Source organism: Taudactylus pleione, unplaced genomic scaffold (assembly GCF_031769625.1).
Source record: "Taudactylus pleione unplaced genomic scaffold, aTauple2 ptg000134l, whole genome shotgun sequence".
Classification (NCBI taxonomy): domain Eukaryota; kingdom Metazoa; phylum Chordata; class Amphibia; order Anura; family Myobatrachidae; genus Taudactylus; species Taudactylus pleione.
The window spans coordinates 8147325-8282189 of NW_028284536.1; the positions used below are offsets into that span (position 1 = coordinate 8147325).

The 134865-nt window shown below is 53.8% G+C and overlaps 1 protein-coding gene and 1 pseudogene across 6 annotated transcripts; one reads left to right on the plus strand and one right to left on the minus strand.

Moving 5' to 3' along the window:
* Positions 1-7432: 7432 nt before the first annotated feature.
* Positions 7433-53231, minus strand: LOC148523429 (uncharacterized; annotated as a pseudogene). Its single transcript, XR_015878468.1, has 4 exons — positions 53049-53231; positions 19322-19448; positions 19169-19243; positions 7433-9459 (listed from the first exon to the last, which is right to left on the minus strand). The product of XR_015878468.1 is annotated as an uncharacterized LOC148523429 (transcript).
* Positions 53232-53393: 162 nt separating this feature from the next.
* On the plus strand, positions 53394-72492 carry LOC148523430 (zinc finger protein 425-like). Of its 5 annotated transcripts, none has more exons than XM_088473319.1 (8): positions 53396-53509; positions 59508-59627; positions 63465-63591; positions 67288-67371; positions 67713-67820; positions 68117-68209; positions 70517-70591; positions 71385-72492. In XM_088473319.1, the coding sequence occupies exons 2-8, from the start codon at positions 59610-59612 to the stop codon at positions 72167-72169; spliced, it is 1290 nt and encodes a 429-aa protein (XP_088329445.1). In that variant the 5' UTR covers positions 53396-53509; positions 59508-59609; the 3' UTR covers positions 72170-72492. The 5 variants fall into 5 exon arrangements, with proteins under 5 accessions (XP_088329449.1, XP_088329445.1, XP_088329448.1 ...); XM_088473322.1 differs by having other exon boundaries at positions 53398-53509; positions 67288-67368; XM_088473324.1 differs by lacking the exon at positions 53396-53509 and adding an exon at positions 53534-53560 and having other exon boundaries at positions 67288-67368.
* The last annotated feature ends 62373 nt before the right edge of the window (positions 72493-134865 follow it).

A 134865-nucleotide genomic window follows, 5' to 3' on the forward strand; every position in this document is an offset into this window, starting at 1 on the left:
TCCTGGATATCCAGGGACACCATGTAATCCCCCGGTTCCATTGCCAAAATGATGGAACGCAACGTTTCCATCCTGAACTTGGGAACTCTGAGGAATCTGTTCAGAGACTTCAAGTTGAGGATAGGGCGATGAGAACCATTGGGTTTCCGCACCAGAAACAGAGAAGAATAGTACCCCATCCCTCGTTGTAATTGAGGAACGGGAACAATGACCCCTGCTGTCAGCAAGGACTCTATAGCTTCCTGAATCTGTAAGGACTTGGTCGTATCCTGAGAAGGACTCGTGCAGAAAAACTGGTGGGGCGGTCTGTGCCGAAAAGACAGGGCGTACCCCTGGGAGACCATTTCTCGAACCCAGGCATCCGTGTTGGTATTGTGCCAGCACTGGGCAAATAGAAGAAGTCGGCCTCCCACTCTGGGGTCCCCCAGAGGGAGGCCCGTCCCATCAGGCAGAAGTTTTATCTTCCTGCTTGGAAGAAGGGCGCCTGTTTTTTGGGCTTAGAAGTGGCCTTGGTCGTTGACTGCCTCGGGAAGGACTGACCTTTGGCCTTGCCCTGAACCCGAAAGGACCGAAAAGCAGAGCTCCGAACCTTGGTAGGTGCAGAAAACAAAAGGAGGAAGGCTGATTTAGATTTAGCCAGAGTGTCCACAATTTTGTCCAAGTCTGGACCAAAAAGCAACTCCCCATTAAAAGGTAAAGCCTCCAGCCCCTTTTTGGAGTCAGCGTCAGCTCTCCAAGACCTCAGCCACAAGGACCGACGCGCCGACACAGCTGCAGCCGACACCCGAGAGGTCAGCAGGCTTGCATCTAATGATGCTTCCCCAATGTAGGAAGCCGCATCCCTCATTTGACCTATCAACGCTCTCTGGATCTCCGGAGCATCTTCCGGAAAGGTATCCTCCAAAGCATTGGCCCAGCTCTCGATGGCCATGGACGGACGGGCCACCGCCCCCGAGAGAGAGTAGATAGACTTCAAACAAGTCTCCACCTTCCTGTCCGTGAGATCTTTCAGGGAGGAGATTGACGGCAAAGGCAGCGTAGCGCTTTTAATTAAGCAGGTAACGTGGGAATCCACCGCGGGAGGAGTTTCCCACTTCCTGCAATGAGCCTCCGGAAACGGATAGTTCGAAGCCAACTGCTTCTGCGGTTGGAACCTCTTGCTGGGCAACTGCCAGGCCCCTGCCATATGATCCATCAACTGATCGGACAGGGGAAAAACCGTCTAAGCTACTTTGGCCTTTTTAAAATTTGGGTACTTTGACCTGGGGGCCGGCACATCGTCCTCAATGTGAAGGATGGCCCACACCGCCCTAACCAATGCCGGCACATTAATGGAAGACTTAGCCTCCACCTCCTGGGCCCTGGCATCCGAGTCAGAGTCTTCATGGATCTCCCCGTCATCCGAAGACACGTCCGTGTCCGTGAACTGAGCTGCCAGTGAAGCCGGACCGGAACGCTTGGACGCCCGAGGGGGCAAATCACTGTGCAACATAGATTGAAAAGCCGATGACGAAGCTGCCAGGCTCTGAACAGAGCTGGAGAGGACGTCCACCCAAGGTGGGGGTACTGCCTGAGGATAGCCCTGAAAAGGTACCATCGACTGCTGCGGCACCGTGGGGGATTGCACGTAGACCGGCAAACCCGCATAAGGACCCACAGTCTGAGACCCGGGAGGAGACTGTACCAGACGCGTCACACCCGGGGAACGGGGGATGGTAGGCTGGGGCAATGCCCTAGAAGGGGCCGCAGTCGGGACCGCAAGTCGGTCCGCGATCGACGCCAGCACTTGCGTAAACATCGCCCACGGAGGATCCTGCGCCACCGGGGGTTTAGAAGGTCCAGGTACCAACTGGCACCGCCCACACAGACCGTCCTGAGACAAATCCGCCCCGACAACTCCTGCCGAACAGCATCGGTAGGAAACCAACACAGGAGCCACAAAGCGCTCATTCTCCTCATCAGACATGACACAAACTTTTTTGCAATAAAAGTGTCTCACCGAAACGAGGTAAGGCGTATAACACCCACGCACTCCCAAGTATGCAACACAAACAGCCCACAATATGGTACTGAGGAGCACACCGCTGTATGTGACGGACCTCACAAATACGTAGATCTATATAAGTGAGGTATACAGAAAGAACACCCCTCCCCCACGCACCTGCGGGCCGTAGGAGAAGGAAAGGGATAGGTATAAGCTGACAGTAAGTAGAAAATAGCACAGACAGGCAGCACTAGCAAGTCACATACCATGCAGGAAGTTATACTCACTGCACCTTTCCACTACAATCACCCTCCCAGATTCAGTGTCTGGGAGGGCTATAGCGCTGCGAACACCGTCCTGATCAGGGGAGAGGTACGCAGGGGGACCGGTCCACTGGAAGCCTGCCTGGGAGCTCTGCGTTGCTGCCTGGGAAGATGGCCGCCGGAGAGCTCTGAGGAGTGGCCGAGAGAGCACAGCCCAGCGACGCCAGCACGCTTGAGAGAAGGCGCGCTGGGCTGAGGGGAGGAGCCGCTCAAGTAGGGAAGGCTGCCTCCCCTGCTAGTATGGAACCCCAGGGACGCCGTTCCCTGCCGGCCTTACACCCTGGTGGTCCAGCGGACACGCGGGGTAATCCACAGAGGGGGGAGCCCGCCACCGCTACTAGCGCCGCCGGTCTGTCCCCAGAGACCGGCGGCATAAAGACTGCATAACTTCCCCCGCGCGCAGCGCTGACAGCGCTGCACGCGGCTTACCTGGCCCCTTGAGTCCGGCAGCAGTCTGTGGGAGGTCCCGGAGCCACGCTAGCACTGACTCCGGGGTCCCGTTGCGATCCCCGGATCAGTACCGGCGTCGCAGCGCCAGCGGGGCTTGTTGGAGCGGCAGCATGGACATCCAGATGGACAGTCTTATGCTGCCGCTCTGAAGATAGTAAAAAATAATAAAATCTTCTTTAAAAAAAATAAAATAATTAAAACAAAGCTTAGGGGCTGCTTATGCAGCCCCACTGCGCAGGGTGACCCGACTCCGGCCGGGCACCAGCTAAAACTGAGGTGCTGTGGCTCGGGGGCGGGGTATAGAGGAGGACGGACCCAAGTGCATCCTGGGAGCAGCAAAAGCTTTAACTGCGTGGTGCCCGTGGATCCAGATCCAGCTATACCCCAAGGTCAACCCTGTGGACCCCCTATGGACCCTGAAGTAGAAATGACAGGAGAACAATGAGGGGTATAGTTACAAAAGGTTTATTTTAATTAATTTCGATCGATTTAAAATCAAAGAAAATTGATAAAAATCAATATTGTGTTTCTGCAACTAAATCACAAAATTACTAACAGACATAAATTGTAAATCGATCAAAATCGACCTTTAGTAAATATTTCCCTCAGACTAAGCAGCCGTCGCCCCTCCTCTGCGTGATTAAGCAGAATATATATAACGGGAATACTACCTCAGGCACGCGGCGGCCATTACTAAGGACAGTATAGCGGTTTTACATTTCCTGCCCAAACTCGGCGAGAAGCGGCGTCTTACTTAGTGAATTTACCATGACGACTAATGTTACCGTGACAGCCAGATGTTACCGATTCCCAAATTTCATTAGTTCCTGGTTTGCTGCAACATGGTTAAAAAGTACATGTATGTGTGTGGGGAGAGATTCCTCACTGCAGTACATGTATGTGTGTGGGGAGACGTTCCTCACTGCAGTACGTGTATGTGTGTGGGGAGAGATTCCTCACTGCAGTACGTGTATGTGCGTGGGGAGACGTTCCTCACTGCAGTACGTGTATGTGTGTGGGGAGAGGTTCCTCACTGCAGTACGTGTATGTGTGTGGGGAGAGGTTCCTCACTGCAGTACGTGTATGTGTGTGGGGAGAGATTCCTCACTGCAGTACGTGTATGTGTGTGGGGAGAGATTCCTCACTGCAGTACGTGTATGTGTGTGGGGAGAGGTTCCTCACTGCAGTACGTGTATGTGTGTGGGGAGAGATTCCTCACTGCAGTACGTGTATGTGCGTGGGGAGACGTCCCTCACTGCAGTACGTGTATGTGTGTGGGGAGACGTTCCTCACTGCAGTACGTGTATGTGTGTGGGGAGACGTTCCTCACTGCAGTACGTGTATGTGTGTGGGGAGACATTCCTCACTGCAGTACGTGTATGTGTGTGGAGAGACGTTCCTCACTGCAGTACGTGTATGTGTGTGGGGAGAGATTCCTCACTGCAGTACGTGTATGTGTGTGGGGAGACGTTCCTCACTGCAGTACATGTATGTGTGTGGGGAGACGTTCCTCACTGCAGTACGTGTATGTGGAGACGTTCCTCACTGCTGTACGTGTATGTGTGTGGGGAGACGTTCCACACTGTAGTACGTGTATGTGTGTAGGCAGACGTTCCTCACTGCAGTACGTGTATGTGTGTGGGGAGACGTTCCTCACTGCAGTACGTGTATGTGTGTGGGGAGACTGTCCTCACTGCAGTACGTGTATGTGTGTGGGGAGAGGTTCCTCACTGCAGTACGTGTATGTGTGTGGGGAGACGTTCCTCACTGCAGTACTTGTATGTGTGTGTGGGGAGAGGTTCCTCACTGCAGTACGTGTATGTGTGTGGGGAGAGGTTCCTCACTGCAGTACGTGTATGTGTGTGGGGAGAGGTTCCTCACTGCAGTACGTGTATGTGTGTGGGGAGAGGTTCCTCACTGCAGTACGTGTATGTGTGTGGGGAGAGGTTCCTCACTGCAGTACGTGTATGTGTGTGGGGAGAGGTTCCTCACTGCAGTACATGTATGTGTGTGGGGAGAGGTTCCTCACTGCAGTACGTGTATGTGTGTGGGGAGACGTTCCTCAATGCAGTACGTGTATGTGTGTGGGGAGAGGTTCCTCACTGCAGTACGTGTATGTGTGTGGGGAGAGGTTCCTCACTGCAGTACGTGTATGTGTGTGGGGAGAGGTTCCTCACTGCAGTACGTGTATGTGTGTGGGGAGAGGTTCCTCACTGCAGTACGTGTATGTGTGTGGGGAGAGGTTCCTCACAGCAGTACGTGTATGTGTGTGGGGAGACGTTCCTCCCTGCAGTACGTGTATGTGTGTGGGGAGAGGTTCCTCACTGCAGTACGTGTATGTGTGTGGGGAGAGGTTCCTCACTGCAGTACGTGTATGTGTGTGGGGAGAGGTTCCTCACTGCAGTACGTGTATGTGTGTGGGGAGACGTTCCTCCCTGCAGTACGTGTATGTGTGTGGGGAGACGTTCCTCACTGCAGTACGTGTATGTGTGTGGGGAGAGGTTCCTCACTGCAGTACGTGTATGTGTGTGGGGAGAGGTTCCTCACTGCAGTACGTGTATGTGTGTGGGGAGACGTTCCTCACTGCAGTACGTGTATGTGTGTGGGGAGAGGTTCCTCACTGCAGTACGTGTATGTGTGTGGGGAGAGGTTCCTCACTGCAGTACGTGTATGTGTGTGGGCAGACCTTCCTCACTGCAGTACGTGTATGTGTGTGGGGAGACGTTCCTCCCTGCAGTACGTGTATGTGTGTGGGGAGACGTTCCTCACTGCAGTACGGGTATGTGTGTGGGCAGACCTTCCTCACTGCAGTACGCGTATGTGTGTGGGGAGACGTTCCTCCCTGCAGTACGTGTATGTGTGTGGGGAGACGTTCCTCCCTGCAGTACGGGTATGTGTGTGGGCAGACCTTCCTCACTGCAGTACGCGTATGTGTGTGGGGAGACGTTCCTCCCTGCAGTACGTGTATGTGTGTGGGGAGACGTTCCTCACTGCAGTACGTGTATGTGTGTGGGCAGACCTTCCTCACTGCAGTACGTGTATGTGTGTGGGGAGACGTTCCTCCCTGCAGTACGTGTATGTGTGTGGGGAGAGGTTCCTCACTGCAGTACGTGTATGTGTGTGGGGAGACGTTCCTCCCTGCAGTACGTGTATGTGTGTGGGGAGACGTTCCTCCCTGCAGTACGCGTATGTGTGTGGGGAGACGTTCCTCACTGCAGTACGTGTATGTGTGTGGGGAGAGGTTCCTCACTGCAGTACGTGTATGTGTGTGGGGAGACGTTCCTCCCTGCAGTACGTGTATGTGTGTGGGGAGACGTTCCTCCCTGCAGTTCGTGTATGTGTGTGGGGAGACGTTCCTCACTGCAGTACGTGTATGTGTGTGGGGAGACGTTCCTCACTGCAGTACGTGTATGGGGAGAGGTTCCTCACTGCAGTACGTGTATGTGTGTGGGGAGAGGTTCCTCACTGCAGTTCGTGTATGTGTGTGGGGAGAGGTTCCTCACTGCAGTACGTGTATGTGTGTGGGGAGACGTTCCTCACTGCAGTACGTGTATGTGTGTGGGGAGACGTTCCTCACTGCAGTACGTGTATGTGTGTGGGGAGACGTTCCTCACTGCAGTACGTGTGTGTGTGGGGAGAGGTTCCTCACTGCAGTACGTGTATGTGTGTGGGGAGACGTTCCTCACTGCAGTACGTGTATGTGTGTGGGGAGAGGTTCCTCACTGCAGTACGTGTATGTGTGTGGGGAGAGGTTCCTCACTGCAGTACGTGTATGTGTGTGGGGAGAGGTTCCTCACTGCAGTACGTGTATGTGTGTGGGGAGACGTTCCTCCCTGCAGTACGTGTATGTGTGTGGGGAGACGTTCCTCACTGCAGTACGTGTATGTGTGTGGGCAGACCTTCCTCACTGCAGTACGCGTATGTGTGTGGGGAGACGTTCCTCCCTGCAGTACGTGTATGTGTGTGGGGAGACGTTCCTCACTGCAGTACGTGTATGTGTGTGGGGAGACGTTCCTCACTGCAGTACGTGTATGTGTGTGGGGAGAGGTTCCTCACTGCAGTACGTGTATGTGTGTGGGGAGACGTTCCTCCCTGCAGTACGTGTATGTGTGTGGGGAGACGTTCCTCACTGCAGTACGTGTATGTGTGTGGGGAGACGTTCCTCACTGCAGTACGTGTATGTGCGTGGGGAGAGGTTCCTCACTGCAGTACGTGTATGTGCGTGGGGAGACGTCCCTCACTGCAGTACGTGTATGTGCGTGGGGAGACGTCCCTCACTGCAGTACGTGTATGTGTGTGGGGAGAGGTTCCTCACTGCAGTACGTGTATGTGTGTGGGGAGACGTTCCTCACTGCAGTACGTGTATGTGTGTGGGGAGAGGTTCCTCACTGCAGTACGTGTATGTGTGTGGGGAGAGGTTCCTCACTGCAGTACGTGTATGTGTGTGGGGAGAGGTTCCTCACTGCAGTACGTGTATGTGTGTGGGGAGACGTTCCTCACTGCAGTACGTGTATGTGTGTGGGGAGAGGTTCCTCACTGCAGTACGTGTATGTGTGTGGGGAGACGTTCCTCACTGCAGTACGTGTATGTGTGTGGGGAGAGGTTCCTCACTGCAGTACGTGTATGTGTGTGGGGAGACGTTCCTCACTGCAGTACGTGTATGTGTGTGGGGAGAGGTTCCTCACTGCAGTACGTGTATGTGTGTGGGGAGAGGTTCCTCACTGCAGTACATGTATGTGTGTGGGGAGAGGTTCCTCACTGCAGTACATGTATGTGTGTGGGGAGAGGTTCCTCACTGCAGTACTACATACAGAACTTGTGTAGAAGCAATGCTGAGAGGAATGGGCCCTTAAAATAGAGAACTATATTGTGTGGGGACGGAATAATGGGGGACGGTCAGTGCAGGCAGCGTAGGGACTAGTCAGGGCTTAGTAGCCATTTCCTGGCCCCCTCACTGACACAAGACACAAAGTTACGCTGATAAGATGCCCAGAGGCTCAGGTACAGCAGCCGTTTTGACTGTAAGTATCGCACACATGGATGTTAGACGTAAGGACACAGAAAAGTATAATAATTTACACATAAAATTACACCGGACTGGTAAACGGATGTCATCGGCAGGCTACATATCACCAGCTACTCTACTAGTAATGTCCCCAGCCTAATGGGCCATTAGCCTGGCACCATGTCCGCTCATGTCATGGGTCTTCTCATGGACCTTCCGCTGATAGCTGATGCTGTAGCTCCTGGGGCACTGGTTACATTTGTAGGGCTTTTCCCCCGTGTGGACTCGGTGGTGGATCTTTAGCGTGTAGGCCTTGGTGAAGCTCTTCTGACACACCTCACACTGGTATGGCCTGGCACCAGTATGGTTCCTGCGGTGTTCTACGAAGGAGGAGCAATCGCTGAAAGCCCTTCCGCACTCGGCGCACTTGTAAGGGCGCTCGCCGGTATGAGTCCTCCTGTGGACGGTGAGGTGAGACTTCTCTCGGAAACTCTTCTGACACACCGTGCACTGGTACGGCTTGGCACCGGAGTGTATCCTCTGATGCCGGACCATGGAGGAGTAGTCGCTGAAATTTTTTGTGCACTCGGTGCACTTGTAAGGACGCTCCCCGGTGTGCGTCCTCTTGTGGACACGTAGGTGAGAGATGACACTGAAGCTCTTCAGACACTCCAAGCACTGGTAGGGCCTCTCTCCGCTATGGATCCTCTTGTGGACGGTCAGGAGGTTGTTTTTTGAAAAACACTTGAGACATTCCTGGCACTGGTAAGGTTTCTCCCCGGTGTGGATTCTCAGATGGACTTTGAGACTGTAGGACTTGCTGAAACTCTTCTCGCACACGTGACACTGGTGGGTCTTCTCGGGCTGAACGACAGGTTTTGCCCGCTTGAACCGCAAGGCCTCGTGTGCCCACTCTTCGTGGGTGGTCCGGTGGATCTTCAGTCGGATGTTCTGGGAGAAGCACTGGTCACACCTGGGACACTGATATGGTTTCTCCCCCGTGTGAATTCTTTGGTGAACTTTAAGGTTGTAAGATTTGCTAAAAGTCTTCTCGCACACGTCACAGACGTGCACTCTTTTGGCGGCTAAGTTGCAGGGGGCATCCTGCCGAAGCAGCCGCTTCACCTCCTTCAGCCTAAGGTCCAGTTTGTCGTGCTGGATTCTAAGGTGCTCCCGCAGATTTGCTTTCTGGGGAAAACTCTTCCCACACTCGGGACACCTGAAGGGATATTCCTCGGTGTGCGAGCGGCGGTGAGATTTCAGGTAGTCTATGCGAGAAAAGCCTTTGCCGCAGTCTCTGCACACGAATGGCTTCTCTCCGCTGTGGAACCGCGAGTGGATCTGCAAGCGATAGCGGCTGGGAAAGGCTTTCTTGCATATGTTGCAGGGAAATGCAGAATCAGATCGACGCTGCTTAGTTTCATGTCTCTTATAGCGTTCCAGAAAACCCCACGTGGAATGTCGTTTCATTGAGTACTTCTGGGATAAAACGTCATTTTTGGTGTGTGGCCAGTCCCTGTTGTAGTCCTCATTTTTGATCAGGCTGAACCTCTGCTTTATCCCTGGACAGGAACGTTTGCTCTTTCTGTGCACGCTCCGGCTGTTGGGGAACCGCTGCAATGGAGACTCCTCCTTAATGGCCTCCATACTGGTGCAGATCACCATCGCCAGCTCCGTGGAATTCTGAGCCAAGAAATCTGCGAGAACAGAAACAGAAGAGATATGAGGACACAGGTAACAAATACTGTGCCAGGTACCCACACTACAGCGTCCTGCGCTTATGGAGAAACGGGTTCAGTTTTCATAACAGAGATAGGAGTAAAACAAACTGGTACTACCCCCCCGTCCCCCAACCACTATAACAAGTGACCGCTAGATACAGTATAATGACCAACGCTTAATTATGAAGGTGGCCTGGGCATAACGCATCCAGCGATCAATTTACCCCTAGTGGCCATGTGATCAGCGCTAAGGTCAGTGTCCTCATACTGTATAGTAACACCGGCAGCTATAGCGTATGTCTGATAATTACCCCTAGTGACCATGTGATCAGTGCTAAGGTCAGTGTCCTCATACTGTATAGTAACACCGGCAGCTATAGAGTATGTCTGATAATTACCCCTAGTGACCGTGTGATCAGCGCTAAGGTCAGTGTCCTCATACTGTATAGTAACACCGGCAGCTATAGAGTATGTCTGATAATTACCCCTAGTGACCATGTGATCAGCGCTAAGGTCAGTGTCCTCATACTGTATAGTAACACTGGCAGCTATAGCGTATGTCTGATAATTACCCCTAGTGACCATGTGATCAGCGCTAAGGTCAGTGTCCTCATACTGTATAGTAACACCGGCAGCTATAGAGTATGTCTGATAATTACCCCTAGTGACCATGTGATCAGCGCTAAGGTCAGTGTCCTCATACTGTATAGTAACACTGGCAGCTATAGAGTATGTCTGATAATTACCCCTAGTGACCATGTGATCAGCGCTAAGGTCAGTGTCCTCATACTGTATAGTAACACCGGCAGCTATAGAGTATGTCTGATAATTACCCCTAGTGACCGTGTGATCAGCGCTAAGGTCAGTGTGCTCATACTGTATAGTAACACCGGCAGCTATAGAGTATGTCTGATAATTACCCCTAGTGACCATGTGATCAGCGCTAAGGTCAGTGTCCTCATACTGTATAGTAACACCGGCAGCTATAGAGTATATCTGATAATTACCCCTAGTGACCGTGTGATCAGCGCTAAGGTCAGTGTCCTCATACTGTATAGTAACACCGGCAGCTATAGAGTATGTCTGATAATTACCCCTAGTAACCATGTGATCAGCGCTAAGGTCAGTGTCCTCATACTGTATAGTAACACCGGCAGCTATAGAGTATGTCTGATAATTACCCCTAGTGACCGTGTGATCAGCGCTAAGGTCAGTGTCCTCATACTGTATAGTAACACCGGCAGCTATAGAGTATGTCTGATAATTACCCCTAGTGACCGTGTGATCAGCGCTAAGGTCAGTGTCCTCATACTGTATAGTAACACCGGCAGCTATAGGGTATGTCTGATAATTACCCCTAGTGACCGTGTGATCAGCGCTAAGGTCAGTGTCCTCATACTGTATAGTAACACCGGCAGCTATAGAGTATGTCTGATAATTACCCCTAGTGACCATGTGATCAGCGCTAAGGTCAGTGTCCTCATACTGTATAGTAACACCGGCAGCTATAGAGTATGTCTGATAATTACCCCTAGTGACCATGTGATCAGCGCTAAGGTCAGTGTCCTCATACTGTATAGTAACACCGGCAGCTATAGAGTATGTCTGATAATTACCCCTAGTGACCATGTGATCAGCGCTAAGGTCAGTGTCCTCATACTGTATAGTAACACCGGCAGCTATAGCGTATGTCTGATAATTACCCCTAGTGACCGTGTGATCAGCGCTAAGGTCAGTGTCCTCATACTGTATAGTAACACCGGCAGCTATAGAGTATGTCTGATAATTACCCCTAGTGACCGTGTGATCAGCGCTAAGGTCAGTGTCCTCATACTGTATAGTAACACCGGCAGCTATAGCGTATGTCTGATAATTACCCCTAGTGACCGTGTGATCAGCGCTAAGGTCAGTGTCCTCATACTGTATAGTAACACCGGCAGCTATAGAGTATGTCTGATAATTACCCCTAGTGACCGTGTGATCAGCGCTAAGGTCAGTGTCCTCATACTGTATAGTAACACCGGCAGCTATAGAGTATGTCTGATAATCACCCCTAGTGACCATGTGATCAGCGCTAAGGTCAGTGTCCTCATACTGTATAGTAACACCGGCAGCTATAGCGTATGTCTGATAATTACCCCTAGTGACCGTGTGATCAGCGCTAAGGTCAGTGTCCTCATACTGTATAGTAACACCGGCAGCTATAGAGTATGTCTGATAATTACCCCTAGTGACCGTGTGATCAGCGCTAAGGTCAGTGTCCTCATACTGTATAGTAACACCGGCAGCTATAGCGTATGTCTGATAATTACCCCTAGTGACCATGTGATCAGCGCTAAGGTCAGTGTCCTCATACTGTATAGTAACACCGGCAGCTATAGCGTATGTCTGATAATTACCCCTAGTGACCGTGTGATCAGCGCTAAGGTCAGTGTCCTCATACTGTATAGTAACACCGGCAGCTATAGAGTATGTCTGATAATTACCCCTAGTGACCATGTGATCAGCGCTAAGGTCAGTGTCCTCATACTGTATAGTAACACCGGCAGCTATAGAGTATGTCTGATAATTACCCCTAGTGACCGTGTGATCAGCGCTAAGGTCAGTGTCCTCATACTGTATAGTAACACCGGCAGCTATAGAGTATGTCTGATAATTACCCCTAGTGACCATGTGATCAGCGCTAAGGTCAGTGTCCTCATACTGTATAGTAACACCGGCAGCTATAGAGTATGTCTGATAATTACCCCTAGTGACCGTGTGATCAGCGCTAAGGTCAGTGTCCTCATACTGTATAGTAACACCGGCAGCTATAGAGTATGTCTGATAATTACCCCTAGTGACCATGTAATCAGCGCTAGGGTCAGTGTCCTCATACTGTATAGTAACACCGGCAGCTATAGAGTATGTCTGATAATTACCCCTAGTGACCGTGTGATCAGCGCTAAGGTCAGTGTCCTCATACTGTATAGTAACACCGGCAGCTATAGAGTATGTCTGATAATTACCCCTAGTGACCGTATGATCAGCGCTAAGGTCAGTGTCCTCATACTGTATAGTAACACCGGCAGCTATAGCGTATGTCTGATAATTACCCCTAGTGACCGTGTGATCAGCGCTAAGGTCAGTGTCCTCATACTGTATAGTAACACCGGCAGCTATAGAGTATGTCTGATAATTACCCCTAGTGACCGTGTGATCAGCGCTAAGGTCAGTGTCCTCATACTGTATAGTAACACCGGCAGCTATAGAGTATGTCTGATAATTACCCCTAGTGACCATGTGATCAGCGCTAAGGTCAGTGTCCTCATACTGTATAGTAACACCGGCAGCTATAGCGTATGTCTGATAATTACCCCTAGTGACCGTGTGATCAGCGCTAAGGTCAGTGTCCTCATACTGTATAGTAACACCGGCAGCTATAGAGTATGTCTGATAATTACCCCTAGTGACCGTGTAATCAGCGCTAGGGTCAGTGTCCTCATACTGTATAGTAACACCGGCAGCTATAGCGTATGTCTGATAATTACCCCTAGTGACCATGTGATCAGCGCTAAGGTCAGCGTCCTCATACTGTATAGTAACACCGGCAGCTATAGCGTATGTCTGATAATTACCCCTAGTGACCGTGTGATCAGCGCTAAGGTCAGTGTCCTCATACCGTATAGTAACACCGGCAGCTATAGCGTATGTCTGATAATTACCCCTAGTGACCGTGTGATCAGCGCTAAGGTCAGTGTCCTCATACCGTATAGTAACACCGGCAGCTATAGAGTATGTCTGATAATTACCCCTAGTGACCGTGTGATCAGCGCTAAGGTCAGTGTCCTCATACTGTATAGTAACACCGGCAGCTATAGAGTATGTCTGATAATTACCCCTAGTGACCGTGTGATCAGCGCTAAGGTCAGTGTCCTCATACTGTATAGTAACACCGGCAGCTATAGAGTATGTCTGATAATTACCCCTAGTGACCGTGTGATCAGCGCTAAGGTCAGTGTCCTCATACTGTATAGTAACACCGGCAGCTATAGCGTATGTCTGATAATTACCCCTAGTGACCGTGTGATCAGCGCTAAGGTCAGTGTCCTCATACTGTATAGTAACACCGGCAGCTATAGAGTATGTCTGATAATTACCCCTAGTGACCGTGTGATCAGCGCTAAGGTCAGTGTCCTCATACTGTATAGTAACACCGGCAGCTATAGAGTATGTCTGATAATTACCCCTAGTGACCATGTGATCAGCGCTAAGGTCAGTGTCCTCATACTGTATAGTAACACCGGCAGCTATAGAGTATGTCTGATAATTACCCCTAGTGACCGTGTGATCAGCGCTAAGGTCAGTGTCCTCATACTGTATAGTAACAGCGGCAGCTATAGCGTATGTCTGATAATTACCCCTAGTGACCATGTGATCAGCGCTAAGGTCAGTGTCCTCATACTGTATAGTAACACCGGCAGCTATAGAGTATGTCTGATAATTACCCCTAGTGACCGTGTGATCAGCGCTAAGGTCAGTGTCCTCATACTGTATAGTAACACCGGCAGCTATAGAGTATGTCTGATAATTACCCCTAGTGACCATGTGATCAGCGCTAAGGTCAGTGTCCTCATACTGTATAGTAACACCGGCAGCTATAGAGTATGTCTGATAATTACCCCTAGTGACCGTGTGATCAGCGCTAAGGTCAGTGTCCTCATACTGTATAGTAACACCGGCAGCTATAGAGTATGTCTGATAATTACCCCTAGTGACCGTGTGATCAGCGCTAAGGTCAGTGTCCTCATACTGTATAGTAACACCGGCAGCTATAGAGTATGTCTGATAATTACCCCTAGTGACCGTGTGATCAGCGCTAAGGTCAGTGTCCTCATACTGTATAGTAACACCGGCAGCTATAGAGTATGTCTGATAATTACCCCTAGTGACCGTGTGATCAGCGCTAAGGTCAGTGTCCTCATACTGTATAGTAACACCGGCAGCTATAGAGTATGTCTGATAATTACCCCTAGTGACCATGTGATCAGCGCTAAGGTCAGTGTCCTCATACTGTATAGTAACACCGGCAGCTATAGCGTATGTCTGATAATTACCCCTAGTGACCATGTGATCAGCGCTAAGGTCAGTGTCCTCATACTGTATAGTAACACCGGCAGCTATAGCGTATGTCTGATAATTACCCCTAGTGACCATGTGATCAGCGCTAAGGTCAGTGTCCTCATACTGTATAGTAACACCGGCAGCTATAGAGTATGTCTGATAATTACTCCTAGTGACCGTGTGATCAGTGCTAAGGTCAGTGTCCTCATACTGTATAGTAACACCGGCAGCTATAGAGTATGTCTGATAATTACCCCTAGTGACCGTGTGATCAGCGCTAAGGTCAGTGTCCTCATACTGTATAGTAACACCGGCAGCTATAGAGTATGTCTGATAATTACCCCTAGTGACCGTGTGATCAGCGCTAAGGTCAGTGTCCTCATACTGTATAGTAACACCGGCAGCTATAGAGTATATCTGATAATTACCCCTAGTGACCGTGTGATCAGCGCTAAGGTCAGTGTCCTCATACTGTATAGTAACACCGGCAGCTATAGAGTATGTCTGATAATTACTCCTAGTGACCGTGTGATCAGCGCTAAGGTCAGTGTCCTCATACTGTATAGTAACACCGGCAGCTATAGAGTATGTCTGATAATTACCCCTAGTGACCATGTGATCAGCGCTAAGGTCAGTGTCCTCATACTGTATAGTAACACCGGCAGCTATAGCGTATGTCTGATAATTACCCCTAGTGACCGTGTGATCAGCGCTAAGGTCAGTGTCCTCATACTGTATAGTAACACCGGCAGCTATAGAGTATGTCTGATAATTACCCCTAGTGACCATGTGATCAGCGCTAAGGTCAGTGTCCTCATACTGTATAGTAACACCGGCAGCTATAGAGTATGTCTGATAATTACCCCTAGTGACCGTGTGATCAGCGCTAAGGTCAGTGTCCTCATACTGTATAGTAACACCGGCAGCTATAGAGTATGTCTGATAATTACCCCTAGTGACCGTGTGATCAGCGCTAAGGTCAGTGTCCTCATACTGTATAGTAACACCGGCAGCTATAGCGTATGTCTGATAATTACCCCTAGTGACCGTGTGATCAGCGCTAAGGTCAGTGTCCTCATACTGTATAGTAACACCGGCAGCTATAGCGTATGTCTGATAATCACCCCTAGTGACCATGTGATCAGCGCTAAGGTCAGTGTCCTCATACTGTATAGTAACACCGGCAGCTATAGAGTATGTCTGATAATTACCCCTAGTGACCGTGTGATCAGCGCTAAGGTCAGTGTCCTCATACTGTATAGTAACACCGGCAGCTATAGAGTATGTCTGATAATTACCCCTAGTGACCGTGTGATCAGCGCTAAGGTCAGTGTCCTCATACAGTATAGTAACACCGGCAGCTATAGTGTATGTCTGATAAATACCCCTAGTGACCATGTGATCAGCGCTAAGGTCAGTGTCCTCATACTGTATAGTAACACCGGCAGCTATAGAGTATGTCTGATAATTACCCCTAGTGACCATGTGATCAGCGCTAAGGTCAGTGTCCTCATACTGTATAGTAACACCGGCAGCTATAGCGTATGTCTGATAATTACCCCTAGTGACCATGTGATCAGCGCTAAGGTCAGTGTCCTCATACTGTATAGTAACACCGGCAGCTATAGAGTATGTCTGATAATTACCCCTAGTGACCATGTGATCAGCGCTAAGGTCAGTGTCCTCATACTGTATAGTAACACCGGCAGCTATAGAGTATGTCTGATAATTACCCCTAGTGACCATGTGATCAGCGCTAAGGTCAGTGTCCTCATACTGTATAGTAACACCGGCAGCTATAGAGTATATCTGATAATTACCCCTAGTGACCGTGTGATCAGCGCTAAGGTCAGTGTCCTCATACTGTATAGTAACACCGGCAGCTATAGAGTATGTCTGATAATTACCCCTAGTGACCGTGTGATCAGCGCTAAGGTCAGTGTCCTCATACTGTATAGTAACACCGGCAGCTATAGAGTATGTCTGATAAATACCCCTAGTGACCATGTGATCAGCGCTAAGGTCAGTGTCCTCATACTGTATAGTAACACCGGCAGCTATAGCGTATGTCTGATAAATACCCCTAGTGACCGTGTGATCAGCGCTAAGGTCAGTGTCCTCATACTGTATAGTAACACCGGCAGCTATAGAGTATGTCTGATAATTACCCCTAGTGACCATGTGATCAGCGCTAAGGTCAGTGTCCTCATACTGTATAGTAACACCGGCAGCTATAGAGTATGTCTGATAATTACCCCTAGTGACCATGTGATCAGCGCTAAGGTCAGTGTCCTCATACTGTATAGTAACACCGGCAGCTATAGAGTATGTCTGATAATTACTCCTAGTGACCATGTGATCAGCGCTAAGGTCAGTGTCCTCATACTGTATAGTAACACCGGCAGCTATAGAGTATGTCTGATAATTACCCCTAGTGACCGTGTGATCAGCGCTAAGGTCAGTGTCCTCATACTGTATAGTAACACCGGCAGCTATAGAGTATGTCTGATAATTACCCCTAGTGACCGTGTGATCAGCGCTAAGGTCAGTGTCCTCATACTGTATAGTAACACCGGCAGCTATAGAGTATGTCTGATAATTACCCCTAGTGACCGTGTGATCAGCGCTAAGGTCAGTGTCCTCATACTGTATAGTAACACCGGCAGCTATAGCGTATGTCTGATAATTACCCCTAGTGACCGTGTGATCAGCGCTAAGGTCAGTGTCCTCATACTGTATAGTAACACCGGCAGCTATAGAGTATGTCTGATAATTACCCCTAGTGACCATGTGATCAGCGCTAAGGTCAGTGTCCTCATACTGTATAGTAACACCGGCAGCTATAGCGTATGTCTGATAATTACCCCTAGTGACCGTGTGATCAGCGCTAAGGTCAGTGTCCTCATACTGTATAGTAACACCGGCAGCTATAGAGTATGTCTGATAATTACCCCTAGTGACCGTGTGATCAGCGCTAAGGTCAGTGTCCTCATACTGTATAGTAACACCGGCAGCTATAGCGTATGTCTGATAATTACCCCTAGTGACCGTGTGATCAGCGCTAAGGTCAGTGTCCTCATACTGTATAGTAACACCGGCAGCTATAGCGTATGTCTGATAATTACCCCTAGTGACCATGTGATCAGCGCTAAGGTCAGTGTCCTCATACTGTATAGTAACACCGGCAGCTATAGCGTATGTCTGATAATTACCCCTAGTGACCGTGTGATCAGCGCTAAGGTCAGTGTCCTCATACTGTATAGTAACACCGGCAGCTATAGAGTATGTCTGATAATTACTCCTCTCATTCCCTTCTTCGTCCCATGCAGTCAGGCTCCAGCACTCTGTTGAGTGTCAGTAAGGGTCAGTTCTCCGTACTCTTCCTCCTGCAGCGTCTGACACTGTGGTCGCCCCCTCTCCTGCCCACCAATGGCCCCAAGTCACAGTTCTGTCCCGGTACACTCTACACCAGGTGTATTATCGGGCTCACTCTATAGCTGCTGGTGTTACTATACAGAACTGCTCCTTTAGGGTTTCACCCTCCGGTACTTCACCCGCCCTCACTAAGTGTTAGGGAACCCCGAGGCTCTGCGCACGCCCCTCTGCTCCTGTCACAGTACAGCTCCTCTATTGGGGAACACATAGGCTGCCAGCATCACCTCTACACTGACAACACCCAAATCTTCCCCTCCCCCCCTCCTACTTCAATATCCACTCTGCGCACATAGTTATTATTATTACTTCTGTAACATGATGAAACCAAACTCTATACAGAAATGGCGGCAGGATTCGGTATGAAGCTATTACTAGGTGATGCTGTATCCGTTTATACACCTAGTACACAGCCTGGTGTAAGACAGGGAGTAGGGGACCCTGCAGAACCCCTGTTGGCAGGGAGTGCTGGAGCTTGTAGTGCCTGCTTGGAGGAAGATTTCGGGTACCCCACGGTATAAACACAGAGAGATATAGGATACTCTCACTGTATAGCACCATCCTTTCAGCAGGAGCGTCATGGCGCGGCGGGTGGTTTATCCGCTATTAGGCCTGATTCAGGGCTCCACGCGTGTCGGGTGTCCGCTAACAAGGAGTCTACACATTTCTGCAGCCGTGCCGCCCCCATCCATGCCCTTGTGATATTACCCATCATGGCGATCAGCGCACATCTGGATCTCTACCAGTGCTAAACTCTGAAACGCCCTCGGAGCACGTACATTACGTGCGATCCCAACCCCCGCTCAGCCGCCAAGTGCGCCAGTGCTATGAGCCTTTATCTGGCTGACCGCTGAGAGCCGGGCACCTCATGTGTTATTGGAAGTGCAGCACCTATCCCCCTCCCCCCCCACACACTCAGTGCACCGGCAGCAGCGGTGACATAGCGGAGGGAACGACGCAGATCGCCTCACATGGAATCTTATTACATCAGCCACGGCCTGTGTGTCCCTGGCCTGCACCAGCACAGACCTACGGGGGGAGCCTAGGACCGCCTCCCACATCCTCGCAGGCGCGGGCCATGGTGTATCAGGGTAATATCACTCTGCCGGCATGGCATGGACGCAGAAAGAGACACCACGGCCTCACTCACCGCACTCTTCTTTCACAGACACGGAGCCGCTCTCCTCCTGCCCCAGCAGGATGTCACACATCTGAGCCGGGAACCCTGTAAGAGAGAGATGGTTACAGCTGTACAAGGAAGCACAATACGATCACCCCCCACCCTCCCTCAGCTGGCACCTACCTAGCGAGGAGACCGTCTCATAGTTGTCCTTCATCACAGTCCTGTACAGGTCCTTCTGCCAGTCCTCCAAGGACTGCCACTCCCCCTCCGAGAAATACACCGCCACATCTTCAAATGTGATCTGGCCCTGGGGGTAGAGGGTACAGGTGATTACCACGTTACAGGCGGCATAACAGGCCAGGAGGAGGGCATGGCTGGTTACACAGACACCCGTCACCTCTGGCGAGACCCACAGGTCTGACACTCTAATAACAGGACTAACAGCACAGTATATTACAGAGAGACAAGCGTCAGTAACTTCCTAACCAGCCCAGTGACTCAGACTTACTTATCGCGCCGGAGACCTCCTCTACATGGCCCATATCACACAGGCTCCAGGGACCCTACACTGACAGATATAAGACATATTACTGACACAGGCTCCAGGGACCCTACACTGACAGATATATGACATATTACTGACACAGGCTCCAGGGACCCTACACTGACAGATATAAGACATATTACTGACACAGGCTGCAGGGACCCTACACTGACAGATATAAGACATATTACTGACACAGGCTCCAGGGACCCTACACTGACAGATATAAGACATATTACTGACACAGGCTGCAGGGACCCTACACTGACAGATATAAGACATATTACTGACACAGGCTGCAGGGACCCTACACTGACAGATATAAGACATATTACTGACACAGGCTGCAGGGACCCTACACTGACAGATATATGACATATTACTGACACAGGCTCCAGGGACCCTACACTGACAGATATAAGACATATTACTGACACAGGCTGCAGGGACCCTACACTGACAGATATAAGACATATTACTGACACAGGCTGCAGGGACCCTACACTGACAGATATAAGACATATTACTGACACAGGCTCCAGGGACCCTACACTGACAGATATAAGACATATTACTGACACAGGCTGCAGGGACCCTACACTGACAGATATATGACATATTACTGACACAGGCTGCAGGGACCCTACACTGACAGATATATGACATATTACTGACACAGGCTGCAGGAACCCTACACTGACAAATATATGACATATTACTGACACAGGAGAACACTCTATACTTCACATTACATAACACATGGGCCCCCATAGACGAACTTCAGTCCTCATTCCAGGGTTATGTGTCCCAGTTTAAAGGGACAGTATAGTAAGCCTATATACACGGGGAGCAGGGGGTGCTGTACACAGTGCTGAGTATATGGTATCACAGTATAGTAAGCCTATATACACGGGGAGCAGGGGGTGCGGTGCTGTACACAGTGCTGAGTATATGGTATCACAGTATAGTAAGCCTATATACACGGGGAGCAGGGGGTGCTGTACACAGTGCTGAGTATATGGTATCACAGTATAGTAAGCCTATATACACGGGGAGCAGGGGGTGCGGTGCTGTACACAGTGCTGAGTATATGGTATCACAGTATAGTAAGCCTATATACACGGGGAGCAGGGGGTGCTGTACACAGTGCTGAGTATATGGTATCACAGTATAGTAAGCCTATATACACGGGGAGCAGGGGGTGCTGTACACAGTGCTGAGTATATGGTATCACAGTATAGTAAGCCTATATACACGGGGAGCAGGGGGTGCGGTGCTGTACACAGTGCTGAGTATATGGTATCACAGTATAGTAAGCCTATATACACGGGGAGCAGGGGGTGCTGTACACAGTGCTGAGTATATGGTATCACAGTATAGTAAGCCTATATACACGGGGAGCAGGGGGTGCTGTACACAGTGCTGAGTATATGGTATCACAGTATAGTAAGCCTATATACACGGGGAGCAGGGGGTGCTGTACACAGTGCTGAGTATATGGTATCACAGTATAGTAAGCCTATATACACGGGGAGCAGGGGGTGCGGTGCTGTACACAGTGCTGAGTATATGGTATCACAGTATAGTAAGCCTATATACACGGGGAGCAGGGGGTGCGGTGCTGTACACAGTGCTGAGTATATGGTATCACAGTATAGTAAGCCTATATACACGGGGAGCAGGGGCTGCGGTGCTGTACACAGTGCTGAGTATATGGTATCACAGTATAGTAAGCCTATATACACGGGGAGCAGGGGGTGCTGTACACAGTGCTGAGTATATGGTATCACAGTATAGTAAGCCTATATACACGGGGAGCAGGGGGTGCGGTGCTGTACACAGTGCTGAGTATATGATATCACAGTATAGTAAGCCTATATACACGGGGAGCAGGGGGTGCTGTACACAGTGCTGAGTATATGATATCACAGTATAGTAAGCATATATGCACGGGGAGCAGGGGGTGCAGTACACAGTGCTGAGTATATGGTATCACAGTATAGTAAGCCTATATACACGGGGATCAGGGGGTGCGGTGCTGTACACAGTGCTGAGTATATGGTATCACAGTATAGTAAGCCTATATACACGGGGAGCAGGGGCTGCGGTGCTGTACACAGTGCTGAGTATATGGTATCACAGTATAGTAAGCCTATATACACGGGGAGCAGGGGGTGCTGTACACAGTGCTGAGTATATGGTATCACAGTATAGTAAGCCTATATACACGGGGAGCAGGGGGTGCGGTGCTGTACACAGTGCTGAGTATATGATATCACAGTATAGTAAGCCTATATACACGGGGAGCAGGGGGTGCAGTACACAGTGCTGAGTATATGGTATCACAGTATAGTAAGCCTATATACACGGGGAGCAGGGGCTGCGGTGCTGTACACAGTGCTGAGTATATGGTATCACAGTATAGTAAGCCTATATACACGGGGAGCAGGGGGTGCTGTACACAGTGCTGAGTATATGGTATCACAGTATAGTAAGCCTATATACACGGGGAGCAGGGGGTGCGGTGCTGTACACAGTGCTGAGTATATGATATCACAGTATAGTAAGCATATATACACGGGGAGCAGGGGGTGCAGTACACAGTGCTGAGTATATGGTATCACAGTATAGTAAGCCTATATACACGGGGAGCAGGGGGTGCGGTGCTGTACACAGTGCTGAGTATATGGTATCACAGTATAGTAAGCCTATATACACGGGGAGCAGGGGGTGCGGTGCTGTACACAGTGCTGAGTATATGGTATCACAGTATAGTAAGCCTATATACACGGGGAGCAGGGGCTGCGGTGCTGTACACAGTGCTGAGTATATGGTATCACAGTATAGTAAGCCTATATACACGGGGAGCAGGGGGTGCGGTGCTGTACACAGTGCTGAGTATATGGTATCACAGTATAGTAAGCCTATATACACGGGGAGCAGGGGGTGCTGTACACAGTGCTGAGTATATGGTATCACAGTATAGTAAGCCTATATACACGGGGAGCAGGGGGTGCTGTACACAGTGCTGAGTATATGGTATCACAGTATAGTAAGCCTATATACACGGGGAGCAGGGGGTGCGGTGCTGTACACAGTGCTGAGTATATGATATCACAGTATAGTAAGCCTATATACACGGGGAGCAGGGGGTGCAGTACACAGTGCTGAGTATATGGTATCACAGTATAGTAAGCCTATATACACGGGGATCAGGGGGTGCGGTGCTGTACACAGTGCTGAGTATATGGTATCACAGTATAGTAAGCCTATATACACGGGGAGCAGGGGCTGCGGTGCTGTACACAGTGCTGAGTATATGGTATCACAGTATAGTAAGCCTATATACACGGGGAGCAGGGGGTGCTGTACACAGTGCTGAGTATATGGTATCACAGTATAGTAAGCCTATATACATGGGGAGCAGGGGGTGCGGTGCTGTACACAGTGCTGAGTATATGATATCACAGTATAGTAAGCCTATATACACGGGGAGCAGGGGGTGCAGTACACAGTGCTGAGTATATGGTATCACAGTATAGTAAGCCTATATACACGGGGAGCAGGGGGTGCGGTGCTGTACACAGTGCTGAGTATATGGTATCACAGTATAGTAAGCCTATATACACGGGGAGCAGGGGCTGCGGTGCTGTACACAGTGCTGAGTATATGGTATCACAGTATAGTAAGCCTATATACACGGGGAGCAGGGGGTGCTGTACACAGTGCTGAGTATATGGTATCACAGTATAGTAAGCCTATATACACGGGGAGCAGGGGGTGCGGTGCTGTACACAGTGCTGAGTATATGATATCACAGTATAGTAAGCATATATACACGGGGAGCAGGGGGTGCAGTACACAGTGCTGAGTATATGGTATCACAGTATAGTAAGCCTATATACACGGGGAGCAGGGGGTGCGGTGCTGTACACAGTGCTGAGTATATGGTATCACAGTATAGTAAGCCTATATACACGGGGAGCAGGGGGTGCGGTGCTGTACACAGTGCCGAGTATATGGTATCACAGTATAGTAAGCCTATATACACGGGGAGCAGGGGGTGCTGTACACAGTGCTGAGTATATGGTATCACAGTATAGTAAGCCTATATACACGGGGAGCAGGGGGTGCGGTGCTGTACACAGTGCTGAGTATATGGTATCACAGTATAGTAAGCCTATATACACGGGGAGCAGGGGGTGCGGTGCTGTACACAGTGCTGAGTATATGGTATCACAGTATAGTAAGCCTATATACACGGGGAGCAGGGGGTGCTGTACACAGTGCTGAGTATATGGTATCACAGTATAGTAAGCCTATATACACGGGGAGCAGGGGGTGCGGTGCTGTACACAGTGCTGAGTATATGGTATCACAGTATAGTAAGCCTATATACACGGGGAGCAGGGGGTGCTGTACACAGTGCTGAGTATATGGTATCACAGTATAGTAAGCCTATATACACGGGGAGCAGGGGGTGCGGTGCTGTACACAGTGCAGAGTATATGGTATCACAGTATAGTAAGCCTATATACACGGGGAGCAGGGGGTGCGGTGCTGTACACAGTGCTGAGTATATGGTATCACAGTATAGTAAGCCTATATACACGGGGAGCAGGGGGTGCGGTGCTGTACACAGTGCTGAGTATATGGTATCACAGTATAGTAAGCCTATATACACGGGGAGCAGGGGGTGCTGTACACAGTGCTGAGTATATGGTATCACAGTATAGTAAGCCTATATACACGGGGAGCAGGGGGTGCGGTGCTGTACACAGTGCTGAGTATATGGTATCACAGTATAGTAAGCCTATATACACAGGGAGCAGGGTGGGGGGTGCAGTACACAGTGCTGAGTATATGGTATCACAGTATAGTAAGCCTATATACACGGGGAGCAGGGGGTGCAGTGCTGTACACAGTGCTGAGTATATGGTATCACAGTATAGTAAGCCTATATACACGGGGAGCAGGGGGTGCTGTACACAGTGCTGAGTATATGGTATCACAGTATAGTAAGCCTATATACACGGGGAGCAGGGGGTGCGGTGCTGTACACAGTGCTGAGTATATGGTATCACAGTATAGTAAGCCTATATACACGGGGAGCAGGGGGTGCGGTGCTGTACACAGTGCTGAGTATATGGTATCACAGTATAGTAAGCCTATATACACGGGGAGCAGGGGGTGCGGTGCTGTACACAGTGCTGAGTATATGGTATCACAGTATAGTAAGCCTATATACACGGGGAGCAGGGGGTGCTGTACACAGTGCTGAGTATATGGTATCACAGTATAGTAAGCCTATATACACGGGGAGCAGGGGGTGCGGTGCTGTACACAGTGCTGAGTATATGGTATCACAGTATAGTAAGCCTATATACACGGGGAGCAGGGGGTGCGGTGCTGTACACAGTGCTGAGTATATGGTATCACAGTATAGTAAGCCTATATACACGGGGAGCAGGGGGTGCGGTGCTGTACACAGTGCTGAGTATATGGTATCACAGTATAGTAAGCCTATATACACGGGGAGCAGGGGGTGCTGTACACAGTGCTAAGTATATGGTATCACAGTATAGTAAGCCTATATACACGGGGAGCAGGGGGTGCGGTGCTGTACACAGTGCTGAGTATATGGTATCACAGTATAGTAAGCCTATATACACGGGGAGCAGGGGGTGCGGTGCTGTACACAGTGCTGAGTATATGGTATCACAGTATAGTAAGCCTATATACACGGGGAGCAGGGTGGGGGGTGCTGTACACAGTGCTGAGTATATGGTATCACAGTATAGTAAGCCTATATACACGGGGAGCAGGGGGTGCTGTACACAGTGCTGAGTATATGGTATCACAGTATAGTAAGCCTATATACACGGGGAGCAGGGGCTGCGGTGCTGTACACAGTGCTGAGTATATGGTATCACAGTATAGTAAGCCTATATACACAGGGAGCAGGGTGGGGGGTGCTGTACACAGTGCTGAGTATATGGTATCACAGTATAGTAAGCCTATATACACGGGGAGCAGGGGGTGCGGTGCTGTACACAGTGCTGAGTATATGGTATCACAGTATAGTAAGCCTATATACACGGGGAGCAGGGGGTGCGGTGCTGTACACAGTGCTGAGTATATGGTATCACAGTATAGTAAGCCTATATACACGGGGAGCAGGGGGTGCTGTACACAGTGCTGAGTATATGGTATCACAGTATAGTAAGCCTATATACACGGGGAGCAGGGGGTGCTGTACACAGTGCTGAATATATGGTATCACAGTATAGTAAGCCTATATACACGGGGAGCAGGGGTGAGGTGCTGTACACAGTGCTGAGTATATGGTATCACAGTATAGTAAGCCTATATACACGGGGAGCAGGGGGTGCGGTGCTGTACACAGTGCTGAGTATATGGTATCACAGTATAGTAAGCCTATATACACGGGGAGCAGGGGGTGCTGTACACAGTGCTGAGTATATGGTATCACAGTATAGTAAGCCTATATACACGGGGAGCAGGGGGTGCGGTGCTGTACACAGTGCTGAGTATATGGTATCACAGTATAGTAAGCCTATATACACGGGGAGCAGGGTGGGGGTGCTGTACACAGTGCTGAGTATATGGTATCACAGTATAGTAAGCCTATATACACGGGGAGCAGGGTGGGGGGTGCTGTACACAGTGCTGAGTATATGGTATCACAGTATAGTAAGCCTATATACATGGGGAGCAGGGGGTGCGGTGCTGTACACAGTGCTGAGTATATGGTATCACAGTATAGTAAGCCTATATACACGGGGAGCAGGGGGTGCGGTGCTGTACACAGTGCTGAGTATATGGTATCACAGTATAGTAAGCCTATATACACGGGGAGCAGGGGGTGCTGTACACAGTGCTGAGTATATGGTATCACAGTATAGTAAGCCTATATACACGGGGAGCAGGGGGTGCTGTACACAGTGCTGAGTATATGGTATCACAGTATAGTAAGCCTATATACACGGGGAGCAGGGGGTGCGGTGCTGTACACAGTGCTGAGTATATGGTATCACAGTATAGTAAGCCTATATACACGGGGAGCAGGGGGTGCGGTGCTGTACACAGTGCTGAGTATATGGTATCACAGTATAGTAAGCCTATATACACGGGGAGCAGGGGGTGCTGTACACAGTGCTGAGTATATGGTATCACAGTATAGTAAGCCTATATACACGGGGAGCAGGGTGGGGGGTGCTGTACACAGTGCTGAGTATATGGTATCACAGTATAGTAAGCTTATATACACGGGGAGCAGGGGGTGCTGTACACAGTGCTGAGTATATGGTATCACAGTATGGTAAGCCTATATACACAGGGAGCAGGGGGTGCGGTGCTGTACAAAGTGCTGAGTATATGGTATCACAGTATAGTAAGCCTATATACACAGGGAGCAGGGTGGGGGGTGCTGTACACAGTGCTGAGTATATGGTATCACAGTATGGTAAGCCTATATACACAGGGAGCAGGGTGGGGGGTGCTGTACACAGTGCTGAGTATATGGTATCACAGTATAGTAAGCCTATATACACGGGGAACAGGGGGTGCGGTGCTGTACACAGTGCTGAGTATATGGTATCACAGTATAGTAAGCCTATATACACGGGGAGCAGGGGGTGCGGTGCTGTACACAGTGCTGAGTATATGGTATCACAGTATAGTAAGCCTATATACACGGGGAGCAGGGGGTGCTGTACACAGTGCTGAGTATATGGTATCACAGTATAGTAAGCCTATATACACGGGGAGCAGGGAGGGGGTGCTGTACACAGTGCTGAGTATATGGTATCACAGTATAGTAAGCCTATATACACGGGGAGCAGGGGGTGCGGTGCTGTACACAGTGCTGAGTATATGGTATCACAGTATAGTAAGCCTATATACACGGGGAGCAGGGTGGGGGGTGCAGTACACAGTGCTGAGTATATGGTATCACAGTATAGTAAGCCTATATACACGGGGAGCAGGGGGTGCGGTGCTGTACACAGTGCTGAGTATATGGTATCACAATATAGTAAGCCTATATACACGGGGAGCAGGGGGTGCGGTGCTGTACACAGTGCTGAGTATATGGTATCACAGTATAGTAAGCCTATATACACGGGGAGCAGGGGGTGCGGTGCTGTACACAGTGCTGAGTATATGGTATCACAGTATAGTAAGCCTATATACACGGGGAGCAGGGGGTGCGGTGCTGTACACAGTGCAGAGTATATGGTATCACAGTATAGTAAGCCTATATACACGGGGAGCAGGGGGTGCGGTGCTGTACACAGTGCTGAGTATATGGTATCACAGTATAGTAAGCCTATATACACGGGGAGCAGGGGGTGCGGTGCTGTACACAGTGCTGAGTATATGGTATCACAGTATAGTAAGCCTATATACACGGGGAGCAGGGGTGCGGTGCTCTACACAGTGCTGAGTATATGGTATCACAGTATAGTAAGCCTATATACACAGGGAGCAGGGGGTGCGGTGCTCTACACAGTGCTGAGTATATGGTATCACAGTATGGTAAGCCTATATACACAGGGAGCAGGGTGGGGGGTGCTGTACACAGTGCTGAGTATATGGTATCACAGTATAGTAAGCCTATATACACGGGGAGCAGGGGTGCGGTGCTGTACACAGTGCTGAGTATATGGTATCACAGTATAGTAAGCCTATATACACGGGGAGCAGGGGGTGCGGTGCTGTACACAGTGCTGAGTATATGGTATCACAGTATAGTAAGCCTATATACACGGGGAGCAGGGGGTGCGGTGCTGTAGACAGTGCTGAGTATATGGTATCACAGTATAGTAAGCCTATATACACGGGGAGCAGGGGGTGCTGTACACAGTGCTGAGTATATGGTATCACAGTATAGTAAGCCTATATACACGGGGAGCAGGGGGTGCGGTGCTGTACACAGTGCTGAGTATATGGTATCACAGTATAGTAAGCCTATATACACGGGGAGCAAGGGGTGCTGTACACAGTGCTGAGTATATGGTATCACAGTATAGTAAGCCTATATACACGGGGAGCAGGGGGTGCGGTGCTGTACACAGTGCTGAGTATATGGTATCACAGTATAGTAAGCCTATATACACGGGGAGCAGGGTGGGGGGTGCAGTACACAGTGCTGAGTATATGGTATCACAGTATAGTAAGCCTATATACACGGGGAGCAGGGGGTGCGGTGCTGTACACAGTGCTGAGTATATGGTATCACAGTATAGTAAGCCTATATACACGGGGAGCAGGGTGGGGGTGCTGTACACAGTGCTGAGTATATGGTATCACAGTATAGTAAGCCTATATACACGGGGAGCAGGGTGGGGGTGCGGTGCTGTACACAGTGCTGAGTATATGGTATCACATTATAGTAAGCCTATATACACGGGGAGCAGGGGGTGCTGTACACAGTGCTGAGTATATGGTATCACAGTATAGTAAGCCTATATACACGGGGAGCAGGGGGTGCTGTACACAGTGCTGAGTATATGGTATCACAGTATAGTAAGCCTATATACACGGGGAGCAGGGTGTGCGGTGCTGTACACAGTGCTGAGTATATGGTATCACAGTATAGTAAGCCTATATACACGGGGAGCAGGGGCTGCGGTGCTGTACACAGTGCTGAGTATATGGTATCACAGTATAGTAAGCCTATATACACGGGGAGCAGGGGGTGCGATGCTGTACACAGTGCTGAGTATATGGTATCACAGTATAGTAAGCCTATATACACGGGGAGCAGGGTGGGGGTGCTGTACACAGTGCTGAGTATATGGTATCACAGTATAGTAAGCCTATATACACGGGGAGCAGGGGGTGCGGTGCTGTACACAGTGCTGAGTATATGGTATCACAGTATAGTAAGCCTATATACACGGGGAGCAGGGGGTGCGGTGCTGTACACAGTGCTGAGTATATGGTATCACAGTATAGTAAGCCTATATACACGGGGAGCAGGGGTTGCGGTGCTGTACACAGTGCTGAGTATATGGTATCACAGTATAGTAAGCCTATATACACGGGGAGCAGGGGCTGCGGTGCTGTACACAGTGCTGAGTATATGGTATCACAGTATAGTAAGCCTATATACACGGGGAGCAGGGGGTGCGGTGCTGTACACAGTGCTGAGTATATGGTATCACAGTATAGTAAGCCTATATACACGGGGAGCAGGGTGGGGGTGCTGTACACAGTGCTGAGTATATGGTATCACAGTATAGTAAGCCTATATACACGGGGAGCAGGGGGTGCTGTACACAGTGCTGAGTATATGGTATCACAGTATAGTAAGCCTATATACACGGGGAGCAGGGGGTGCGGTGCTGTACACAGTGCTGAGTATATGGTATCACAGTATAGTAAGCCTATATACACGGGGAGCAGGGGGTGCGGTACACAGTGCTGAGTATATGGTATCACATTATAGTAAGCCTTTATACACGGGGAGCAGGGGGTGCTGTACACAGTGCTGAGTATATGGTATCACAGTATAGTAAGCCTATATACACGGGGAGCAGGGGGTGCTGTACACAGTGCTGAGTATATGGTATCACAGTATAGTAAGCCTATATACACGGGGAGCAGGGGGTGCGGTGCTGTACACAGTGCTGAGTATATGGTATCACAGTATAGTAAGCCTATAAACACGGGGAGCAGGGGGTGCGGTGCTGTACACAGTGCTGAGTATATGGTATCACAGTATAGTAAGCCTATATACACGGGGAGCAGGGGGTGCGGTGCTGTACAGTGCTGAGCATATGGTATCACAGTATAGTAAGCCTATATACACGGGGAGCAGGGGGTGCTGTACACAGTGCTGAGTATATGGTATCACAGTATAGTAAGCCTATATACACGGGGAGCAGGGGGTGCGGTGCAGTACACAGTGCTGAGTACATGGTATCACAGTATAGTAAGCCTATATACACGGGGAGCAGGGGGTGCGGTGCTGTACACAGTGCTGAGTATAAGGTATCACAGTATAGTAAGCCTATATACACGGGGAGCAGGGGGCGCGGTGCTGTACACAGTGCTGAGTATATGGTATCACAGTATAGTAAGCCTATATACACGGGGAGCAGGGGGTGCGGTGCTGTACACAGTGCTGAGTATATGGTATCACAGTATAGTAAGCCTATATACACGGGGAGCAGGGGGTGCAGTGCTGTACACAGTGCTGAGTATATGGTATCACAGTATAGTAAGCCTATATACACGGGGAGCAGGGTGGGGGGTGCAGTACACAGTGCTGAGTATATGGTATCACAGTATAGTAAGCCTATATACACGGGGAGCAGGGTGTGGGGTGCTGTACACAGTGCTGAGTATATGGTATCACAGTATAGTAAGCCTATATACACGGGGAGCAGGGGGTGCGGTGCTGTACACAGTGCTGAGTATATGGTATCACAGTATAGTAAGCCTATATACACGGGGAGCAGGGTGGGGGTGCTGTACACAGTGCTGAGTATATGGTATCACAGTATAGTAAGCGTATATACACGGGGAGCAGGGGGTGCGGTGCTGTACACAGTGCTGAGTATATGGTATCACAGTATAGTAAGCCTATATACACGGGGAGCAGGGTGGGGGGTGCTGTACACAGTGCTGAGTATATGGTATCACAGTATAGTAAGCCTATATACACGGGGAGCAGGGGGTGCGGTGCTGTACACAGTGCTGAGTATATGGTATCACAGTATAGTAAGCCTATATACACGGGGAGCAGGGTGGGGGTGCTGTACACAGTGCTGAGTATATGGTATCACAGTATAGTAAGCCTATATACACGGGGAGCAGGGGGTGCGGTGCTGTACACAGTGCTCAGTATATGGTATCACAGTATAGTAAGCCTATATACACGGGGAGCAGGGGGTGCGGTACACAGTGCTGAGTATATGGTATCACATTATAGTAAGCCTTTATACACGGGGAGCAGGGGGTGCTGTACACAGTGCTGAGTATATGGTATCACAGTATAGTAAGCCTATATACACGGGGAGCAGGGTGTGCGGTGCTGTACACAGTGCTGAGTATATGGTATCACAGTATAGTAAGCCTATATACACGGGGAGCAGGGGGTGCGGTGCTGTACACAGTGCTGAGTATATGGTATCACAGTATAGTAAGCCTATATACACGGGGAGCAGGGTGGGGGTGCTGTACACAGTGCTGAGTATATGGTATCACAGTATAGTAAGCCTATATACACGGGGAGCAGGGGGTGCGGTGCTGTACACAGTGCTGAGTATATGGTATCACAGTATAGTAAGCCTATATACACGGGGAGCAGGGGGTGCGGTGCTGTACACAGTGCTGAGTATATGGTATCACAGTATAGTAAGCCTATATACACGGGGAGCAGGGTGGGGGGTGCTGTACACAGTGCTGAGTATATGGTATCACAGTATAGTAAGCCTATATACACGGGGAGCAGGGGGTGCGGTGCTGTACACAGTGCTGAGTATATGGTATCACAGTATAGTAAGCCTATATACACGGGGAGCAGGGTGGGGGTGCTGTACACAGTGCTGAGTATATGGTATCACAGTATAGTAAGCCTATATACACGGGGAGCAGGGGGTGCGGTACACAGTGCTGAGTATATGGTATCACATTATAGTAAGCCTTTATACACGGGGAGCAGGGGGTGCTGTACACAGTGCTGAGTATATGGTATCACAGTATAGTAAGCCTATATACACGGGGAGCAGGGGGTGCTGTACACAGTGCTGAGTATATGGTATCACAGTATAGTAAGCCTATATACACGGGGAGCAGGGTGTGCGGTGCTGTACACAGTGCTGAGTATATGGTATCACAGTATAGTAAGCCTATATACACGGGGAGCAGGGGGTGCGGTGCTGTACACAGTGCTGAGTATATGGTATCACAGTATAGTAAGCCTATATACACGGGGAGCAGGGGGTGCGGTGCTGTACACAGTGCTGAGTATATGGTATCACAGTATAGTAAGCCTATATACACGGGGAGCAGGGGGTGCGGTGCTGTACACAGTGCTGAGTATATGGTATCACAGTATAGTAAGCCTATATACACGGGGAGCAGGGGGTGCTGTACACAGTGCTGAGTATATGGTATCACAGTATAGTAAGCCTATATACACGGGGAGCAGGGTGGGGGTGCTGTACACAGTGCTGAGTATATGGTATCACAGTATAGTAAGCCTATATACACGGGGAGCAGGGGGTGCGGTGCTGTACACAGTGCTGAGTATATGGTATCACAGTATAGTAAGCCTATATACACGGGGAGCAGGGTGGGGGGTGCAGTACACAGTGCTGAGTATATGGTATCACAGTATAGTAAGCCTATATACACGGGGAGCAGGGGGTGTGGTGCTGTACACAGTGCTGAGTATATGGTATCACAGTATAGTAAGCCTATATACACGGGGAGCAGGGGGTGCGGTGCTGTACACAGTGCTGAGTATATGGTATCACAGTATAGTAAGCCTATATACACGGGGAGCAGGGGGTGCGGTGCTGTACACAGTGCTGAGTATATGGTATCACAGTATAGTAAGCCTATATACACGGGGAGCAGGGGGTGCGGTGCTGTACACAGTGCAGAGTATATGGTATCACAGTATAGTAAGCCTATATACACGAGGAGCAGGGGGTGCGGTGCTGTACACAGTGCTGAGTATATGGTATCACAGTATAGTAAGCCTATATACACGGGGAGCAGGGGGTGCGGTGCTGTACACAGTGCTGAGTATATGGTATCACAGTATAGTAAGCCTATATACACGGGGAGCAGGGGGTGCGGTGCTCTACACAGTGCTGAGTATATGGTTTCACAGTATGGTAAGCCTATATACACAGGGAGCAGGGTGGGGGGTGCTGTACACAGTGTTGAGTATATGGTATCACAGTATAGTAAGCCTATATACACGGGGAGCAGGGGTGCGGTGCTGTACACAGTGCTGAGTATATGGTATCACAGTATAGTAAGCCTATATACACGGGGAGCAGGGGTGCGGTGCTGTACACAGTGCTGAGTATATGGTATCACAGTATAGTAAGCCTATATACACGGGGAGCAGGGTGGGGGGTGCTTTACACAGTGCTGAGTATATGGTATCACAGTATAGTAAGCCTATATACACGGGGAGCAGGGGGTGCTGTACACAGTGCTGAGTATATGGTATCACAGTATAGTAAGCCTATATACACGGGGAGCAGGGGGCGCGGTGCTGTACACAGTGCTGAGTATATGGTATCACAGTATAGTAAGCCTATATACACGGGGAGCAGGGGGTGCGGTGCTGTACACAGTGCTGAGTATATGGTATCACAGTATAGTAAGCCTATATACACGGGGAGCAGGGGGTGCGGTGCTGTACACAGTGCTGAGTATATGGTATCACAGTATAGTAAGCCTATATACACGGGGAGCAGGGTGGGGGGTGCTGTACACAGTGCTGAGTATATGGTATCACAGTATAGTAAGCCTATATACACGGGGAGCAGGGTGTGGGGTGCTGTACACAGTGCTGAGTATATGGTATCACAGTATAGTAAGCCTATATACACGGGGAGCAGGGGGTGCGGTGCTGTACACAGTGCTGAGTATATGGTATCACAGTATAGTAAGCCTATATACACGGGGAGCAGGGTGGGGGGTGCTGTACACAGTGCTGAGTATATGGTATCACAGTATAGTAAGCCTATATACACGGGGAGCAGGGGGTGCGGTGCTGTACACAGTGCTGAGTATATGGTATCACAGTATAGTAAGCCTATATACACGGGGAGCAGGGGGTGCGGTGCTGTACACAGTGCTGAGTATATGGTATCACAGTATAGTAAGCCTATATACACGGGGAGCAGGGGGTGCGGTGCTGTACACAGTGCTGAGTATATGGTATCACAGTATAGTAAGCCTATATACACGGGGAGCAGGGTGGGGGTGCTGTACACAGTGCTGAGTATATGGTATCACAGTATAGTAAGCCTATATACACGGGGAGCAGGGGGTGCGGTGCTGTACACAGTGCTGAGTATATGGTATCACAGTATAGTAGGCCTATATACACGGGGAGCAGGGGGTGCGGTGCTGTACACAGTGCTGAGTATATGGTATCACAGTATAGTAAGCCTATATACACGGGGAGCAGGGGGTGCGGTGCTGTACACAGTGCTGCGTATATGGTATCACAGTATAGTAAGCCTATATACACGGGGAGCAGGGGGTGCTGTACACAGTGCTGAGTATATGGTATCACAGTATAGTAAGCCTATATACACGGGGAGCAGGGAGGGGGTGCTGTACACAGTGCTGAGTATATGGTATCACAGTATAGTAAGCCTATATACACGGGGAGCAGGGGGTGCGGTGCTGTACACAGTGCTGAGTATATGGTATCACAGTATAGTAAGCCTATATACACGGGGAGCAGGGTGGGGGGTGCAGTACACAGTGCTGAGTATATGGTATCACAGTATAGTAAGCCTATATACACGGGGAGCAGGGGGTGCGGTGCTGTACACAGTGCTGAGTATATGGTATCACAGTATAGTAAGCCTATATACACGGGGAGCAGGGGGTGCGGTGCTGTACACAGTGCTGAGTATATGGTATCACAGTATAGTAAGCCTATATACACGGGGAGCAGGGGGTGCGGTGCTGTACACAGTGCTGAGTATATGGTATCACAGTATAGTAAGCCTATATACACGGGGAGCAGGGGGTGCGGTGCTGTACACAGTGCAGAGTATATGGTATCACAGTATAGTAAGCCTATATACACGAGGAGCAGGGGGTGCGGAGCTGTACACAGTGCTGAGTATATGGTATCACAGTATAGTAAGCCTATATACACGGGGAGCAGGGGTGCGGTGCTGTACACAGTGCTGAGTATATGGTATCACAGTATAGTAAGCCTATATACACGGGGAGCAGGGTGGGGGGTGCTTTACACAGTGCTGAGTATATGGTATCACAGTATAGTAAGCCTATATACACGGGGAGCAGGGGGTGCTGTACACAGTGCTGAGTATATGGTATCACAGTATAGTAAGCCTATATACACGGGGAGCAGGGGGTGCGGTGCTGTACACAGTGCTGAGTATATGGTATCACAGTATAGTAAGCCTATATACACGCGGAGCAGGGGGTGCTGTACACAGTGCTGAGTATATGGTATCACAGTATAGTAAGCCTATATACACGGGGAGCAGGGGGTGCGGTGCTGTACACAGTGCTGAGTATATGGTATCACAGTATAGTAAGCCTATATACACGGGGAGCAGGGTGGGGGGTGCAGTACACAGTGCTGAGTATATGGTATCACAGTATAGTAAGCCTATAAACACGGGGAGCAGGGGGTGCGGTGCTGTACACAGTGCTGAGTATATGGTATCACAGTATAGTAAGCCTATATACACGGGGAGCAGGGGGTGCGGTGCTGTACAGTGCTGAGCATATGGTATCACAGTATAGTAAGCCTATATACACGGGGAGCAGGGGGTGCTGTACACAGTGCTGAGTATATGGTATCACAGTATAGTAAGCCTATATACACGGGGAGCAGGGGGTGCGGTGCAGTACACAGTGCTGAGTACATGGTATCACAGTATAGTAAGCCTATATACACGGGGAGCAGGGGGTGCGGTGCTGTACACAGTGCTGAGTATAAGGTATCACAGTATAGTAAGCCTATATTCACGGGGAGCAGGGGGCGCGGTGCTGTACACAGTGCTGAGTATATGGTATCACAGTATAGTACGCCTATATACACGGGGAGCAGGGGGTGCGGTGCTGTACACAGTGCTGAGTATATGGTATCACAGTATAGTAAGCCTATATACACGGGGAGCAGGGGGTGCGGTGCTGTACACAGTGCTGAGTATATGGTATCACAGTATAGTAAGCCTATATACACGGGGAGCAGGGTGGGGGGTGCAGTACACAGTGCTGAGTATATGGTATCACAGTATAGTAAGCCTATATACACGGGGAGCAGGGTGTGGGGTGCTGTACACAGTGCTGAGTATATGGTATCACAGTATAGTAAGCCTATATACACGGGGAGCAGGGGGTGCGGTGCTGTACACAGTGCTGAGTATATGGTATCACAGTATAGTAAGCCTATATACACGGGGAGCAGGGGGTGCGGTGCTGTACACAGTGCTGAGTATATGGTATCACAGTATCGTAAGCCTATATACACGGGGAGCAGGGGGTGCGGTGCTGTACACAGTGCTGAGTATATGGTATCACAGTATAGTAAGCCTATATACACGGGGAGCAGGGGCTGCGGTGCTGTACACAGTGCTGAGTATATGGTATCACAGTATAGTAAGCCTATATACACGGGGAGCAGGGGGTGCGGTGCTGTACACAGTGCTGAGTATATGGTATCACAGTATAGTAAGCCTATATACACGGGGAACAGGGTGGGGGTGCTGTACACAGTGCTGAGTATATGGTATCACAGTATAGTAAGCCTATATACACGGGGAGCAGGGTGGGGGTGCTGTACACAGTGCTGAGTATATGGTATCACAGTATAGTAAGCCTATATACACGGGGAGCAGGGGGTGCGGTGCTGTACACAGTGCTGAGTATATGGTATCACAGTATAGTAAGCCTATATACACGGGGAGCAGGGTGGGGGGTGCAGTACACAGTGCTGAGTATATGGTATCACAGTATAGTAAGCCTATATACACGGGGAGCAGGGGGTGCGGTGCTGTACACAGTGCTGAGTATATGGTATCACAGTATAGTAAGCCTATATACACGGGGAGCAGGGGGTGCGGTGCTGTACACAGTGCTGAGTATATGGTATCACAGTATAGTAAGCCTATATACACGGGGAGCAGGGGGTGCGGTGCTGTACACAGTGCTGAGTATATGGTATCACAGTATAGTAAGCCTATATACACGGGGAGCAGGGGGTGCGGTGCTGTACACAGTGCAGAGTATATGGTATCACAGTATAGTAAGCCTATATACACGAGGAGCAGGGGGTGCGGTGCTGTATACAGTGCTGAGTATATGGTATCACAGTATAGTAAGCCTATATACACGGGGAGCAGGGGGTGCGGTGCTGTACACAGTGCTGAGTATATGGTATCACAGTATAGTAAGCCTATATACACGGGGAGCAGGGGGTGCGGTGCTCTACACAGTGCTGAGTATATGGTATCACAGTATGGTAAGCCTATATACACAGGGAGCAGGGTGGGGGGTGCTGTACACAGTGCTGAGTATATGGTATCACAGTATAGTAAGCCTATATACACGGGGAGCAGGGGTGCAGTGCTGTACACAGTGCTGAGTATATGGTATCACAGTACAGTAAGCCTATATACACGGGGAGCAGGGGTGCGGTGCTGTACACAGTGCTGAGTATATGGTATCACAGTATAGTAAGCCTACATACACGGGGAGCAGGGTGGGGGGTGCTTTACACAGTGCTGAGTATATGGTATCACAGTATAGTAAGCCTATATACATGGGGAGCAGGGTGGGGGGTGCTTTACACAGTGCTGAGTATATGGTATCACAGTATAGTAAGCCTATATACACGGGGAGCAGGGGGTGCTGTACACAGTGCTGAGTACATGGTATCACAGTATAGTAAGCCTATATACACGGGGAGCAGGGGGTGCTGTACACAGTGCTGAGTACATGGTATCACAGTATAGTAAGCCTATATACACGGGGAGCAGGGGGTGCGGTGCTGTACACAGTGCTGAGTATATGGTATCACAGTATAGTAAGCCTATATACACGGGGAGCAGGGGGTGCTGTACACAGTGATGAGTATATGGTATCACAGTATAGTAAGCCTATATACACGGGGAGCAGGGGGTGCGGTGCTGTACACAGTGCTGAGTATATGGTATCACAGTATAGTAAGCCTATATACACGGGGAGCAGGGTGGGGGGTGCAGTACACAGTGCTGAGTATATGGTATCACAGTATAGTAAGCCTATATACACGGGGAGCAGGGGTTGCGGTGCTGTACACAGTGCTGAGTATATGGTATCACAGTATAGTAAGGCTATATACACGGGGAGCAGGGTGGGGGTGCTGTACACAGTGCTGAGTATATGGTATCACAGTATAGTAAGCCTATATACACGGGGAGCAGGGTGGGGGTGCGGTGCTGTACACAGTGCTGAGTATATGGTATCATAGTATAGTAAGCCTATATACACGGGGAGCAGGGTGTGGGGTGCTGTACACAGTGCTGAGTATATGGTATCACAGTATAGTAAGCCTATATACACGGGGAGCAGGGGGTGCGGTGCTGTACAGTGCTGAGCATATGGTATCACAGTATAGTAAGCCTATATACACGGGGAGCAGGGTGGGGGTGCGGTGCTGTACACAGTGCTGAGTATATGGTATCACAGTATAGTAAGCCTATAAACACGGGGAGCAGGGTGTGGGGTGCTGTACACAGTGCTGAGTATATGGTATCACAGTATAGTAAGCCTATATACACGGGGAGCAGGGGGTGCGGTGCTGTACAGTGCTGAGCATATGGTATCACAGTATAGTAAGCCTATATACACGGGGAGCAGGGGGTGCTGTACACAGTGCTGAGTATATGGTATCACAGTATAGTAAGCCTATATACACGGGGAGCAGGGGGTGCGGTGCAGTACACAGTGCTGAGTACATGGTATCACAGTATAGTAAGCCTATATACACGGGGAGCAGGGGGTGCGGTGCTGTACACAGTGCTGAGTATAAGGTATCACAGTATAGTAAGCCTATATACACGGGGAGCAGGGGGCGCGGTGCTGTACACAGTGCTGAGTATATGGTATCACAGTATAGTAAGCCTATATACACGGGGAGCAGGGGGTGCGGTGCTGTACACAGTGCTGAGTATATGGTATCACAGTATAGTAAGCCTATATACACGGGGAGCAGGGGGTGCGGTGCTGTACACAGTGCTGAGTATATGGTATCACAGTATAGTAAGCCTATATACACGGGGAGCAGGGTGGGGGGTGCAGTACACAGTGCTGAGTATATGGTATCACAGTATAGTAAGCCTATATACACGGGGAGCAGGGGTGCGGTGCTGTACACAGTGCTGAGTATATGGTATCACAGTATAGTAAGCCTACATACACGGGGAGCAGGGTGGGGGGTGCTTTACACAGTGCTGAGTATATGGTATCACAGTATAGTAAGCCTATATACATGGGGAGCAGGGTGGGGGGTGCTTTACACAGTGCTGAGTATATGGTATCACAGTATAGTAAGCCTATATACACGGGGAGCAGGGGGTGCGGTGCTGTACACAGTGCTGAGTATATGGTATCACAGTATAGTAAGCCTATATACACGGGGAGCAGGGGGTGCTGTACACAGTGCTGAGTATATGGTATCACAGTATAGTAAGCCTATATACACGGGGAGCAGGGGGTGCGGTGCTGTACACAGTGCTGAGTATATGGTATCACAGTATAGTAAGCCTATATACACGGGGAGCAGGGTGGGGGGTGCAGTACACAGTGCTGAGTATATGGTATCACAGTATAGTAAGCCTATATACACGGGGAGCAGGGTGGGGGTGCGGTGCTGTACACAGTGCTGAGTATATGGTATCATAGTATAGTAAGCCTATAAACACGGGGAGCAGGGTGTGGGGTGCTGTACACAGTGCTGAGTATATGGTATCACAGTATAGTAAGCCTATATACACGGGGAGCAGGGGGTGCTGTACACAGTGCTGAGTATATGGTATCACAGTATAGTAAGCCTATATACACGGGGAGCAGGGGGTGCGGTGCTGTACACAGTGCTGAGTATATGGTATCACAGTATAGTAAGCCTATATACACGGGGAGCAGGGTGGGGGGTGCAGTACACAGTGCTGAGTATATGGTATCACAGTATAGTAAGCCTATATACACGGGGAGCAGGGGTTGCGGTGCTGTACACAGTGCTGAGTATATGGTATCACAGTATAGTAAGGCTATATACACGGGGAGCAGGGTGGGGGTGCTGTACACAGTGCTGAGTATATGGTATCACAGTATAGTAAGCCTATATACACGGGGAGCAGGGTGGGGGTGCGGTGCTGTACACAGTGCTGAGTATATGGTATCATAGTATAGTAAGCCTATAAACACGGGGAGCAGGGTGTGGGGTGCTGTACACAGTGCTGAGTATATGGTATCACAGTATAGTAAGCCTATATACACGGGGAGCAGGGGGTGCGGTGCTGTACAGTGCTGAGCATATGGTATCACAGTATAGTAAGCCTATATACACGGGGAGCAGGGGGTGCTGTACACAGTGCTGAGTATATGGTATCACAGTATAGTAAGCCTATATACACGGGGAGCAGGGGGTGCGGTGCAGTACACAGTGCTGAGTACATGGTATCACAGTATAGTAAGCCTATATACACGGGGAGCAGGGGGTGCGGTGCTGTACACAGTGCTGAGTATAAGGTATCACAGTATAGTAAGCCTATATACACGGGGAGCAGGGGCTGCGGTGCTGTACACAGTGCTGAGTATATGGTATCACAGTATAGTAAGCCTATATACACGGGGAGCAGGGGGCGCGGTGCTGTACACAGTGCTGAGTATATGGTATCACAGTATAGTAAGCCTATATACACGGGGAGCAGGGGGTGCGGTGCTGTACACAGTGCTGAGTATATGGTATCACAGTATAGTAAGCCTATATACACGGGGAGCAGGGTGGGGGGTGCAGTACACAGTGCTGAGTATATGGTATCACAGTATAGTAAGCCTATATACACGGGGAGCAGGGTGGGGGGTGCAGTACACAGTGCTGAGTATATGGTATCACAGTATAGTAAGCCTATATACACGGGGAGCAGGGGGTGCGGTGCTGTACACAGTGCTGAGTATATGGTATCACAGTATAGTAAGCCTATATACACGGGGAGCAGGGGGTGCGGTGCTGTACACAGTGCTGAGTATATGGTATCACAGTATAGTAAGCCTATATACACGGGGAGCAGGGGGTGCGGTGCTGTACACAGTGCTGAGTATATGGTATCACAGTATAGTAAGCCTATATACACGGGGAGCAGGGGGTGCGGTGCTGTACACAGTGCAGAGTATATGGTATCACAGTATAGTAAGCCTATATACACGAGGAGCAGGGGGTGCGGTGCTGTACACAGTGCTGAGAATATGGTATCACAGTATAGTAAGCCTATATACACGGGGAGCAGGGGGTGCGGTGCTGTACACAGTGCTGAGTATATGGTATCACAGTATAGTAAGCCTATATACACGGGGAGCAGGGGGTGCGGTGCTCTACACAGTGCTGAGTATATGGTATCACAGTATGGTAAGCCTATATACACAGGGAGCAGGGTGGGGGGTGCTGTACACAGTGCTGAGTATATGGTATCACAGTATAGTAAGCCTATATACACGGGGAGCAGGGGTGCGGTGCTGTACACAGTGCTGAGTATATGGTATCACAGTATAGTAAGCCTATATACACGGGGAGCAGGGGTGCGGTGCTGTACACAGTGCTGAGTATATGGTATCACAGTATAGTAAGCCTATATACACGGGGAGCAGGGGTGCGGTGCTGTAGACAGTGCTGAGTATATGGTATCACAGTATAGTAAGCCTACATACGTGGGGGGTGCTTTACACAGTGCTGAGTATATGGTATCACAGTATAGTAAGCCTATATACACGGGGAGCAGGGGGTGCTGTACACAGTGCTGAGTATATGGTATCACAGTATAGTAAGCCTATATACACGGGGAGCAGGGGGTGCGGTGCTGTACACAGTGCTGAGTATATGGTATCACAGTATAGTAAGCCTATATACACGGGGAGCAGGGAGTGCTGTACACAGTGCTGAGTATATGGTATCACAGTATAGTAAGCCTATATACACGGGGAGCAGGGGGTGCGGTGCTGTACACAGTGCTGAGTATATGGTATCACAGTATAGTAAGCCTATATACACGGGGAGCAGGGTGGGTGGCGCAGTACACAGTGCTGAGTATATGGTATCACAGTATAGTAAGCCTATATACACGGGGAGCAGGGGGTGCGGTGCTGTACACAGTGCTGAGTATATGGTATCACAGTATAGTAAGCCTATATACACGGGGAGCAGGGTGGGGGTGCTGTACACAGTGCTGAGTATATGGTATCACAGTATAGTAAGCCTATATACACGGGGAGCAGGGTGGGGGTGCGGTGCTGTACACAGTGCTGAGTATATGGTATCACAGTATAGTAAGCCTATAAACACGGGGAGCAGGGGGTGCGGTGCTGTACACAGTGCTGAGTATATGGTATCACAGTATAGTAAGCCTATTTACACGGGGAGCAGGGGGTGCGGTGCTGTACAGTGCTGAGCATATGGTATCACAGTATAGTAAGCCTATATACACGGGGAGCAGGGGGTGCTGTACACAGTGCTGAGTATATGGTATCACAGTATAGTAAGCCTATATACACGGGGAGCAGGGGGTGCGGTGCAGTACACAGTGCTGAGTACATGGTATCACAGTATAGTAAGCCTATATACACGGGGAGCAGGGGGTGCGGTGCTGTACACAGTGCTGAGTATAAGGTATCACAGTATAGTAAGCCTATATACACGGGGAGCAGGGGGCGCGGTGCTGTACACAGTGCTGAGTATATGGTATCACAGTATAGTAAGCCTATATACACGGGGAGCAGGGGGTGCGGTGCTGTACACAGTGCTGAGTATATGGTATCACAGTATAGTAAGCCTATAAACACGGGGAGCAGGGGGTGCGGTGCTGTACACAGTGCTGAGTATATGGTATCACAGTATAGTAAGCCTATATACACGGGGAGCAGGGTGGGGGGTGCAGTACACAGTGCTGAGTATATGGTATCACAGTATAGTAAGCCTATATACACGGGGAGCAGGGTGGGGGGTGCAGTACACAGTGCTGAGTATATGGTATCACAGTATAGTAAGCCTATATACACGGGGAGCAGGGTGTGGGGTGCTGTACACAGTGCTGAGTATATGGTATCACAGTATAGTAAGCCTATATACACGGGGAGCAGGGGGTGCTGTACACAGTGCTGAGTATATGGTATCACAGTATAGTAAGCCTATATACACGGGGAGCAGGGTGTGCGGTGCTGTACACAGTGCTGAGTATATGGTATCACAGTATAGTAAGCCTATATACACGGGGAGCAGGGGCTGCGGTGCTGTACACAGTGCTGAGTATATGGTATCACAGTATAGTAAGCCTATATACACGGGGAGCAGGGGGTGCGGTGCTGTACACAGTGCTGAGTATATGGTATCACAGTATAGTAAGCCTATATACACGGGGAGCAGGGGGTGCGGTGCTGTACACAGTGCTGAGTATATGGTATCACAGTATAGTAAGCCTATATACACGGGGAGCAGGGTGGGGGTGCTGTACACAGTGCTGAGTATATGGTATCACAGTATAGTAAGCCTATATACACGGGGAGCAGGGGGTGCGGTGCTGTACACAGTGCTGAGTATATGGTATCACAGTATAGTAAGCCTATATACACGGGGAGCAGGGTGGGGGGTGCAGTACACAGTGCTGAGTATATGGTATCACAGTATAGTAAGCCTATATACACGGGGAGCAGGGGGTGCGGTGCTGTACACAGTGCTGAGTATATGGTATCACAGTATAGTAAGCCTATATATACGGGGAGCAGGGGGTGCGGTGCTGTACACAGTGCAGAGTATATGGTATCACAGTATAGTAAGCCTATATACACGGGGAGCAGGGGTGCGGTGCTGTACACAGTGCTGAGTATATGGTATCACAGTATAGTAAGCCTATATACACGGGGAGCAGGGGTGCGGTGCTGTACACAGTGCTGAGTATATGGTATCACAGTATAGTAAGCCTATATACACGGGGAGCAGGGGTGCGGTGCTGTAGACAGTGCTGAGTATATGGTATCACAGTATAGTAAGCCTACATACACGGGGAGCAGGGTGGGGGGTGCTTTACACAGTGCTGAGTATATGGTATCACAGTATAGTAAGCCTATATACACGGGGAGCAGGGGTGCGGTGCTGTACACAGTGCTGAGTATATGGTATCACAGTATAGTAAGCCTATATACACGGGGAGCAGGGGTGCGGTGCTGTAGACAGTGCTGAGTATATGGTATCACAGTATAGTAAGCCTACATACACGGGGAGCAGGGTGGGGGGTGCTTTACACAGTGCTGAGTATATGGTATCACAGTATAGTAAGCCTATATACACGGGGATCAGGGGGTGCGGTGCTGTACACAGTGCTGAGTACATGGTATCACAGTATAGTAAGCCTATATACACGGGGAGCAGGGGGTGCGGTGCTGTACACAGTGCTGAGTATATGGTATCACAGTATAGTAAGCCTATATACACGGGGAGCAGGGGGTGCTGTACACAGTGCTGAGTATATGGTATCACAGTATAGTAAGCCTATATACACGGGGAGCAGGGGGTGCGGTGCTGTACACAGTGCTGAGTATATGGTATCACAGTATAGTAAGCCTATATACACGGGGAGCAGGGGGTGCTGTACAGAGTGCTGAGTATATGGTATCACAGTATAGTAAGCCTATATACACGGGGAGCAGGGGGTGCGGTGCTGTACACAGTGCTAAGTATATGGTATCACAGTATAGTAAGCCTATATACACGGGGAGCAGGGTGGGGGGTGCAGTACACAGTGCTGAGTATATGGTATCACAGTATAGTAAGCCTATATACACGGGGAGCAGGGGGTGCGGTGCTGTACACAGTGCTGAGTATATGGTATCACAGTATAGTAAGCCTATATACACGGGGAGCAGGGTGGGGGTGCTGTACACAGTGCTGAGTATATGGTATCACAGTATAGTAAGCCTATATACACGGGGAGCAGGGTGGGGGTGCGGTGCTGTACACAGTGCTGAGTATATGGTATCACAGTATAGTAAGCCTATAAACACGGGGAGCAGGGGGTGCGGTGCTGTACACAGTGCTGAGTATATGGTATCACAGTATAGTAAGCCTATATACACGGGGAGCAGGGGGTGCGGTGCTGTACAGTGCTGAGCATATGGTATCACAGTATAGTAAGCCTATATACACGGGGAGCAGGGGGTGCTGTACACAGTGCTGAGTATATGGTATCACAGTATAGTAAGCCTATACACACGGGGAGCAGGGGGTGCGGTGCAGTACACAGTGCTGAGTACATGGTATCACAGTATAGTAAGCCTATATACACGGGGAGCAGGGGGTGCGGTGCTGTACACAGTGCTGAGTATAAGGTATCACAGTATAGTAAGCCTATATACACGGGGAGCAGGGGGCGCGGTGCTGTACACAGTGCTGAGTATATGGTATCACAGTATAGTAAGCCTATATACACGGGGAGCAGGGGGTGCGGTGCTGTACACAGTGCTGAGTATATGGTATAACAGTATAGTAAGCCTATATACACGGGGAGCAGGGGGTGCGGTGCTGTACACAGTGCTGAGTATATGGTATCACAGTATAGTAAGCCTATATACACGGGGAGCAGGGTGGGAGGTGCAGTACACAGTGCTGAGTATATGGTATCACAGTATAGTAAGCCTATATACACGGGGAGCAGGGTGTGGGGTGCTGTACACAGTGCTGAGTATATGGTATCACAGTATAGTAAGCCTATATACACGGGGAGCAGGGGGTGCGGTGCTGTACACAGTGCTGAGTATATGGTATCACAGTATAGTAAGCCTATATACACGGGGAGCAGGGGGTGCAGTACACAGTGCTGAGTATATGGTATCACAGTATAGTAAGCCTATATACACGGGGAGCAGGGGGTGCTGTACACAGTGCTGAGTATATGGTATCACAGTATAGTAAGCCTATATACACGGGGAGCAGGGGGTGCGGTGCTGTACACAGTGCTGAGTATATGGTATCACAGTATAGTAAGCCTATATACATGGGGAGCAGGGGGTGCGGTGCTGTACACAGTGCTGAGTATATGGTATCACAGTATAGTAAGCCTATATACACGGGGAGCAGGGGGTGCGGTGCTGTACACAGTGCTGAGTATATGGTATCACAGTATAGTAAGCCTATATACACGGGGAGCAGGGGGTGCGGTGCTGTACACAGTGCTGAGTATATGGTATCACAGTATGGTAAGCCTATATACACGGGGAGCAGGGGGTGCGGTGCTGTACACAGTGCTGAGTATATGGTATCACAGTATAGTAAGCCTATATACACGGGGAGCAGGGGGTGCGGTGCTGTACACAGTGCTGAGTATATGGTATCACAGTATAGTAAGCCTATATACACGGGGAGCAGGGAGTGCGGTGCAGTACACAGTGCTGAGTATATGGTATCACAGTATAGTAAGCCTATATACACGGGGAGCAGGGTGGGGGGTGCTGTACACAGTGCTGAGTATATGGTATCACAGTATAGTAAGCCTATATACACGGGGAGCAGGGGGTTTTGTACACAGTGCTGAGTATATGGTATCACAGTATAGTAAGCCTATATACACGGGGAGCAGGGGGTGCGGTGCTGTACACAGTGCTGAGTACATGGTATCACAGTATAGTAAGCCTATATACACGGGGAGCAGGGGGTGCGGTGCTGTACACAGTGCTGAGTATATGGTATCACAGTATAGTAAGCCTATATACACGGGGAGCAGGGGGTGCTGTACACAGTGCTGAGTATATGGTATCACAGTATAGTAAGCCTATATACACGGGGAGCAGGGGGTGCGGTGCTGTACACAGTGCTGAGTATATGGTATCACAGTATAGTAAGCCTATATACACGGGGAGCAGGGGGTGCGGTGCTGTACACAGTGCTGAGTATATGGTATCACAGTATAGTAAGCCTATATACACGGGGAGCAGGGGGTGCTGTACACAGTGCTGAGTATATGGTATCACAGTATAGTAAGCCTATATACACGGGGAGCAGGGGGTGCTGTACACAGTGCTGAGTATATGGTATCACAGTATAGTAAGCCTATATACACGGGGAGCAGGGGGTGCGGTGCTGTACACAGTGCTGAGTATATGGTATCACAGTATAGTAAGCCTATATACACGGGGAGCAGGGGGTGCGGAGCTGTACACAGTGCTGAGTATATGGTATCACAGTATAGTAAGCCTATATACACGGGGAGCAGGGGGTGCAGTGCTGTACACAGTGCTGAGTATATGGTATCACAGTATAGTAAGCCTATATACACGGGGAGCAGGGGGTGCTGTACACAGTGCTGAGTATATGGTATCACAGTATAGTAAGCCTATATACACGGGGAGCAGGGGGTGCGGTGCTGTACACAGTGCTGAGTATATGGTATCACAGTATAGTAAGCCTATATACATGGGGAGCAGGGTGGGGGGTGCTGTACACAGTGCTGAGTATATGGTATCACAGTATAGTAAGCCTATATACACGGGGAGCAGGGGGTGCTGTACACAGTGCTGAGTACATGGTATCACAGTATAGTAAGCCTATATACACGGGGAGCAGGGGGTGCGGTGCTGTACACAGTGCTGAGTATATGGTATCACAGTATAGTAAGCCTATATACACGGGGAGCAGGGGGTGCTGTACACAGTGCTGAGTATATGGTATCACAGTATAGTAAGCCTATATACACGGGGAGCAGGGGGTGCGGTGCTGTACACAGTGCTGAGTATATGGTATCACAGTATAGTAAGCCTATATACACGGGGAGCAGGGGGTGCTGTACACAGTGCTGAGTATATGGTATCACAGTATAGTAAGCCTATATACACGGGGAGCAGGGGGTGCGGTGCTGTACACAGTGCAGAGTATATGGTATCACAGTATAGTAAGCCTATATACACGGGGAGCAGGGGGTGCGGTGCTGTACACAGTGCTGAGTATATGGTATCACAGTATAGTAAGCCTATATACACGGGGAGCAGGGGGTGCGGTGCTGTACACAGTGCTGAGTATATGGTATCACAGTATAGTAAGCCTATATACACGAGGAGCAGGGGGTGCGGTGCTGTACACAGTGCTGAGTATATGGTATCACAGTATAGTAAGCCTATATACACGGGGAGCAGGGGGTGCTGTACACAGTGCTGAGTATATGGTATCACAGTATAGTAAGCCTATATACACGGGGAGCAGGGGGTGCGGTGCTGTACACAGTGCTGAGTATATGGTATCACAGTATAGTAAGCCTATATACACGGGGAGCAGGGGGTGCGGTGCTGTACACAGTGCTGAGTATATGGTATCACAGTATAGTAAGCCTATATACACGGGGAGCAGGGGGTGCTGTACACAGTGCTGAGTATATGGTATCACAGTATAGTAAGCCTATATACACGGGGAGCAGGGGGTGCGGTGCTGTACACAGTGCTGAGTATATGGTATCACAGTATAGTAAGCCTATATACACGGGGAGCAGGGGGTGCGGTGCTGTACACAGTGCTGAGTATATGGTATCACAGTATAGTAAGCCTATATACACGGGGAGCAGGGGGTGCGGTGCTGTACACAGTGCTGAGTATATGGTATCACAGTATAGTAAGCCTATATACACGGGGAGCAGGGGGTGCTGTACACAGTGCTGAGTATATGGTATCACAGTATAGTAAGCCTATATACACGGGGAGCAGGGGGTGCTGTACACAGTGCTGAGTATATGGTATCACAGTATAGTAAGCCTATATACACGGGGAGCAGGGGGTGCTGTACACAGTGCTGAGTATATGGTATCACAGTAAAGTAAGCCTATATACACGGGGAGCAGGGGGTGCGGTGCTGTACACAGTGCTGAGTATATGGTATCACAGTATAGTAAGCCTATATACACGGGGAGCAGGGGGTGCGGTGCTGTACACAGTGCTGAGTATATGGTATCACAGTATAGTAAGCCTATATACACGGGGAGCAGGGGGTGCGGTGCTGTACACAGTGCTGAGTATATGGTATCACAGTATAGTAAGCCTATATACACGGGGAGCAGGGGGTGCGGTGCTGTACACAGTGCTGAGTATATGGTATCACAGTATAGTAAGCCTATATACACGGGGAGCAGGGGGTGCGGTGCTGTACACAGTGCTGAGTATATGGTATCACAGTATAGTAAGCCTATATACACGGGGAGCAGGGGGTGCGGTGCTGTACACAGTGCTGAGTATATGGTATCACAGTATAGTAAGCCTATATACACGGGGAGCAGGGGGTGCGGTGCTGTACACAGTGCTGAGTATATGGTATCACAGTATAGTAAGCCTATATTCACGAGGAGCAGGGGGTGCGGTGCTGTACACAGTGCTGAGTATATGGTATCACAGTATAGTAAGCCTATATACACGGGGAGCAGGGGGTGCGGTGCTGTACACAGTGCTGAGTATATGGTATCACAGTATAGTAAGCCTATATACACGGGGAGCAGGGTGGGGGTGCTGTACACAGTGCTGAGTATATGGTATCACAGTATAGTAAGCCTATATACACGGGGAGCAGGGGGTGCTGTACACAGTGCTGAGTATATGGTATCACAGTATAGTAAGCCTATATACACGGGGAGCAGGGGGTGCGGTGCTGTACACAGTGCTGAGTATATGGTATCACAGTATAGTAAGCCTATATACACGGGGAGCAGGGGGTGCGGTGCTGTACACAGTGCTGAGTATATGGTATCACAGTATAGTAAGCCTATATACACGGGGAGCAGGGGGTGCGGTGCTGTACACAGTGCTGAGTATATGGTATCACAGTATAGTAAGCCTATATACACGGGGAGCAGGGGGTGCTGTACACAGTGCTGAGTATATGGTATCACAGTATAGTAAGCCTATATACACGGGGAGCAGGGGGTGCTGTACACAGTGCTGAGTATATGGTATCACAGTATAGTAAGCCTATATACACGGGGAGCAGGGGGTGCGGTGCTGTACACAGTGCTGAGTATATGGTATCACAGTATAGTAAGCCTATATACACGGGGAGCAGGGGGTGCGGTGCTGTACACAGTGCTGAGTATATGGTATCACAGTATAGTAAGCCTATATACACGGGGAGCAGGGGGTGCGGTGCTGTACACAGTGCTGAGTATATGGTATCACAGTATAGTAAGCCTATATACACGGGGAGCAGGGGGTGCGGTGCTGTACACAGTGCAGAGTATATGGTATCACAGTATAGTAAGCCTATATACACGGGGAGCAGGGGGTGCTGTACACAGTGCTGAGTATATGGTATCACAGTATAGTAAGCCTATATACACGGGGAGCAGGGGGTGCGGTGCTGTACACAGTGCTGAGTATATGGTATCACAGTATAGTAAGCCTATATACACGGGGAGCAGGGGGTGCGGTGCTGTACACAGTGCTGAGTATATGGTATCACAGTATAGTAAGCCTATATACACGGGGAGCAGGGGTGCGGTGCTGTACACAGTGCTGAGTATATGGTATCACAGTATAGTAAGCCTATATACACGGGGAGCAGGGGTGCGGTGCTGTACACAGTGCTGAGTATATGGTATCACAGTATAGTAAGCCTATATACACGGGGAGCAGGGGGTGCTGTACACAGTGCTGAGTATATGGTATCACAGTAAAGTAAGCCTATATACACGGGGAGCAGGGGGTGCTGTACACAGTGCTGAGTATATGGTATCACAGTATAGTAAGCCTATATACACGGGGAGCAGGGGGTGCGGTGCTGTACACAGTGCTGAGTATATGGTATCACAGTATAGTAAGCCTATATACACGGGGAGCAGGGGGTGCGGTGCTGTACACAGTGCTGAGTATATGGTATCACAGTATAGTAAGCCTATATACACGGGGAGCAGGGGGTGCTGTACACAGTGCTGAGTATATGGTATCACAGTATAGTAAGCCTATATACACGGGGAGCAGGGGGTGCTGTACACAGTGCTGAGTATATGGTATCACAGTATAGTAAGCCTATATACACGGGGAGCAGGGGGTGCTGTACACAGTGCTGAGTATATGGTATCACAGTATAGTAAGCCTATATACACGGGGAGCAGGGGGTGCGGTGCTGTACACAGTGCTGAGTATATGGTATCACAGTATAGTAAGCCTATATACACGGGGAGCAGGGGGTGCGGTGCTGTACACAGTGCTGAGTATATGGTATCACAGTATAGTAAGCCTATATACACGGGGAGCAGGGGGTGCGGTGCTGTACACAGTGCTGAGTATATGGTATCACAGTATAGTAAGCCTATATACACGGGGAGCAGGGGGTGCTGTACACAGTGCTGAGTATATGGTATCACAGTATAGTAAGCCTATATACACGGGGAGCAGGGGGTGCTGTACACAGTGCTGAGTATATGGTATCACAGTATAGTAAGCCTATATACACGGGGAGCAGGGGGTGCGGTGCTGTACACAGTGCTGAGTATATGGTATCACAGTATAGTAAGCCTATATACACGGGGAGCAGGGGGTGCGGTGCTGTACACAGTGCTGAGTATATGGTATCACAGTATAGTAAGCCTATATACACGGGGAGCAGGGGTGCAGTGCTGTACACAGTGCTGAGTATATGGTATCACAGTATAGTAAGCCTATATACACGGGGAGCAGGGGGTGCTGTACACAGTGCTGAGTATATGGTATCACAGTATAGTAAGCCTATATACACGGGGAGCAGGGGTGCGGTGCTGTACACAGTGCTGAGTATATGGTATCACAGTATAGTAAGCCTATATACACGGGGAGCAGGGGGTGCGGTGCTGTACACAGTGCTGAGTATATGGTATCACAGTATAGTAAGCCTATATACACGGGGAGCAGGGGGTGCGGTGCTGTACACAGTGCTGAGTATATGGTATCACAGTATAGTAAGCCTATATACACGGGGAGCAGGGGGTGCGGTGCTGTACACAGTGCTGAGTACATGGTATCACAGTATAGTAAGCCTATATACACGGGGAGCAGGGGTGCAGTGCTGTACACAGTGCTGAGTATATGGTATCACAGTATAGTAAGCCTATATACACGGGGAGCAGGGGGTGCTGTACACAGTGCTGAGTATATGGTATCACAGTATAGTAAGCCTATATACACGGGGAGCAGGGGTGCGGTGCTGTACACAGTGCTGAGTATATGGTATCACAGTATAGTAAGCCTATATACACGGGGAGCAGGGGGTGCGGTGCTGTACACAGTGCTGAGTATATGGTATCACAGTATAGTAAGCCTATATACACGGGGAGCAGGGGGTGCGGTGCTGTACACAGTGCTGAGTATATGGTATCACAGTATAGTAGTAATTAAGTCAGTACTTACCGATGATGACGTCATGGCTTGTGGGGGGGTAATGACACCTTGTGACGTCACCAAGACAGACGAGCGCTAGTTAGCGCCGAGTAAGGAGACTCAAACGGAAATGACGTCACAGGGCATTTGAGGTCTTCACCATAAGGCTACAAGAATATGGCGGATCCCTAAACTCCACCCGGTCCTATGTATGCTGAGTACTGGCCGGAGGGTCAGCTCCCGGGCACACTATGGGGAGACCGTCACTAATCCGCAGGGCAATGAGAGGTCTGTGTGGTGTAGGCACTGCGCATGTGCGGGACCTGCTGTAGTACTGCGCATGCGCGGACGTGGTTCAGGCACTGCGCATGCGCGGCGACCGGCTGTATGTTGCGCATGCGCGGCTGTAGTGAGAGGAGTAGACGCATGCGCAGTGCGGTGGCTGCGGTTCCTCAGCTCCTGTGATTCTGCGAAGCCGAGACCGGAGCCCGGTGAGAGCAGGAGACCGTGACCGGGGAGTGACGTCATGTAACGTGTGTCCTGTGTGTATAGCTCCCCCACTGCCAGCCGGGCATGCTGGTACCTGTGGTTCCTCCACCGCTGGGCTCAGCCTGGTATAGGAGTGAGAGATAGTGCTGTACTATGAGGGTCCTGACAGCCGGGCATGCTGGTACCTGTGGTTCCACCACCGCTGGGCTCAGTCTGGTATAGGAGTTAGAGATAGTGCTGCACTGTGAGGCTCCTGACAGCCGGGCATGCTGGTACCTGTGGTTCCCCCACCGCTGGGCTCAGTCTGGTATAGGAGTGAGAGATAGTGCTGTACTATGAGGGTCCTGACAGCCAGGCATGCTGGTACCTGTGGTTCCACCACCGCTGGGCTCAGCCTGGTATAGGAGTGAGAGATAGTGCTGTACTATGAGGGTCTTGACAGCCAGGCATGCTGGTACCTGTGGTTCCACCACCGCTGGGCTCAGCCTGGTATAGGAGTGAGAGATAGTGCTGTACTATGAGGGTCTTGACAGCCAGTCATGCCATAGTCACCTCTTCTCTTCTTGTCTCTCCATCGTTCCCTCCTTTTTTCGCCCCTCTATCGTCACCTCTTCTCGCCTCTCTTTCGTCACATCCTCTTCTTTTCGTCTCTCCATCATTACCACCTCTCCACTTTTTGCCTCCCCATTTTCGCCTCTCCATCGTCACCTCCTCTTCTCTTCTCGCCTCTCCATCGTCATCTAGTCTTCTCTTTTGTCCTCTCCGTCATCTCCTCTCCTCTTTTCTCCTTTCCATCGTCACCTCCTCTCCTCTTTTCTCCTCTCCATCGTCACCTCCTCTCCTCTTTTCTCCTCTCCATCGTCACCTCCTCTCCTCTTTTCTCCTCTCCATCCTCACCTCCTCTTCTCTTTTCTCCTCTCCATCGTTACCTCCTCTTCTCTTTTCTCCTCTCCATCCTCACCTCCTCTCCTCTTTTCTCCTCTCCATCCTCACCTCCTCTTTTCTCCTCTCCATCCTCACCTCCTCTCCTCTTTTCTCCTCTCCATCCTCACCTCCTCTCCTCTTTTCTCCTCTCCATCCTCACCTCCTCTCCTCTTTTCTCCTCTCCATCCTCACCTCCTCTTTTCTCCTCTCCATCCTCACCTCCTCTCCTCTTTTCTCCTCTCCATCCTCACCTTCTCTTTTCTCCTCTCCATCCTCACCTCCTCTCCATCCTCACCTTCTCTTTTCTCCTCTCCATCCTCACCTTCTCTTTTCTCCTCTCCATCCTCACCTCCTCTCCTCTTTTCTCCTCTCCATCGTCACCCCCTCTCCTCTTTTCTCCTCTCCATCGTCACCTCCTCTTCTCTTTTCTCCTCTCCATCGTCACCTCCTCTCCTCTTTTCTCCTCTCCATCGTCACCTCCTCTCCTCTTTTCTCCTCTCCATCGTCACCTCCTCTTCTCATTTCTCTTCTCCATTGTCACCTCCTCTCCTCTTTTCTCCTCTCCATCGTCACCTCCTCTTTTCTCCTCTCCATCGTCACCTCCTCTTCTCTTTTCTCCTCTCCATTGTCACCTCCTCTTCTCTTTTCTCCTCTCCATCCTCACCTTCTCTTCTCTTTTCTCCTCTCCATTGTCACCTCATCTTCTCTTTTCTCCTCTCCATCCTCACCTCCTCTTCTCTTTTCTCCTCTCCTTCCTCACCTCCTCTTCTCTTTTCTCCTCTCCATCGTCACCTCCTCTTCTCTTTTCTCCTCTCCATCCTCACCCCCTCTCCTCTTTTCTCCTCTCCATCCTCACCTCATCTTTTCTCCTCTCCATCCTCACATCCTCTCCTCTTTTTTCCTCTCCATCCTCACCTCCTCTCCTCTTTTCTCCTCTCCATCCTCACCTCCTCTTTTCTCCTCTCCATCCTCACCTCCTCTGCTCTTTTCTCCTCTCCATCCTCACCTTCTCTTTTCTCCTCTCCATCGTCACCTCCTCTTCTCTTTTCTCCTCTCCATCCTCACCTTCTCTTTTCTCCTCTCCATCCTCACCTCCTCTCCTCTTTTCTCCTCTCCATCCTCACCTTCTCTTTTCTCCTCTCCATCCTCACCTCCTCTCCTCTTTTCTCCTCTCCATCGTCACCCCCTCTCCTCTTTTCTCCTCTCCATCGTCACCTCCTCTCCTCTTTTCTCCTCTCCATCGTCACCTCCTCTCCTCTTTTCTCCTCTCCATCGTCACCTCCTCTCCTCTTTTCTCCTCTCCATCGTCACCTCCTCTCCTCTTTTCTCCTCTCCATCCTCACCCCCTCTCCTCTTTTCTCCTCTCCATCCTCACCTCCTCTCCTCTTTTCTCCTCTCCATCCTCACCACCTCTCCTCTTTTCTCCTCTCCATCCTCACCCCCTCTCCTCTTTTCTCCTCTCCATCCTCACCTCCTCTTTTCTCCTCTCCATCCTCACCCCCTCTCCTCTTTTCTCCTCTCCATCGTCACCTCCTCTCCTCTTTTCTCCTCTCCATCGTCACCTCCTCTCCTCTTTTCTTCTCTCCATCGTCACCCCCTCTCCTCTTTTCTCCTCTCCATCGTCACCTCCTCTCCTCTCTTCTCCTCTCCATCGTCACCTCCTCTCCTCTCTTCTCCTCTCCATCCTCTCCTCCTCTCCTCTTTTCTCCTCTCCATCCTCACCTCCTCTCCTCTCTTCTCCTCTTCATCCTCACCTCCTCTCTTCTCCTCTCCATCCTAACCTCCTCTCCTCTTTTCTCCTCTCCATCCTCACCTCCTCTCCTCTTTTCTCCTCTCCATCCTCACCCCCTCTCCTCTTTTCTCCTCTCCATCCTCACCTCCTCTCCTCTTTTCTCCTCTCCATCCTCACCCCCTCTCCTCTTTTCTCCTCTCCATCGTCACCTCCTCTCCTCTTTTCTCCTCTCCATCGTCATCTAGTCTTCTCTTTTGTCCTCTCCGTCATCTCCTCTCCTCTTTTCTCCTTTCCATCGTCACCTACACTTCTCATTTCTCTTCTCCATTGTCACCTCCTCTCCTCTTTTCTCCTCTCCATCGTCACCTCCTCTCCTCTTTTCTCCTCTCCATCGTCACCTCCTCTCCTCTTTTCTCCTCTCCATCCTCACCTCCTCTTCTCTTTTCTCCTCTCCATCGTTACCTCCTCTTCTCTTTTCTCCTCTCCATCCTCACCTCCTCTCTTTTCTCCTCTCCATCCTCACCTCCTCTTTTCTCCTCTCCATCCTCACCTCCTCTCCTCTTTTCTCCTCTCCATCCTCACCTCCTCTCCTCTTTTCTCCTCTCCATCCTCACCTCCTCTCCTCTTTTCTCCTCTCCATCCTCACCTCCTCTTTTCTCCTCTCCATCCTCACCTCCTCTCCTCTTTTCTCCTCTCCATCCTCACCTTCTCTTTTCTCCTCTCCATCCTCACCTCCTCTCCATCCTCACCTTCTCTTTTCTCCTCTCCATCCTCACCTTCTCTTTTCTCCTCTCCATCCTCACCTCCTCTCCTCTTTTCTCCTCTCCATCGTCACCCCCTCTCCTCTTTTCTCCTCTCCATCGTCACCTCCTCTTCTCTTTTCTCCTCTCCATCGTCACCTCCTCTCCTCTTTTCTCCTCTCCATCGTCACCTCCTCTCCTCTTTTCTCCTCTCCATCGTCACCTCCTCTTCTCATTTCTCTTCTCCATTGTCACCTCCTCTCCTCTTTTCTCCTCTCCATCGTCACCTCCTCTTTTCTCCTCTCCATCGTCACCTCCTCTTCTCTTTTCTCCTCTCCATTGTCACCTCCTCTTCTCTTTTCTCCTCTCCATCCTCACCTTCTCTTCTCTTTTCTCCTCTCCATTGTCACCTCATCTTCTCTTTTCTCCTCTCCATCCTCACCTCCTCTTCTCTTTTCTCCTCTCCTTCCTCACCTCCTCTTCTCTTTTCTCCTCTCCATCGTCACCTCCTCTTCTCTTTTCTCCTCTCCATCCTCACCCCCTCTCCTCTTTTCTCCTCTCCATCCTCACCTCATCTTTTCTCCTCTCCATCCTCACATCCTCTCCTCTTTTTTCCTCTCCATCCTCACCTCCTCTCCTCTTTTCTCCTCTCCATCCTCACCTCCTCTTTTCTCCTCTCCATCCTCACCTCCTCTGCTCTTTTCTCCTCTCCATCCTCACCTTCTCTTTTCTCCTCTCCATCGTCACCTCCTCTTCTCTTTTCTCCTCTCCATCCTCACCTTCTCTTTTCTCCTCTCCATCCTCACCTCCTCTCCTCTTTTCTCCTCTCCATCCTCACCTTCTCTTTTCTCCTCTCCATCCTCACCTCCTCTCCTCTTTTCTCCTCTCCATCGTCACCCCCTCTCCTCTTTTCTCCTCTCCATCTTCACCTCCTCTCCTCTTTTCTCCTCTCCATCGTCACCTCCTCTCCTCTTTTCTCCTCTCCATCGTCACCTCCTCTCCTCTTTTCTCCTCTCCATCGTCACCTCCTCTCCTCTTTTCTCCTCTCCATCCTCACCCCCTCTCCTCTTTTCTCCTCTCCATCCTCACCTCCTCTCCTCTTTTCTCCTCTCCATCCTCACCACCTCTCCTCTTTTCTCCTCTCCATCCTCACCCCCTCTCCTCTTTTCTCCTCTCCATCCTCACCTCCTCTTTTCTCCTCTCCATCCTCACCCCCTCTCCTCTTTTCTCCTCTCCATCGTCACCTCCTCTCCTCTTTTCTCCTCTCCATCGTCACCTCCTCTCCTCTTTTCTTCTCTCCATCGTCACCCCCTCTCCTCTTTTCTCCTCTCCATCGTCACCTCCTCTCCTCTCTTCTCCTCTCCATCGTCACCTCCTCTCCTCTCTTCTCCTCTCCATCCTCTCCTCCTCTCCTCTTTTCTCCTCTCCATCCTCACCTCCTCTCCTCTCTTCTCCTCTTCATCCTCACCTCCTCTCTTCTCCTCTCCATCCTAACCTCCTCTCCTCTTTTCTCCTCTCCATCCTCACCTCCTCTCCTCTTTTCTCCTCTCCATCCTCACCCCCTCTCCTCTTTTCTCCTCTCCATCCTCACCTCCTCTCCTCTTTTCTCCTCTCCATCCTCACCCCCTCTCCTCTTTTCTCCTCTCCATCGTCACCTCCTCTCCTCTTTTCTCCTCTCCATCGTCACCTCCTCTCCTCTTTTCTCCTCTCCATCGTCACCTCCTCTCCTCTTTTCTCCTCTCCATCGTCACCTCCTCTCCTCTCTTCTCCTCTCCATCGTCACCTCCTCTCCTCTCTTCTCCTCTCCATCGTCACCTCCTCTCCTCTCTTCTCCTCTCCATCCTCACCTCCTCTCCTCTTTTCTCCTCTCCATCCTCACCTCCTCTCCTCTTTTCTCCTCTTCATCCTCACCTCCTCTCCTCTTTTCTCCTCTCCATCCTCACCTCCTCTCCTCTTTTCTCCTCTCCATCGTCACCTCCTCTCTTCTCCTCTCCATCGTCACCTCCTCTCTCTTCTCCTCTCCATCCTCACCTCCTCTCCTCTTTTCTCCTCACCTCCTCTCCTCTTTTCTCCTCTCCATCGTCACCTCCGCCTCTTGCTTGCCGCCTTTTCTCTCCGCTGGCAGAGGGAGAGTATGTTGAGAGAAGGTTTGTGAGAATGGATCTTACTGCGTTGAACCTTGCGCTTTTGAGTCTATGATTGCTGCAGTTGTGGAGCATTATTACCAGGGCATGTACACCACAAAGGACTGCTACATGGTATTGTCACATGTAATGGGGGCACATTCTTCCTGGCACCCAGTTGCCCCTGCTTGACTCTTCCATTCTGTGATCAGTGTGACACTGTCCACACACAAAGCGATATCTGTGTATTATCCTATTATTACCATGTCTGTTACTCCGCGACGGGTGCATATTGTTTGGGCGGGCTGGTAAAGCTGGTCATTAGAGGAGGGGACTGTGTGGGGGCTGAGTAGACCTGCTCTGTATGTGACGCAGATGCCTGGATCTGGCCAGTTTGGCCTTCCATGTAGCGATTACTGTGTGTGTATAACGGGGTGTAGAACCTGGCAAGTGACCTGCTATTACTGCTCTTGTCCTCTAGGTGGTGCTATCTGCCGCCCTGGCTTTATCTTGCGTGCTCGTTTCTGACCCTAGAAGCTCAGAGAAGAGGCTGTGGAGTCAGGAACCGATCAGGCGATTGAAGATGAATTCATCTCAGCGGGTAGGTTACCAAACCGCGTGCGCTGTTCTCCAGCACCATTACATGCGTCTGACTAGCTGTGTACACCTAGAACGTTACATGCGAGGGACACCATTTCCTGAAGTCCAGAGAGACGTGATACAGAGAACTGCGCCCCCCACAGACTGAATTGTTGCTTTACTCCTCTCATCACTACATTGTACACCGGTGATCCTCACCCTTTCTCAACTGGAGGCATACTAACACGATGTGGCGTGCGCGACCTATGGAAATACATACACATTGGCCTCCACATAAAAAAAATCAATAAAACACGCTACATTGGCCTCCACAGGAATAAAACACACTACATTGGCCTCCTCGGGAATAAAACACACTACATTGGTCCATACAGGAATAAAACACAGTACATTGGCCTCCACAGGAATAAAACACACATACATTGGCCTCCACAGGAATAACACACTACATTGGCCTCCACAGGAATAAAACACACACTACATTGGCCTCCACAGGAATAAAACACACTACATTGGCCTCCACAGGAATAAAACACACTACATTGGCCTCCTCGGGAATAAAACACACTACATTGGCCTCCACAGGAATAAAACACACATACATTGGCCTCCACAGGAATAACACACACTACATTGGCCTCCACAGGAATAAAACACACTACATTGGCCTCCTCAGGAATAAAACACACTACATTGGCCTCTTCAGGAATAACACACACTACATTGGCCCCCACAGGAATAACACACACTACATTGGTCCATACAGGAATAATACACACTACATTGGCCTCCTCAGGAATAAAACACACTACATTGGCCTCCTCAGGAATAAAACACACTACATTGGTCCATACAGGAATAAAACACACTACATTGGCCTCCTCAGGAATAAAACACACTACATTGGCCCCCACAGGAATAAAACACACTACATTGGCCCCCACAGGAATAAAACACACTACATTGGTCCATACAGGAATAAAACACACTACATTGGCCTCCTCAGGAATAAAACACACTACATTGGCCTCCTCAGGAATAAAACACACTACATTGGCCTCCTCAGGAATAACACACACTACATTGGTCCATACAGGAATAAAACACACTACATTGGCCTCCTCAGGAATAACACACACTACATTGGTCCATACAGGAATAAAACACAGTACATTGGCCTCCTCAGGAATAAAACACACTACATTGGCCTCCACAGGAATAACACACACTACATTGGTCCATACAGGAATAAAACACATTACATTGGCCTCCTCAGGAATAAAACACACTACATTGGCCTCCACAGTAATAAAACACACTACATTGACCTCCACAGGAATAACACACACTACATTGGTCCATACAGGAATAAAACACACTACATTGGCCTCCTCAGGAATAACACACACTACATTGGCCTCCACAGTAATAAAACACACTACATTGGTCCATACAGGAATAAAACACACTACATTGGCCTCCACAGGAATAAAACACACTACATTGGCCTCCACAGGAATAAAACACACTACATTGGCCTCCACAGGAATAAAACACACTACATTGGCCCCCACAGGAATAAAACACACTACATTGGCCTCCGCAGGAATGACACACACTACATTGGTCCATACAGGAATAAAACACAGTACATTGGCCTCCACAGGAATAAAACACAGTACATTGGCCTCCTCAGGAATAAAACACACTACATTGGCCTCCACAGGAATAACACACACTACATTGGTCCATACAGGAATAAAACACAGTACATTGGCCTCCTCAGGAATAAAACACACTACATTGGCCTCCACAGTAATAAAACACACTACATTGGCCTCCACAGGAATAACACACACTACATTGGTCCATACAGGAATAAAACACACTACATTGGCCTCCTCAGGAATAAAACACACTACATTGGTCCATACAGGAATAAAACACACTACATTGGCCTCCTCAGGAATAAAACACACTACATTGGCCCCCACAGGAATAAAACACACTACATTGGCCCCCACAGGAATAAAACACACTACATTGGTCCATACAGGAATAAAACACACTACATTGGCCTCCTCAGGAATAAAACACACTACATTGGCCTCCTCAGGAATAAAACACACTACATTGGCCTCCTCAGGAATAACACACACTACATTGGTCCATACAGGAATAAAACACACTACATTGGCCTCCTCAGGAATAACACACACTACATTGGTCCATACAGGAATAAAACACAGTACATTGGCCTCCTCAGGAATAAAACACACTACATTGGCCTCCACAGGAATAACACACACTACATTGGTCCATACAGGAATAAAACACATTACATTGGCCTCCTCAGGAATAAAACACACTACATTGGCCTCCACAGTAATAAAACACACTACATTGACCTCCACAGGAATAACACACACTACATTGGTCCATACAGGAATAAAACACACTACATTGGCCTCCTCAGGAATAACACACACTACATTGGCCTCCACAGTAATAAAACACACTACATTGGTCCATACAGGAATAAAACACACTACATTGGCCTCCACAGGAATAAAACACACTACATTGGCCTCCACAGGAATAAAACACACTACATTGGCCTCCACAGGAATAAAACACACTACATTGGCCCCCACAGGAATAAAACACACTACATTGGCCTCCGCAGGAATGACACACACTACATTGGTCCATACAGGAATAAAACACAGTACATTGGCCTCCACAGGAATAAAACACAGTACATTGGCCTCCTCAGGAATAAAACACACTACATTGGCCTCCACAGGAATAACACACACTACATTGGTCCATACAGGAATAAAACACAGTACATTGGCCTCCTCAGGAATAAAACACACTACATTGGCCTCCACAGTAATAAAACACACTACATTGGCCTCCACAGGAATAACACACACTACATTGGTCCATACAGGAATAAAACACACTACATTGGCCTCCTCAGGAATAACACACACTACATTGGTCCCCACAGGAATAAAACACAGTACATTGGCCTCCACAGGAATAAAACACACTACATTGGCCTCCACAGGAATAACACACACTACATTGGTCCATACAGGAATAAAACACAGTACATTGGCCTCCTCAGGAATAAAACACACTACATTGGCCTCCACAGTAATAAAACACACTACATTGGCCTCCACAGGAATAACACACACTACATTGGTCCATACAGGAATAAAACACACTACATTGGCCTCCACAGGAATAAAACACACTACATTGGCCTCCACAGGAATAAAATACACTACATTGGCCTCCACAGGAATAAAACACACTACATTGGCCCCCACAGGAATAAAACACACTACATTGGTCCATACAGGAATAAAACACACTACATTGGTCCATACAGGAATAAAACACACTACATTGGCCTCCACAGGAATAAAACACACTACATTGGCCTCCTCAGGAATAAACCATACTACATTGGCCTCCACAGTAATAGAACACACTACATTGGCCTCCACAGAAAAAAAACAAATTGCTCCCCTCAGAAAACACAATCGCATTGTTAGGCCACACAGAATAAATATAAACCACATCAATTCCCACACACCTACCTGTCAGTGCAGAGCTGTCAGCAGCGTGAGAGTGTGTGGGCAGTCCTGCGGACCCGGTATGGCGGGCTGGCTGGCAACGCGGCATGTGCGACCTGTGATGTCACGCCGCCACGTAAAGCGGAACCCCGCCCGGAGAGTGTTAATTACAGCAAGCAGGTTTTTGCTATTGAGCCCCTATCTCAGTTTGCGGGTGACATTGGCGCCCTTGTGTCTCCCCTTAGGCTGTGGTGTCCTTTACAGACGTGGCCGCGTCATTCACAGAGGAGGAGTGGGATATCCTGGAGGAGTGGCAGCGCGATCTGTACGGGAATGTGATGCGGGAGATACACAACGTTCTGCTGGATCTAGGTGGGAGATTCTCTGCTGCTGGCAATGGAGCCTCCACACAAATTCATCATTAATAGTTATTATTATCATCATCATTATTATTATCATCGTCATTATTACTATCATTATTATTAGTATTATCATTATTATCATTATTACTATCAGTATTATTATTATTATCATTATTACTATCATCATTATTAGTATTATCATTATTACTATCAGTATTATTAATTATTATTATCATTATTACTATCAGTATTATTATTATTATTATTATCCTTTATATGGCACCACAAGGGCTCCGCAGCGTCTAACAAAGTACGTAACAGACGCAATATGAACAAAACAAGTAAACAGCGACTTACAGTACAGAACATTGCAGGGCATGGTATATAACATTGCAGCATCAGCAGTCATAGGGGCAGATTCAGCAAGGCGATCGCGGTAGCAATTGCGCACGTATTTCTGCCGCGAAGGTATGCTGATATGTGCAATTGCAAAGCACTCTCACGGACAACATGCAGGCGCCCACTTCCCCTCTCGCACATCCGTAATACATTGCAATCCAACCAGAACATCAGTAACATGGAGGTACATCGGAGCCACTCGCACATTTACAGCCGGTCTGACCTTACCACTAATCCGCTAACTTTCCTGCGCGCAGTGAGAGCTCAGGCTGCGTATGCCGTCACAGTGGCTAATTTATGCACGCCCCTGCAACGGCGTTCAAACACACTGACACGCCTGCGTTACTCCGATCACTCTCCCGTCACCACCCCCAAAAGGTGCTTCCTGTCAATCACTCTGCGATGGGTAGTCACAGTCCCGATCGTAGTGTCCGGTTCGCACATGCGCACTGCGATGCATGTGCAATAGTCGGCCATCTGCGTACGCTTTAGCATTTGCGATCCTTGCTGAATCCTAGTACCCAAATATGCAGCAGGGCGGCAGAACCCAAGGGTTAGGTGCTGCTGTAGGCAATGGGAAGGTGATAATGGCATAAGTGAGGGAAGAAAGAGCGCATGGAGGAGGGCCCTGCTCATGAGAGCTTACATTCTAACGGGGAGGGGCAGACAGACTGGTGACACAGAGGGGGGAGACGGTGAGTATGGGACATAGGGTTAGGATGACAGCTAACCGGCTTTGATAAAGAGATGGGTCTTGAGAGCCCATTTTAAGTTTTGTGGAGAGTCTGAGAGGGAGAGAGTTCCAGAGGAAAGGTGCAGCACGGGGAAAATCTTAAAGGCGGGAGTGGGAGAACGTAATCAATTGCGTGGGGAGGCGGCAAACATTTGTGGAGCAAAGTGGGCGGGCAGGAGTGTGGAGGGAGATGAGGCCAGAGATGTAAATGGGAGAGGATTGGGTGAGCCTGAGGAGTATGAATTGGGACCTGAAGGGGGAGGGGAGCCAGTGTAGGGCTTGCAGGAGGGGGGGAGGCAGATGTAGAACGTTTGGAGAGGAAGATGAGCCGAGCAACAGCATTGAGGACAGATTGAAGTGGAGAGAGGTAGGAGACAGTGAGGTCAGATAAGAGGAGGTTGCTGAAGAGGACCAGTGAGTGGATGAGGGTCTTAGTTGCCTCCAGGGAGAGAACAGATAGTCTAATTCTGGAAATATATCTGAGATGGAAGCTGCAGGACTGTGAGATATGTGTGATATGAAGGAGAAGGAGGAGTCCAGGACAACTCCAAGACAGCACACTAGGGGGCTAGAGCAGATAGTTGTGCTGCCAAGGGATAAAGAAATTGTGAGAAGTGAGGTTATTTGGGAAGGTGGGAAGATGATCAGCTCAGACCTAGACCTCTTAAGTTTAATACAGTGCCGGGTCATCCAGGAACAGATATCAGAGAGAGGGGGGAGAGGTCAGGGGAGGAGAGGGAGATCTGACTCATCAGCATAGAGATGATATTTGAGGACAAAGGAGCTGGTGAGCTTACCTAAGGATGATGTATAAAGGGAGAATAGAAGAGGTCCAAGAGCAAGACCTTCGGTGACATTTACTGGTAGAGGAAGTGACGTGGAGCCATGAGAAGAGACAGAAAGAATGGTCAGAGAGGTAGACCAAGGGAATGAAGGATTTGCAGGAGAGGGTGGTCCACAGTGTCAATAGCAGTAGAGAGGTCGAGAAGAATGAGCAGAGAGAAGTAGCCCTTGTATTTGGCGGCAAGAGGTCATTACTGACTTTAGTGAGGGTAGTTTTAGTGGAGTGGAGAGGACAGAAACCAACTGGAATGGGTCAGGCAGGAAGTTGGAGGAAAGAAAGGCAGTAATGCTGGGTACACACGTAAAGATTTTCTGTCCAACCATCCAACTAGATGATTGGTTGGAATGAAAATCTGGTAAGGGATGAAAGCAAATGACAATCAGCAATTTGCTCCCAAACACCGGAAAATGGACAAAAACTGTTGTTTGAACAAATTGTTTAGATCAAACATTTAACAAACTTGTCTGACGCCATTTTCATCTGTTTTCTGGCATTTAGGAGCAAATTGCTGATCATCAGTTACTCCCATACATTACCAGATTTTCATTCCAACCAATCAACTAGTTGGATGGTTGGACAGAAGATCTTTACGTGTGTACCCAGCTTAAGGCAGTTGTAGACAATCTGCTTAAGGTGTTCGAAGGCAAATGGGAGAGAGATGGATCAGTAATTAGAGAGTGTGTCAGGAGCAAGGGTGGGTTTTTTGAGAATAGGGGAGACAAGCACATGCTTGAATGCAGAGAGGACAGTGCCTGATGTGAGGGAGAGATGGACAGGATGGGAACAGGCATCGGAGGAGGCTGGAGGGGATAGGGTAAGGGGGGAGGACCTTTATGAGGGCCATGACTTCATCTCCTGACACTGTCAGAGTGGGTAAAATTAATTGGGAGGATGGGGAGAGGCAGGCCGGGAAAGGAGAGTATGGGGCGAAGAAGAGTCTCTAGTGGGATTTGATGTCCTGACAGTTGGATTAAGTTTTGGATCTGCAGTGGGTTTGGTGAAGTCAAAGCCAGAGAGGAAGTTAAAAGTGGAGAAGAGACAACGGGGGTCTGAGGATTGGGAGGAGATGAGGGTCTTGATATTAGACTGTTTAGAGAGAGAGAGAGCGGTAGTGTAGGGTGAGAGCATAGCTGAAATGGGAGAAGTCGGCATTGGAGCACAATGTCTTCCACTGACGCGCGGTGGCACGTGAGCACGTTTGCAGGTATCTGGTGCGTTTGGAATGCCAGGGTTGAGGTGTGGACCTGCAAGGGTGAGTAGTGTCCGCCGGAGGTACAGAGTCTAGAGCAGCAATAAGGGAGGCATGGTATAGGGAAGCTGCTTGGTCGGGGCAGGAGAGAGAGAGATTGGGGGAGAGAAGCGAGTCGGGCAGGGAGGATAAGGATACGGTGTCGGCAGCCTCGAGGTTGCGCTTGGTTATGGTGGCCTGGGGAGGTGTTGAGGGGTAAGTTAGAAGGAAGAAGATGATGGTCAGAGATGGTCACACTCTCCCTCACGTTGATACTAGTACACCCGTCTCTGCCATCCTGATGTAGGTGTGCCAGTCAGTGCTCTCAGTAGCCATCGGGGCTGTTTGGTAGGCGAATTGGTCTTTAGAGAGGCCGAGGTCTGAGAATGACTCCGGAGAGGTTTCGTGCGTTGGAGAGTTAGACATATAACAATGTGTTCGGATGGACATATATCTGTATTATCCCTGCACCTGTTACTTACACCTCCGCTCCTCTCCCCAGGGTACCGCATTGAAAACTCGGAGGTTCTTTTCCGGATTATAAGTGAGGATGAGCCCAGTAAACGTGGTCACTCCCAGGAAGGTAGCAGCTGTCTCTATATGTTACATAGATATTACATGTCTCATATAATGCATTATTAGATGGTGTAATACAGACGTACAAAGATAACCCTACAACAAGCTATACCTCTTCACACTCTCCCTCTGCCACACTTCATTCCCACGAATCTTTGTCTGAGAGACCCTCTGTTACAGCCCCCCCCCCGCCACCACTTGTGCCTTCATGCTCCCTCCTGGCCTCGCTCCAGCCTCCCTTTGTGTTTGCCTCTTGCTCCTCCGTTCTGTCACGCTTCCCTTGTTCCTTGCTCTGTTTTCCCCAGCAGCTCGTCCGTCAGGACTCACACAGATTTGTATTTTGGAGTGCAGGGTCCGGACCGGACATTATGCTGAGGATAAATTACCAGGGTCCCGGGGCCACTTCCAGCGACCCAGAGGATTCGGGAGAAGTGTCACGGATTATAAAGACAGAGAGTGGTGAGTGAGCTGTTAGCACTCTGTGCTGCTGTGAGTGTTGCTCCTTGTCTGTAGTAGTGGGGGACTAGTTGCTCTGCAGGTAACTGTGTATAAGGTGCTGTGATGCAGAGCAACCAATCAGATGTTTCTTCCTAATCCATAATGGAAACCGACAATGTCCTTTCATAAACCCCCTATTGTGTCTCTGCCAGAGACTAACGGGAACATCCCACTTTCTTGTGTTTCACCATCACACGTCCCCCATGTATTAGCGACATCGTGTACAGAGCTGTGTGTTCTGTATCTCTCCATATTAGATTTCCTCCCGAACACTAAGCAGGAAGATGTGTGTGATGCCGGCCTTCCCTGCATGTCCCAGGAACAGGACAACACCCAGTTCCCAATCCCAGGTACGAGACCGATTGTGTCCTGCACACCCCAGCCCCGTCTGCCTGCCAGTCTACTCCAGATTTTCCGAGCTCCATTTGTGCGCCCATTCATGTCCTGCACTCCGAGGCCTGGCTGTGTGACCGAGCACGCTCTGCACTCCGTGGCCCGGCTGTGTGACCGAGCACGCTCTGCACTCCGTGGCCCGGCTGTGTGACCGAGCACGCTCTGCACTCCGTGGCCCGGCTGTGTGACCGAGCACGCTCTGCACTCCGTGGCCCGGCTGTGTGACCGAGCACGCTCTGCACTCCGTGGCCCGGCTGTGTGACCGAGCACGCTCTGCACTCCGTGGCCCGGCTGTGTGACCGAGCACGCTCTGCACTCCGTGGCCCGGCTGTGTGACCGAGCACGCTCTGCACTCCGTGGCCCGGCTGTGTGACCGAGCACGCTCTGCACTCCGTGGCCCGGCTGTGTGACCGAGCACGCTCTGCACTCCGTGGCCCGGCTGTGTGACCGAGCACGCTCTGCACTCCGTGGCCCGGCTGTGTGACCGAGCACGCTCTGCACTCCGTGGCCCGGCTGTGTGACCGAGCACGCTCTGCACTCCGTGGCCCGGCTGTGTGACCGAGCACGCTCTGCACTCCGTGGCCCGGCTGTGTGACCGAGCACGCTCTGCACTCCGTGGCCCGGCTGTGTGACCGAGCACGCTCTGCACTCCGTGGCCCGGCTGTGTGACCGAGCACGCTCTGCACTCCGTGGCCCGGCTGTGTGACCGAGCACGCTCTGCACTCTGTGGCCCGGCTGTGGGACCGATCATGTCCTGCACTCCGAGGCCCAGCTGCGTGACCGAGCACGCTCTGCACTCCGTGGCCCGTCTGTGTGACCAAACACATTCTGTACTCTGTGTCCTGGCTGTGGGACTGATATCATGTCCTGCACTCCCTAGCCCGGCTGTGGGGCCGATCATGTCCTGCACTCCCTAGCCCTGGCTGTGGGACCGATCATGTCCTGCACTCCCTAGCCACGGCTGTGGGACCGATCATGTCCTGCACTCCCTAGCCCTGGCTGTGGGACCGATCATGTCCTGCACTCCGAGCCCCGGCTGTGGGACCGATCATGTCCTGCACTCCCTAGCCACGGCTGTGGGACCGATCATGTCCTGCACTCCCTAGCCCTGGCTGTGGGACCGATCATGTCCTGCACTCCGAGCCCCGGCTGTGGGACCGATCATGTCCTGCACTCCCTAGCCCGGGCTGTGGGACCGATCATGTCCTGCACTCCCTAGCCCTGGCTGTGGGACCGAACATGTCCTGCACTCCCTAGCCCTGGCTGTGGGACCGATCATGTCCTGCTCTCCTGAATTCCAGTTATGTGCCTGATTGTGTCCTGCACTCCCTTTCTGCAGTTCTGCTCCCAGTCCCGTCCTGCACTCCAAAGCTCCAGCAGCACAGCCCATCAAGTCCTGCATTCCCTAGCTCCAGTAGCGCACCCGGTAGTGTCCTGCATTCCCTAGCTCCAGTAGCGCACCCGGTAGTGTCCTGCATTCCCTAGCTCCAGTAGCGCACCCGGTAGTGTCCTGCATTCCCTAGCTCCAGTAGCGCACCCGGTAGTGTCCTGCATTCCCTAGCTCCAGTAGCGCACCCGGTAGTGTCCTGCATTCCCTAGCTCCAGTAGCGCACCCGGTAGTGTCCTGCATTCCCTAGCTCCAGTAGCGCACCCGGTAGTGTCCTGCATTCCCTAGCTCCAGTAGCGCACCCGGTAGTGTCCTGCATTCCCTAGCTCCAGTAGCGCACCCGGTAGTGTCCTGCATTCCCTAGCTCCAGTAGCGCACCCGGTAGTGTCCTGCATTCCCTAGCTCCAGTAGCGCACCCGGTAGTGTCCTGCATTCCCTAGCTCCAGTAGCGCACCCGGTAGTGTCCTGCATTCCCTAGCTCCAGTAGCGCACCCGGTAGTGTCCTGCATTCCCTAGCTCCAGTAGCGCACCCGGTAGTGTCCTGCATTCCCTAGCTCCAGTAGCGCACCCGGTAGTGTCCTGCATTCCCTAGCTCCAGTAGCGCACCCGGTAGTGTCCTGCATTCCCTAGCTCCAGTAGCGCACCCGGTAGTGTCCTGCATTCCCTAGCTCCAGTAGCGCACCCGGTAGTGTCCTGCATTCCCTAGCTCCAGTAGCGCACCCGGTAGTGTCCTGCATTCCCTAGCTCCAGTAGCGCACCCGGTAGTGTCCTGCACTCCAATCCCCACAGCCGTCTTTACATTCTCTAAGAGCCGTCCTTTGCAGTTGTGCGGTATGTTAGGGAGCTGCAGTCACAATCCCTCCTCTTGTGCTCCTAGGTCCCGTGCCTGGATCACCTTACAGTACTACAGTAAAGAAAGAGTCGGAGGACGTTGCAGACACCCAGGCGGCTGGTAAGAGCTGGTATCTGTTCTGACGTCATCGTTATGTTACACGCCCGCCCTGCTCCACTGCGCCATAGCAGCTAGCCATCATGTGTGTGCCACAGGTTTCGGTGCCAGGAAGATTTACTGCGCCTGGTGACTCCTTAAACATGTTATGGTATTAGTGGGGAATAATTCTGTAACTGGGGACCACACACATTCATTTTGCCACTGTAATTGGATCTGGTGCACCTTACACTACCGCGGCCTGCGCGGGACGGACGCTCCGGTCACTGTGTCACTACAGACGCTGGCTGCATTCAGCCTGTGCTGCACTGGGTATAATACCTTCCCCTGGGTATAATATCGTCCCCTCTCTGAGCTGTCGCTCCTGAGATCCATGACAGAGGGGGAGAGAGACCATTATTACAGCAGTGGCGCCGAGGTGGATACTGACATGTTTGGTCGACACACTGAGAAATGGGGAAATTGTCACCTATAAATGATTATTATTATTCTCTTACCCTGCAGTAAGAGAAGCGCAGAGATATAACTTGTAGGCGGCTGGACCTCTTCCTTCCTGTAATTGCAGTAACCTCCTCAGTGCACTTAAGGCCGCTACACACTAGACTATGTCGGCGACGTAGCGGGTACACACTAGACGATGTGCCCGATATGTCGTCCAGTCCGGCCAGATCGGACGACATATCGTCTAGTGTGTACCCGGCAATAGACAGCGAGGAAGGAGAAGGCGGTTTGAGGCCTGTAATGACTAGTCCCGATATTTACATTAACATAATGTTCTTCTTACTGTTCCTATCAGCTGGAGAAACCAACGCTGAGTGGAGACCCATCAAAACCAGACTGTTGCCCAAGAGCCCCAGCAGGCGAGACACCCCGGAGCCGCCCTGTAGAGAGAGGACGCGGAGACGCAAAGGGATCGCTCGGCAGATCAAGCCTGTAGCGGCGTTACACGATTCTGACCTGAACAAACAGACTGAGCCCAAAGAGACTGAGGGCCCCCGTCACCCGCGAGTCTTTGCCGAGTGTGAATCCAGCTTCGCTGGTGTAAAATTGCCCTTCCCTGCCACACACCAGGGGGACGAGGTGTACCCGTACTCTGCTTTCGCTAAAGGCTTCAGAGAAGACGCCCCGATCAGCTTTCACCAGCGGGGGCAGACCTTCATCATCTGCAGCGTGTGCGGGAAGACCTTCTGCAACAACTCCAGCTTCCAGGTCCACATGAGAACACACACGGGGGAGAGACCGTACAAGTGCACGGACTGCGAGAAGAGCTTCATCCGCACCTCCCACCTCAAGATCCATTTACGGACGCACACGGGCGAGAGGCCCTACAAGTGCTCGGAGTGTGAGAAGAGCTTCCGCGACAATTCCAGCTTCGCCCGACACCAGCGCATTCACACGGGCGAGAAGCCGTACCAGTGTTCCACGTGCGGGAAATATTTCCGCAAGAAGTCCAACCTGAAGGACCACCAGAGAACGCACACGGGGGAGAGGCCGTACAAGTGCAAACACTGCGACAAGAGCTTCCACCAGAAGTCCAACTTACGGGTCCACGAAAGAAACCACCACGCGGACGACAGCTGAGACTGCTCGGTGGTCTCTCATGGACAGAACCTGTCGTAGGAATGACCCCTCCGCTGTGCTCCTGTGTTCTGAGCAGGACTCCGGTGCGTGGTCTGTGCATGTCTCATGGAGAAGACGGACTCTTATAGGTGTGCGTAGACTAGGACGACCTTCTTACACCACAATAAATGACCGGCTTGTTTAGCGGACAGTGAGACTTGGGGCGCACCCACCTCAATAACTGAAATACTTCAGCTGTATTGTCTGCGAGGGTCACCAGGGATCTGTGTGGACAGAAAGAGGTTGATTCCTGCACCTTGTTGTACAAGAGCGTCAATAAATGTCCAAACATGATGCAGCTGCTGTACCTGGGGCTCTCTCCTCTGCAGTCACAGCAGCCAGTCATTGCTCATGTGAGTGCGACACTGAATGGGGGATTTAGGCCCTCATTCAGGGTCAATCGCTAGATACAAGCTGTCGCTCTGAATGAGCCGCTTGTTTTTTTTTAGTGTGGCCTCCTGGTCGCTAGCTAAGCTGTGGGTTACCACCCACAGCTCTAGCGAGCGACCAGGTTGCGACGAGACCCTAAGGTTGGGAGGGAGGGAGTGGAGGAGGGAAGGGGCGGCAACACAGGACGGCGCTGGGGGCAGCACAGCCTAGCGCCGGCCCTGGGTACAGACTAGTGATCGCCAGCCGCCGTTACCTATAGGCCTGCACATACACTGGCCACAAGGGGGTGCTAAGCGATGCATTCAGTACAAACCTGAGGGATTCCTTATGAGAATACTGCTCAGATATAAATGGCACAAGGATGGGGAAAGCAGGGAAGCTGATAGCAGGTCCCCCGTGTTTATGCTCCATGGCGGCATTCAATCCTTATCCTAATATCCCATCATGTAACCTGTACATATTAGTGGCGGCGTACGCTCCTTACCCTAAGGGTAGGGAGTGTACGCTGCCACTTATATGTATAGGAGGGACAGTACACATATACATCATGTTTGTTAAATGATAATGAATATATAATTTCAATGACTTCAGAAAGCAACGACATCGGGGGTAGTCGCTCAAAACCCGTCATTAATAGGCACATAGGATGACCCTAAGCTGGGTACACACTAAACGATGTGTGTACCCACCGATGCCACACACGACCCGGCTGCCGACGAGCTGATGTATTGGGCAGTCCGTACACACTGGGCGATCACTTGCCCGATATGCTGCCCCCTCCCGACGTAGCGCTGCATGGGATCGCCAGCCGCGTCACCTGAGCTCACATGCTGCGGCACGCATACACATTACATTACACATGTGTCGGAATTGGCCAAATCGGTAAAGATATCGTGTAGTGTGTGCCCGGCTTAAGGGGTAAATTTACTAAAGTGCAGGTTTTTTAGAAGTGGAGATGTTGCCCATAGCAACCAATCAGATTCTACTTGTCCCATTCTTAAAAAACCTACCCTCAATCCTAACACTCTCTCCAACTACCGTGCCATCTCTCTCCTCCCTTTTGCCTCCAAGCTCCTTGAGCGTATTGTCTACACCCACCTTACCACCTTTCTTTTCTCCCACTCCCTGCTTGACTCATTTCAGTCCGGCTTCCGTTCTCTCCACTCCACCGACACTGCCCAACTCCACCGACACTGCCCAACTCCACTGACAAAGCCCTCACGAAAGTCAGCAACAACCTCCTTACTGCTAAATCCAAGGGCCACTGCTCTCTACTCATTCTCCTTGACCTCTCTGCTGCATTTGACACTGTGGACCACCCTCTCCTGCTGCAAATCCTTCACTCCCTTGGTCTACGTGACACTGCCCTCTCCTGACTGTCCTCCTACCTCTCTGACCGATCCTTCTCTGTCTCCTCTCCTCCCCCAAAGCCTTCTGTTATTGCACCTTCCTATTCTCACTCTATACGTCCTCTCTAGGTGAACTCATCAGCTCTTTTGACCTCCAATATCATCTCTATGCTGATGATACTCAGATCTACATCTCCTCCCCTGACCTCTTCCTCTCTCTCCTCACTCGTATCTCCAACTGTCTCTCTGCTGTCTCTTCATTAACATGTCCAAGGCTGAGCTGATCGTTTTCCCACCCTCCCACATAACCTCACTTCCCACTATTTAATTATCAATTAACGGCACAACTATCTCATCTAGTCCCAAGGTGCTCCGTCTTGGAGTTATCCTGGACTCTTCCCTCTCCCTCAAACCACATAACAAGAGATATGGTAAGAACTTACCTTTGTTATCTCTGTTTCTACGAAGTCCATAGGGTCCACAGGGTTGACCTTGGGGTATAGCTTGGATCTGGATCCACGGGCACCATACAGTTAAAGCTTTAGCTCCCAGGATGCACTTGGGTCCGTCCTCCTCTATACCCCGCCCCCGGCCACAGGCACCTCAGTTGGTAAGCAGCTAAGGCCGGAGGAGGAGACTAAACAGAGAGAAGGAAAACTGGAACACACAAGAAACCATACTCACAGAAATGGGAGACGGAAAACCGGTGACCAGCCACACAGCCCATATGAAGCCAGGTGCGTCAGGGCGGGCGCCCTGTGGACCCTATGGACTTCGTAGAAACAGAGATAACAAAGGTAAGTTCTTACCATATCTCTTGTTTTCTACTTCAGGGTCCATAGGGGGTCCACAGGGTTGACCTTGGGGATGTCCCAAAGCAGTTCAACTAAGGGCGGGGACGCTCCTGTGCTGAAAGGAGTACCCGGCGCCCAAAGGATGCATCCTGAGAGGCGATGGTGTCAAACGCATAGAACCTCAAAAATGTTTGAATTGAAGACCAAGTGGCCGCCTTACACAGCTGAACAGCGGAGGCGCCACGTCTAGCAGCCCAAGAGGGACCCACAGAACGAGTGGAATGAGCCTTAACAGAGGCTGGCACAGGTAAACCCTCCTGCGCATAAGCCTCACAAATAACGGAACGAAGCCAACGGGCTAACGTTTGCTTGTTGGCAGGCCAACCCCTCTTGTGAAAACCGAAGAGGACAAACAAAGAATCCGACTTCCTAACCGAAGCAGTCCGGTCCACATAGATTCTAAGTGCCCGGACTACATCTAAGGAAGCCTCACCAGCTGAAAGATCAGGTGACTGAAAAGCTGGCACAACAAGTTCCTGGTTAATGTGGAACTTAGCAACCACTTTAGGCAAAAACTCAGGAAGGGGGGGATTCAGGAAAGTGCCCCCAACTCGGATACCCTCCTGGCCGAAGCAAGAGCCAGGAGAAACACAGTCTTAAGTGTTAACCACTTGAGGTCAACCGACTCAAGAGGCTCAAAAGGAGGTCCCCGCAGGACCCGAAGAACCACCGCCAAGTCCCACGGAGCCACTGGGGGCACAAAGGGAGGCTGGATCCTCAGAACACCTTGGAACAAAGTGTGAACGTCAGGCAGTGTGGCAATCCTTCGTTGGAACCACACTGACAGGGCCGATACATAAACTCTTAGGGAAGCAAGCCGTAAGCCCAGGTCAGGACCTGACTGCAGAAATGCCAAAATCCTAGAAAACTCTGAACACCCGAGGGTCATAGCTTCTAGACTCGCACCACTGAAAGTAAGTGTGCCACACTCTGTGGTAAATCCGTGCAGAGGCAGGTTTACGTGCCCTAAGCATGGTACTGTTGACAGAGCTTGAAAAACCCCGGGACCTTAAGACGGCTGTCTCAAGAGCCACGCCGTCAAAGACAGTCGACCCAGATCCGGGTAAAGGCAGGGACACTGAGACAGCAGATCCCGACGTTGAGGCAGAAGGTACGGAGCGTCTACAGACAGGCCCCTGAGATCGGAGTACCAAGGACGTCTGGGCCAAGCTGGAGCCACCAGCAGAAACGTGCCTCCGTCCTGTTAGATCTTTCTGAGTACCCGAGGGAGCAGGGAGACTGGAGGAAACAGATACGCTAGGTGAAACGACCATTTCACTGACAACGCATCCACTAGGCTTGCGCCTGCGTCCCTTGTCCTTGAGCCATATATGGGCAACTTGTAATTGTGACGAGAGGCCATCAGGTCCAATTCCGGCAGTCCCCACCTGTCCACGAGAAGTTGAAACACCTCTGGGTGAAGCGACCATTCCCCGGGATGCACGTCGTGACGGCTGAGGAAGTCTGCCTCCCAATTGAGGACTCCCGGGACGAAGACTGCCGATATTGCTGGAAGGTGGCACTCCGCCCAAGTCAGGATTTGGGACACTTCCAACATCGCAGCTCGACTGCGAGTTCCTCCCTGGTGATTTATGTATGCCACCGTGGTGGCGTTGTCTGATTGCACCTGAACTGCTCTTCCGAGAAGAACGGTGCCTGACGCCAGAAGAGCACGGTACACTGCCCGTAGCTCTAGAATGTTTATGGGAAGGACGGCCTCCTCCACCGACCAACGGCCCTGAAGAGACAACGAGCCGGTCACTGCCCCTCAACCCCGGAGACTGGCATCTGTCGTGAGCAGAACCCAGTCCGGAATCCAAAAGGGGCGACCCTGGCTGAGATGAGCTGACTGCAGCCACCACGCCAAGGACCAGCGCACTTCCAGGGACAATACCAGCATCTGGGATCGGATCCGGCGGGACAACCCGTTCCATTCCACAAGAATCTGCCCCGGCAGGGGTCTGGAATGGAACTGGGCGAACTCCACCATGTCGAATGCCGACACCATGGACCCCTGGCCTCATTGCCGAATGTATTGACACCCTGCCACTGCTTAGGCAACCGTGTATCCTCAGTTACACGGGAGGATACCTTTTCCAGAGTCATGAAAATCCTTTGTTGACTGGAGTCCAGAAGTGCTCCCAGATGGACCATACGTTGAGATGGGATCAGAGACGACTTCTTCCAATTTATTAACCACCCATGTGCTTGAAGACAAGCAATTGTCAGGTGGAGATGATGAAGAACCCCTTCGGGGAGCTCGCCAGCAGCAGCAGCAGATCGTCCAGGTACGGCAGCAACCGTATACCCTGACCCCGAAGGTGGGCAGCCATGACTGCCGTCACCTTGGTGAAAACCCTCGGAGCCGTGGAAAGAACGAAAGGCAACGCCCGAAATTGGTAGTGATGGTTTAGGATAGCAAACCTCAGGTACCGCTGATGTGCCGGTGCCACGGGCACGTGGAGATAGGCGTCCTGGATATCGAGGGAGACCATTAAGTCCCCCGGTTCCATCGCCAGGATGATGGACCGCAATGTTTCCATCCTGAACTCGGGAACTCTGAGGTACTTGTTCAGAGACCTTAAACTCAGAATAGGGCGATGAGAGCCATTGGGTCTCTGCCCCAGAAACAGAGATGCGAAGCTTTGGACTCGTCCAGCGAAGGACTCGTGCAAAAAAATTGGTGGGGCGGCCTGCACCGAAACGACAGGGCGTACCCTTGAGAGACTACTTCTCGAACCCAAGCATCCGTGGTGGTACTGAACCTACACTGGGCGAATCTGAGAAGTCAGCTTCCCACTCTGGGGTCCCCCAGGGAGAGGCCCGTCCCGTCAGGCAGCAGGTTTATCCTCCTGTTTGGAAGAGGGGCGCCAAGCATTCCATATGCTTCTTGAGTTTGGATGAGGCTTTGGTCGCTGAATGTCTCGGGAAGGACTGGCCCTTGGCCTTACCCTGAACCCGAAAGGACCGAACGGCAGTGCTCCTCACCCTAGCCGGCGCAGAAGCCGAAGGGAGGAAAGCCGACTTGGACTTAGCCAAGGTATCCACTATTTTGTCCAAATCTGGACCAAATAGCAAATCTCCATTAAAGGGGAGAGCCTCCAGACCCTTTTTAGAGTCCGCATCAGCCCTCCAGGACCGCAGCCACAAGGATCTCCGAGCAGACACAGCCGCAGCCGAAACTCTAGAGGTTAACATGCTTGCGTCCAATGACGCTTCCCCAATATAGAAATTGGCATCCCTCATTTGTGCCACTAATGCTCTCTAAACATCCGGAACACCGTCCGTAAGAGAATCCTCCAAGGCTTTGGCCCAGTTCTCAATGGCTTAAGCCACGCAGGAAATGGCCATGGACGGGCGCGCCACCGCTCCGGAGAGCGACTTCAAACAAATCTCCACTTTCCTGTCCGTTGGATCATTTAAAGAGGAAATAGACGGCAATGGTAGCGTAGCGGTTTTAACCAAGCGAGTGACATGTGAATCCACCGCCGGTGGAGTCTCCCATTTCCTGCAATGATCCTCAGGAAAGGGATAATGAGAAGCCAACCCTTTCTGCGGTTGGAATCTCTTTGCTGGGTAATTGCCAGGCCGCCGCCATATGTTCCGCCAACTGATCGGACAGAGGGAACACATTAGAAGTAACCTTTGCTTTCCTGAAGTCAGGAAACTTTCGACTTAGGGACCGGTACCTCCTCCTCTATATTGAGAATAGCCCGCACCGCCCTAACTAATGCTGGAACATTAATGGAGGACCTAGGCTCAACCTCCTGTCCCACAGCATCCAAATCAGAATCCTCATGGACCTCTCCATCATCTGAAGAGGGATCCGATTCTGATACCTGCGCAGTGAGTAAACTCACAACAGGCCGCTTAGTCGCCTTCTGTGGCACATCACCCTGCAAAAATGACTGAAAAGCCGAGGATGAAGGCGCCAAACTCTGCACCGAGTTGGAGAGAACATCCACCCAAGGCGGAGGAGCCGACTGAGGGAAGCCCTGAAAAGGCACTACAGACCGTTGTGATACAGGGGGAGGCTGGACATACACAGACACCCCCGAATATTGTCTCACAGTCTGGGCCCCGGAGGGAGACCGCAATACCTGCGGAATATCCGGGGAATGGGAGATAGAGTGCTGGGACAATGCCCCAGAAGGGGTCACTGTAGGGATCGACATCTGCAATAGATGTCAGCACTTGTGAAACATCGCCCAAGGGGGGTCCTGCTGCATAGGGGGTATAGAGGGGCCTGGTGCCAGCTGGCACTGCCCGCAAATACCATCCTGAGATAAATCCTCCCATTAACACCAGCAGAACAGCGTCTGCAGGAAAGCAACACAGGAGCCCCGGAGTGCTCAGTCTCCTCATCAGACATAATACAGTAATTATGCAATAAATACTTATCAGAGGACATACAGTGTTAACACCCTCGCACTCACCAGCATGCAACACAAACAGGCCCAAAAATATGGTACTGTGTAGCACACAACAGTATGTGACTGACCTCACAAATACATGATTTATAAAAGTGAGGTTAATAGAAAAACGCCCCTCCCCCACACACCTTCGGGCTGTAGGAGAAGCAAAGGGATAGATATAAGCTGATAGTAAGTAGAGAATAAGTACAGACAGCAGCACTAGCAAAGTCACATACAATGCAGGAAGATTGTACTTACTGCACCAATCGCTGCCCTCAACCACCCAGATTCAGTGTCTGGGGGGGGAGTTATAGCGCTGTGTACACTGTCCTTTAGGTAGGGGAGAGGTACACAGGGGGACCTGACCATGCACCTGCCTGGGAGCCTGCGTTATAGCCGGAGAGCTCTGAGGAGGAGTGGCCAGCAGAGGAGCAGCTCAGCGACGCCAGTACACATGAGAAAAGGCGCGCTGAGCTGAGGGGAGGAGCCGCTAAACCAGGGAAGGCTGCCTCCCCTGGCTAGTATTTAACCCCAGGGATGCCGGTTCCCCTCCGGAACTTATACCCTGGTGGCCCAGCGGAGCGCGGGGTATGCCTGCATGAGGGGGAGCCCGCCGCCGCTACTAGCGCCGCCGGTCTGTCCCCAGAGACCGGCGGCAACTGACTGCGCTTACCTGTTCCCCGTAGAGTCCGGCAGCAGTCAGAGGGAGGTCCCGGAGCCATGCTAGGACTAACTCCGGGGTCCCGCTGCGATCGCCAGATCAGTACTGGCGTCGCAGCGCCAGCGGGGTGTTGAAGCGGCAGCGTGGACGTCCAGAAGGACAGTCCTATGCTGCCGCATTAAGTGTAAAGCAATAGAGAAAAAAATTAAAAACTTTTCTTCTAGAAAAATAAAGCTATGGGGCTGCTCCTGCACCCCCACTGCACAGTGCAACCGACTTCGGCCGGCTCCAAACTGAAACTGAGGTGCCTGTGGCCGGGGGCGGGGTATAGAGGAGGACGGACCCAAGTGCATCCTGGGAGCTAAAGCTTTAACTGTATGGTGCCCGTGGATCCAGATCCAAGCTATACCCCAAGGTCAACCCTGTGGACCCCCTATGGACCCTGAAGTAGAAATATAAGTTCAGACCCTTTCTCACCCAGGATGCCACCAAAACCCTCATACACTCACTGGTCATCTCCAGATTGGACGACTGTAACCTCCTCCTATCTGGCCTCCCCAACTCCCTTCTCTCCCCTCTGTCCTCAATGCTGCTGCTCGACTAATCTTTCTCTCCAAACGCTCTACATCTGCCTCCCCTCTCCTACAAGCCCTCCACTGGCTCCCCTTCCCTTTCAGAACCCAATTCAGGTTCTCGCACTCACTTACAAAGCCCTCTCCCATTAACATCCCGGTCCTCATCTCTCTCTTCTCCGCCCTCTTCGTTCAACAAATGCACGCCGCCTCTCATGCCAATTGATTACTTCCTCCCACTCCCGCCTCCAAGACTTTGCCTGCGCTGCTCCTCACCTTTGGAACTCATTCCCTCTTCCCATCAGACTCTCCACAATCATTCAAACGGGCTCTGAAGACCCATCAAAGCCTTCCAGATCTCATCTTAACTTGCTGCTACATATTCCTTCCTCCCTACCCCATTTGTGTCACACCTGTTTGTCTGCCCCTCCCCTTTAGAATGTAAGCTCCTATGAGCAGGGCCCTCTACCCTCTTGTGCTTCTCCTTACTCTACTTTCATCTACTTCTTACTCCCCAACTAGGGCACCTAACACTTGGTTACTTTGCTTTGTTGATTATCTGGGTGTTATTGTCGCTAATGTAGCAATGTATATTATTCATGTGCCGGGTCCTGTATTGTACTGTAAGTCACTGGTCACCTATGTGTTTATGTACTGTGTGAGGCGCTGCGGAACACTTGTGGCGCTATATAAATAAATAATAATAATTTAGTTAGCACCTTCTAGAAGATAACAGCTAGAATCTGATCAGTTGCTATGGGCAACATCTCCACTTCTAAAAAAAATCTCTAAATGTACCCCATAGGCTTTGTGTATAATTTGTTATACTGCAAATATGAGCATGTCCTGGTATGGGGGAAACGTATCTGCTAATGATTATCACCCTGTCATCGGAAAGCCGCAACATACACTCTGCGGCCAGAGGAATATGGATCCCCGGACATGGCTGTGGGTATTACTATGGAGCTGGTCTCCTTTGCACTGTCCTGGGAAGGATCCTCCACTAGATATTGCACCACGGCTGCGGGGACTCCCATCCACTCAGCCACAGGCGCCCCAGTGAGATCGGGCTCACGATTCACCCCTCAGATGTTACATGGGGCTGAGGTCAGCCTTCCACACCATCCTCCCATGGAGCTCCCCTTGGGCCTGTGTGCGGCTGCTCGGCCATGGAGTGGTCAGTCTTTATGCATACTGCTGGTCACACTTTCCCAGGACTGACAGCGCCCGGGCGGCTCTAGCGGGGCAGAAATGGGGTGAGCTGAGCTGATGGAGAGGTGCTGTCCCTATGGCTGCTGCTAGATCAGGGACCTCTCTGACGTTGCAACCACGTGACGGCTGCAGAAGGGCCGGACTGCTCCAGTTACCATCCATGTGGGCACAGAGGGGGAGCCACCGTGCCCGAAGCATGGCAAGCCCGCGAGGGGCCAATTTTGTCCCCCCGTTCTGTTCCTTGCCCCTCCCACTTTGGTCGTAGGTCACGTGGGTGTGACATCAGAGGTCCTTTGCAGCACCCAATTCTAGACCTAACCACCGATGGCTGCGCCAGGGTGACAGTCACTGAGGTTTATAGTGTGACCCATCCTACTGCCAATGTGTGATGCTGACATGATTAACTCCCTGATGGGGAGGGGTCCGCACACTGGCTGTGTGATTTATGAAGCATGATGGAGGGCCCTGATATAAATAACATGAGGTGAGTGGAGGTCACTGGTTCTCGAGGGTGAGACTGGGGGAAGAGGAATTTATTTCAATGTAGGAAATGGGTACTCATAGCGGCACCAAGTATATTATAGCCATCTATAGCGTTACTGTATATGGTGCATGATGGAGGCGGCACTCGGGAGCGCTGCAGGATGTATAGAAAGGATGCAGCAAGCACTATGGGGAGCAGTGTGATGTATGGGGGGATAAGAGCAGTGATGTATGGGAGGGATGAGAGCAGTGCAATGTATGGGGGGTGATGGGAGCAGTGTGATGTATGGGGGGATATAGGGAGCAGTGTAGTGTATGAGGGGAGCAGTGGTGTATGGGGGGATGAGGAGAGCAGGGCGGTGTATGGGGGGATGAGGGGAGCAGTGTGGTGTATGGGGGGATGAGGGGAGCAGTGTGGTGTATGGGTGGGATGGGGGAGCAGTGCGGTGGATGAGGGGAGCAGTGCGGTGGATGAGGGGAGCAGTGTGGTGTATGGGGGGGATGAGGGGAGCAGTGTGGTGTATGAGGGGGATGAGGGGAGCAGGGTGGTGTATGGGGGGATGAGGGGAGCAGGGCGGTGTATGGGGGGATGAGGGGAGCAGGGCGGTGTATGGGGGGGATGAGGGGAGCAGGGCGGTGTATGGGGGGGATGAGGTGAGCAGTGTGGTGTATGGGGGGGATGAGGGGAGCAGTCTGGTGTATGGGGGGGAGGAGGGGAGCTGTGCAGTGTATGGGAGGGATGAGCAGTGCGGTGTATGGCGGAATGAGGGGAGCAGGGTGGTGTATGGTGGTGATGAGGGGAGCAGTCTGGTGTATGGGGGGATGAGGGGAGCTGTGCAGTGTATGGGGGGGATGAGGGAAGCAGTGTATGGAGGGATGAGGGGAGCAGTGCGGTGTATGGGGGATGAGGGGAGCAGTGTGTATGGGTGAGCAGTGGTGTATGGGGGGATGAGGGGAGCAGTGTGGTGTATGGGAGGGATGAGGGGAGCAGTGTGGTGTATGGGAGGGATGAGGGGAGCAGTGTGGTATGGGGGGGATGAGGGGAGCTGTGCAGTGTATGGGGGGGATGAGGGGAGCAGTGCGGTGTATGGGGGGGATGAGGGGAGCAGTGTGGTGTATGGGAGGGATGAGGGGAGCAGTGTGGTGTATGGGGGGGATGAGGGGAGCAGTGTATGGGGGGGATGAGGGGAGCAGTGTATGGGGGATATGGGGAGCAGTGTGATGTATGGGAGGGATGATGAGAGCAGTGCAATGTATGGGGGGTGATGGGAGCAGTGTGATGATTGGGGGGATATGGGGAGCAGGGTGGTGTATGGACGGGAACAGTGCAGTATATGGGGAGCAGTGTGGTGTATGGGGGGATGAGGGGAGCAGTGCGGTGTATGGGGGGGATGAGGGAAGCAGTGCGGTGTATGGGGAGGATGAGGGAAGCAGTGTGGTGGATGAGGGGAGCTGTGCAGTGTATGGGGGGGATGAGGGGAGCTGTGCAGTGTATGGTGGAATGAGGGGAGCAGGGCGGTGTATGGTGGTGATGAGGGGAGCAGTCTGGTGTATGGGGGGATGAGGGGAGCAGTGTGGTGTATGAGGGGTGCTGTGCAGTGTATGGGGGATGAGGGAAGCAGTTTGGTGTATGGGGGGGTGAGGTGAGCAGTGCGGTGTATGGGGGGATGAGGGGAGCAGGGCCGTGTATGGGGGGGATGAGGGGAGCAGTCTGGTGTATGGGGGGATGAGGGGAGCTGTGCAGTGTATGGGGGGGATGAGGGGAGCTGTGCAGTGTGTGGCGGAATGAGGGGAGCAGGGCGGTTTATGGTGGTGATGAGGGGAGCAGTCTGGTGTATGGGGGGATGAGGGGAGCAGTCTGGTGTATGGGGTGGATGACGGGAGCTGTGCAGTATATGGGGGGATGAGGGAAGCAGTGTATGGGGGGATGAGGGGAGCAGTTTGGTGTATGGGGGGATGAGGGGAGCAGTGCGGTGTATGGGGGGGATGAGCGGAGCAGTGTGGTGTATGGGGGGATGAGGGGAGCAGTGTGGGGTATGGGGGGATGAGCAGTGCAGTGTATGGGGGGGATGTGGGGGAGTAGTGCGTTGTATGGGGGGATATGGGGGAGCAGTGCGGTGTATGGGGGGATATGGGGGAGCAGTGCGGTGTATGGGGGAGCAGTGCGGTGTATGGGGGGGATATGGGGGAGCAGTGCGGTGTAGGAGGGGGATATGGGGGAGCAGAGCGGTGTATGCGGGGATGAGGGGAGCAGTGCGGTGTATGGGGGGATGAGGGAAGTACTGCAGTGTATGGGGGATATGGGGGAGCAGTGGTGTATTGGGGGATATGTGGAGCAGTGCGGTGTATGGGGGGATGAGGGGAGCAGTACGGTGTACGGGAGGATATGGGGGAGCAGTACGGTATATGGGGGGGAATATTGGGAGCTGGGTGGTGTATGGGGGGGATATGGGGAGCAGTCTGGTGTATGGGGGGATATGAGGGACCAGTACGGTGTATGGGGGGATATGGGGGAGCAGTACGGTGTATGGGGGATATAGGGAGCAGGGTGGTTTATGGGGGGATATGGGCAGCAGGGTGGTGAATGGGGGGGATATGGGGGAGCAGTGCGGTGTATGGGGGGGATATGGGGAGCAGTGCGGTGTATGGGAGGATATGGGGAGCAGTGCGGTGTATGAGGGGGATATGGGGGAGCAGTGCGGTGTATGAGGGGATATGGGGAGTAGTGTGGTGTATGGGGGAGATATGGGAAGTAATGTGGTGTATGGGGGAGCAGTGTGGTGTATGGGGGGAATATGGGGAGCAGTGCAGTGTTTGGAGGGATGTGGGGGAGCAGTGTGGTGTATGGGGGGGATATGGGGGAGCAGTGTGTATAGAGGGATGTGGGGGAGCATTGTGGTGTATGGAAGGATATGGGGGAGCAGTGCGGTGTATGGGGGGATGTGGGGGAGCAGTGTGGTGTAAGGGGGGATATGGGGGAGCAGGGTGGTGTATGGGAGAGCAGTGTGGTGTATGGGGGGATGTGGGGGAGCAGTGCGGTGTATGGGGGAGCAGTGTGGTGTAAGGGAGGATGTGGGGGAGCAGTGCGGTGTAAGGGGGGATGTGGGGGAGCAGTGTGGTGTATGGAGGGATATGGGGGAGCAGTGCGGTGTATGGGGGATATGGGGGAGCAGTGTGGTGTAAGGGAGGATGTGGGGGAGCAGTGCGGTGTAAGGGGGGATGTGGGGGAGCAGTGTGGTATGGAGGGATATGGGGGAGCAGTGCGGTGTATGGGGGGATGTGGGGGAGCAGTGTGGTGTAAGGGGGGATATGGGGGAGCAGGGTGGTGTATGGGAGAGCAGTGTGGTGTATGGGGGGGATGTGGGGGAGCAGTGCGGTGTATGGGAGGGATGTGGGGGAGCAGTGCACCTGGGGCGGTACACCAGTCAAACCGTAACGCAGGTGTCCTAAGGCGAGCTCAGGGAGGACAGAAACCTCCCGTGGAGCAGAAGGGTCGTGTATGGGGAGATATGGGAGAGCAGTGTGGTGTATGGGGGAGCAGGGTGGTTTATGGGGGGATATGGGGGAGCAGGGTGGTGTATGGGGGGATATGGGGGAGCAGTGGTGTATGATGGGGATATGGGGGAGCAGTGCGGTGTATGAGGGGGATATGGGGGAGCAGTGCGGTGTATGAGGGGGATATGGGGGAGCAGTGAGGTGTATGAGGGGGATGTGGGGGAGCAGTGAGGTGTATGGGGGATGTGGGGGAGCAGTGAGGTGTATGAGGGGGATATGGGTGAGCAGTGAGGGGGATGTGGGGGAGCAGTGAGGTGTATGGGGGGATGTGGGGGAGCAGTGAGATGTATGGGGTTTGGTGGGGGAGCAGTGAAGTGTATGAGGGGGATATGAGGGAGCAGTGAGGTGTATGAGGGGGATATGGGGGAGCAGGGAGGTGTATGAGGGGGATATGGGGGATGTGGGGGAGCAGTGTGGTCTATAGGGGACAGTGGGGGAGCAGGGCGGTGTATGGGGGGATATGGGGGAGCAGGGTGGTGTATGGGGGAGCAGTGCGGTGTATGGGGGGGATATGGGGGAGCAGTGCAGTGTATGGGGGGATATGGGGGAGCTTGGTGGTGTATGGGGGGATATGAGGGAACATTGTGGTGTATGGGGGGATATGGGGGAGCAGGGTGGTGTATGAGGGGGATGCGGGGGAGCAGTGCGGTGTATGGGGGGATGCGGGGGAGCAGTGCGGTGTATGGGGGGATGCGGGGGAGCAGGGTCGTGTATGGGGGGATATGGGAGAGCAGTGCGGTGTATGGGGGAGCAGGGTGGTTTATGGGGGGATATGGGGGAGCAGGGTGGTGTATGGGGGGATTTGGGGGAGCAGTGCGGTGTATGAGGGGGATATGGGGGAGCAGTGCGGTGTAAGGGGGATATGGGGGAGCAGTGAGGTGTATGAGGGGGATGTGGGGGAGCAGTGAGGTGTATGGGGGATGTGGGGGAGCAGTGAGGTGTATGAGGGGGATATGGGTGAGCAGTGAGGGGGATGTGGGGGAGCAGTGAGGTGTATGGGGGGATGTGGGGGAGCAGTGAGATGTATGGGGGATGGTGGGGGAGCAGTGAGGTGTATGAGGGGGATATGGGAGAGCAGTGAGGTGTATGAGGGGGATATGGGGGAGCAGGGAGGTGTATGAGGGGGATATGGGGGAGCAGTGTGGGGGGATATGGGGGAGCAGTGAGGTGTATGGGGGGATATGGGGAGCAGTGCGGTGTATGAGGGGGATATGGGGAGCAGTGAGGTGTATGCGGGGATATGGGGGAGCAGTACGGTGTATGGGGGAGCAGTGAGGTGTATGGGGGATATGGGGAGCAGTGAGGTGTATGAGGGGGATATGGGGAGCAGTGAGGTATATGGGGGAGCAGTGAGGTGTATGGGGGAGCAGTGAGGTGTATGAGGGGGATATGGGGAGCAGTGAGGTGTATGGAGGGATATGGGGGAGCAGTGAGGTGTATGAGGGGATGTGGGGGAGCAGTGAGGTGTATGGGGGGAGCAGTGAGGTGTATGGGGGGATATGGGGAGCAGTGCGGTGTATGAGGGGGATATGGGGAGTAGTGAGGTGTATGGGGGGATATGGGGAGCAGAGGTGTATGAGGGGGATATGGGGAGCAGTGAGGTGTATGGGGGGATGTGGGGGAGCAGTGAGGTGTATGGGGGGATGTGGGGGAGCAGTGAGGTGTATGGGGGGATATGGGGAGCAGTGAGGTGTATGGGGGGGTATGGGGAGCAGTGAGGTGTATGGGGGATATGGGGAGCAGTGAGGTGTATGAGGGGGATATGGGGAGCAGTGAGATGTATGAGGGGGATATGGGGAGCAGTGAGGTGTATGGGGGGATATGGGGAGCAGTGAGGTGTATGAGGGGGATATGGGGAGCAGTGCGGTGTATGAGGGGGATATGGGGAGCAGTGAGGTGTATGAGGGGGATATGGGGAGCAGAGCGGTGTATGAGGGGGATATGGGGAGCAGTGAGGTGTATGGGGGGATATGGGGAGCAGTGAGGTGTATGGGGGGATATGGGGAGCAGTGAGGTGTATGGGGGGATATGGGGAGCAGTGAGGTGTATGAGGGGGATATGGGGAGCAGTGAGGTGTATGGGGGGATATGGGGGAGCAGTGAGGTGTATGAGGGGGATATGGGGAGCAGTGAGGTGTATGAGGGGGATATGGGGAGCAGTGAGGTGTATGAGGGGGATATGGGGAGCAGTGAGGTGTATGAGGGGGATATGGGGAGCAGTGAGGTGTATGAGGGGGATATGGGGAGCAGTGAGGTGTATGAGGGGGATATGGGGAGCAGTGCAGTGTATGAGGGGGGATATGGGGAGCAGTGAGGTGTATGGGGGGATGTGGGGGAGCAGTGAGGTGTATGGGGGGATGTGGGGGAGCAGTGAGGTGTAAGGGGGGATGTGGGGAGCAGTGAGGTGTATGGGGGGGTATGGGGAGCAGTGAGGTGTAAGGGGGGATATGGGGGAGCAGGGTGGTGTATGGGAGAGCAGTGTGGTGTATGGGGGGGATGTGGGGGAGCAGTGCGGTGTATGGGAGGGATGTGGGGGAGCAGTGCACCTGGGGCGGTACACCTGTCAAACTGTAACGCAGGTGTCCTAAGGCGAGCTCAGGGAGGACAGAAACCTCCCGTGGAGCAGAAGGGTCGTGTATGGGGAGATATGGGAGAGCAGTGCGGTGTATGGGGGAGCAGGGTGGTTTATGGGGGGATATGGGGGAGCAGGGTGGTGTATGGGGGGATATGGGGGAGCAGTGGTGTATGACGGGGATATGGGGGAGCAGTGCGGTGTATGAGGGGGATATGGGGGAGCAGCGCGGTGTATGAGGGGGATATGGGGGAGCAGTGAGGTGTATGAGGGGGATGTGGGGGAGCAGTGAGGTGTATGGGGGATGTGGGGGAGCAGTGAGGTGTATGAGGGGGATATGGGTGAGCAGTGAGGGGGATGTGGGGGAGCAGTGAGGTGTATGGGGGGATGTGGGGGAGCAGTGAGATGTATGGGGGATGGTGGGGGAGCAGTGAGGTGTATGAGGGGGATATGGGGGAGCAGGGAGGTGTATGAGGGGGATGTGGGGGAGCAGTGCGGTCTATAGGGGACAGTGGGGGAGCAGTGCGGTGTATGGGGGGATATGGGGGAGCAGGGTGGTGTATGGGGGAGCAGTGCGGTGTATGGGGGGGATATGGGGGAGCAGTGCAGTGTATGGGGGGATATGGGGGAGCTTGGTGGTGTATGGGGGGATATGAGGGAACATTGTGGTGTATGGGGGGATATGGGGGAGCAGGGTGGTGTATGAGGGGGATGCGGGGGAGCAGTGCGGTGTATGGGGGGATGCGGGGGAGCAGTGCGGTGTATGGGGGGATGCGGGGGAGCAGGGTCGTGTATGGGGAGATATGGGAGAGCAGTGCGGTGTATGGGGGAGCAGGGTGGTTTATGGGGGGATATGGGGGAGCAGGGTGGTGTATGGGGGGATATGGGGGAGCAGTGGTGTATGACGGGGATATGGGGGAGCAGTGCGGTGTATGAGGGGGATATGGGGGAGCAGTGCGGTGTATGAGGGGGATATGGGGGAGCAGTGAGGTGTATGAGGGGGATGTGGGGGAGCAGTGAGGTGTATGAGGGATGTGGGGGAGCAGTGAGGTGTATGAGGGGGATATGGGTGAGCAGTGAGGGGGATGTGGGGGAGCAGTGAGGTGTATGGGGGGATGTGGGGGAGCAGTGAGATGTATGGGGGATGGTGGGGGAGCAGTGAGGTGTATGAGGGGGATATGGGGGAGCAGTGAGGTGTATGAGGGGGATATGGGGGAGCAGGGAGGTGTATGAGGGGTATATGGGGGAGCAGTGTGGGGGGATATGGGGGAGCAGTGAGGTGTATGGGGGGATATGGGGAGCAGTGCGGTGTATGAGGGGGATATGGGGAGCAGTGAGGTGTATGCGGGGATATGGGGGAGCAGTACGGTGTATGGGGGAGCAGTGAGGTGTATGGGGGATATGGGGAGCAGTGAGGTGTATGAGGGGGATATGGGGAGCAGTGAGGTGTATGGGGGGATATGGGGGAGCAGTGAGGTGTATGGGGGAGCAGTGAGGTGTATGAGGGGGATATGGGGAGCAGTGAGGTGTATGGAGGGATATGGGGGAGCAGTGAGGTGTATGAGGGGATGTGGGGGAGCAGTGAGGTGTATGGGGGGAGCAGTGAGGTGTATGGGGGGATATGGGGAGCAGTGCGGTGTATGAGGGGGATATGGGGAGCAGAGAGGTGTATGGGGGGATATGGGGAGCAGAGGTGTATGAGGGGGATATGGGGAGCAGTGAGGTGTATGGGGGGATGTGGGGGAGCAGTGAGGTGTATGGGGGGATATGGGGAGCAGTGAGGTGTATGGGGGGATATGGGGAGCAGTGAGGTGTATGGGGGGATATGGGGAGCAGTGATGTGTATGAGGGGGATATGGGGAGCAGCGAGGTGTATGAGGGGGATATGGGGAGCAGTGAGGTGTATGGGGGGATATGGGGAGCAGTGAGGTGTATGAGGGGGATATGGGGAGCAGTGCGGTGTATGAGGGGGATATGGGGAGCAGTGAGGTGTATGAGGGGGATATGGGGAGCAGTGAGGTGTATGAGGGGGATATGGGGAGCAGTGAGGTGTATGAGGGGGATATGGGGAGCAGTGAGGTGTATGGGGGGATGTGGGGGAGCAGTGAGGTGTATGGGGGGATGTGGGGGAGCAGTGAGGTGTAAGGGGGGATGTGGGGAGCAGTGAGGTGTATGGGGGGGTATGGGGAGCAGTGAGGTGTATGGGGGGATATGGGGAGCAGTGAGGTGTATGAGGGGGATATGGGGAGCAGTGCGATGTATGAGGGGGATATGGGGAGCAGTGAGGTGTATGGGGGGGTATGGGGAGCAGTGAGGTGTATGAGGGGGATATGGGGAGCAGTGAGGTGTATGAGGGGGATATGGGGAGCAGTGAGGTGTATGGGGGGATATGGGGAGCAGTGAGGTTTATGAGGGGGGTATGGGGAGCAATGAGGTGTATGGGGGGATATGGGGAGCAGTGAGGTGTATGAGGGGGATATGGGGAGCAGTGAGGTGTATGAGGGGGATATGGGGAGCAGTGAGGTGTATGAGGGGGATATGGGGAGCAGTGAGGTGTATGGGGGGGTATGGGGAGCAGTGAGGTGTATGGGGGGATATGGGGGAGCAGTGAGGTGTATGGGGGAGCAGTGAGGTGTATGAGGGGGTTATGGGGAGCAGTGCGGTGTATGGAGGGATATGGGGGAGCAGTGAGGTGTATGAGGGGATGTGGGGGAGCAGTGAGGTGTATGGGGGGAGCAGTGAGGTGTATGGGGGATGTGGGGGAGCAGTGAGGTGTATGGGGGGATATGGGGAGCAGTGCGGTGTATGAGGGGGATATGGGGAGCAGTGAGGTGTATGGGGGGATATGGGGAGCAGAGGTGTATGAGGGGGATATGGGGAGCAGTGAGGTGTATGGGGGGATGTGGGGGAGCAGTGAGGTGTATGGGGGGATGTGGGGGAGCAGTGAGGTGTATGGGGGGATATGGGGAGCAGTGAGGTGTATGGGGGGTATAGGGAGCAGTGAGGTGTATGGGTGGGTATGGGGAGCAGTGAGGTGTATGAGGGGGATATGGGGAGCAGTGAGGTGTATGAGGGGGATATGGGGAGCAGTGAGGTGTATGGGGGGATATGGGGAGCAGTGAGGTGTATGAGGGGAATATGGGGAGCAGTGCGGTGTATGAGGGGGATATGGGGAGCAGTGAGGTGTATGAGGGGGATATGGGGAGCAGTGCGGTGTATGAGGGGGATATGGGGAGCAGTGAGGTGTATGGGGGGATATGGGGAGCAGTGAGGTGTATGAGGGGGATATGGGGAGCAGTGAGGTGTATGGGGGGATATGGGGGAGCAGTGAGGTGTATGGGGGGATATGGGGAGCAATGAGGTGTATGGGGGGATATGGGAAGCAGTGAGGTGTATGAGGGGGATATGGGAAGCAGTGAGGTGTATGAGGGGGATATGGGGAGCAGTGCGGTGTATGAGGGGGATATGGGGAGCAGTGAGGTGTATGAGGGGGATATGGGGAGCAGTGAGGTGTATGGGGGGATATGGGGAGCAGTGAGGTGTATGGGGGGATATGGGGAGCAGTGAGGTGTATGGGGGGGTATGGGGAGCAGTGAGGTGTATGGGGGGGTATGGGGGGATATGGGGAGCAGTGAGGTGTATGAGGGGGGTATGGGGAGCAGTGAGGTGTATGGGGGGTATGGGGAGCAGTGAGGTGTATGAGGGGGATATGGGGAGCAGTGAGGTGTATGAGGGGGATATGGGGAGCAGTGAGGTGTATGAGGGGGATATGGGGCGCAGTGAGGTGTATGAGGGGGATATGGGGAGCAGTGAGGTGTATGAGGGGGATATGGGGAGCAGTGAGGTGTATGGGGGGATATGGGGAGCAGTGAGGTGTATGGGGGGGTATGGGGAGCAGTGAGGTGTATGGGGGGGTATGCGGAGCAGTGAGGTGTATGGGGGGGTATGCGGAGCAGTGAGGTGTATGAGGGGGATATGGGGAGCAGTGCGGTGTATGAGGGGGATATGGGGAGCAGTGAGGTGTATGGGGGGGTATGGGGAGCAGTGAGGTGTATGAGGGGGATATGGGGAGCAGTGAGGTGTATGAGGGGGATATGGGGAGCAGTGAGGTGTATGGGGGGATATGGGGAGCAGTGAGGTGTATGAGGGGGGTATGGGGAGCAGTGAGGTGTATGGGGGGATATGGGGAGCAGTGAGGTGTATGGGGGGATATGGGGAGCAGTGAGGTGTATGCGGGGATAAGGGGGAGCAGTACGGTGTATGGGGGAGCAGTGAGGTGTATGGGGGATATGGGGAGCAGTGAGGTGTATGAGGGGGGTATGGGGAGCAGTGAGGTGTATGGGGGGATATGGGGGAGCAGTGAGGTGTATGGGGGAGCAGTGAGGTGTATGAGGGGGATATGGGGAGCAGTGCGGTGTATGGAGGGATATGGGGGAGCAGTGAGGTGTATGAGGGGATGTGGGGGAGCAGTGAGGTGTATTGGGGATATGGGGGAGCAGTGAGGTGTATGGGGGGATATAGGGAGCAGTGCGGTGTATGAGGGGGATATGGGGAGCAGTGAGGTGTATGGGGGGATATGGGGAGCAGAGGTGTATGAGGGGGATATGGGGAGCAGTGAGGTGTATGGGGGGATGTGGGGGAGCAGTGAGGTGTATGGGGAGCAGTGAGGTGTATGGGGGGGTATGGGGAGCAGTGAGGTGTATGAGGGGGATATGGGGAGCAGTGAGGTGTATGGGGGATATGGGGAGCAGTGAGGTGTATGAGGGGGATATGGGGAGCAGTGAGGTGTATGAGGGGGATATGGGGAGCAGTGAGGTGTATGAGGGGGATATGGGGAGCAGTGAGGTGTATGAGGGGGATATGGGGAGCAGTGAGGTGTATGAGGGGGATATGGGGAGCAGTGCGGTGTATGAGGGGGATATGGGGAGCAGTGAGGTGTATGGGGGGATATGGGGAGCAGTGAGGTGTTTGGGGGGATATGGGGAGCAGTGAGGTGTATGGGGGGATATGGGGGAGCAGTGAGGTGTATGGGGGGATATGGGGAGCAGTGAGGTGTATGAGGGGGATATGGGGAGCAGTGAGGTGTATGAGGGGGATATGGGGAGCAGTGAGGTGTATGGGGGGATATGGGGAGCAGTGAGGTGTATGAGGGGGATATGGGGAGCAGTGCGGTGTATGAGGGGGATATGGGGAGCAGTGAGGTGTATGAGGGGGATATGGGGAGCAGAGAGGTGTATGGGGGGATATGGGGAGCAGTGAGGTGTATGGGGGGATATGGGGAGCAGTGAGGTGTATGAGGGGGATATGGGGAGCAGTGAGGTGTATGGGGGGATATGGGGAGCAGTGAGGTGTATGAGGGGGATATGGGGAGCAGTGAGGTGTATGGGGGGATATGGGGAGCAGTGAGGTGTATGAGGGGGATATGGGGAGCAGTGAGGTGTATGAGGGGGATATGGGGAGCAGTGAGGTGTATGAGGGGGATATGGGGAGCAGTGAGGTGTATGAGGGGGATATGGGGAGCAGTGCGGTGTATGAGGGGGATATGGGGAGCAGTGAGGTGTATGGGGGGATATGGGGAGCAGTGAGGTGTATGGGGGGGTATGGGGAGCAGTGAGGTGTATGGGGGGGTATGGGGAGAGGTGAGGTGTATGGGGGGGTATGGGGAGCAGTGCGGTGTATGAGGGGGATATGGGGAGCAGTGCGGTGTATGAGGGGGATATGGGGAGCAGTGCGGTGTATGAGGGGGATATGGGGAGCAGTGAGGTGTATGGGGGGATATGGGGAGCAGTGAGGTGTATGGGGGGATATGGGGAGCAGTGAGGTGTATGAGGGGGATATGGGGAGCAGTGTGGTGTATGAGGTGGATATGGGGAGCAGTGAGGTGTATGGGGGGTATGGGGAGCAGTGAGGTGTATGAGGGGGATATGGGGAGCAGTGAGGTGTATGGGGGGATATGGGGAGCAGTGAGGTGTATGAGGGGGGTATGGGGAGCAGTGAGGTGTATGAGGGGGATTTGGGGAGCAGTGAGGTGTATGGGGAGCAGTGAGGTGTATGGGGGGATATGGGGAGCAGTGAGGTGTATGAGGGGGATATGGGGAGCAGTGAGGTGTATATGGGGAATATGGGGAGCAGTGCGGTGTATGAGGGGGATATGGGGAGCAGTGAGGTGTATGGGGATAAAAGGAGCAGTGAGGTGTATGGGGGGACATGGGGAGCAGTGAGGTGTATGGGGGGGTATGGGGAGCAGTGAGGTGTATGGGGGGGTATGGGGAGCAGTGAGGTGTATGAGGGGGATATGGGGAGCAGTGCGGTGTATGAGGGGGATATGGGGAGCAGTGAGGTGTATGGGGGGTATGGGGAGCAGTGAGGTGTATGAGGGGGATATGGGGAGCAGTGAGGTGTATGAGGGGGATATGGGGAGCAGTGAGGTGTATGGGGGGATATGGGGAGCAGTGAGGTGTATGAGGGGGGTATGGGGAGCAGTGAGGTGTATGGGGGGTATGGGGAGCAGTGAGGTGTATGGGGGGATATGGGGGAGCAGTGAGGTGTATGGGGGAGCAGTGAGGTGTATGAGGGGGATATGGGGAGCAGTGCGGTGTATGGAGGGATATGGGGGAGCAGTGAGGTGTATGAGGGGATGTGGGGGAGCAGTGAGGTGTATGGGGGGAGCAGTGAGGTGTATGGGGGATGTGGGGGAGCAGTGAGGTGTATGGGGGGATATGGGGAGCAGTGCGGTGTATGAGGGGGAAATGGGGAGCAGTGAGGTGTATGGGGGGATATGGGGAGCAGAGGTGTATGAGGGGGATATGGGGAGCAGTGAGGTGTATGGGGGGATGTGGGGGAGCAGTGAGGTGTATGGGGGGGTATGGGGAGCAGTGAGGTGTATGAGGGGGATATGGGGAGCAGTGAGGTGTATGGGGGATATGGGGAGCAGTGAGGTGTATGAGGGGGATATGGGGAGCAGTGAGGTGTATGAGGGGGATATGGGGAGCAGTGAGGTGTATGAGGGGGATATGGGGAGCAGTGAGGTGTATGAGGGGGATATGGGGAGCAGTGAGGTGTATGAGGGGGATATGGGGAGCAGTGCGGTGTATGAGGGGGATATGGGGAGCAGTGAGGTGTATGGGGGGATATGGGGAGCAGTGAGGTGTTTGGGGGGATATGGGGAGCAGTGAGGTGTATGGGGGGATATGGGGGAGCAGTGAGGTGTATGGGGGGATATGGGGAGCAGTGAGGTGTATGAGGGGGATATGGGGAGCAGTGAGGTGTATGAGGGGGATATGGGGAGCAGTGAGGTGTATGGGGGGATATGGGGAGCAGTGAGGTGTATGAGGGGGATATGGGGAGCAGTGCGGTGTATGAGGGGGATATGGGGAGCAGTGAGGTGTATGAGGGGGATATGGGGAGCAGAGAGGTGTATGGGGGGATATGGGGAGCAGTGAGGTGTATGAGGGGGATATGGGGAGCAGTGAGGTGTATGGGGGGATACGGGGAGCAGTGAGGTGTATGAGGGGGATACGGGGAGCAGTGAGGTGTATGAGGGGGATATGGGGAGCAGTGAGGTGTATGGGGGGATATGGGGAGCAGTGAGGTGTATGAGGGGGATATGGGGAGCAGTGCGGTGTATGAGGGGGATATGGGGAGCAGTGAGGTGTATGAGGGGGATATGGGGAGCAGAGAGGTGTATGGGGGGATATGGGGAGCAGTGAGGTGTATGGGGGGATATGGGGAGCAGTGAGGTGTATGGGGGGATATGGGGAGCAGTGAGGTGTATGAGGGGGATATGGGGAGCAGTGAGGTGTATGGGGGGATATGGGGAGCAGTGCGGTGTATGAGGGGGATATGGGGAGCAGTGAGGTGTATGGGGGGATATGGGGAGCAGAGGTGTATGAGGGGGATATGGGGAGCAGTGAGGTGTATGGGGGGATGTGGGGGAGCAGTGAGGTGTATGGGGGGATGTGGGGGAGCAGTGAGGTGTATGGGGGGATATGGGGAGCAGTGAGGTGTATGGGGGGTATAGGGAGCAGTGAGGTGTATGGGTGGGTATGGGGAGCAGTGAGGTGTATGAGGGGGATATGGGGAGCAGTGAGGTGTATGAGGGGGATATGGGGAGCAGTGAGGTGTATGGGGGGATATGGGGAGCAGTGAGGTGTATGAGGGGAATATGGGGAGCAGTGCGGTGTATGAGGGGGATATGGGGAGCAGTGAGGTGTATGAGGGGGATATGGGGAGCAGTGCGGTGTATGAGGGGGATATGGGGAGCAGTGAGGTGTATGGGGGGATATGGGGAGCAGTGAGGTGTATGAGGGGGATATGGGGAGCAGTGAGGTGTATGGGGGGATATGCGGGAGCAGTGAGGTGTATGGGGGGATATGGGGAGCAATGAGGTGTATGGGGGGATATGGGAAGCAGTGAGGTGTATGAGGGGGATATGGGAAGCAGTGAGGTGTATGAGGGGGATATGGGGAGCAGTGCGGTGTATGAGGGGGATATGGGGAGCAGTGAGGTGTATGAGGGGGATATGGGGAGCAGTGAGGTGTATGGGGGGATATGGGGAGCAGTGAGGTGTATGGGGGGATATGGGGAGCAGTGAGGTGTATGGGGGGGTATGGGGAGCAGTGAGGTGTATGGGGGGGTATGGGGGGATATGGGGAGCAGTGAGGTGTATGAGGGGGGTATGGGGAGCAGTGAGGTGTATGGGGGGTATGGGGAGCAGTGAGGTGTATGAGGGGGATATGGGGAGCAGTGAGGTGTATGAGGGGGATATGGGGAGCAGTGAGGTGTATGAGGGGGATATGGGGCGCAGTGAGGTGTATGAGGGGGATATGGGGAGCAGTGAGGTGTATGAGGGGGATATGGGGAGCAGTGAGGTGTATGGGGGGATATGGGGAGCAGTGAGGTGTATGGGGGGGTATGGGGAGCAGTGAGGTGTATGGGGGGGTATGCGGAGCAGTGAGGTGTATGGGGGGGTATGCGGAGCAGTGAGGTGTATGAGGGGGATATGGGGAGCAGTGCGGTGTATGAGGGGGATATGGGGAGCAGTGAGGTGTATGGGGGGGTATGGGGAGCAGTGAGGTGTATGAGGGGGATATGGGGAGCAGTGAGGTGTATGAGGGGGATATGGGGAGCAGTGAGGTGTATGGGGGGATATGGGGAGCAGTGAGGTGTATGAGGGGGGTATGGGGAGCAGTGAGGTGTATGGGGGGATATGGGGAGCAGTGAGGTGTATGGGGGGATATGGGGAGCAGTGAGGTGTATGCGGGGATAAGGGGGAGCAGTACGGTGTATGGGGGAGCAGTGAGGTGTATGGGGGATATGGGGAGCAGTGAGGTGTATGAGGGGGGTATGGGGAGCAGTGAGGTGTATGGGGGGATATGGGGGAGCAGTGAGGTGTATGGGGGAGCAGTGAGGTGTATGAGGGGGATATGGGGAGCAGTGCGGTGTATGGAGGGATATGGGGGAGCAGTGAGGTGTATGAGGGGATGTGGGGGAGCAGTGAGGTGTATTGGGGATATGGGGGAGCAGTGAGGTGTATGGGGGGATATAGGGAGCAGTGCGGTGTATGAGGGGGATATGGGGAGCAGTGAGGTGTATGGGGGGATATGGGGAGCAGAGGTGTATGAGGGGGATATGGGGAGCAGTGAGGTGTATGGGGGGATGTGGGGGAGCAGTGAGGTGTATGGGGAGCAGTGAGGTGTATGGGGGGGTATGGGGAGCAGTGAGGTGTATGAGGGGGATATGGGGAGCAGTGAGGTGTATGGGGGATATGGGGAGCAGTGAGGTGTATGAGGGGGATATGGGGAGCAGTGAGGTGTATGAGGGGGATATGGGGAGCAGTGAGGTGTATGAGGGGGATATGGGGAGCAGTGAGGTGTATGAGGGGGATATGGGGAGCAATGAGGTGTATGAGGGGGATATGGGGAGCAGTGCGGTGTATGAGGGGGATATGGGGAGCAGTGAGGTGTATGGGGGGATATGGGGAGCAGTGAGGTGTTTGGGGGGATATGGGGGAGCAGTGAGGTGTATGGGGGGATATGGGGAGCAGTGAGGTGTATGAGGGGGATATGGGGAGCAGTGAGGTGTATGAGGGGGATATGGGGAGCAGTGAGGTGTATGAGGGGGATATGGGGAGCAGTGAGGTGTATGGGGGGATATGGGGAGCAGTGAGGTGTATGAGGGGGATATGGGGAGCAGTGCGGTGTATGAGGGGGATATGGGGAGCAGTGAGGTGTATGAGGGGGATATGGGGAGCAGAGAGGTGTATGGGGGGATATGGGGAGCAGTGAGGTGTATGGGGGGATATGGGGAGCAGTGAGGTGTATGAGGGGGATATGGGGAGCAGTGAGGTGTATGGGGGGATATGGGGAGCAGTGAGGTGTATGAGGGGGATATGGGGAGCAGTGAGGTGTATGGGGGGATATGGGGAGCAGTGAGGTGTATGAGGGGGATATGGGGAGCAGTGAGGTGTATGAGGGGGATATGGGGAGCAGTGAGGTGTATGAGGGGGATATGGGGAGCAGTGAGGTGTATGAGGGGGATATGGGGAGCAGTGCGGTGTATGAGGGGGATATGGGGAGCAGTGAGGTGTATGGGGGGATATAGGGAGCAGTGAGGTGTATGGGGGGGTATGGGGAGCAGTGAGGTGTATGGGGGGGTATGGGGAGAGGTGAGGTGTATGGGGGGGTATGGGGAGCAGTGCGGTGTATGAGGGGGATATGGGGAGCAGTGCGGTGTATGAGGGGGATATGGGGAGCAGTGCGGTGTATGAGGGGGATATGGGGAGCAGTGAGGTGTATGGGGGGATATGGGGAGCAGTGAGGTGTATGGGGGGATATGGGGAGCAGTGAGGTGTATGAGGGGGATATGGGGAGCAGTGCGGTGTATGAGGTGGATATGGGGAGCAGTGAGGTGTATGGGGGGGTATGGGGAGCAGTGAGGTGTATGAGGGGGATATGGGGAGCAGTGAGGTGTATGGGGGGATATGGGGAGCAGTGAGGTGTATGAGGGGGGTATGGGGAGCAGTGAGGTGTATGAGGGGGATTTGGGGAGCAGTGAGGTGTATGGGGAGCAGTGAGGTGTATGGGGGGATATGGGGAGCAGTGAGGTGTATGAGGGGGATATGGGGAGCAGTGAGGTGTATATGGGGAATATGGGGAGCAGTGCGGTGTATGAGGGGGATATGGGGAGCAGTGAGGTGTATGGGGGATAAAAGGAGCAGTGAGGTGTATGGGGGGACATGGGGAGCAGTGAGGTGTATGGGGGGGTATGGGGAGCAGTGAGGTGTATGGGGGGGTATGGGGAGCAGTGAGGTGTATGAGGGGGATATGGGGAGCAGTGCGGTGTATGAGGGGGATATGGGGAGCAGTGAGGTGTATGGGGGGTATGGGGAGCAGTGAGGTGTATGAGGGGGATATGGGGAGCAGTGAGGTGTATGAGGGGGATATGGGGAGCAGTGAGGTGTATGGGGGGATATGGGGAGCAGTGAGGTGTATGAGGGGGGTATGGGGAGCAGTGAGGTGTATGGGGGGTATGGGGAGCAGTGAGGTGTATGGGGGGATATGGGGGAGCAGTGAGGTGTATGGGGGAGCAGTGAGGTGTATGAGGGGGATATGGGGAGCAGTGCGGTGTATGGAGGGATATGGGGGAGCAGTGAGGTGTATGAGGGGATGTGGGGGAGCAGTGAGGTGTATGGGGGGAGCAGTGAGGTGTATGGGGGATGTGGGGGAGCAGTGAGGTGTATGGGGGGATATGGGGAGCAGTGCGGTGTATGAGGGGGAAATGGGGAGCAGTGAGGTGTATGGGGGGATATGGGGAGCAGAGGTGTATGAGGGGGATATGGGGAGCAGTGAGGTGTATGGGGGGATGTGGGGGAGCAGTGAGGTGTATGGGGGGGTATGGGGAGCAGTGAGGTGTATGAGGGGGATATGGGGAGCAGTGAGGTGTATGGGGGATATGGGGAGCAGTGAGGTGTATGAGGGGGATATGGGGAGCAGTGAGGTGTATGAGGGGGATATGGGGAGCAGTGAGGTGTATGAGGGGGATATGGGGAGCAGTGAGGTATATGAGGGGGATATGGGGAGCAGTGAGGTGTATGAGGGGGATATGGGGAGCAGTACGGTGTATGAGGGGGATATGGGGAGCAGTGAGGTGTATGGGGGGATATGGGGAGCAGTGAGGTGTTTGGGGGGATATGGGGAGCAGTGAGGTGTATGGGGGGATATGGGGGAGCAGTGAGGTGTATGGAGGGATATGGGGAGCAGTGAGGTGTATGAGGGGGATATGGGGAGCAGTGAGGTGTATGAGGGGGATATGGGGAGCAGTGAGGTGTATGGGGGGATATGGGGAGCAGTGAGGTGTAAGAGGGGGATATGGGGAGCAGTGAGGTGTATGAGGGGGATATGGGGAGCAGTGAGGTGTATGGGGGGATATGGGGAGCAGTGAGGTGTATGAGGGGGGTATGGGGAGCAGTGAGGTGTATGGGGGGTATGGGGAGCAGTGAGGTGTATGGGGGGATATGGGGGAGCAGTGAGGTGTATGGGGGAGCAGTGAGGTGTATGAGGGGGATATGGGGAGCAGTGCGGTGTATGGAGGGATATGGGGGAGCAGTGAGGTGTATGAGGGGATGTGGGGGAGCAGTGAGGTGTATGGGGGATGTGGGGGAGCAGTGAGGTGTATGGGGGGATATGGGGAGCAGTGCGGTGTATGAGGGGGAAATGGGGAGCAGTGAGGTGTATGGGGGGATATGGGGAGCAGAGGTGTATGAGGGGGATATGGGGAGCAGTGAGGTGTATGGGGGGATGTGGGGGAGCAGTGAGGTGTATGGGGGGGTATGGGGAGCAGTGAGGTGTATGAGGGGGATATGGGGAGCAGTGAGGTGTATGGGGGATATGGGGAGCAGTGAGGTGTATGAGGGGGATATGGGGAGCAGTGAGGTGTATGAGGGGGATATGGGGAGCAGTGAGGTGTATGAGGGGGATATGGGGAGCAGTGAGGTGTATGAGGGGGATATGGGGAGCAGTGAGGTGTATGAGGGGGATATGGGGAGCAGTGCGGTGTATGAGGGGGATATGGGGAGCAGTGAGGTGTATGGGGGGATATGGGGAGCAGTGAGGTGTTTGGGGGGATATGGGGAGCAGTGAGGTGTATGGGGGGATATGGGGGAGCAGTGAGGTGTATGGGGGGATATGGGGAGCAGTGAGGTGTATGAGGGGGATATGGGGAGCAGTGAGGTGTATGAGGGGGATATGGGGAGCAGTGAGGTGTATGGGGGGATATGGGGAGCAGTGAGGTGTATGAGGGGGATATGGGGAGCAGTGCGGTGTATGAGGGGGATATGGGGAGCAGTGAGGTGTATGGGGGGGTATGGGGAGCAGTGAGGTGTATGGGGGGGTATGGGGAGCAGTGAGGTGTATGGGGGGATATGGGGAGCAGTGAGGTGTATGAGGGGGATATGGGGAGCAGTGCGGTGTATGGGGGGATATGGGGAGCAGTGAGGTGTATGGGGGGGTATGGGGAGCAGTGAGGTGTATGAGGGGGATATGGGGAGCAGTGAGGTGTATGAGGGGGATATGGGGAGCAGTGAGGTGTATGGGGGGATATGGGGAGCAGTGAGGTGTATGAGGGGGGTATGGGGAGCAGTGAGGTGTATGAGGGGGATTTGGGGAGCAGTGAGGTGTATGGGGAGCAGTGAGGTGTATGGGGGGATATGGGGAGCAGTGAGGTGTATGAGGGGGATATGGGGAGCAGTGAGGTGTATATGGGGAATATGGGGAGCAGTGCGGTGTATGAGGGGGATATGGGGAGCAGTGAGGTGTATGGGGGATAAAAGGAGCAGTGAGGTGTATGGGGGGATATGGGGAGCAGTGAGGTGTATGGGGGGGTATGGGGAGCAGTGAGGTGTATGGGGGGGTATGGGGAGCAGTGAGGTGTATGAGGGGGATATGGGGAGCAGTGCGGTGTATGAGGGGGATATGGGGAGCAGTGAGGTGTATGGGGGGTATGGGGAGCAGTGAGGTGCATGAGGGGGATATGGGGAGCAGTGAGGTGTATGAGGGGGATATGGGGAGCAGTGAGGTGTATGGGGGGATATGGGGAGCAGTGAGGTGTATGAGGGGGGTATGGGGAGCAGTGAGGTGTATGGGGGGTATGGGGAGCAGTGAGGTGTATGGGGGGATATGGGGGAGCAGTGAGGTGTATGGGGGAGCAGTGAGGTGTATGAGGGGGATATGGGGAGCAGTGCGGTGTATGGAGGGATATGGGGGAGCAGTGAGGTGTATGAGGGGATGTGGGGGAGCAGTGAGGTGTATGGGGGGAGCAGTGAGGTGTATGGGGGATGTGGGGGAGCAGTGAGGTGTATGGGGGGATATGGGGAGCAGTGCCGTGTATGAGGGGGAAATGGGGAGCAGTGAGGTGTATGGGGGGATATGGGGAGCAGAGGTGTATGAGGGGGATATGGGGAGCAGTGAGGTGTATGGGGGGATGTGGGGGAGCAGTGAGGTGTATGGGGGGATGTGGGGGAGCAGTGAGGTGTATGGGGGGATATGGGGAGCAGTGAGGTGTATGGGGGGGTATGGGGAGCAGTGAGGTGTATGAGGGGGATATGGGGAGTCAGTGAGGTGTATGAGGGGGATATGGGGAGCAGTGCGGTGTATGAGGGGGATATGGGGAGCAGTGCGGTGTATGAGGGGGATATGGGGAGCAGTGAGGTGTATGAGGGGGATATGGGAAGCAGTGCGGTGTATGAGGGGGATATGGGGAGCAGTGAGGTGTATGAGGGGGATATGGGGAGCAGTGAGGTGTATGTGGGGATATGGGGGAGCAGTGAGGTGTATGGGGGGATATGGGGAGCAGTGAGGTGTATGAGGGGGATATGGGGAGCAGTGCGGTGTATGAGGGGGATATGGGGAGCAGTGAGGTGTATGGGGGGATATGGGGAGCAGTGAGGTGTATGGGGGGATATGGGGAGCAGTGAGGTGTATGAGGGGGATATGGGGAGCAGTGAGGTGTATGGGGGGATGTGGGGGAGCAGTGAGGTGTATGGGGGGATGTGGGGGAGCAGTGAGGTGTAAGGGGGGATGTGGGGAGCAGTGAGGTGTATGGGGGGGTATGGGGAGCAGTGAGGTGTAAGGGGGGATATGGGGGAGCAGGGTGGTGTATGGGAGAGCAGTGTGGTGTATGGGGGGGATGTGGGGGAGCAGTGCGGTGTATGGGAGGGATGTGGGGGAGCAGTGCACCTGGGGCGGTACACCTGTCAAACCGTAACGCAGGTGTCCTAAGGCGAGCTCAGGGAGGACAGAAACCTCCCGTGGAGCAGAAGGGTCGTGTATGGGGAGATATGGGAGAGCAGTGCGGTGTATGGGGGAGCAGGGTGGTTTATGGGGGGATATGGGGGAGCAGGGTGGTGTATGGGGGGATATGGGGGAGCAGTGGTGTATGACGGGGATATGGGGGAGCAGTGCGGTGTATGAGGGGGATATGGGGGAGCAGTGCGGTGTATGAGGGGGATATGGGGGAGCAGTGAGGTGTATGAGGGGGATGTGGGGGAGCAGTGAGGTGTATGGGGGATGTGGGGGAGCAGTGAGGTGTATGAGGGGGATATGGGTGAGCAGTGAGGGGGATGTGGGGGAGCAGTGAGGTGTATGGGGGGATGTGGGGGAGCAGTGAGATGTATGGGGGATGGTGGGGGAGCAGTGAGGTGTATGAGGGGGATATGGGGGAGCAGTGAGGTGTATGAAGGGGATATGGGGGAGCAGGGAGGTGTATGAGGGGGATGTGGGGGAGCAGTGCGGTCTATAGGGGACAGTGGGGGAGCAGTGCGGTGTATGGGGGGATATGGGGGAGCAGGGTGGTGTATGGGGGAGCAGTGCGGTGTATGGGGGGGTATGGGGAGCAGTGAGGTGTAAGGGGGGATATGGGGGAGCAGGGTGGTGTATGGGAGAGCAGTGTGGTGTAAGGGGGGATGTGGGGAGCAGTGAGGTGTATGGGGGGGTATGGGGAGCTGTGAGGTGTAAGGGGGGATATGGGGGAGCAGGGTGGTGTATGGGAGAGCAGTGTGGTGTATGGGGGGGATGTGGGGGAGCAGTGCGGTGTATGGGAGGGATGTGGGGGAGCAGTGCACCTGGGGCGGTACACCTGTCAAACCGTAACGCAGGTGTCCTAAGGCGAGCTCAGGGAGGACAGAAACCTCCCGTGGAGCAGAAGGGTTGTGTATGGGGAGATATGGGAGAGCAGTGCGGTGTATGGGGGAGCAGGGTGGTTTATGGGGGGATATGGGGGAGCAGGGTGGTGTATGGGGGGATATGGGGGAGCAGTGGTGTATGACGGGGATATGGGGGAGCAGTGCGGTGTATGAGGGGGATATGGGGGAGCAGTGCGGTGTATGAGGGGGATATGGGGGAGCAGTGAGGTGTATGAGGGGGATGTGGGGGAGCAGTGAGGTGTATGGGGGATGTGGGGGAGCAGTGAGGTGTATGAGGGGGATATGGGTGAGCAGTGAGGGGGATGTGGGGGAGCAGTGAGGTGTATGGGGGGATGTGGGGGAGCAGTGAGATGTATGGGGGATGGTGGGGGAGCAGTGAGGTGTATGAGGGGGATATGGGGGAGCAGTGAGGTGTATGAGGGGGATATGGGGGAGCAGGGAGGTGTATGAGGGGGATGTGGGGGAGCAGTGCGGTCTATAGGGGACAGTGGGGGAGCAGTGCGGTGTATGGGGGGATATGGGGGAGCAGGGTGGTGTATGGGGGAGCAGTGCGGTGTATGGGGGGGATATGGGGGAGCAGTGCAGTGTATGGGGGGATATGGGGGAGCTTGGTGGTGTATGGGGGGATATGAGGGAACATTGTGGTGTATGGGGGGATATGGGGGAGCAGGGTGGTGTATGAGGGGGATGCGGGGGAGCAGTGCGGTGTATGGGGGGATGCGGGGGAGCAGTGCGGTGTATGGGGGGATGCGGGGGAGCAGGGTCGTGTATGGGGAGATATGGGAGAGCAGTGCGGTGTATGGGGGAGCAGGGTGGTTTATGGGGGGATATGGGGGAGCAGGGTGGTGTATGGGGGGATATGGGGAAGCAGTGGTGTATGACGGGGATATGGGGGAGCAGTGCGGTGTATGAGGGGGATATGGGGGAGCAGTGCGGTGTATGAGGGGGATATGGGGGAGCAGTGAGGTGTATGAGGGGGATGTGGGGGAGCAGTGAGGTGTATGGGGGATGTGGGGGAGCAGTGAGGTGTATGAGGGGGATATGGGTGAGCAGTGAGGGGGAAGTGGGGGAGCAGTGAGGTGTATGGGGGGATGTGGGGGAGCAGTGAGATGTATGGGGGATGGTGGGGGAGCAGTGAGGTGTATGAGGGGGATATGGGGGAGCAGTGAGGTGTATGAGGGGGATATGGGGGAGCAGGGAGGTGTATGAGGGGTATATGGGGGAGCAGTGTGGGGGGATATGGGGGAGCAGTGAGGTGTATGGGGGGATATGGGGAGCAGTGCGGTGTATGAGGGGGATATGGTGTATGGGGGAGCAGTGAGGTGTATGCGGGGATATGGGGGAGCAGTACGGTGTATGGGGGAGCAGTGAGGTGTATGGGGGATATGGGGAGCAGTGAGGTGTATGAGGGGGATATGGGGAGCAGTGCGGTGTATGAGGGGGATATGGGGAGCAGTGAGGTGTATGGGGGGATATGGGGAGTAGTGAGGTGTATGGGGGGGTATGGGGAGCAGTGAGGTGTATGGGGGGGTATGCGGAGCAGTGAGGTGTATGGGGGGGTATGCGGAGCAGTGAGGTGTATGAGGGGGATATGGGGAGCAGTGCGGTGTATGAGGGGGATATGGGGAGCAGTGAGGTGTATGGGGGGGTATGGGGAGCAGTGAGGTGTATGAGGGGGATATGGGGAGCAGTGAGGTGTATGAGGGGGATATGGGGAGCAGTGAGGTGTATGGGGGGATATGGGGAGCAGTGAGGTGTATGAGGGGGGTATGGGGAGCAGTGAGGTGTATGGGGGATATGGGGAGCAGTGAGGTGTATGGGGGGATATGGGGAGCAGTGAGGTGTATGGGGGGGTATGCGGAGCAGTGAGGTGTATGAGGGGGATATGGGGAGCAGTGCGGTGTATGAGGGGGATATGGGGAGCAGTGAGGTGTATGGGGGGGTATGGGGAGCAGTGAGGTGTATGAGGGGGATATGGGGAGCAGTGAGGTGTATGAGGGGGATATGGGGAGCAGTGAGGTGTATGGGGGGATATGGGGAGCAGTGAGGTGTATGAGGGGGGTATGGGGAGCAGTGAGGTGTATGGGGGATATGGGGAGCAGTGAGGTGTATGGGGGGATATGGGGAGCAGTGAGGTGTATGCAGGGATAAGGGGGAGCAGTACGGTGTATGGGGGAGCAGTGAGGTGTATGGGGGATATGGGGAGCAGTGAGGTGTATGAGGGGGGTATGGGGAGCAGTGAGGTGTATGGGGGGATATGGGGGAGCAGTGAGGTGTATGGGGGAGCAGTGAGGTGTATGAGGGGGATATGGGGAGCAGTGCGGTGTATGGAGGGATATGGGGGAGCAGTGAGGTGTATGAGGGGATGTGGGGGAGCAGTGAGGTGTATGGGGGGAGCAGTGAGGTGTATTGGGGATGTGGGGGAGCAGTGAGGTGTATGGGGGGATATGGGGAGCAGTGCGGTGTATGAGGGGGATATGGGGAGCAGTGAGGTGTATGGGGGGATATGGGGAGCAGAGGTGTATGAGGGGGATATGGGGAGCAGTGAGGTGTATGGGGGGATGTGGGGGAGCAGTGAGGTGTATGGGGAGCAGTGAGGTGTATGGGGGGTATGGGGAGCAGTGAGGTGTATGAGGGGGATATGGGGAGCAGTGAGGTGTATGGGGGGATATGGGGAGCAGTGAGGTGTATGAGGGGGATATGGGGAGCAGTGAGGTGTATGAGGGGGATATGGGGAGCAGTGAGGTGTATGAGGGGGATATGGGGAGCAGTGAGGTGTATGAGGGGGATATGGGGAGCAGTGAGGTGTATGAGGGGGATATGGGGAGCAGTGCGGTGTATGAGGGGGATATGGGGAGCAGTGAGGTGTATGGGGGGATATGGGGAGCAGTGAGGTGTATGGGGGGATATGGGGGAGCAGTGAGGTGTATGGGGGGATATGGGGAGCAGTGAGGTGTATGAGGGGGATATGGGGAGCAGTGAGGTGTATGAGGGGGATATGGGGAGCAGTGAGGTGTATGAGGGGGATATGGGGAGCAGTGAGGTGTATGGGGGGATATGGGGAGCAGTGAGGTGTATGAGGGGGATATGGGGAGCAGTGCGGTGTATGAGGGGGATATGGGGAGCAGTGAGGTGTATGAGGGGGATATGGGGAGCAGAGAGGTGTATGGGGGGATATGGGGAGCAGTGAGGTGTATGGGGGGATATGGGGAGCAGTGAGGTGTATGAGGGGGATATGGGGAGCAGTGAGGTGTATGGGGGGATATGGGGAGCAGTGAGGTGTATGAGGGGGATATGGGGAGCAGTGAGGTGTATGGGGGGATATGGGGAGCAGTGAGGTGTATGAGGGGGATATGGGGAGCAGTGAGGTGTATGAGGGGGATATGGGGAGCAGTGAGGTGTATGAGGGGGATATGGGGAGCAGTGAGGTGTATGAGGGGGATATGGGGAGCAGTGCGGTGTATGAGGGGGATATGGGGAGCAGTGAGGTGTATGGGGGGATATGGGGAGCAGTGAGGTGTATGGGGGGGTATGGGGAGCAGTGAGGTGTATGGGGGGGTATGGGGAGCAGTGAGGTGTATGGGGGGTATGGGGAGCAGTGCGGTGTATGAGGGGGATATGGGGAGCAGTGCGGTGTATGAGGGGGATATGGGGAGCAGTGCGGTGTATGAGGGGGATATGGGGAGCAGTGAGGTGTATGGGGGGATATGGGGAGCAGTGAGGTGTATGGGGGGATATGGGGAGCAGTGAGGTGTATGAGGGGGATATGGGGAGCAGTGCGGTGTATGAGGTGGATATGGGGAGCAGTGAGGTGTATGGGGGGGTATGGGGAGCAGTGAGGTGTATGGGGGGTATGGGGAGCAGTGAGGTGTATGGGGGGATATGGGGAGCAGTGAGGTGTATGAGGGGGATATGGGGAGCAGTGCGGTGTATGGGGGGATATGGGGAGCAGTGAGGTGTATGGGGGGGTATGGGGAGCAGTGAGGTGTATGAGGGGGATATGGGGAGCAGTGAGGTGTATGAGGGGGATATGGGGAGCAGTGAGGTGTATGGGGGGATATGGGGAGCAGTGAGGTGTATGAGGGGGGTATGGGGAGCAGTGAGGTGTATGGGGGGATATGGGGAGCAGTGAGGTGTATGAGGGGGATATGGGGAGCAGTGAGGTGTATATGGGGAATATGGGGAGCAGTGCGGTTTATGAGGGGGATATGGGGAGCAGTGAGGTGTATGGGGGATAAGGGGAGCAGTGCGGTGTATGGGGGGATATGGGGAGCAGTGAGGTGTATGGGGGGGTATGGGGAGCAGTGAGGTGTATGGGGGGTATGGGGAGCAGTGAGGTGTATGGGGGGGTATGGGGAGCAGTGAGGTGTATGAGGGGGATATGGGGAGCAGTGAGGTGTATGGGGGGTATGGGGAGCAGTGAGGTGTATGAGGGGGATATGGGGAGCAGTGAGGTGTATGAGGGGGATATGGGGAGCAGTGAGGTGTATGAGGGGGATATGGGGAGCAGTGAGGTGTATGGGGGGATATGGGGAGCAGTGAGGTGTATGGGGGGATATGGGGGAGCAGTGAGGTGTATGGGGGGATATGGGGGAGCAGTGAGGTGTATGGGGGAGCAGTGAGGTGTATGAGGGGGATATGGGGAGCAGTGCGGTGTATGGAGGGATATGGGGGAGCAGTGAGGTGTATGAGGGGATGTGGGGGAGCAGTGAGGTGTATGGGGGGAGCAGTGAGGTGTATGGGGGGATATGGGGAGCAGTGCGGTGTATGAGGGGGATATGGGGAGCAGTGAGGTGTATGGGGGGATATGGGGAGCAGAGGTGTATGAGGGGGATATGGGGAGCAGTGAGGTGTATGGGGGGATGTGGGGGAGCAGTGAGGTGTATGGGGGGATGTGGGGGAGCAGTGAGGTGTATGGGGGGATATGGGGAGCAGTGAGGTGTATGGGGGGGTATGGGGAGCAGTGAGGTGTATGAGGGGGATATGGGGAGCAGTGAGGTGTATGAGGGGGATATGGGGAGCAGTGAGGTGTATGAGGGGGATATGGGGAGCAGTGCGGTGTATGAGGGGGATATGGGGAGCAGTGCGGTGTATGAGGGGGATATGGGGAGCAGTGAGGTGTATGAGGGGGATATGGGAAGCAGTGCGGTGTATGAGGGGGATATGGGGAGCAGTGAGGTGTATGAGGGGGATATGGGGAGCAGTGAGGTGTATGTGGGGATATGGGGGAGCAGTGAGGTGTATGGGGGGATATGGGGAGCAGTGAGGTGTATGAGGGGGATATGGGGAGCAGTGCGGTGTATGAGGGGGATATGGGGAGCAGTGAGGTGTATGGGGGGATATGGGGAGCAGTGAGGTGTATGGGGGGATATGGGGAGCAGTGAGGTGTATGAGGGGGATATGGGGAGCAGTGCGGTGTATGAGGGGGATATGGGGAGCAGTGAGGTGTATGAGGGGGATATGGGGAGCAGTGAGGTGTATGGGGGGATATGGGGAGCAGTGAGGTGTATGGGGGATATGGGGAGCAGTGAGGTGTATGAGGGGGATATGGGGAGCAGTGAGGTGTATGGGGGGATATGGGGAGCAGTGAGGTGTATGGGGGGATATGGGGAGCAGTGAGGTGTATGGGGGGGTATGGGGAGTAGTGAGGTGTATGGGGGGATATGGGGAGCAGTGAGGTGTATGAGGGGGGTATGGGGAGCAGTGAGGTGTTTGGGGGAGTATGGGGAGCAGTGAGGTGTATTGGGGGATATGGGGAGCAGTGAGGTGTATGCGGGGGATATGGGGGAGCAATGAGGTGTATGAGGGGATGTGGGGGAGCAGTGAGGTGTATGGGGGGAGCAGTGAGGTGTATGGGGGATGTGGGGGAGCAGTGAGGTGTATGGGGGGATATGGGGAGCAGTGCGGTGTATGGGGGAGCAGTGAGGTGTATGGGGGATATGGGGAGCAGTGAGGTGTATGAGGGGGGTATGGGGAGCAGTGAGGTGTATGGGGGATATGGGGGAGCAGTGAGGTGTATGGGGGAGCAGTGAGGTGTATGAGGGGGATATGGGGAGCAGTGCAGTGTATGGAGGGATATGGGGGAGCAGTGAGGTGTATGAGGGGATGTGGGGGAGCAGTGAGGTGTATGGGGGGAGCAGTGAGGTGTATGGGGGATGTGGGGGAGCAGTGAGGTGTATGGGGGGATATGGGGAGCAGTGCGGTGTATGAGGGGGATATGGGGAGCAGTGAGGTGTATGAGGGGGATATGGGGAGCAGTGCGGTGTATGAGGGGGATATGGGGAGCAGTGAGGTGTATGGGGGGATATGGGGAGCAGTGAGGTGTATGGGGGATATGGGGAGCAGTGAGGTGTATGAGGGGGATATGGGGAGCAGTGAGGTGTATGGGGGGATATGGGGGAGCAGTGAGGTGTATGGGGGGATATGGGGAGCAGTGAGGTGTATGAGGGGGATATGGGGAGCAGTGCGGTGTATGAGGGGGATATGGGGAGCAGTGAGGTGTATGGGGGGATATGGGGAGCAGTGAGGTGTATGGGGGGATATGGGGAGCAGTGAGGTGTATGAGGGGGATAAGGGGAGCAGTGCGGTGTATGAGGGGGATATGGGGGAGCAGTGAGGTGTATGAGGGGATGTGGGGGAGCAGTGAGGTGTATGGGGGGAGCAGTGAGGTGTATGGGGGATGTGGGGGAGCAGTGAGGTGTATGGGGGGATATGGGGAGCAGTGCGGTGTATGAGGGGGATATGGGGAGCAGTGAGGTGTATGAGGGGGATATGGGGAGCAGTGCGGTGTATGAGGGGGATATGGGGAGCAGTGCGGTGTATGAGGGGGATATGGGGAGCAGTGAGGTGTATGGGGGGATATGGGGAGCAGTGAGGTGTATGAGGGGGATATGGGGAGCAGTGAGGTGTATGGGGGGATATGGGGGAGCAGTGAGGTGTATGGGGGGATATGGGGAGCAGTGAGGTGTATGAGGGGGATATGGGGAGCAGTGCGGTGTATGAGGGGGATATGGGGAGCAGTGAGGTGTATGGGGGGATATGGGGAGCAGTGAGGTGTATGGGGGGATATGGGGAGCAGTGAGGTGTATGAGGGGGATATGGGGAGCAGTGAGGTGTATGGGGGGATATGGGGAGCAGTGAGGTGTATGAGGGGGATATGGGGAGCAGTGAGGTGTATGGGGGGATATGGGGAGCAGTGAGATGTATGAGGGGGATATGGGGAGCAGTGAGGTGTATGAGGGGGATATGGGGAGCAGTGCGGTGTATGAGGGGGATATGGGGAGCAGTGAGGTGTATGGGGGGATATGGGGAGCAGTGCGGTGTATGAGGGGGATATGGGGAGCAGTGAGGTGTATGAGGGGGATATGGGGAGCAGTGCGGTGTATGGGGGGATATGGGGAGCAGAGGTGTATGAGGGGGATATGGGGAGCAGTGAGGTGTATGAGGGGGATATGGGAAGCAGTGCGGTGTATGAGGGGGATATGGGGAGCAGTGAGGTGTATGAGGGGGATATGGGGAGCAGTGAGGTGTATGTGGGGATATGGGGGAGCAGTGAGGTGTATGGGGGGATATGGGGAGCAGTGAGGTGTATGAGGGGGATATGGGGAGCAGTGCGGTGTATGAGGGGGATATGGGGAGCAGTGAGGTGTATGGGGGGATATGGGGAGCAGTGAGGTGTATGGGGGGATATGGGGAGCAGTGAGGTGTATGAGGGGGATATGGGGAGCAGTGCGGTGTATGAGGGGGATATGGGGAGCAGTGAGGTGTATGAGGGGGATATGGGGAGCAGTGAGGTGTATGGGGGGATATGGGGAGCAGTGAGGTGTATGGGGGGATATGGGGAGCAGTGAGGTGTATGAGGGGGATATGGGGAGCAGTGAGGTGTATGGGGGGATATGGGGAGCAGTGAGGTGTATGGGGGGATATGGGGAGCAGTGAGGTGTATGGGGGGGGTATGGGGAGTAGTGAGGTGTATGGGGGGATATGGGGAGCAGTGAGGTGTATGAGGGGGGTATGGGGAGCAGTGCGGTGTATGAGGGGGAGCAGTGAGGTGTATGGGGGATGTGGGGGAGCAGTGAGGTGTATGGGGGGATATGGGGAGCAGTGCGGTGTATGAGGGGGATATGGGGAGCAGTGAGGTGTATGAGGGGGATATGGGGAGCAGTGCGGTGTATGAGGGGGATATGGGGAGCAGTGAGGTGTATGGGGGGATATGGGGAGCAGAGGTGTATGAGGGGGATATGGGGAGCAGTGAGGTGTATGGGGGGATGTGGGGGAGCAGTGAGGTGTATGGGGGGATGTGGGGGAGCAGTGAGGTGTATGGGGGGATATGGGGAGCAGTGAGGTGTATGGGGGGGTATGGGGAGCAGTGAGGTGTATGAGGGGGATATGGGGAGCAGTGAGGTGTATGAGGGGGATATGGGGAGCAGTGTGGTGTATGAGGGGGATATGGGGAGCAGTGCGGTGTATGAGGGGGATATGGGGAGCAGTGAGGTGTATGAGGGGGATATGGGAAGCAGTGCGGTGTATGAGTGGGATATGGGGAGCAGTGAGGTGTATGAGGGGGATATGGGGAGCAGTGAGGTGTATGTGGGGATATGGGGGAGCAGTGAGGTGTATGGGGGGATATGGGGAGCAGTGAGGTGTATGAGGGGGATATGGGGAGCAGTGCGGTGTATGAGGGGGATATGGGGAGCAGTGAGGTGTATGGGGGGATATGGGGAGCAGTGAGGTGTATGGGGGGATATGGGGAGCAGTGAGGTGTATGAGGGGGATATGGGGAGCAGTGCGGTGTATGAGGGGGATATGGGGAGCAGTGAGGTGTATGAGGGGGATATGGGGAGCAGTGAGGTGTATGGGGGGATATGGGGAGCAGTGAGGTGTATGGGGGGATATGGGGAGCAGTGAGGTGTATGAGGGGGATATGGGGAGCAGTGAGGTGTATGGGGGGATATGGGGAGCAGTGAGGTGTATGGGGGGATATGGGGAGCAGTGAGGTGTATGGGGGGGTATGGGGAGTAGTGAGGTGTATGGGGGGATATGGGGAGCAGTGAGGTGTATGAGGGGGGTATGGGGAGCAGTGAGGTGTTTGGGGGGGTATGGGGAGCAGTGAGGTGTATTGGGGGATATGGGGAGCAGTGAGGTGTATGCGGGGGATATGGGGGAGCAGTGAGGTGTATGAGGGGATGTGGGGGAGCAGTGAGGTGTATGGGGGGAGCAGTGAGGTGTATGGGGGATGTGGGGGAGCAGTGAGGTGTATGGGGGGATATGGGGAGCAGTGCGGTGTATGGGGGAGCAGTGAGGTGTATGGGGGATATGGGGAGCAGTGAGGTGTATGAGGGGGGTATGGGGAGCAGTGAGGTGTATGGGGGGATATGGGGGAGCAGTGAGGTGTATGGGGGAGCAGTGAGGTGTATGAGGGGGATATGGGGAGCAGTGCAGTGTATGGAGGGATATGGGGGAGCAGTGAGGTGTATGAGGGGATGTGGGGGAGCAGTGAGGTGTATGGGGGGAGCAGTGAGGTGTATGGGGGATGTGGGGGAGCAGTGAGGTGTATGGGGGGATATGGGGAGCAGTGCGGTGTATGAGGGGGATATGGGGAGCAGTGAGGTGTATGAGGGGGATATGGGGAGCAGTGCGGTGTATGAGGGGGATATGGGGAGCAGTGAGGTGTATGGGGGGATATGGGGAGCAGTGAGGTGTATGGGGGATATGGGGAGCAGTGAGGTGTATGAGGGGGATATGGGGAGCAGTGAGGTGTATGGGGGGATATGGGGGAGCAGTGAGGTGTATGGGGGGATATGGGGAGCAGTGAGGTGTATGAGGGGGATATGGGGAGCAGTGCGGTGTATGAGGGGGATATGGGGAGCAGTGAGGTGTATGGGGGGATATGGGGAGCAGTGAGGTGTATGGGGGGATATGGGGAGCAGTGAGGTGTATGAGGGGGATAAGTGGAGCAGTGCGGTGTATGAGGGGGATATGGGGGAGCAGTGAGGTGTATGAGGGGATGTGGGGGAGCAGTGAGGTGTATGGGGGGAGCAGTGAGGTGTATGGGGGATGTGGGGGAGCAGTGAGGTGTATGGGGGGATATGGGGAGCAGTGCGGTGTATGAGGGGGATATGGGGAGCAGTGAGGTGTATGAGGGGGATATGGGGAGCAGTGCGGTGTATGAGGGGGATATGGGGAGCAGTGCGGTGTATGAGGGGGATATGGGGAGCAGTGAGGTGTATGGGGGGATATGGGGAGCAGTGAGGTGTATGAGGGGGATATGGGGAGCAGTGAGGTGTATGGGGGGATATGGGGGAGCAGTGAGGTGTATGGGGGGATATGGGGAGCAGTGAGGTGTATGAGGGGGATATGGGGAGCAGTGCGGTGTATGAGGGGGATATGGGGAGCAGTGAGGTGTATGGGGGGATATGGGGAGCAGTGAGGTGTATGGGGGGATATGGGGAGCAGTGAGGTGTATGAGGGGGATATGGGGAGCAGTGAGGTGTATGGGGGGATATGGGGAGCAGTGAGGTGTATGGGGGGATATGGGGAGCAGTGAGGTGTATGAGGGGGATATGGGGAGCAGTGAGGTGTATGAGGGGGATATGGGGAGCAGTGCGGTGTATGAGGGGGATATGGGGAGCAGTGAGGTGTATGGGGGGATATGGGGAGCAGTGAGGTGTATGGGGGATATGGGGAGCAGTGAGGTGTATGAGGGGGATATGGGGAGCAGTGAGGTGTATGGGGGGATATGGGGGAGCAGTGAGGTGTATGGGGGGATATGGGGAGCAGTGAGGTGTATGAGGGGGATATGGGGAGCAGTGCGGTGTATGAGGGGGATATGGGGAGCAGTGAGGTGTATGGGGGGATATGGGGAGCAGTGAGGTGTATGGGGGGATATGGGGAGCAGTGAGGTGTATGAGGGGGATAAGGGGAGCAGTGCGGTGTATGAGGGGGATATGGGGGAGCAGTGAGGTGTATGAGGGGATGTGGGGGAGCAGTGAGGTGTATGGGGGGAGCAGTGAGGTGTATGGGGGATGTGGGGGAGCAGTGAGGTGTATGGGGGGATATGGGGAGCAGTGCGGTGTATGAGGGGGATATGGGGAGCAGTGAGGTGTATGAGGGGGATATGGGGAGCAGTGCGGTGTATGAGGGGGATATGGGGAGCAGTGCGGTGTATGAGGGGGATATGGGGAGCAGTGAGGTGTATGGGGGGATATGGGGAGCAGTGAGGTGTATGAGGGGGATATGGGGAGCAGTGAGGTGTATGGGGGGATATGGGGGAGCAGTGAGGTGTATGGGGGGATATGGGGAGCAGTGAGGTGTATGAGGGGGATATGGGGAGCAGTGCGGTGTATGAGGGGGATATGGGGAGCAGTGAGGTGTATGGGGGGATATGGGGAGCAGTGAGGTGTATGGGGGGATATGGGGAGCAGTGAGGTGTATGAGGGGGATATGGGGAGCAGTGAGGTGTATGGGGGGATATGGGGAGCAGTGAGGTGTAGGAGGGGGATATGGGGAGCAGTGAGGTGTATGGGGGGATATGGGGAGCAGTGAGATGTATGAGGGGGATATGGGGAGCAGTGAGGTGTATGAGGGGGATATGGGGAGCAGTGCGGTGTATGAGGGGGATATGGGGAGCAGTGAGGTGTATGGGGGGATATGGGGAGCAGTGCGGTGTATGAGGGGGATATGGGGAGCAGTGAGGTGTATGAGGGGGATATGGGGAGCAGTGCGGTGTATGAGGGGGATATGGGGAGCAGTGAGGTGTATGGGGGGATATGGGGAGCAGTGAGGTGTATGGGGGATATGGGGAGCAGTGAGGTGTATGAGGGGGATATGGGGAGCAGTGAGGTGTATGAGGGGGATATGGGGAGCAGTGCGGTGTATGAGGGGGATATGGGGAGCAGTGAGGTGTATGGGGGGATATGGGGAGCAGTGAGGTGTATGGGGGATATGGGGAGCAGTGAGGTGTATGAGGGGGATATGGGGAGCAGTGAGGTGTATGGGGGGATATGGGGGAGCAGTGAGGTGTATGGGGGGATATGGGGAGCAGTGAGGTGTATGAGGGGGATATGGGGAGCAGTGCGGTGTATGAGGGGGATATGGGGAGCAGTGAGGTGTATGGGGGGATATGGGGAGCAGTGAGGTGTATGGGGGGATATGGGGAGCAGTGAGGTGTATGAGGGGGATAAGGGGAGCAGTGCGGTGTATGAGGGGGATATGGGGGAGCAGTGAGGTGTATGAGGGGATGTGGGGGAGCAGTGAGGTGTATGGGGGGAGCAGTGAGGTGTATGGGGGATGTGGGGGAGCAGTGAGGTGTATGGGGGGATATGGGGAGCAGTGCGGTGTATGAGGGGGATATGGGGAGCAGTGAGGTGTATGAGGGGGATATGGGGAGCAGTGCGGTGTATGAGGGGGATATGGGGAGCAGTGAGGTGTATGGGGGGATATGGGGAGCAGTGAGGTGTATGGGGGGATATGGGGAGCAGTGAGGTGTATGAGGGGGATATGGGGAGCAGTGAGGTGTATGGGGGGATATGGGGGAGCAGTGAGGTGTATGGGGGGATATGGGGAGCAGTGAGGTGTATGAGGGGGATATGGGGAGCAGTGCGGTGTATGTGGGGGATATGGGGAGCAGTGAGGTGTATGGGGGGATATGGGGAGCAGTGAGGTGTATGGGGGGATATGGGGAGCAGTGAGGTGTATGAGGGGGATATGGGGAGCAGTGAGGTGTATGGGGGGATATGGGGAGCAGTGAGGTGTATGAGGGGGATATGGGGAGCAGTGAGGTGTATGGGGGGATATGGGGAGCAGTGAGGTGTATGAGGGGGATATGGGGAGCAGTGAGGTGTATGAGGGGGATATGGGGAGCAGTGAGGTGTATGGGGGGATATGGGGAGCAGTGAGGTGTATGGGGGGATATGGGGAGCAGTGAGGTGTATGGGGGGGTATGGGGAGCAGTGAGGTGTATGGGGGGGTATGGGGAGCAGTGAGGTGTATGGGGGGATATGGGGAGCAGTGCGGTGTATGAGGGGGATATGGGGAGCAGTGCGGTGTATGAGGGGGAAATGGGGAGCAGTGCGGTGTATGAGGGGGATATGGGGAGCAGTGAGGTGTATGGGGGGATATGGGGAGCAGTGAGGTGTATGGGGGGATATGGGGAGCAGTGAGGTGTATGGGGGGATATGGGGAGCAGTGCGGTGTATGAGGGGGATATGGGGAGCAGTGCGGTGTATGAGGGGGATATGGGGAGCAGTGAGGTGTATGGGGGGTATGGGGAGCAGTGAGGTGTATGGGGGGATTTGGGGAGCAGTGAGGTGTATGGGGAGCAGTGAGGTGTATGAGGGGGATATGGGGAGCAGTGAGGTGTATGGGGGGGTATGGGGAGCAGTGAGGTGTATGAGGGGGATATGGGGAGCAGTGAGGTGTATGAGGGGGATATGGGGAGCAGTGAGGTGTATGGGGGGATATGGGGAGCAGTGAGGTGTATGGGGGGGTATGGGGAGCAGTGAGGTGTATGGGGGGTATGGGGAGCAGTGAGGTGTATGGGGGGGTATGGGGAGCAGTGCGGTGTATGAGGGGGATATGGGGAGCAGTGCGGTGTATGAGGGGGATATGGGGAGCAGTGCGGTGTATGAGGGGGATATGGGGAGCAGTGAGGTGTATGGGGGGATATGGGGAGCAGTGAGGTGTATGGGGGGATATGGGGAGCAGTGAGGTGTATGAGGGGGATATGGGGAGCAGTGCGGTGTATGAGGGGGATATGGGGAGCAGTGAGGTGTATAAGGGGGTATGGGGAGCAGTGAGGTGTATGGGGGGTATGGGGAGCAGTGAGGTGTATGGGGGGATATGGGGGAGCAGTGAGGTGTATGGGGGAGCAGTGAGGTGTATGAGGGGGATATGGGGAGCAGTGCGGTGTATGGAGGGATATGGGGGAGCAGTGAGGTGTATGAGGGGATGTGGGGGAGCAGTGAGGTGTATGGGGGGAGCAGTGAGGTGTATGGGGGATGTGGGGGAGCAGTGAGGTGTATGGGGGGATATGGGGAGCAGTGCGGTGTATGAGGGGGAAATGGGGAGCAGTGAGGTGTATGGGGGGATATGGGGAGCAGAGGTGTATGAGGGGGAAATGGGGAGCAGTGAGGTGTATGGGGGGATGTGGGGGAGCAGTGAGGTGTATGGGGGGATGTGGGGGAGCAGTGAGGTGTATGGGGGGATATGGGGAGCAGTGAGGTGTATGGGGGGGTATGGGGAGCAGTGAGGTGTATGAGGGGGATATGGGGAGCAGTGAGGTGTATGAGGGGGATATGGGGAGCAGTGCGGTGTATGAGGGGGATATGGGGAGCAGTGCGGTGTATGAGGGGGATATGGGGAGCAGTGAGGTGTATGAGGGGGATATGGGAAGCAGTGCGGTGTATGAGGGGGATATGGGGAGCAGTGAGGTGTATGAGGGGGATATGGGGAGCAGTGAGGTGTATGTGGGGATATGGGGGAGCAGTGAGGTGTATGGGGGGATATGGGGAGCAGTGAGGTGTATGAGGGGGATATGGGGAGCAGTGCGGTGTATGAGGGGGATATGGGGAGCAGTGAGGTGTATGGGGGGATATGGGGAGCAGTGAGGTGTATGGGGGGATATGGGGAGCAGTGAGGTGTATGAGGGGGATATGGGGAGCAGTGCGGTGTATGAGGGGGATATGGGGAGCAGTGAGGTGTATGAGGGGGATATGGGGAGCAGTGAGGTGTATGGGGGGATATGGGGAGCAGTGAGGTGTATGGGGGGATATGGGGAGCAGTGAGGTGTATGAGGGGGATATGGAGAGCAGTGAGGTGTATGAGGGGGATATGGGGAGCAGTGAGGTGTATGGGGGGATATGGGGAGCAGTGAGGTGTATGGGGGGATATGGGGAGCAGTGAGGTGTATGGGGGGGGTATGGGGAGCAGTGAGGTGTATGGGGGGATATGGGGAGCAGTGAGGTGTATGAGGGGGGTATGGGGAGCAGTGAGGTGTTTGGGGGGGTATGGGGAGCAGTGAGGTGTATTGGGGGATATGGGGAGCAGTGAGGTGTATGCGGGGGATATGGGGGAGCAGTGAGGTGTATGAGGGGATGTGGGGGAGCAGTGAGGTGTATGGGGGGAGCAGTGAGGTGTATGGGGGATGTGGGGGAGCAGTGAGGTGTATGGGGGGATATGGGGAGCAGTGCGGTGTATGGGGGAGCAGTGAGGTGTATGGGGGATATGGGGAGCAGTGAGGTGTATGAGGGGGGTATGGGGAGCAGTGAGGTGTATGGGGGGATATGGGGGAGCAGTGAGGTGTATGGGGGAGCAGTGAGGTGTATGAGGGGGATATGGGGAGCAGTGCAGTGTATGGAGGGATATGGGGGAGCAGTGAGGTGTATGAGGGGATGTGGGGGAGCAGTGAGGTGTATGGGGGATGTGGGGGAGCAGTGAGGTGTATGGGGGGATATGGGGAGCAGTGCGGTGTATGAGGGGGATATGGGGAGCAGTGAGGTGTATGAGGGGGATATGGGGAGCAGTGCGGTGTATGAGGGGGATATGGGGAGCAGTGAGGTGTATGGGGGGATATGGGGAGCAGTGAGGTGTATGGGGGATATGGGGAGCAGTGAGGTGTATGAGGGGGATATGGGGAGCAGTGAGGTGTATGGGGGGATATGGGGGAGCAGTGAGGTGTATGGGGGGATATGGGGAGCAGTGAGGTGTATGAGGGGGATATGGGGAGCAGTGCGGTGTATGAGGGGGATATGGGGAGCAGTGAGGTGTATGGGGGGATATGGGGAGCAGTGAGGTGTATGGGGGGATATGGGGAGCAGTGAGGTGTATGAGGGGGATAAGGGGAGCAGTGCGGTGTATGAGGGGGATATGGGGGAGCAGTGAGGTGTATGAGGGGATGTGGGGGAGCAGTGAGGTGTATGGGGGGAGCAGTGAGGTGTATGGGGGATGTGGGGGAGCAGTGAGGTGTATGGGGGGATATGGGGAGCAGTGCGGTGTATGAGGGGGATATGGGGAGCAGTGAGGTGTATGAGGGGGATATGGGGAGCAGTGCGGTGTATGAGGGGGATATGGGGAGCAGTGAGGTGTATGGGGGGATATGGGGAGCAGTGAGGTGTATGGGGGGATATGGGGAGCAGTGAGGTGTATGAGGGGGATATGGGGAGCAGTGAGGTGTATGGGGGGATATGGGGGAGCAGTGAGGTGTATGGGGGGATATGGGGAGCAGTGCGGTGTATGAGGGGGATATGGGGAGCAGTGCGGTGTATGAGGGGGATATGGGGAGCAGTGAGGTGTATGGGGGGATATGGGGAGCAGTGAGGTGTATGGGGGGATATGGGGAGCAGTGAGGTGTATGGGGGGATATGGGGAGCAGTGAGGTGTATGAGGGGGATATGGGGAGCAGTGAGGTGTATGAGGGGGATATGGGGAGCAGTGAGGTGTATGAGGGGGATATGGGGAGCAGTGAGGTGTATGGGGGGATATGGGGAGCAGTGAGGTGTATGGGGGGATATGGGGAGCAGTGAGGTGTATGGGGGGGTATGGGGAGCAGTGAGGTGTATGGGGGGGTATGGGGAGCAGTGAGGTGTATGGGGGGGTATGGGGAGCAGTGCGGTGTATGAGGGGGATATGGGGAGCAGTGCGGTGTATGAGGGGGATATGGGGAGCAGTGCGGTGTATGAGGGGGATATGGGGAGCAGTGAGGTGTATGGGGGGATATGGGGAGCAGTGAGGTGTATGGGGGGATATGGGGAGCAGTGAGGTGTATGGGGGGATATGGGGAGCAGTGCGGTGTATGAGGGGGATATGGGGAGCAGTGCGGTGTATGAGGGGGATATGGGGAGCAGTGAGGTGTATGGGGGGTATGGGGAGCAGTGAGGTGTATGGGGGGATTTGGGGAGCAGTGAGGTGTATGGGGAGCAGTGAGGTGTATGAGGGGGATATGGGGAGCAGTGCGGTGTATGAGGGGGATATGGGGAGCAGTGAGGTGTATGGGGGGGTATGGGGAGCAGTGAGGTGTATGAGGGGGATATGGGGAGCAGTGAGGTGTATGAGGGGGATATGGGGAGCAGTGAGGTGTATGGGGGGATATGGGGAGCAGTGAGGTGTATGAGGGGGGTATGGGGAGCAGTGAGGTGTATGGGGGGATATGGGGAGCAGTGAGGTGTATGAGGGGGATATGGGGAGCAGTGAGGTGTATGAGGGGGATATGGGGAGCAGTGCGGTGTATGAGGGGGATATGGGGAGCAGTGCGGTGTATGAGGGGGATATGGGGAGCAGTGAGGTGTATGGGGGGATATGGGGAGCAGTGAGGTGTATGGGGGGATATGGGGAGCAGTGAGGTGTATGGGGGGTATGGGGAGCAGTGAGGTGTATGGGGGGTATGGGGAGCAGTGAGGTGTATGGGGGGATATGGGGAGCAGTGAGGTGTATGAGGGGGATATGGGGAGCAGTGCGGTGTATGAGGGGGATATGGGGAGCAGTGAGGTGTATGGCGGGGTATGGGGAGCAGTGAGGTGTTTGAGGGGGATATGGGGAGCAGTGAGGTGTATGAGGGGGATATGGGGAGCAGTGAGGTGTATGGGGGGATATGGGGAGCAGTGAGGTGTATGAGGGGGGTATGGGGAGCAGTGAGGTGTATGGGGGGGTATGGGGAGCAGTGAGGTGTATGGGGGGATATGGGGGAGCAGTGAGGTGTATGGGGGAGCAGTGAGGTGTATGAGGGGGATATGGGGAGCAGTGCGGTGTATGGAAGGATATGGGGGAGCAGAGAGGTGTATGAGGGGATGTGGGGGAGCAGTGAGGTGTATGGGGGGAGCAGTGAGGTGTATGGGGGATATGGGGAGCAGTGCGGTGTATGAGGGGGATACGGGGAGCAGTGAGGTGTATGGGGGGATATGGGGAGCAGAGGTGTATGAGGGGGATATGGGGAGCAGTGAGGTGTATGGGGGGATGTGGGGGAGCAGTGAGGTGTATGGGGGGATGTGGGGGAGCAGTGAGGTGTATGGGGGGGTATGGGGAGCAGTGAGGTGTATGGGGGGGTATGGGGAGCAATGAGGTGTATGAGGGGGATATGGGGAGCAGTGAGGTGTATGAGGGGGATATGGGGAGCAGTGAGGTGTATGAGGGGGATATGGGGAGCAGTGCGGTGTATGAGGGGGATATGGGGAGCAGTGCGGTGTATGAGGGGGATAAGGGGAGCAGTGAGGTGTATGGGGGGATATGGGGAGCAGTGAGGTGTATGAGGGGGATATGGGGAGCAGTGAGGTGTATGGGGGGGTATGGGGAGCAGTGAGGTGTATGGGGGGATATGGGGAGCAGTGAGGTGTATGGGGGGATATGGGGAGCAGTGAGGTGTATGAGGGGGATATGGGGAGCAGTGCGGTGTATGAGGGGGATATGGGGAGCAGTGAGGTGTATGGGGGGGTATGGGGAGCAGTGAGGTGTATGAGGGGGATATGGGGAGCAGTGAGGTGTATGAGGGGGATATGGGGAGCAGTGAGGTGTATGGGGGGATATGGGGAGCAGTGAGGTGTATGAGGGGGGTATGGGGAGCAGTGAGGTGTATGGGGGGATATGGGGAGCAGTGAGGTGTATGAGGGGATATGGGGAGCAGTGAGGTGTATGAGGGGGATATGGGGAGCAGTGCGGTGTATGAGGGGGATATGGGGAGCAGTGCGGTGTATGAGGGGGATATGGGGAGCAGTGAGGTGTATGGGGGGATATGGGGAGCAGTGAGGTGTATGGGGGGATATGGGGAGCAGTGAGGTGTATGGGGGGGTATGGGGAGCAGTGAGGTGTATGGGGGGATATGGGGAGCAGTGAGGTGTATGAGGGGGATATGGGGAGCAGTGCGGTGTATGAGGGGGATATGGGGAGCAGTGAGGTGTATGGGGGGGTATGGGGAGCAGTGAGGTGTATGAGGGGGATATGGGGAGCAGTGAGGTGTATGAGGGGGATATGGGGAGCAGTGAGGTGTATGGGGGGATATGGGGAGCATTGAGGTGTATGAGGGGGGTATGGGGAGCAGTGAGGTGTATGGGGGGGTATGGGGAGCAGTGAGGTGAATGGGGGGATATGGGGGAGCAGTGAGGTGTATGGGGGAGCAGTGAGGTGTATGAGGGGGACATGGGGAGCAGTGCGGTGTATGGAGGGATATGGGGGAGCAGTGAGGTGTATGAGGGGATGTGGGGGAGCAGTGAGGTGTATGGGGGGAGCAGTGAGGTGTATGGGGGATGTGGGGGAGCAGTGAGGTGTATGGGGGGATATGGGGAGCAGTGCGGTGTATGAGGGGGATATGGGGAGCAGTGAGGTGTATGGGGGGATATGGGGAGCAGAGGTGTATGAGGGGGATATGGGGAGCAGTGAGGTGTATGGGGGGATGTGGGGGAGCAGTGAGGTGTATGGGGGGATGTGGGGGAGCAGTGAGGTGTATGGGGGGATATGGGGAGCAGTGAGGTGTATGGGGGGGTATGGGGAGCAGTGAGGTGTATGGGGGGGTATGGGGAGCAGTGAGGTGTATGAGGGGGATATGGGGAGCAGTGAGGTGTATGAGGGGGATATGGGGAGCAGTGCGGTGTATGAGGGGGATATGGGGAGCAGTGAGGTGTATGAGGGGGATATGGGGAGCAGTGAGGTGTATGGGGGGATATGGGGGAGCAGTGAGGTGTATGGGGGGATATGGGGAGCAGTGAGGTGTATGGGGGGATATGGGGAGCAGTGCGGTGTATGAGGGGGATATGGGGAGCAGTGAGGTGTATGGGGGGATATGGGGAGCAGTGAGGTGTATGGGGGGATATGGGGAGCAGTGAGGTGTATGAGGGGGATATGGGGAGCAGTGCGGTGTATGAGGGGGATATGGGGAGCAGTGAGGTGTATGAGGGGGATATGGGGAGCAGTGAGGTGTATGGGGGGATATGGGGAGCAGTGAGGTGTATGGGGGGATATGGGGAGCAGTGAGGTGTATGAGGGGGATATGGGGAGCAGTGAGATGTATGGGGGGATATGGGGAGCAGTGAGGTGTATGAGGGGGATATGGGGAGCAGTGAGGTGTATGGGGGGATATGGGGAGCAGTGAGGTGTATGAGGGGGATATGGGGAGCAGTGAGGTGTATGAGGGGGATATGGGGAGCAGTGAGGTGTATGAGGGGGATATGGGGAGCAGTGCGGTGTATGAGGGGGATATGGGGAGCAGTGAGGTGTATGGGGGGATATGGGGAGTAGTGAGGTGTATGGGGGGATATGGGGAGCAGTGAGGTGTATGGGGGGATATGGGGAGCAGTGAGGTGTATGGGGGGGTATGGGGAGCAGTGAGGTGTATGGGGGGATATGGGGAGCAGTGAGGTGTATGAGGGGGGTATGGGGAGCAGTGAGGTGTATGGGGGGATATGGGGAGCAGTGAGGTGTATGCAGGGATATGGGGGAGCAGTACGGTGTATGGGGGAGCAGTGAGGTGTATGGGGGATATGGGGAGCAGTGAGGTGTATGAGGGGGGTATGGGGAGCAGTGAGGTGTATGGGGGGATATGGGGGAGCAGTGAGGTGTATGGGGGAGCAGTGAGGTGTATGGGGGGATATGGGGAGCAGTGCGGTGTATGAGGGGGATATGGGGAGCAGTGAGGTGTATGAGGGGGATATGGGGAGCAGTGCGGTGTATGAGGGGGATATGGGGAGCAGTGAGGTGTATGGGGGGATATGGGGAGCAGTGAGGTGTATGGGGGATATGGGGAGCAGTGAGGTGTATGAGGGGGATATGGGGAGCAGTGAGGTGTATGGGGGGATATGGGGGAGCAGTGAGGTGTATGGGGGGATATGGGGAGCAGTGAGGTGTATGAGGGGGATATGGGGAGCAGTGCGGTGTATGAGGGGGATATGGGGAGCAGTGAGGTGTATGGGGGGATATGGGGAGCAGTGAGGTGTATGGGGGGATATGGGGAGCAGTGAGGTGTATGAGGGGGATAAGGGGAGCAGTGCGGTGTATGAGGGGGATATGGGGGAGCAGTGAGGTGTATGAGGGGATGTGGGGGAGCAGTGAGGTGTATGGGGGGAGCAGTGAGGTGTATGGGGGATGTGGGGGAGCAGTGAGGTGTATGGGGGGATATGGGGAGCAGTGCGGTGTATGAGGGGGATATGGGGAGCAGTGAGGTGTATGAGGGGGATATGGGGAGCAGTGCGGTGTATGAGGGGGATATGGGGAGCAGTGAGGTGTATGGGGGGATATGGGGAGCAGTGAGGTGTATGGGGGGATATGGGGAGCAGTGAGGTGTATGAGGGGGATATGGGGAGCAGTGAGGTGTATGGGGGGATATGGGGGAGCAGTGAGGTGTATGGGGGGATATGGGGAGCAGTGCGGTGTATGAGGGGGATATGGGGAGCAGTGCGGTGTATGAGGGGGATATGGGGAGCAGTGAGGTGTATGGGGGGATATGGGGAGCAGTGAGGTGTATGGGGGGATATGGGGAGCAGTGAGGTGTATGGGGGGATATGGGGAGCAGTGAGGTGTATGAGGGGGATATGGGGAGCAGTGAGGTGTATGAGGGGGATATGGGGAGCAGTGAGGTGTATGAGGGGGATATGGGGAGCAGTGAGGTGTATGGGGGGATATGGGGAGCAGTGAGGTGTATGGGGGGATATGGGGAGCAGTGAGGTGTATGGGGGGGTATGGGGAGCAGTGAGGTGTATGGGGGGGTATGGGGAGCAGTGAGGTGTATGGGGGGGTATGGGGAGCAGTGCGGTGTATGAGGGGGATATGGGGAGCAGTGCGGTGTATGAGGGGGATATGGGGAGCAGTGCGGTGTATGAGGGGGATATGGGGAGCAGTGAGGTGTATGGGGGGATATGGGGAGCAGTGAGGTGTATGGGGGGATATGGGGAGCAGTGAGGTGTATGGGGGGATATGGGGAGCAGTGCGGTGTATGAGGGGGATATGGGGAGCAGTGCGGTGTATGAGGGGGATATGGGGAGCAGTGAGGTGTATGGGGGGTATGGGGAGCAGTGAGGTGTATGGGGGGATTTGGGGAGCAGTGAGGTGTATGGGGAGCAGTGAGGTGTATGAGGGGGATATGGGGAGCAGAGCGGTGTATGAGGGGGATATGGGGAGCAGTGAGGTGTATGGGGGGGTATGGGGAGCAGTGAGGTGTATGAGGGGGATATGGGGAGCAGTGAGGTGTATGAGGGGGATATGGGGAGCAGTGAGGTGTATGGGGGGATATGGGGAGCAGTGAGGTGTATGAGGGGGGTATGGGGAGCAGTGAGGTGTATGGGGGGATATGGGGAGCAGTGAGGTGTATGAGGGGGATATGGGGAGCAGTGAGGTGTATGAGGGGGATATGGGGAGCAGTGCGGTGTATGAGGGGGATATGGGGAGCAGTGTGGTGTATGAGGGGGATATGGGGAGCAGTGAGGTGTATGGGGGGATATGGGGAGCAGTGAGGTGTATGGGGGGATATGGGGAGCAGTGAGGTGTATGGGGGGTATGGGGAGCAGTGAGGTGTATGGGGGGTATGGGGAGCAGTGAGGTGTATGGGGGGATATGGGGAGCAGTGAGGTGTATGAGGGGGATATGGGGAGCAGTGCGGTGTATGAGGGGGATATGGGGAGCAGTGAGGTGTATGGCGGGGTATGGGGAGCAGTGAGGTGTTTGAGGGGGATATGGGGAGCAGTGAGGTGTATGAGGGGGATATGGGGAGCAGTGAGGTGTATGGGGGGATATGGGGAGCAGTGAGGTGTATGAGGGGGGTATGGGGAGCAGTGAGGTGTATGGGGGGGTATGGGGAGCAGTGAGGTGTATGGGGGGATATGGGGGAGCAGTGAGGTGTATGGGGGAGCAGTGAGGTGTATGAGGGGGATATGGGGAGCAGTGCGGTGTATGGAAGGATATGGGGGAGCAGAGAGGTGTATGAGGGGATGTGGGGGAGCAGTGAGGTGTATGGGGGGAGCAGTGAGGTGTATGGGGGATATGGGGAGCAGTGCGGTGTATGAGGGGGATACGGGGAGCAGTGAGGTGTATGGGGGGATATGGGGAGCAGAGGTGTATGAGGGGGATATGGGGAGCAGTGAGGTGTATGGGGGGATGTGGGGGAGCAGTGAGGTGTATGGGGGGATGTGGGGGAGCAGTGAGGTGTATGGGGGGGTATGGGGAGCAGTGAGGTGTATGGGGGGGTATGGGGAGCAATGAGGTGTATGAGGGGGATATGGGGAGCAGTGAGGTGTATGAGGGGGATATGGGGAGCAGTGAGGTGTATGAGGGGGATATGGGGAGCAGTGCGGTGTATGAGGGGGATATGGGGAGCAGTGCGGTGTATGAGGGGGATAAGGGGAGCAGTGAGGTGTATGGGGGGATATGGGGAGCAGTGAGGTGTATGAGGGGGATATGGGGAGCAGTGAGGTGTATGGGGGGGTATGGGGAGCAGTGAGGTGTATGGGGGGATATGGGGAGCAGTGAGGTGTATGGGGGGATATGGGGAGCAGTGAGGTGTATGAGGGGGATATGGGGAGCAGTGCGGTGTATGAGGGGGATATGGGGAGCAGTGAGGTGTATGGGGGGGTATGGGGAGCAGTGAGGTGTATGAGGGGGATATGGGGAGCAGTGAGGTGTATGAGGGGGATATGGGGAGCAGTGAGGTGTATGGGGGGATATGGGGAGCAGTGAGGTGTATGAGGGGGGTATGGGGAGCAGTGAGGTGTATGGGGGGATATGGGGAGCAGTGAGGTGTATGAGGGGGATATGGGGAGCAGTGAGGTGTATGAGGGGGATATGGGGAGCAGTGCGGTGTATGAGGGGGATATGGGGAGCAGTGCGGTGTATGAGGGGGATATGGGGAGCAGTGAGGTGTATGGGGGGATATGGGGAGCAGTGAGGTGTATGGGGGGATATGGGGAGCAGTGAGGTGTATGGGGGGGTATGGGGAGCAGTGAGGTGTATGGGGGGATATGGGGAGCAGTGAGGTGTATGAGGGGGATATGGGGAGCAGTGCGGTGTATGAGGGGGATATGGGGAGCAGTGAGGTGTATGGGGGGGTATGGGGAGCAGTGAGGTGTATGAGGGGGATATGGGGAGCAGTGAGGTGTATGAGGGGGATATGGGGAGCAGTGAGGTGTATGGGGGGATATGGGGAGCATTGAGGTGTATGAGGGGGGTATGGGGAGCAGTGAGGTGTATGGGGGGGTATGGGGAGCAGTGAGGTGAATGGGGGGATATGGGGGAGCAGTGAGGTGTATGGGGGAGCAGTGAGGTGTATGAGGGGGACATGGGGAGCAGTGCGGTGTATGGAGGGATATGGGGGAGCAGTGAGGTGTATGAGGGGATGTGGGGGAGCAGTGAGGTGTATGGGGGGAGCAGTGAGGTGTATGGGGGATGTGGGGGAGCAGTGAGGTGTATGGGGGGATATGGGGAGCAGTGCGGTGTATGAGGGGGATATGGGGAGCAGTGAGGTGTATGGGGGGATATGGGGAGCAGAGGTGTATGAGGGGGATATGGGGAGCAGTGAGGTGTATGGGGGGATGTGGGGGAGCAGTGAGGTGTATGGGGGGATGTGGGGGAGCAGTGAGGTGTATGGGGGGATATGGGGAGCAGTGAGGTGTATGGGGGGGTATGGGGAGCAGTGAGGTGTATGGGGGGGTATGGGGAGCAGTGAGGTGTATGAGGGGGATATGGGGAGCAGTGAGGTGTATGAGGGGGATATGGGGAGCAGTGCGGTGTATGAGGGGGATATGGGGAGCAGTGAGGTGTATGAGGGGGATATGGGGAGCAGTGAGGTGTATGGGGGGATATGGGGGAGCAGTGAGGTGTATGGGGGGATATGGGAAGCAGTGAGGTGTATGGGGGGATATGGGGAGCAGTGCGGTGTATGAGGGGGATATGGGGAGCAGTGAGGTGTATGGGGGGATATGGGGAGCAGTGAGGTGTATGGGGGGATATGGGGAGCAGTGAGGTGTATGAGGGGGATATGGGGAGCAGTGCGGTGTATGAGGGGGATATGGGGAGCAGTGAGGTGTATGAGGGGGATATGGGGAGCAGTGAGGTGTATGGGGGGATATGGGGAGCAGTGAGGTGTATGGGGGGATATGGGGAGCAGTGAGGTGTATGAGGGGGATATGGGGAGCAGTGAGATGTATGGGGGGATATGGGGAGCAGTGAGGTGTATGAGGGGGATATGGGGAGCAGTGAGGTGTATGGGGGGATATGGGGAGCAGTGAGGTGTATGAGGGGGATATGGGGAGCAGTGAGGTGTATGAGGGGGATATGGGGAGCAGTGAGGTGTATGAGGGGGATATGGGGAGCAGTGCGGTGTATGAGGGGGATATGGGGAGCAGTGAGGTGTATGGGGGGATATGGGGAGTAGTGAGGTGTATGGGGGGATATGGGGAGCAGTGAGGTGTATGGGGGGATATGGGGAGCAGTGAGGTGTATGGGGGGGTATGGGGAGCAGTGAGGTGTATGGGGGGATATGGGGAGCAGTGAGGTGTATGAGGGGGGTATGGGGAGCAGTGAGGTGTATGGGGGGATATGGGGAGCAGTGAGGTGTATGCAGGGATATGGGGGAGCAGTACGGTGTATGGGGGAGCAGTGAGGTGTATGGGGGATATGGGGAGCAGTGAGGTGTATGAGGGGGGTATGGGGAGCAGTGAGGTGTATGGGGGGATATGGGGGAGCAGTGAGGTGTATGGGGGAGCAGTGAGGTGTATGAGGGGGATATGGGGAGCAGTGCGGTGTATGGAGGGATATGGGGGAGCAGTGAGGTGTATGAGGGGATATGGGGAGCAGTGAGGTGTATGGGGGGAGCAGTGAGGTGTATGGGGGGATATGGGGAGCAGTGAGGTGTATGGGGGGATATGGGGAGCAGTGAGGTGTATGAGGGGGATATGGGGAGCAGTGAGGTGTATGGGGGGATATGGGGAGCAGTGAGGTGTATGAGGGGGATATGGGGAGCAGTGAGGTGTATGGGGGGGATATGGGGAGCAGTGAGGTGTATGGGGGGATATGGGGAGCAGTGAGGTGTATGGGGGGGATATGGGGAGCAGTGAGGTGTATGAGGGGGGATATGGGGAGCAGTGAGGTGTATGGGGGGATATGGGGAGCAGTGAGGTGTATGAGGGGGATATGGGGAGCAGTGAGGTGTATGGGGGGGATATGGGGAGCAGTGAGGTGTATGAGGGGATATGGGGAGCAGTGAGGTGTATGGGGGGATATGGGGAGCAGTGAGGTGTATGAGGGGGATATGGGGAGCAGTGAGGTGTATGGGGGGATATGGGGAGCAGTGAGGTGTATGGGGGGATATGGGGAGCAGTGAGGTGTATGGGGGGATATGGGGAGCAGTGAGGTGTATGGGGGGGATATGGGGAGCAGTGAGGTGTATGGGGGGGATATGGGGAGCAGTGAGGTGTATGGGGGGATATGGGGAGCAGTGAGGTGTATGAGGGGGGATATGGGGAGCAGTGAGGTGTATGGGGGGGATATGGGGAGCAGTGAGGTGTATGAGGGGGGATATGGGGAGCAGTGAGGTGTATGAGGGGGGATATGGGGAGCAGTGAGGTGTATGGGGGGGATATGGGGAGCAGTGAGGTGTATGAGGGGGGATATGGGGAGCAGTGAGGTGTATGAGGGGGGATATGGGGAGCAGTGAGGTGTATGGGGGGGATATGGGGAGCAGTGAGGTGTATGAGGGGGGATATGGGGAGCAGTGAGGTGTATGAGGGGGGATATGGGGAGCAGTGAGGTGTATGAGGGGGGATATGGGGAGCAGTGAGGTGTATGGGGGGGATATGGGGAGCAGTGAGGTGTATGGGGGGGATATGGGGAGCAGTGAGGTGTATGGGGGGGATATGGGGAGCAGTGAGGTGTATGGGGGGGATATGGGGAGCAGTGAGGTGTATGGGGGGGATATGGGGAGCAGTGAGGTGTATGGGGGGGATATGGGGAGCAGTGAGGTGTATGAGGGGGGATATGGGGAGCAGTGAGGTGTATGGGGGGATATGGGGAGCAGTGAGGTGTATGGGGGGATATGGGGAGCAGTGAGGTGTATGGGGGGGATATGGGGAGCAGTGAGGTGTATGAGGGGGGATATGGGGAGCAGTGAGGTGTATGGGGGGGATATGGGGAGCAGTGAGGTGTATGGGGGGGATATGGGGAGCAGTGAGGTGTATGAGGGGGGATATGGGGAGCAGTGAGGTGTATGAGGGGGATATGGGGAGCAGTGAGGTGTATGGGGGGATATGGGGAGCAGTGAGGTGTATGAGGGGGGATATGGGGAGCAGTGAGGTGTATGAGGGGGGATATGGGGAGCAGTGAGGTGTATGGGGGGGATATGGGGAGCAGTGAGGTGTATGAGGGGGGATATGGGGAGCAGTGAGGTGTATGAGGGGGGATATGGGGAGCAGTGAGGTGTATGGGGGGATATGGGGAGCAGTGAGGTGTATGGGGGGATATGGGGAGCAGTGAGGTGTATGAGGGGGGATATGGGGAGCAGTGAGGTGTATGAGGGGGGATATGGGGAGCAGTGAGGTGTATGAGGGGGGATATGGGGAGCAGTGAGGTGTATGAGGGGGGATATGGGGAGCAGTGAGGTGTATGAGGGGGGATATGGGGAGCAGTGAGGTGTATGGGGGGATATGGGGAGCAGTGAGGTGTATGGGGGGATATGGGGAGCAGTGAGGTGTATGGGGGGGATATGGGGAGCAGTGAGGTGTATGAGGGGGGATATGGGGAGCAGTGAGGTGTATGGGGGGGATATGGGGAGCAGTGAGGTGTATGGGGGGGATATGGGGAGCAGTGAGGTGTATGGGGGGGATATGGGGAGCAGTGAGGTGTATGGGGGGGATATGGGGAGCAGTGAGGTGTATGGGGGGATATGGGGAGCAGTGAGGTGTATGGGGGGGATATGGGGAGCAGTGAGGTGTATGAGGGGGGATATGGGGAGCAGTGAGGTGTATGGGGGGGATATGGGGAGCAGTGAGGTGTATGGGGGGGATATGGGGAGCAGTGAGGTGTATGAGGGGGGATATGGGGAGCAGTGAGGTGTATGGGGGGATATGGGGAGCAGTGAGGTGTATGGGGGGATATGGGGAGCAGTGAGGTGTATGGGGGGGATATGGGGAGCAGTGAGGTGTATGGGGGGATATGGGGAGCAGTGAGGTGTATGGGGGGGATATGGGGAGCAGTGAGGTGTATGAGGGGGGATATGGGGAGCAGTGAGGTGTATGGGGGGGATATGGGGAGCAGTGAGGTGTATGAGGGGGGATATGGGGAGCAGTGAGGTGTATGGGGGGATATGGGGAGCAGTGAGGTGTATGGGGGGGATATGGGGAGCAGTGAGGTGTATGAGGGGGGATATGGGGAGCAGTGAGGTGTATGAGGGGGATATGGGGAGCAGTGAGGTGTATGGGGGGGATATGGGGAGCAGTGAGGTGTATGGGGGGGATATGGGGAGCAGTGAGGTGTATGAGGGGGGATATGGGGAGCAGTGAGGTATATGGGGGGATATGGGGAGCAGTGAGGTGTATGGGGGGGATATGGGGAGCAGTGAGGTGTATGAGGGGGGATATGGGGAGCAGTGAGGTGTATGGGGGGATATGGGGAGCAGTGAGGTGTATGGGGGGGATATGGGGAGCAGTGAGGTGTATGGGGGGGATATGGGGAGCAGTGAGGTGTATGAGGGGGGATATGGGGAGCAGTGAGGTGTATGAGGGGGATATGGGGAGCAGTGAGGTGTATGGGGGGGATATGGGGAGCAGTGAGGTGTATGAGGGGGGATATGGGGAGCAGTGAGGTGTATGGGGGGATATGGGGAGCAGTGAGGTGTATGGGGGGGATATGGGGAGCAGTGAGGTGTATGAGGGGGGATATGGGGAGCAGTGAGGTGTATGGGGGGATATGGGGAGCAGTGAGGTGTATGGGGGGGATATGGGGAGCAGTGAGGTGTATGGGGGGGATATGGGGAGCAGTGAGGTGTATGAGGGGGGATATGGGGAGCAGTGAGGTGTATGAGGGGGATATGGGGAGCAGTGAGGTGTATGGGGGGGATATGGGGAGCAGTGAGGTGTATGAGGGGGGATATGGGGAGCAGTGAGGTGTATGGGGGGATATGGGGAGCAGTGAGGTGTATGGGGGGGATATGGGGAGCAGTGAGGTGTATGAGGGGGGATATGGGGAGCAGTGAGGTGTATGGGGGGATATGTGGAGCAGTGAGGTGTATGAGGGGGATATGGGGAGCAGTGAGGTGTATGAGGGGGATATGGGGAGCAGTGAGGTGTATGGGGGGATATGGGGAGCATTGAGGTGTATGAGGGGGGTATGGGGAGCAGTGAGGTGTATGGGGGGGTATGGGGAGCAGTGAGGTGAATGGGGGGATATGGGGGAGCAGTGAGGTGTATGGGGGAGCAGTGAGGTGTATGAGGGGGACATGGGGAGCAGTGCGGTGTATGGAGGGATATGGGGGAGCAGTGAGGTGTATGAGGGGATGTGGGGGAGCAGTGAGGTGTATGGGGGGAGCAGTGAGGTGTATGGGGGATGTGGGGGAGCAGTGAGGTGTATGGGGGGATATGGGGAGCAGTGCGGTGTATGAGGGGGATATGGGGAGCAGTGAGGTGTATGGGGGGATATGGGGAGCAGAGGTGTATGAGGGGGATATGGGGAGCAGTGAGGTGTATGGGGGGATGTGGGGGAGCAGTGAGGTGTATGGGGGGATGTGGGGGAGCAGTGAGGTGTATGGGGGGATATGGGGAGCAGTGAGGTGTATGGGGGGGTATGGGGAGCAGTGAGGTGTATGGGGGGGTATGGGGAGCAGTGAGGTGTATGAGGGGGATATGGGGAGCAGTGAGGTGTATGAGGGGGATATGGGGAGCAGTGCGGTGTATGAGGGGGATATGGGGAGCAGTGAGGTGTATGAGGGGGATATGGGGAGCAGTGAGGTGTATGGGGGGATATGGGGGAGCAGTGAGGTGTATGGGGGGATATGGGGAGCAGTGAGGTGTATGGGGGGATATGGGGAGCAGTGCGGTGTATGAGGGGGATATGGGGAGCAGTGAGGTGTATGGGGGGATATGGGGAGCAGTGAGGTGTATGGGGGGATATGGGGAGCAGTGAGGTGTATGAGGGGGATATGGGGAGCAGTGCGGTGTATGAGGGGGATATGGGGAGCAGTGAGGTGTATGAGGGGGATATGGGGAGCAGTGAGGTGTATGGGGGGATATGGGGAGCAGTGAGGTGTATGGGGGGATATGGGGAGCAGTGAGGTGTATGAGGGGGATATGGGGAGCAGTGAGATGTATGGGGGGATATGGGGAGCAGTGAGGTGTATGAGGGGGATATGGGGAGCAGTGAGGTGTATGGGGGGATATGGGGAACAGTGAGGTGTATGAGGGGGATATGGGGAGCAGTGAGGTGTATGAGGGGGATATGGGGAGCA

What these genes read in the sequence shown, in the direction of transcription:
- LOC148523430 (XM_088473319.1), top strand. An exon ending in GATTATAAAGACAGAGAGTG is followed by an intron (nt 67,821 to 68,116) that starts GTGAGTGAGCTG and finishes TCTCCATATTAG; the next exon opens with ATTTCCTCCCGAACACTAAG. An exon ending in CACCCAGTTCCCAATCCCAG is followed by an intron (nt 68,210 to 70,516) that starts GTACGAGACCGA and finishes TTGTGCTCCTAG; the next exon opens with GTCCCGTGCCTGGATCACCT.